The sequence below is a fragment of the Ornithodoros turicata genome, chromosome 1 (genome assembly GCF_037126465.1).
Source record: "Ornithodoros turicata isolate Travis chromosome 1, ASM3712646v1, whole genome shotgun sequence".
Lineage (NCBI taxonomy): Eukaryota > Metazoa > Arthropoda > Arachnida > Ixodida > Argasidae > Ornithodoros > Ornithodoros turicata.
The window spans coordinates 37730950-37875128 of NC_088201.1; the positions used below are offsets into that span (position 1 = coordinate 37730950).

Genomic DNA, 144179 nt, shown 5'->3' on the forward strand with positions numbered 1-144179 from the left:
TATCTATTGTAGTATCTATTTATGGTTGTGTAAATAAAGTTTTAGCTGTGTTTTTGAGATTTTGTTGTCTTTGTCAAGTTCTTCTTCAATCTCAGGGTAATCAAGTATGGAAGTTCGTAACCACTGAGATGTAAACGCTAACAATAAAGAAAGAAACACTCGTGGGAAAGAGTTTTTTTTTTTTTTCGATTTTTCGTTTGGCTCGAAGTGAAAAAAAAAAAAAAAAACTGCAAAACTTGCAGACGGAATTTCTTCTACGATATCATGTCGTTGTGCACTGTCAGTTTCAGTTTCAGAAGAAACTTACCGCAGTGCAAAGCAGCGAACGATCGCCATTGCCATTTTCGAAAGGCACTTACATGTTATTTATACATTTTGTTTGCGAGTTTTGTAGACTTTCGCAAAGCTGTTGTCCGCAGAACTGGAAATATTTACCACGTGCGAATCGTCAACTACTGGCAAAAAGGCAAACAGTCTGAAAGTACGGTACGGCTTTCCTAACGTCTTATGAGGCATCTACGTCATAGTGACGAAATTCGTCTCAATTTCGAAATATGCATACTGAACCACGCAATAGGGTCGCTGGGGAACACAGGAGAATAGTAGGGTACGTGCGCCTGAATCTCAATGCGAGAAAAGCGTTACATTTTTTTTTTTTTCACCTGCGACGGCGCGGGGCTGTGGAAACTGTGAAGTATGAAGCTTTGCCGGTTATTTCAAAGGTCAGTGGAACTGCGTAATGTTCACTGCCACATTGGCAGCATTTCTATTTTGCATCTTTGAGCAACGTTGATTTATGATACGAAATCTGGTCGATTTTTTTAGTCCGGAGTGGCACTTTACAACAAAAGGCAATCTGGAGACCAGCACTTCCGAAAGGAGAGATGCCGGTCCTCGGTATCCCGTTTGTCAGCCAATGTGAAGTCTCCCTCCTCCACTGGTCGCCCGCTATCCTGTATTTGAGGACGTTTGAGGACGTATCATGACGTTTGACGAGAGAGGGCACGAGAGGAGGATGACTGCGCCGCCAAGGACAGAGCGCCACATCACAGCCACTACTACAACTATTGGAGAAAATATTTCTGGAGAAAATATTTCTCCTAGCGGACGTGAGATGGCAGGACGACCGCAGACGCTGCATTGCTGCGCATGAGATTGAGCGCTTTATTTTCGCGGGCGAGTACAAAATAAATTTGACATCAGGATCAGGTTGTTCCAATGATTGCTCTGGTTCTGTGCGGAACAAAAACACGGTCGTTCTGCCTCGCATTTATCGCTCACAGGACTAATTATAGCCAAATACAACATATTTTTCGTCGGAAGACCAATTTTTCGCGAACCTTCAAATCAGATATTCGCGACTACTTCATTTGCGATTAGAAAGCTGTTTACTTTGGCGCCAACATGACAGTTTTCAAATAAGCTAACCTAAAACGTTGGGAGGTGATCGCCAACATAATGGGACATACATAGACAAGGTAGAGATCTCAGGTTGACACAGTCCAATACAACACTATAGTTTATGTATTATTAAGGCACCGAATTCGGGTATTTATTTATTTACCGTAAAGCAAAATGCCGATAAAGTTGCATTTTTTAAACATTTTAGTTGGCGATATGCGCTCCCAAATATGCGCAAATTCATGCCGAAAACACGGAACAGCAAAAACACGTGAGGCGGGCAACATTTCCTTGAGCTTGACAGAAACAAAGAAGGAACGAAGGACGCGACGAAGTGGACACGGAGACTCACAGACTTACGTCCTTTGTCCCTTGTTTGGTTTCCCCTAACTCAAGGAAATATTGCCCGCTTCACGCAGTCACCAGCTCGCTGCCTCTTGCTAATTTGCTCACTAAACACACGTAACAATGTAGCCACCATTGTGCAGAGAAGAAGGATTGATAAGCGGAGTTTCCCTTTGAAGCGGGGCAGCGCTCCAAAATACATGTCAGAATAATAGTACTACATACCATGCACGTAGTTACGGAAGAATTCCAGCCAAGAGATTGTGGTAGCTGTACACGCCTCCCTCATTGTGATTTAGTCTGATAATCCAGAAGGGAAACTGTGCTCAGTAACCGCAGCAGAAAAACACACACAAATAGCACAAAACAAACTGCACATCTGCGCTATCAATTTAATATAGTATGTGGACCTATGTACTCACGTAAATTATGCGGTTGAAGCCGACCCTCCAAGTGACAGCCGACAACGCCGGAAGAAGACCGTGCACATATGTCCCACCTTCCCACTGCCTGTCGCCAGCATAGCTCCATCTTCATCACGAGGAAGATGCGAGGAAGATGCAGGGGGAAGAACCGAGTCATCATCGTCATCGTTACTGCCGCATTCATTCGAATTAGCCTGATATGCTAAACCCGCTCCTTCGTCATTGTCCCCCGGTACGTACGAATAATCTAGGTGTTCTCCAAATTCGATGAGTTTGGCGGTCTTGCAGTGAACTGATCCAGTTTATAACTGGGCTAAACTACCCAAGCAGCACAATGTACTGAAAGTCGGGTGCAACAGGGGTGGACGGTATGTGTCTTATCAGTGTTCTTTAGTTTCACGAGTTTGTTCAAGGCCTTCAACCTACCCGTCCACCCCTATTGCACCCGACTTTCAGTACATTTTGCTGCTTGGGTAGAGCTCCGTCTTTACCACACGTGCACTGAACATTACTACTGCTACTAATCTAATCTAATCAACTCACCAGATTCTCAGAAGGCAGTAGGACTGAGGGCAGCCGTGATGGCGGACGACAGTCGCAACAGTCTTCATCTCTCCACATGTCTGCGTGTGTCCTGCTTCCATAGTCACCTGCCAAGGATGTATCCAGACTTCAGTACAAAGATCCACGAAGAACGCCTCCTAAAAAGCTGCATTCTCAGGGTATTTGAGACTTTGTTCTCCTCTACTGTTCTGTTGCTCTGCGTTCAAAATCTTCTCTGATGGGAGCCTGTCCTGTGGATCTTGCACTCGGGTATTTGGGCTTACGATTAGAGTGAGTCACTGACTCCTCACTTAATTCTCGCAATCACAGTACAGCTCTGAACAATGATAAACTTACTAGGTAGTTCCATGCTACAAACTACTGCACCGCAAAGTGCAAAAGGCTTTCAAAACTCCCTCTGAGCAGCGGCATGGCCGAGCGGGTTAGAGCATCCGCTTATTGATGGTAGCCAAGGTCATGCTAAAGACTGGAAGGTGTGTGTGTGTGTGGGGGGGGGGGGGGGGGGGTTCGAATCCTACCGCCAGCTGTGCTGTCTCAGGTTTTCCCTGTGTTTTCCGGCAGACCTTCCGGACGAATGTCGGCACAGTTCCCCTTGAAGTCGGCTCAGGACGCACACTAACCCGTGTCTCCCACTCCTTCCTGCTGTCCTCTCTCCACCTGTCTACGTCTGTACACCGCTCACAACCACAGTTGCTTCACACGGAATTTTAAGGAACTGTAAAGTGAAATACAACCACAATGTTTCAAGATACCATCATGTAGAACTTGGCTGTGTAAATCACACACACACACAAGTCATCACCTCTCAAACAACAATTTTAGTTTGAGATGATGAATGGGGAATTTCATCGCCAGGTAGATACTCTACCACATTACTGGTGGTGATGTGGGGAGTGAAATAATGAGCCCCTTCACAATAAGGACCGAAGTCCTATATGGCGTCCAAAAAGGTCAAAAGAGATTTGAGGACAGAGCGTTGGTGGGCTGGGTTTGGCCAGGGACCAAGCAATTTTGATTGAGAGAGGGGGTGAGAGTCCAGCTGATTAAGAGACCCCGAGAGTGAGAGTCGGGAAGGTTGGCAGGGTGGGCAATGAAGAAGAATGTGCTCTAGATCTTCTAGAGCACCGCAGTGACTGCATCGAGTCGACCGACAGCAGCGATGTGGCTTTTACAGCTCAGTGGCGTTACCGCTTGAGACAAGTTGGCTCTCATCACCTTTCAGTTATTCAGACTTATCGCACTAATTAATTTTGAACACTTATAGAAACTGAAAGGTGGCGACCCTAAAGTTTGCAAAGAACAAAGTTGGAGTCGGCCACGGATTGGTGGACAGACATCACGTGATATTGAAGTACAACGTAACACATTTGAGACAGGTTACTAATAACCATTTGACTTTTTTTGAAGAACAACAGCAATTCTTGAGAAGTCCGGTTTAAACTGTAAACGGTTGTCCGAGTTCCGTGCCTGCGAGGTGATCTGCGCCATCTGTTGGCCTTTTCTCTCTCTCCGCGTCTGTGTCGTCGGCTCGTCTGCTCGCTGCGTCGCTGCTGTTTGAAATGGTTTGCGTCCTTGTGTTCCGAAACACACAAATCGTGCACCTTCGCAATGAAATGCTTACTGCACTCGCGAGAAACGCACTATCTCGTCTGATGTATCGTCTAGTTGCTTGCATTCTCAATAGATGGCGCGTAGCCATAACTGACTGAACACCCTAGTAGCAGCATTTGTTGTGTATTACTTTTCGTACGCCGAGGCAATTGTTGTACAGTATACAAATATTTCAGCTTGTTAATAAGGAATACTGCCCACAGCTTTCGTGACGCAGTTCGTAACCGTTGTTGAAGCTGACAACTGGGAAACGTGTTGCATGTATAAAGGTGGTTGACGTTGTCACGCAATGTGTGGACATGACGTAGGAATACTCCGCCAAAAGGCGTTTCTGATTAGACTTGTTTTTGCATTCTTAGCCACGCAAAACCATTCGACTCAACTCAAGCAGACAATGAGCGAATTCTGGGTGCCGGTTGCTTGATAGCTATTCCTGATACACACCGGGCCGGCGTCATGGGACTTCAGTCCCAACTGCATGATGCGTTTTTGGAGTGGCAGACCGCCCAATTTTTCTCAGCGCCGCTGTGAAAAACGCCGGAGCTAACAGTTTCAGACAGCTGAGGATGGATGGCTCCCTGGCCGTTTGTGTGTTCGTGTTCAATCAGCCCTTGTTTCAGCAATTTGTTCACCTTGCTTCGTATCACAATATATGACACAATTTTCCGAAACTTTTTGTTTGACTTTGCATGCTGTAGTAGAAACAAAAACTGTAACGTACCTCGATCACCTACCCATCACTCCCTCTCACCTGCTACGGCTATGGCCATGCGGCCCTGGAAAACGGAGCAGGACGACAACAAACGAATGGATGTGGCCCTTTTTCCGCAGAGCCAGTGCACAGGGAAACACAGCTCCGCCAGCATTGCTCCGTCTATCAGTACGCACCTCAGCGTGGGTACTAGAGAGTCCTACAAGACGACAGATGGTATACTGGAGCATTCGACCCAACGTTGTGCCGCAGCTTCAGCAAGGCGGCACTAAATGTACCGTAAAGCAGTATAGGTGCGATCTCAGAAGATTTATCTTTTCAATAGCATGAGCCCTCATTACTGTTAGGTCCCAATTTTCGTACCAATTGCACTCATAGTTTTTTGGGAAATTAAAATTTAAAATTACGGGCAACACTGTGTCGAAGTGGTCACCAACTGAGCAATGCTTGTCAAGTACGGCAGCAAAACGACACTGTATGCGGACAACCCTGGGTCTCAAAGGAAAGAAATTGGCTACGTGTCGGGGCTGCGTAGCCATCAGGAGCAGCAAGTCAGTCGAGAACGTAGATCACTGTTGTTGGACGAATTGGGGATAATTTTCCACCAGACGTCGCCCCGAGCCGTTTTACCTCACTTTTGCTAACAAATCAAAAATATTAAGTGTTATCTGTCACATTTGCAACTTGTTGTGCTGGATTTACAAGCAACAAGCTGTTGAAATATGCCGTCAACATAAACTGACTTTGGGCTGCTTTACTACTGTGCAGTGTTCAACAGAGTCGCCCATACGTCGTCTGACAAGTGACAACCTTGACGTAAAACGCGGCCAAAATATGTGTCTATTGCTGTCCATACATCCAGTGAAGATTTGGGTTTGGGCTTTGGTGGTTTGGTGTTCATCAGACTTGGAGTTCATGGTCGTTCAATGGCAGCGCCCGTGCACAGAATCTAACTATACTGACATTAATATACAGCTTTTGAACGGCAACATTTACAGTCCGTTCATTTTATAAATATTACATAATAGTACTAATCGGCGCTCTTCTTCTAGAAACAACCAGTCAACAACTATAGGTTAATCACCGTTCAGTTCTGTTCACGGTCATCGAATCATTGTTGTCAAAATTTGTTCCCGTCCCGGTGTCCTCTTTGATACAAAACAAAAGAAAGAAATAATAAAAACAAAGCACATCTCTCAATGTAGTCTCAATGTGGTAAACTGCAACTGCGCAAATGAATCGTTGAGAAAAGCGCCGGAATGGTGTGCCTGATGAATATCCTACACCGCTACCAGCAGTGTGAGCCGTCCAGGCCTCAAATTTCACGCTGAGACATCTCAATTAGGACGCATGTATGGGTCGAGCAAAGCGGGACCCCTTCTTCGCCGAATGGCCAACAACCAAGCAGCAAAGCTCAATGCATCCCTTTGCTTTCCGCACGGACGCACACTCGAGGTTGAATTAAATCGACCCTCGCGCAGGAAGCGCCGGTTCAGCCGGTGACATTCGGAGATGTCCAAACAAGTCAAGCTGGGAAAAGTACAGACGACCACAAATGGGCAATTTCCTCCCGTGGAAGGACCCCCGCACCGCGGAGGTCGTCACCGCAGTGGCACGCAAATGGGTTCGATGCCGGATTACAGCGAGCTCTAACTCGTGTTTCGGCTTAGCGCTACCCTTTGTGTCCACCCGTCACAGATGGTCAACCCGCAGTTCGCTTCATTGGTTTGGAGCTGTCACTCAAACAGACTCTTCTCGTGCAGAACTTTATATTCTCGGTCGTGTCTCTGCAAGAAAGTGCGACCATGCAGAAATGCTAATTTGTGGCACGCTCCCCCGTGGACTACAAAGTGCAAAGCGGTGTCTCTTCCCGCTGGGTTGAGGGATGCGCGATCGGACGAGGCTAACATCTGGGTGTCCCGCTCGGGGCTAATTTCACGACGTGCAACCAGTGCCAGTATAATGATCACAATTAACGGCTTCAGTGCTCCGTGGGCAACCGGTGCTTTACCCCATTCTTCGGTACCCTGAAAGGATTTCCTTTCCTTAGTTGTGCAGCTGTGTCTGCTGTTATTTTTTCATTATTTCCTCTCCTTGCTTATGTTCCTGTATAACGTGGGTGGTGCTTCTTGCGAATCCTAAACAACTCAAGAGAACATCTATAGCAGCTCTAAAACAACAATAAAGGGTTATAGCCTACTATTTCGCCCTTAACATGACGAGAACGCTAGCAAGAGATACGGACACAGACAAGAGACAACGGACGCGTCTCCGACAACGTCCGTTGTCTCTTGTCTCTCTCCGTGTCTCTTGTTAGTGTTCTCGTCGTGTTAAGTGTTAACCAACACGCTCTCCATATTCTCGGATTTATCTCGCCTTGTACGCAATTTACAAGTTATTCCCACTGTGCTTACGCTTATTCGTTGTATATGTACGTGCTCTTGGTCAGTGAACCAATGTTGCTCCTCTGTGATTAGAAAAAAAAAGTACTTCTGCGCACATGTTAATAACCCTGTACAGCTCCCGTCAACTGTAATTTTTTCCAGTGTTATTGTTAAGGTTGACGGAAGCCGTACATCACGTTCGTTTAGATATTTCATATTACTCGCAGAATTACACGTACCTGTCGATAAATTATTTTTTTTCTCTCTCTCTCTATCTTTGTTCCTTTCTTTTTGCACAAAACAAAGGCAGAAAAGTGAAGATGATGGTTCACGAGTGATCATTTCATAGGCATACCAGACCACACCAGAGTATTCTAAAAGTAGAAGAGCTATACCACGAGATATGGGGTGAATACATCCCCTCATAACACTTGCCCGGAACCCTGCTTAATTCATCGGGAGCGACCATGAAAAACATACTTTAAAATCGCTGAAACCCCAAGTGCTGGGTTAAGAACACACAGACACAGACACACACACAGTGCGAAATGAAAAAAAGAAACGAAGAAACATGAAAACTATATTTTCGCTCAATTTGTCTGATCACTCCGTTTTATTTGTCCAGTTATCGGCTATTTATTGATCGATATCACGAGGTGATGTCAGCCTCACCCATCCTCTTGTGGGGGGTTTATTTATTTTAATCGGGGCATTAAAGAACTGAAGAGGTGAGTGGGGATTAACAAAGATGCAACAATGGACACAGTTGATGATGATGATGATGATTGAAAGAAAAAAAATTGGGATTGTAGCCCTCATCACGAGGGCCGGCTACCCCAGATCACCTAAGGAAAGGAATGCCAGACACATCCACCCACACCCACTGGAGATGTTGCGAAGCGGACACAGTTATTGCACAACAATACATATAGTTATGTACTATGAACAAGACATTTCATTTCAGAATGAAACGGTGTCTGTAATTGAGGTGACATGATGGTGCAGGAGGATGTGTAATAATAATAGTAGCGGTCAAAGGGACTCCAAATATACGTATATGTTTAATGTTCACGACGTGTGCGTCTTCCCATTTTGCACATGCAAAGATGAATACACAATATATCCATTTTGCAATCTATTTCGCATATTAATCCTGAGGATTATCTATCCACCCATCCCTTAGAACGTCCACTAACCCCGAATAGACGATTTCAGAAATTGCATGGATGGTCCACCAGAGAGCGCCGTGTTGCGAAAGCCCCGCTGCACCTTGGGATTTAGTTTTCATGAGTCGGAGAAAAGAAGAAGAGCGCAAACGGTTTCGGTTTTCTCTCTCCTTCACCTCCCGCACCTTCGAGCAACAGGCAGACGAGCACGAATGTAAACCATTTCCCAGGACGCATTGCGCGATGCGCGTGACTTGGGCGACGGAGGGCCCCCGTGCGGAGCACAAGGGCAATATCTGAAATCGCCTATTGCATGGAGTCCCATTATGTCCCATTTTAAACATGTGTGACATTTTGTTGTGCACCAATTAGAAAACCCTAGTGGTTGTTTTTGGGCACCTAAACAAAAATAAAGTTATTATTATTATTATTATTATCATTATTTCGCAGAATGTGTGCGGTAGACTTTCCTTCCTTGTTGAGGAGTTCCAGTGGAATTCCGGCAGAGTTCCTTTTCACCTACGGACTAGACACACGTCTGCACATAGTGAAGAAAGAAAGCTGTCCTTTGGCGCCATACGGCCAGCTATGTACAACGTAGGCTGGGTAAAGCAGTCTTGGGGGAAATAACTTAGTTCCGGTAGCTATCAACTGAGAATGTAGCTATAGCAGGAATGCAACCAATACTCCTCCTCAGAGAGCACCTCTCAAATGGAACCAGCTTCAGTAACCAATTACTTTCTTTTAGAATCGCGTGTTTTTCACAGTAATTTCGGAAGGTGCATCCATATTCCCTCCCTGCCTGATGTCGACCGGTATAGTCACGGCTCATATAAGTGTCCGTCGTTCTGAAGAAACAGATATTGGGAAAGGAATGCAGCTATCACCACAATATTGGGAAACAACCAAGCCTGATTGCGTCATCGGAGACTAAGCAATTTGAAAAGTGGAAAGAAAGCCGTCGAAGCCCCCCAACAGTACTTATTTATTTTCCCCTCGGGGCCCTAGTAGTATGCTTGTGCTAAATAATTTTCCTGCGGTAAGAAACATTTTGGGCACTTGGGTAGATGACGGAATTTTATTTTTATCCACTTGTGATGCGGAAGGACACCGGGAAGAAGCTGTATTTTTTCGACTGGTTGGCAAATCCGGTTATAGCATATGGTATTCTGTACAGTAACCTTTTGAGCTGTTGTTCAGCGTCGATAGGGTCTGATTTGCAATAAGGTGGGACAAACTTACCGACACAACAGTCACTGCCCAGGTGCAACCTACACATGTTTACCTTGCACTCGCGTAGAATTTCGAATAATAAATGCTGGCCTCAAGTTCATGCTTTTGTCAATTCCTAAGGTAACTCTAAAGTAACTAAGTTACTTTTTTCGTGCAGTAACTAAAACCAACTTTACCAACATTGGGGGAAGGGGGGAAAGGCACTTGTATTTCGCCATGTGGCGGCGAAACAGTCCAAACGTCATCAAAATAAAGTTATTGTTTGACATTCAGGCACAACAGTAGCGCTATAATACCCCTGTGAATTCAGGTTTATGGCTGCACAGTACCAAAATGGTATAATCAACGTATCTCCATGGTTTGCCAATGCCCATCGAGCTTCCTGTACATGGTTAAATCTTTGTCGACGCAATGAGTTTATAATTCCAGATAATGTTGATAAACTTCCTCAACCTTCCATAATTGCATTAGTCTGTATTTTGAGGTGGTACGGGCTCCATGTTTATATCAAAAGGCGCGAAAACTCTGCTATAACTTGACGAATTTGTCAAGCAACAACAAGAACAAGAACAACAATAATAATAATAATTTTTATTTCAAGAAATACAGTAAAACAGAAAAATTGCCCGCCTAAGCTAACAAGCTTGTGAGCAGGGCCTGGCAATCAGTGTGAACCCAATTTACACAGGTAAGCAAGCAATTACAAAATGGAGGGGAAAAAATACACATTGGGCAATAAATCCAATAATAAATACCTGAAGAACATAACTAAGCAATAGAAAGTACCCTACGAGGAAATTTGGAAAGCAGAATGTCTAAAGACTGCAATATATGGCAAATGAGCATAAAATATTACGTAGGCGCTGGTAATAGTAACAAGAGGAAGCAAGAGCTGAGATATGTTGAAAACATCATTCATAAAATTTTGAATGACGCATCAGTTTTAGCGAAGTAATAGACGAACAATCAGCAAAATCATCCGATAGGGAGTTAAACACTGTAGGAACATAATAGCAACGCAGATCTTTCCCAAACAACGTGAATATTCTAGGTACAGTATACGTGGCGTAACTGCCTAGGACAATAACGTGCGATTTTGTAGTCATCAGTCCAATAATACCTAAGCACCACAATCTGAACAAAAAGGTTGTTAAAGTAGGCAGCTTATTTACAACAAATAAATTTTACGAGTCGGCAAACCTTCCAAAGGGAACGCTTTTGAGTGCTGCGTTGAGCACCCGGTCGAGTCTATTCTTCCACGATGAAGAACAATTAAAGAAGACAGTTAAACCTACCTCATACCTCAAGATCGAGTAACCCAATGACTGCAATATTTGCCTACGAACCATGTACGGGGTAAAAGTTTTAATATTAAATAGGAGTCGAGCAGTTCCACACAATTTAATTAAAACATGACCACACATGGGTATGTCATTTCACATTAGAAGACCAATATATTTCATAGATGAAACATATTGCAGAGGTACACACGAACAGTTCGAACAGTTATAGGCATGTGAAGGTAAAATGGCACTTCACTAGACAAGCGTTTTAACGGATTGCAAAAACACATAACTTTGATTTTGTCGGATTGACAGCAATAGCATTATCGTGAAACCGGTCCAAGAGTCGATTCGCGTCTTCCTGCAGAGATTCAATAGCATCATGGCAGTTAACATGGGTTGAAAGTAGTATCATCGGCATATTGAAATATTAAACTACTGGCGACTAAACCTCCTAAGTCATTGACGTAAATACTGAATAAAAGTGGCGCCAAACAAGAACTCTGAAGTACTCCCATGCAAAGGATAGTACTGCTGCTAAACACACCATCGACTACCAACTTCTGAGAGCGCTCATTCAAGTAACTACAAAACCAACTGTAGAAGGGACCTCTGAACCCCAAAGAGTAAAGCTTTTGAAGGAGACAGGTATGATTGATTGTGTCAAAAGCTTTCGACAGGTCCAGATTTTTGTCTAAGGCATGCACTGTAAATATTATCAGCAAGATCTTCAAGCAGACAAATAGTACTCTTACTCGAAAACCCATACTGAGATGCAGAAAAAAGACCGAATTTATCCAAAAAGGCAATGACTACTTTCACTATATGTTTTTCCATTATTTGCGTAAAGGCACGTAGGATTGAAATGGGCCGAAAGTTTTCCAAAATGTGGCACTTACCACCTTTACAGAGAGGACGTACAATTGCCTGCTTGAACATCGGTGGAATGACACCAGATTCGAACGTACCGTTGAATATAAACAACATTCAGTTTTTAAGTGTAGCAAAGTTACATTTTAGATCCCTAATTCTGATTCGATCCATACCAGCAGACTGTGTCCCTGAATTGCGAGATAATACGACATAGATCAACATCATCTAAGTAAAATAATAATAATACTTCAGACTAGACTTACACGACCATGGAAGCAATCCAAAATACGGAGCAGCCCATTTTGATTTTGGCAACTATTCAAGAACGGCAGCGTCAGTGAAACGAGGGATGACCTTAAGTTTTCATGACTATCGCTTCGAGTTCTCAGCCTCTGTTCTTTCTATTTTTCATTTATTTCTAGTTTGTTTATTTATTTATTTTCACAGGATTTCGACATTGAGTCGCTACGCGGCACTTTCATCACTCTACCGCCATACAGCTCCGCTCATGTCAATCATAATCCATCCCATTTTGCCTAATCCAAATTAACTGATTGGGAAGGGGGACAGGTGAATAGGTGAAACGGGACTGCCAGCAAGTGCATGGACGTTGCTTATTCGTCCCGTGCCTTTGGAGATTGACATCAGCAGAAAATTATCGTGTTCATCTGTCCACACCACGTAATTGGGAATGCTCCCCTGTGAATTTCTAAATTCATATCTGTACAATGTCACTAATAGCAGAACAAGTGGGGGAATATACGTATGCTTATTCTCCCCCCCTTTTTTTTTTCCTTTATCACATCACCATCAGTATTCGGAAGAAAAAGAGGAAAGGCCAGTCAAACGCAAGGTCGACACGCTATTCCATTAGAAAACAAAAAACAAAACAAAGAAAAGAGGAAACAGGGAAAAGAAGAGAAAGCGGGTGGTTTGTCAATGATTCAGACTAACTCATATCACACGTGATTCATTTATGTGGATGCTATTCCTCTGGTTCTGTGTCTCTCAGAAAGCGGAGTACTGGAACAAGTGGTCTATATATCGAATAAGGCGCTTGCGGCCACGAATGGATGCATGAATATATCTGAATAATCTGTATAATGAATGTATACATTTATACCAACTCGAAGGACTATTTCGTATACAGTGACCTGCTATTCCCATATTGCTATATACATTACGAGAACTCTACACTGGGTCGGCTATTCCAGCATACTTACTATGGCAATATGTCGCTATATATCAGGGCACGCTTGCACGAACGTTCAGGGGATTTCTCAGTGGTGTTCTCAGCACCTTCGGGCATGCGCTACAGTCCTAAACGCTGCTCGTGCGTAAAGCACTTACAAAGCTATGACGCCACTGAAGAATTTCCTCCTCGTTCGTGCAAGTGGGCCCAGATTTCTGAACGGATGTGCGTCCCACGTACGAGAATCGTACAAGGAGGAGAATCATAGAGTGGAACACAACTTGCCGACAGACGGCTCACCGGTCACCGAGTACTTTCTTGGAGTCAAGTAGACCGTTGACGTTTCTTGTCAATGGATATACTCCGTATCACTTCACGACTTCGCTTGTGCATTGCTTGCAGCTGAGTGTGTTCGGTGTCCTCTGTGGCACTGGCGCACTACATTGAGTGTAGTCCAAAAACATGGCTGGCTCGTAATAATTTAGGCCACGTGCGAAGCATCTAAGAAAGCGGCAGGAAGGGGTCCTAAGTGGGAGATTTGTTTTTGTGCTATCCTGATGTACTGTAAGGAACGCGTGGCTAAGGGGAGCCGGAATCGGTGGACTAATGATTTTGTGGCCCGAGCGTCCTTGAAGGTACTCGATAGGTGAGATGGGAATCTATGGAGCAGTGAGACACCGGTTCCTTCACATTCAACCGATCATTTTTTAGCAGTCGGCTTCGCAGAAGACCTGGAACATGTTTCACGTACGACCTACTACTAATTAGTAGGTCGTGGTTTCACGTCGGGGCTGGTAAAATAGATTCGCTCTGTATAGGCATGCACTGGTGAACGTCAAGTGAAAGACAATCAGCTACTTCGTTGCTGCGAATGTCCGAGTGACCCGGTATCCACTGTAGCCGGATCGACAAAAAGGAAAGGGCGCAGGCTAGCTGGTATACATGACGAACAAGAAATCGGCCGAGAGGCACGGAAACAAGGGAAGTATATAATGTCGTCAAGGGAACGGATGTCGTGCCCTTTGTCCAGAGCTTAGGTGTGCACAGTGATGATATCATGTGCTACCACAAGTGAAAGGCTGCTGGTTTCTTTCGGTGTGTATATATCTTCTTTGCATGCTCGAACTTTGCAACAGACAGCTCCCGTGGCATAGTGGTTAGCATGACCGCTTTCCACGTAGAGACTGAAAGGTGACGCGGGTTCGAATCCCCGCATCGGATGTGCTGTCTGCGGTTTTCCCTGAGTTTTCCGGCAGACTTTCCAGACGCATGTCGGCACAGTTTTCCGTGAAATCGGCCCAGGAGGCATACTAAGCCCTCTGTCTCCCCCGTCCTTCCTGCTGTTCTCTCTCTACCTGTCCACGTCTGTACGCCGCTCATAGCCGCAGTTTCTTCGCGGCGCTAACACGGAAGTAAAAATAAAATAAAAAATTATAAAGCGATGTGAAGTGTAGGGAAGAAAATCATGGATTACAGCGGAATGCTCAGAACAGTGCTACTTGAATACAGTCACTTTTCAAACGCATACACTCAACGAACGGGGATAATTTCTTAGTAAGCATTTTTCTGGCTCCTCTCTTAAACTACGTGCATTCTGTTTGTGTTTGTTCGGAAATTATGTCAGCCAACAACAACAACAATAGCTATGTGTATGGCGATGTGAAGAGGTATTTCACCGCAGGAATTACGATACCGAACAGCTTCGATGCTCACGTGTTTATGAAGTGACAGCGTAAATTATTCAGGTTCATATCTATACACCCATAATTTTGGCACGGAAAGCGTAACAGTCACGGTTCTTCCGAGCAACGTAATCTTCAATGATTGTCAAGCAGGTGGCCTCAGCGTCCTTCCTTATTCTTCTATGAAAAGGTAACAAGATACTGGTATGTATAGGCGAAAAGACAAAAAAAGAACACACTTGTGATGAAAGTTTCGTTGAAATACGAGTCGGCATCTGGTCATGTATGCAAAGTTTGCGTTTGGCAGCATTACAGATGGTGCAGAAGCGTTTATCAGACCACAGACATTTCTGCGCTGCTCCATCTTGATCTGACGTCATGTGGCGAATTTCCCCATTCATCATCATCAATTTATCTGTTCTTGTTGTTGACCTCGAATAAATATACGAAACACTATACGAAATTCGTGTAACCGCGTTTACTGTATGACATGTTGAACGTATACTATAATGCAAACTCGAATTGTCGCTTAATCCATAAAAATGTGACAATTTGGGTACAAGAATGGGAGTAGCTATCATCAACAAAACCGGAACATTCGCACACACGTACGGCTCATCACCAAATGGGGTTAGAATTATTATGGTATAATATCAACCCGGTTCTTTGGACAAGCCCACAACCGTAAACATGACTTTATTTGGTGCACCTATACATATTACGGAGTAAATCAATAAATAACAGGCATATCCATCTTACGATTCGATTTCTCCCGCAGTGGCTTCTGCCCTAAGGCTCCTCATGTCCACGTGATGTCCATGGATTTACTTAATCGACTCGCCGAGGCTTCTTCATTTCTTTTCTTTTCTTTTTTTTTTCTTCACGGCCGGCCATTTTTCATCGTAATGATGTAGGTGAACAGCTCATAACGGATCAGCGGCCTTTTATATACTCGCGAGAGCAACAGAGACAACAATCTCGATACCCGACTTACCCGTGGTTGCACGACTATAGATACACGACAATCGTTACAAAGCGTGTTGCGATGCTTATCTCATATGTTGTCGTTATTGAACTGGACAGGAGAGGAATAAATTTTCAAAAATTTTGAGACCGTCGTTAAACACTGATGTGAAAACCGCTTGTGGCGAGGAGGTCAATGTTTTTTTTTAATTCCGTGTTAGCGTCGCGAAGCAACTGTGGCTATGAGCGGCGTACAGACGTGGACAGATGGAGAGAGGACAGCAGGAAGGATTGGAAAACAGGGTGGTTAGTATGCGTCATGGGCCGACTTCAAGGGGAACTATGCCGACATTCGTCTGGAAAGTCTACCGGAAAACCCGGGGAAAACCTCAGACAGCACAGACGGTGGTAGGATTCGAACCCACCACCTCCCAGTCTCCAGCACGACCTTGGCTACCGCCAACGAGCAAATAAGAGGGAAATAGATTGCGGCTGAAAACCGCAAGCACCTAGCAGTATAGAAACGCGCGAACTTGCGGTGCTTATCAAGCGGCGGAGTCAAGTAACGTTCACTTGGTTTCACCTGTTCTCGTTCGCTATTTTCATCTACTCTTCAGCAAACGCTTCACACACAGCAGTAAACTTCACGCATATTTCATTGCCCCAATGATTTAGGCCATTAGACCGTATGGCGAAACGGCAAAACCAAAGTTTACCACTATGCCCTCCAAGTCATACGCGTAAACTAAGCTACTGAAGTGCGGGAACGGGAGACCGCTTCCATGCAGCTCCTTGGAGAACACGCCTGAGAGGTTGAGACTGCACATTGTACAGTTTCATTCATCTTCAAACGAACGTTTCTTACTTCAGCGTGAACAACAATGCCTCCAAAGTGGCTTTTAGAAAACGGACCTGTCCGCGAATGGTATCACACAGCCAAGAAGAAGTCCAATGTGCAGCTCAGAGTTCTGAAAGAAACGTGCCTCTCCCTCGTAAATGTATGTATACAAGTCTCTAGGATTGCATATGTTTATACAAGGGATCAGAAAGCCAACAAAAGGAGCTCCACGCCAGCAGAAGCCAGCCTCAATTCTTGAGCGTGACACGCAGCGGAGCGACATAAAAGCCAGCCCACAGGAGCAATCACACTCTTGTCCGATCAGATACACTCGGTATACCTCCGGATCCGGAACATTGTACGACAATCTCTTGACAAAAACCGCAATCCTATTTTTTTTCTTTTACCCTCATTCTTTTTTGTCCGACATCGTGTTTATGTACGTGGCTCTTTTCCTCCTCTCCAAATGCAAATTGTGCCATCGAGCAACCCTGGCAGTCGCGTGATGCTCTCACAGGGAACGACGGAAACTCACGCGGCAATTCACAAGGCGTGGCTTCGGAAGCGCGCAAGGGCGGTGCTTGTGGTTTGCGCCTGTCACACACGCTACCAAGAGGCGTGGCTCCCGATGCCGCGGCGTCAATCAAGCAACCCCGTAGGCGGTGCCCGTCCCACAAAGTCCCGACGATACCGTACGACGACACTGTAACTTCAGAGTAGGCTGCTAGCAAAGGAAGTTTATCTCAATGTGGTGGTGCTGCCCCGTTTTCGCGGTCAGCGAGCACGGCATGCAGGCATACTGAGTCACGCTTGCTGGACACTGTGTCATCTACGTGCTTTTCCCTGCTGGAAGAGCAGCAGCTACGCAGACGGTCGGCAGATAGATGTCCCACGGCCAACTTGGATACTCCTACTCGACGTCATCACAAGTAGGTCATTTTTGTTTTCAGTCACACGGACATGCAGTATACATGTGATGTTTCGATACGCTATCCAAGTTCATATCACTATGTGTAACATATGAGCTCGGATAGGGATTACGACACTGACTCTTAACTATAACAAAACTTCTTTTCCCCTTCGCTCACTCCCGTTACCATTACTGGAAAATTATGCATGCTACAGTAGTGATTACATTGGGTTTGTGTCACACTGTCGTGTTTCAACGAAGTTTCATCTCACGGAAACATGCAGCGGGAGTAACTTTCGCCATCGCATTGGAAATTGGCTCCATTAAAAAGTTGAGACTTCAGATAAGAATATGTAAAATGCAGAAACCTTTATTGATTTACCAGAAGAGCGGAACACAATACAAGAACACCATTCGGGGGTCCATTCACTATATACGCGATACCGAACGGATGCAAATGTATTTGTGAGTAACGCATGTGCTACAGGCAGGCCGCTCGGTATAATCATACGATATGATGCATTTCCTTCCTTTTTTTCCCGACGCACCTCCCATTTCACACGTCACATACAGTATATCAACAGTGATATCACAAGGTATGAAATATGTGTCTATGCTACACTCTTAAAAATGAACTTCACCACATAGCACGCTCCTATACCCAACCATCATCCCGAATGATATCGTTATCTGTCCTGATTTGTTGAAAACGGGAGGCGTACGCCTTTTTTGTGACAATTATGAACAGCATAAGTGGCACAAAAAAAGGCGTACGCCTCCCGTTTCCAACAAATCAGGGCAGATAACGATATCATTCGAGATGATGGTTGGGTAGGAGCGTGCTATGCGGTGAAGTTCATTTCTAAGAGTGTATATACCGTAAAAATACAACTTCGCCACATAATGCTCCAAAGGCCGACCACAGCGCAGCATAATCAACAGTGTCACGATTCTTACAGCACCAGCTGAATTATACTCAGTTTCTAGCTTACGTGCGGTAGTCGTCATTAATCTGAGTTTGGAACGCCATGTTGGAACGCCATCGCAAATGTTGTCAAGATTGGTTTCTATCACTGCTATCGTTTTTACACCATGAAACAAGCAATGTTATACGCACGAAAAAGATAAACACTAAAATCCGTTATATATGATTTCATTCAGACACCTGAGCAGACACGTAAATTGTAGGTCGGGAACACAGCCCTCACACTGGAGTGATTTTTTACTCCCGACTATATTACTTTCTCTTTTTTTTCTGTTTTTTAAATTTATTTCTTAATAATTTTTCCATTTTCTATTTGCGCAGTTTATTTCCTATTTTTGGGCGACATAAGCGGCACACGACACGCAGCGCGAGGAATACGCGCGCAAAGCGGCCAGCTCCTACGAGGCAAATATCTTGTTGTTGAATGCCGTTCATTGTAAACACTACATATCAGAATTGGGATCAACGCTGGACACGGCATAATTCACGGAAATTGATGCACTAATGTCATCCTCAGTGCATGCAGCTTGTGTGAACACACAAACTCACGGAGTTGTCATGGCCTTTGCGGTGCCACAGCCACGTTTTTTGATAACACCTGGAAATAATGTCACTTATTTACAGGTGGTACAATCAACCGGTTTCAACAGCCGGTATATACAGTCAACCTATATGTACGTGTACAGCCATATTTCATACTTTGTGAGATTCTTTTCATATGCGCCTATAGCGTATGTATGCATGATACCGCTAACAACGACATGTACGTGGAACGTTATGAGCAGCACCCATTTTGTACAGTCAGATGCCGAAATTTTATCTGACGTCATTGTCACCGCGATCGTCGTCCAAATGAGTGATATGATGATACCTAAATCCAGGCTCTGAAAATCGAAACCCTTAAAAGTGCGAATAACAGGTCCAGAATATATAGCGCCGATATTTCGCAAAGGGAGTTCAGAGAAAGTAATTTCGATGGATGCCATTGTTGGAAGCCCCGAAATCAGCGAATATTGTTGATCGCGACTCTCCGTGGAGACTCCGCCAGAATGAGCTATACTGTTCGAAGATATAACTTTCTCGAACGGGCGACTCTCTTTATCTCTTTTCTTATCTTATGCAGTTTTCCAAAGTCCTTTATTGTACAATCATGTCATTCAGGTAATAAAGATGTGGCGTGGTTGCATCTTATTTCTGAGTCAAAATATTGAACCATATATCCACTTAACCTTCGGAACTCGCAGTTTTTTCCTGGGTGACGAAGCACAAGACATTTGTATTGAAATATGTAAAATAATAATAAGAAAGTCCAAAAAAGCACGGCAGCTTTCGCACATCAGTAAGCATGGCTTATATAGTACTGTTTGTATTGTCTCCCCCTCTGGCCAACCGCCACCCATACTGGAAGGCGGTTGATATGTGATACCTGCTGCGGTTACAGAAGACCCGGCACTGAATCTTTTCAACTCGGCACCGCAGCAGCCTGAGGCTAAAAATCCGGTTTCAAGAGATGCCTATCAGTCTGGCTGAGGTCGCTCTTTTCACTCTCAGACAGATTTTGGCAGCCATTTGATGCCATGGTGCAGATAACTTCACATATGCATAATAGATGATGTAGGAAAGCGACGCAAACGTAATATGAGTTACTACATGCGAGGAATTGAATATATACGTATAAGTGATACATTATGCCGTTTAAAAACACGTGAGGGGGACGCGAGAAACAAACCGCAGTGGGAAGAAAGTTTAGGAAATGTGCTATCGTAATACTCAATTGAATTGGGTGGTGGAATTAAAATAGGGAGAAATGATCCTCGGCTCAGGACCTTCGGTGTTCCTCCGAAAACAATGGATTTTTTTCTAATTACACTGCCTTTCCAGTACGTTTTGCCTCTTACCAATATTTCATTCCTCCCTATATTTTAGAATTCGCTCTTGGAACCTCGACGTGGTAAAAGCTGGTTATTCCGTCTTTCCGTCCGTTATTACGTCAGACTCAAGGCAGTCAATGGAGCATTGATAGACCTACGTTAGCTAATTTGCACGAAACTCAAGGGAGGGATCTGGTGCCTTTGGGAAGTTATAAATACTTGGCAGGAGCAATGATGAGAGTTGTATAGTCCCTTGAGTTTCAGTCATCCACCGTTCTCTGAGTTTCAGCCTTCGCAGCCGCAAGACTGTGGGTTAAACTTATAAGGGCATTAACACCCAATGACACTCAGAACTATTGTCCGTACAGTGTAAAGACTACCAGCATATCGTAGGTCACGGCCAATCAACATTCAGATTACTTACTGAAACAGGAACTGACGTTCCTTGTTTTATTTCCAATGCTCGTTATGTATATACCGAGGGCATTTATTCACATCCAGGGCACGTGTGCTACTATCGCTGGCGTGCCATCCTAACTGCATATCACCATATGAGTATGTATTTGACTATGATGGAGAATAACTGTTCTGAAGCTGGAACACAGAAACTGACACACAAGCCGCACAACACAAACCTCAGGGTGCCTATAATGGGAGATAGCAATTTTCTATTTCTCAAATTAATTGCGCGCATTAATTTAATGTCTATTTATCACTGAAATCTATATTTTTTTAATCTCTCATGCTATTTGACTTAGGTTCAACTGTTTCATAGCTTATGCTAGATATTATAAGGAAAAACATGTTAATCCTTGCACTGCACTGAGAACGAGGTGTGTGTTGCAAAGTGCATTGCCTTCAGATTCCGCAAGTTTAGAACGATTTAATGGCCAACGAAAGCTCAACACGAGAATCGAAAATAACTCCATTGCTGCTGTATAGTTGTAGGAGTAATACAGAAATCATTCTCACCTTGCTATCTCTTGCTTTATACCTACCTTTATACCTTCTATTTCTGCTAATTAAGAGGTTAGGTAACCTTTACATGCTAATTGATCATCAGATTTGAAATGGTTGGTTGGTAAAATAACAAGGGGAGGCTGAATTCGCGCAAGCGAATTCTGCTACCCCAAAAAACGAAAGACGGTAGACCCCAAAGCAGAAAAGAAAAAAGAAAGGAAACGGTACGATTGCACCACAGAAGGTGCGAGCACACCGCAAAAGTTCACCGCGGTGAGCGCCTCGACCGCGACCACGCAGGACCGAGCGCGCCGTTCACATCAAGGATCATAGTAATGTCCACGCTCCGTCTAGTATAGGGTTTCTAGTCCAGATTTCACAATGAAATTGACAAGAGCATTGAAGGCCGCGTCCCTGTGGTTAGCGTCCCATGCGCCTAAGACTTTCTCTATGCTGAAGTCCCTGCAGTCGAGATGGCCAAGGGTCTGCCTCAAGATGCCTCTTTGTGCAGCATGTTTTGGACAATGCATGATGATATGTTCAGTGTTTTCCACTGTCCCGCACAGTAGACGGTTGGGCGAGTCCACCTTGCCCACTTTATGAAGAAACTGGCGACCATAGGGCACATTCACGCGTAGACGATGCAGGATTTGGAATGGTATTTTCCCTATCGCAGTCAGTTTGCTCACGATTCGATGCTGCGGCCCCGTGGACTGCAAATAGTGGTACACTGATAATTTAGTTCGGCTCTTATAAACCTTAACACGTAGAACATCTGTTCGGTGAATAAGCTACAGCCGCGATAGCCTGGGATTCATGTCTAGAAAGAACGCACTTAAGATAGAAGCGAATATACAACGGCCATTCTGTTATCGGACCGCTGCAAGATACCATATCAAAATCAGTGAGCACACGTTCAAATTCTCAACATTTGGCGTGGCGACGTTTTGGATCAATCTTGCCGTCGTGCTATGTCATTTGTAGTCAACATGAACCACTTTGAACCCTTGAACGCAAATCCTCAATCATTCTCCAACAGCATTTATTGCGATGCAACTTATGCTCCGTAATAGTTTTATTTAGCACGCATTAATTATCTCGATGCCCAAGTAGACGGAACAGTAGATAATTTTTCGAATTGGCAGTCCGAAATGAAAGTTACAGCTGTTGATTTTCAAAACCTCAGCTGCGGTAAATTAAAATATCCAAATCACCACTTCTGTCACTAATTCTTATTAGGTACGTAATTGCATTATAATCCTCTATTTTTGTGACGAAAAATACGAGCCTTAAATACTAGTTTGTACAAAAATAAAACGTGCAGTGATATATGTTGTTTCTCGCCTGTATACAGTGACCCACGCAAATCCTCAATATTTAACAATATGATAACTGGAGAACTCGTGCGTCATACTTAAGAGCAAACTTGAACTTGAACGCGTTAATATTCCAGGCTAAGTCGTTCCTTAAAAATATATGGCATATCTTTATCTTTTGTCTAATGTACTAATGCCTCCTATAGTGACAGGATATCAAGCAAGTAGTGGCATATTCTTTGGTCTTCTCTTACGTTTGTAGTTTTAAGTCGGATAAGCAACACTATAAAAATAACGAGACTATGTAATGTAAATAAACAAGAAGTGTGGGTTGCAGGAAACGAGAAATGAACCCATATTCGCTGATTCCCGAAAGGGCTTTTCGTTACCACCTATATACTTCCGTGGCTCAATTGCTAGCGTGTTCGCCAACTGATCCCAAGATTGCGGGTTCGAACCCAACCGAGGACGCCAGCAACTTGGTGGCAGGGTGCCTTGACACGCCGTCTTCCGCAAGGGACGTTAAATACGGTGTGTCGTGTGTTGAAATTGCAGCATACGTTAAAGAACCCCCAGGGGGGCAAAATTAATCCAGAGACCAACCACTGTGGCGACGCGCATGATCACAGTTGTCTCGCAACGTAAAGTCACGAAGTATTATTATTATTATTTTCGTTGATTTCGAGCAAATATCAAGAACTAAATGCCTATAGGGTAGTGGATAGCAAGGTAACCGACTACAAAAGTAGCTGACAGCAAAAAAAAAAAAAAAAAAAAAAAAATCCTGGCGCATGGTTCTCGTACAGTGCACCGAATAGTAGTTGCAAACAGGCCATGAAAATAGAAACAGAAAGGGAGATGGGACGATGTGATACTGATACGAAAGTGGCCTGCACAGCAACCTGTACAAAAACAATGTTAAGCAGGAGGTGAACGTTTCGGTGAATATCTCGCTCATTTCCGTACATATGTTGTTCTACATGTCGGCGTTGTAGATTTCTATCGCTCCAGGGGTGCAAAATCGCACAATTTAAATGTGCTGCATGCCCAGGACAATAGTGTAACACGATATTAAGTTAGAAAGTCTCAAGAAGGCGTGTCTGATTGTATTTATGTACCTGTTGACTGTCCTGTTCCTTTCCTGTCCTTGTCATAGCTTGCACGTAACGACGTATAGTGTGTGTTTATAAACGAATTTCATTACAAGCGCATGAATACAGAGAAAATGAAATCAAACGCGAGCCAAAGTATAACCCTTGAGCAATGCTATACACCCTATATAAGAAAGGGAGAGAACTCGGGTGAAAAGCCAGAAGACGTGGAAAAATGGGTGTTACGTTCAGCAGTGTCCCTTGACGTATTTGTCACCATTCGCGTACAAAGGGTTCCCGTAGGTGTAGTATACATTTATCGGAGAAATCCGCGACTTGCCCCATCCTCCAAGTAGCAATACAAGAAATTCGAGTTTTAGTGTCGTGCTAAGTGTGAGCGTTGTTATACGATCGCCGTCATGCACCCCCGCAAGCCCATCGTCATTGTCAAGGTGGTGGTGGTGGTGGTGGTGATGAAATAGTCGGCCACGCTCAGGCGGGCAACGTCACAACTATATCGCGGGGGGGATCGCGCATCCTGGGCAGACTTCACAGGAAACTGCATGTGCAGACATTGTCTTAAAGTGTCTCGGGAAAACCCAGAGAAAACAGACAGCACAGCTGGCTCCCGGACTCGAACCCGGGTCACATGCCGGGTTCGAAAGCAGGCGCCGGCTGTCCCTCGTGAGACGTCGGGCACGGTCCAAAGGGGTAAAAATCGGGCTGCACGAGGGCTGATCATTCTGTTCTTCTCAATCTGGAGCCTACTTTTCTCCTGGTCATTATCCTTTCGTCTCATTAAAAAAGCTCTTGTAGCCTGTTCCTGGTCATTACTGTGAAGGGGAAGCGCAACAGCGTCAACAGGGTTCGCGAAGATAAGATCAAAAGAATATCTTTTTCTTTTTCTCTGAAATTTTTTCTCTGAAATTTTCTCTGCTCGGGCACTGCTACGACCGTGAAATTAGTTTGCTGCCACACTCCATTTCAGTAGTCCTTCGCGCTCCTTATACCTTAATTACACATTGTTAACTTGCCAAAATGTCAACACACAAATATATACGGCATTCTCTTACGTATTACAAATCAGAGTATGCTGCAGTTAGGTAATTTGGCACGGTGTGGCTCCAATTTTCAGACCGATCCTTCCGAGAGACGCGCAGATATTTGCTACGCTGATGGATATTTCCATTTCCTTTCCACGCCAGCTGCGGAGCCTGCGCTTGGCATTCATACGGTCGTAATTATCAACACAGGCCGACATCTTAGGAGTCACTCTAAAAGCGTAGTACCTGCACTGGTGAAATGATATAAGGCCCTGTAGCCCAACTCTCGCACGTGATTCGACTTCCCAAGTGTCTAGCTTTCAACAGTTCTTGCCTCGGGTAGTTTATGCGCCAACACGAAGAGCTGAACGACCTACCGGTGGCCGCCTCAAGGCAGATCACGACTGTGCGTAGACATGCAGGAGAAATGTTGCACGGACAGACCGAGAGGATCAATTCGGGAGGGGACAAAGTTCTAAGAAGTGACGAGTCTTACAAGAATTATTGAGGACAAGCAATTCGTGTCGAGAAGCGTTGACTTTAATGCAGACTTGGTACGTATCTAAATACTCAAGTTATTCTATCCTAAATACTTTTGGGAATAACTTGGTACCTTACAAATACTTTTAAAAGTGAGTATTTAGCATTTTCACTTAAAAACGGTTTGGAAATTACTTGTACTCATTTCGTAGTTACTCCTAAGATACATCATTTCTTTGGTTGTTTTAGATTCTTTTTTACTTTCTTTGTTTTGTTTTGCGAGGAGCAGAGCATCCTACAAGAAGGTATCACGGGAAGAGAAGATTATCCGAACAAGTATCTCTTTGTTATCTTGATTTTGTTTTTTTATTGTTCCACAGTCAATTTCACAAATTGTAACTTGTTAGGGATCTTGAAAGTAACAAGTTATACTTTTGTGAGCATGTAGTATTCTACTCAAATGCTTTCCAAGGTTGAGTATCTAGTATTCTACTCAAATACTTGCAAAGGTTGAGTGTTAAGTACTCTACTCAATGACTTCTTTTCCCCTATACTCTAAAAACACTACCTATACTTCACCCCATAGCACGCTCTCCAGCCACTATTCCGAATGCCATCGTTCTGCCCCTGATTGGTTAAAAACGGGGGTCCGTAGGCCTTACTGGGACACTTATTCAGTTATGTTAATTGTCCCCAAAAGGCGTACGCCCCGCACTTTCCACAAATCGGGAGTGATACCGGTATCATTCTGTACAACGATTTGCATTCACCGTGATATGTGGTGAAGTTCTGTTTTTAGAGTGTATGGTACTCAGTAACTTAACTTAAATACTCTCTTGAGTATATTGTACAAGCCTACATTAATGCATGATAAGGATTTTGTCGAAGCAATTTGCCCTAGAACTTTCGATCACTTATACGACTTTAGACATAGTCCTATACTGGATGAACTCTAAGCCTTTGCCCTGCTACATTCGCGTGCGTGTCATGCTAAGTGCTTTATTAACTCATCATATCATATCAACCCACATGAACTGGGCTAGGGTCCCGCCGTCTAAGTGAGAAAAACACCCCGTGACACTATCACACATCATTGAATTATTGTCGTTGCCTTGAGGTTGACAACACGCTATTGTTGTAGACGGGACTAATAAATAGCTCATCTAATTTTTGTTGGTTTGTTTTTAAAGGGAATGATGCTGTCGTTGCTGTTAAATGTTTCTTGTTGTACAACTGTGCGTCATGTAAAACAAGTGCATGCGAGCAAGTCTCACGTAACTATGAAGAATTGGACATCTAACTTGAGCGTGCAGATGAAACACGTCCGCGTGTGTATAAGCAGCGAATGGTACTTGCACGCCCGGTGTAATTATTTGTCAGGCCATTCATAATGCCGCATTCCTCCTTTACAGATGTTGCCTGTCTGCCTGTTCCTACCTTAAGTGCCCTAAATAAGCGTGGCAAAACTATTATACAACTACTCTTTATGCTTCAAGTGTGTTGCGTCAGGTGCTAATGTGAAGAGAGTATAGTTGCAGTAGAGATGAAGTGTTTATCTCATCGTTCTTTACATTAGTGGCTCTTGCATCCGCCCAAGGAGTTCCACAACTGCTCAGCGTCTTGTGCCAGTACTACGTGCACAGTCTATTTCACGTGTAAAGCACATAAGTACAGAATGGATATCACTCCCCCAACACCATCACGCTCGCGAGAAAACTAACTAACTCGTAAGCCCGTCGGGCTTAGGTGGGCCCGCTCATGTAATGTTATGCATTTAGTGAGAGCTGAATGAATAAATAAAATGAAATGAAACTAACTAACTAACTAACGAACTAAGGAAACTATGGAAATTGATGTTATGAGGCTGGAACACAGAAGAAAGGACAAACACACAAAGCATCAAGTGCCTAAGAACAATGAACGAAGAAACAAGGAAGCCACTGAAAAGGTTAGCCTGCAGCTGAATGTCCTTTTCAGTGACTTCCTTCTTTCTAAGGAAACTAACCTTATCTTTTCTACGCATGGCGCAACAGCGCCACCAAAAAACTGCGCACGAAATTAAACCCACACTGCACACGAAATAAAGTACACAATATCCGGCGATTGTAAACGATAGAACAGAAAGATACCAAATGTAAAGTACTCGGCAGGATAATACGTCTGGTCACACGCCCGCGTTATATAGGCTCAAGAGTAATATATATATATATATATATATATATATACGCTACAAAATTTAGGTTCGAACGACCAGGATGTTGAATATAGATAGGGGAGAAAAGACACCAGAGACTGAAGTAGGGATAGGGGAAAGTTATTTATTAAGCTGGCATTTAAACTAAGGGTCTGTATCTATATATATATATATATATATATATATGGCCCCCACCTACGCATTGCTGATGAAGGCCCAATAAGGCCGAAACAGCTGTCCAATGCTGGTGTGGCGACGTTTGGGACTTATAAACATTTGTCCAACGTGCAGCCAAAGAGCGTATGCTATTTTTCTTCATTTTATATATATATATATATATAAGAAATCACTTGCATAGTGTTTGCTGAAACCTGAAGTTTGTTTAGATAAAATGTGAACGTATAGCGTGAATAAATTTTTGAATTTGAATTTTGAATTTGTTTTCGTTAAACAGCCATACTACACCACCTAACAGGCCTCGTAGTCCTATATGAGTTTTATTTGCTAACAAAATTTGGTAATACAATACGTTTATGATTACGTCACTGCACGTTTTTATAAAACTGCTTCAATTTTCATCTTAATTGATCGAGCGGTCTGACAAACGGGTTGATTAGTACACGCATACTCGCTCGATATTCTCGAAGGAGGCTCTACTAAAGTGAGTGCATACTTGAGTGACGCGGACCGAACTGGGTTTCATTGTAAAACCAAGACACCGTCGGCAAGGTTGTCAAGAAAAACAACTGATATATTTTCTCTGCCCCAGGTGTCTCAGGAGAACAGATATTTTGTTGCTTATACCTGTCTGGTTGGGTGAACTGATCAGAGGTACTCAGGTACAATGTAAACACTTTGTAAATGCTGTTGATTTAATTCATTGTAAGCAGCAACAGCACAGACACGAACGAACACGAACGGTGTCTGTGCTGTCGCTGCTTACCATGAGTTATCATTACGAACTACCCCACCGCACCAGTTTACTGTTACTTTAGCAAGTAGCGGTATCTGCAAAAGCTACGAATGATTATATGGTGGTGGCAGCGTTATTAGTTGCTACATTATTAATTGCTTCGTACAGCGTTATTAGTTGCGGCGTTGCTAGCCTCACATGTTGTCCTCACATTAATGCTCAACGGCACAAGGCCTTCTGGATACCAAAGGAAGCGTATTATTACATCAAAACACTGTACGAAATATGGCTGGCTTATTTCAAAGCTAACTCTTATCTAAAGAGAACGCTAGTGCAGTCTTGCCACATTAAAAAAATACATCTCAAGCTCGCAGCAAGTCTATATTGTAAGGTCAACACAATCTGAACCTCAGAGGTAAAAAAAAAAAAAGCGAAGAGTAAACTAGCGCCATTTTAGTACGCCGCTCGCTGCGATGACCACACTATACGCGCTATTCTTTGTATATTACTGTGATGTGTTACTGCTGCATTACCTGTTCGAGATAACCATCTCGTTTTAAACAAGGATATGACAACGCTAACAATGAACTAGGCAACACCTGTTCGTAGGATATAAGGATAATTCGCGATTATGTGTGGTCTTATATGTCGCAACGTAATCGTGACAAGGACCGACGCCACTGTATAGTCGGTCTGTGGCTTGATTTTGCACACCGGGAAGGACGACCCGTTTAATTTGTACAAGGACAATTCGTACCATGCCACCAAATTACGGGCGTCTAGGCAACCTTGCGGCCAGTAATCGGACACGTCACCCACTGTTCCGCTGTGGTTAAAAGCGCCAAAAAGACTCCTCACGACGACACAAAAGCAACACGCACAAACACAAAGGGCTTTGTATGTGTGCATGTTGCTTTTGCGTCGCCGTGTGTGTCTGTTTAGCGCTTTCACTCGTGAAGATGTCTCACCAACATGTCCAGCGAGATGTTTTATGTTGGTTGCGCTTCTCAGTCTGAAATATGTCACACCAACTACCTGGAACCTCTACACTTTTGATATGTACCACATCTTGAAATTAAATTCCCCAGAAAGCTAAATTATAGTGGTATACCATTAACGTCTCGGTCGGAATATAAGGGACGAGTCCATGAGAATTTTTAGGAGATGAGCTTCAAACAACTAGCAAGCCTGAAGCTTGCGAGCACAACTTCGCACGCTCGCAGCTTTTTGCACCTCTCATTCCCCATTTCCGTTCTTGTTTTACTTCTTAACTTACAGTAATCGTCCTCCTTCGCTCAAGAAGTTGAGGAACGGTATCGCCGGTGACCAATGAGAAGGGGGACCCGTTTGCGAACCGTCTGAGTCAAAATGATTCACTAAAACTCCCTATTACAACTCCAGGGACGATGTAATTTAAAAAATCCGGTTCAGAATATATCACTATTAGAACTGTCAGGACAAATATGAGAGTGCACGTAATCCTGACACTTTTGCAAAACATATCTCATCATGCACTTTCGGCATAAAATTGATTTATTTGTTACTTAAATATATGCTCTCGCTTTACCATCTCGAATTTAGACTTATGTCATCCTGAAAATTTTAGTATTTCTTAAATTTTTGCCACTAATAATTTTCTTTACCCAGTCACGGTGACATATGACTATGCTAAAATCGAAGCGGATGTAAGAAACATATTTTGCAAACTTCTGGGGCTATATAGTCCACCACCGCGCATCAGGTGCAGGGTATCCGCCTATTCTGGGACCTTTGACGACGACCGCCCTGTCGAGCTGACTATAATAGACTAATGTAATCTCACGATCATCTCCTCACTCCTTCAAAATGGTAATGGGGTAGAGGTCAGCTTTGATGAGGGGTAAGAGTCCCTCATTATCATCATTATCTGTGTATGTGTCCGTGCTGTAAACCAGTAGGCTACATACGCCATAGCTATGTGCCGAGCGAGGTCAAAAGATATAGCAGCGACGTATATCGGGGTTTGCTGCCTAGCATATGTAGGACCGCGTACTGATAGTTCAATGTATAGGCTGGAAATCGGGTCAATTTACGCAGGAAAGTCTGACCGAATAAAATCTAATTCCTGCGTAAAATGGGCTAAAGAGCACTGTACAAGTAAGCTGTAAGCTGGCAAGTACATATTTGCCAGCGATGACACGAAGTTGTAGCTGGATGCATTTTTAGTCTTGTACTCGTGGTCATGTCTCATACTGCGCATGGCAAACTATTCGCTTACTGATCCGCTGTATTTTCTTCAGCACAAAACGTCCTTTACATGGGTTCCCTCCGGAGACGTCTTCATGTCATTTCAGCATCGTCTGCATCATTCCTCACCACTTACAGCAATGTGATCATTCATGCACTGCATTGTAGAAGCCAATTAGTATATGAAATCGAGAGAACAAGGGTGTAGTTTAGCCAATTGACGTGATAGCCATCATGAGACCAAATGAGCAGCCACATTTAAATGGGCACCAAAGTTGCAAAACATCTCGCGAAATGAAACATGTCGTTACCTTGACACCGACACAAAAGGAACGGGATTCACCCGCTACGTCGTTCGTTCATGATTTATAAGCGAAAGAATCCCTCTGAAGAAGGCCAACAATGCGAGGCGGGCCCTCATTGGCTTCCTCAAACGATTTGTCCAATCATCGCGGGAGATCGTTTGAAGATACCAATCCGAGTCTCCTCCGCACTGTCGCGCTTCTTGAGTAGGAGAGAGAAAGCGTCAATTGCGTTTTTTTCTATCGATCATAAATCGCGAACGACGCAGCGGATGCATGATGTTCCTTTTATGTTGGTATCGAGGTAACGGCACCTTTCATTCCGCGATTATACATTTTTGCACTTTAGTGCCCCTTTAATAAGAACGGGGAGTCAGCACAAAGACATCAACTCATATTTCGCTCAGTGCTGTTTTTCATTCGTTCATGATAATGTAGTAAGCACAGAAATACATTTTCGCCCCTCATATACAACGTCTCAACAACAACAACAAATAAGTTAATGATAATGAAGCGCAACGTCTCAGCACGCGATTGAGCAACGCAAATCCGCACTACTCTGCTTAATCCGATCGGAGCGTGTACATATATCAAAACCACAAAGCATGTACTGCAAGCGCTTCTGATTGCCACGCACGCACCGCATCAGGTCGACCTAACTGTTACCTGACCCATCACCAGACATAATAAAGACGCAGAAACCCTTCAAGAACACAACAACCGGCCTGACCACGCATTTGCCTAAGAAAGCCCCGTCTGTAAGCCTCAAGCGGTCGCCACCAAGCTCTGCTTGATGGGAGAGAGGTTACGTTCAGCGCTCGTCCGCAACACAGTTCCGCACGACCGCCTTGCTCCTTCGATCGCGTCGCCGCGTTGTTTGCTAAATCAAGTAGCTGAGCTGTTGCCAGCATGTTCTGTGCCACGCCTTGTGCGTTCTACGTTGCATATGCAGATCAAGTTCCGATTCCCATGCCCTCAACAAGGTAGCGACAATGGAAGCGTCTCGCAGCATCCCTGCTCGTATGCTACATACATACAGAACGTGCTTTTGGAGATAGGAAGAGAGGCCGCCATCATATCGAACATGGCGTTAAATGACTGCGCGAGACAGCAGGCACACGTAGGAACATTAATTGCGATGATTTATGACTCACGCACACATTAGCGTTTTAGCAAAATGTGCTTCACAAAGAACATTAAAACTGTACACGCTATGGCTACACTTTAGTACGTAACACAAAAGTCACGACAGTTTCCATAACGCAAGCACGGCAAAAGACAATAAGTTCTTTGTTGCACTTGCGCCATGTTGTGTTGCCTTTCAATTTTGCTTACTGTCTGCGTGGTACTGAAGCGATTACTGTCATCATATATAAACAACAACTTTATTTTATGATGACGATTGAGGAGTTTCATCGTCAGGGGCGATACCCCATTGCTGGTGGTAACGTGGTGGTGGTCTGTTATCATACTTCAGGGTAGTGTTCAGTTTTTCACGCATAAATACAGTGTACAAAAAGGTTGGAGCTCCTGACCACAGCTAACAGCTAACGAGCCATATACTTATGTCTTGATAAGCTATATGTAATTTGCAGTACAGAACAGGAACATGTACAGAAACAATCACCTTCATTATTCTGATTAGTTCGCTCCAAGCATTCTGAAGCTCAGTGCAGCTCTCCAGCTTATACTGAACTGTCTTTAACATGGGGGTTGTTGTTCCCAAATTGTGTCTCCGCCTACGACCCTGTATGCAGCAGCGTCGCCAGGATTTTTTTAGGGGGGGGGGGGCAGGGCAGAATGTTTGGAGTGGTGGTTTTCACGGCACGGGATCTGCATCTAATTCTGTTCGTCAACTGCGCCTGCAACTACATTGTCTTGGCTCGAAAACCCTACGTTTCTGGAGCGTAGACAGAAAACAGGAATCATAATTTGTGATTCTATTTACTTGCTGAAGCCAAGAGGGGGGGGGGGGGCAACGCCCCCCCCCCCCCTTGTGACGGCGCCCCTGTCTGTAAGGATGCCGTTTCTCGCTCATGGATGAGATAACAAGAGTTGGTTGTCGCATGCCACCTATACATGTGCAAGAAAAACCCAGTTTACATGTCGAAGGCAAGTGCGAATTTGCCTCAGTGTTGCAATGTTACCCTCCAAAAGTCACGAAGCGTAGCGGTAATTATGAATTCAATTGAGTGACGGCGGGCGCTAGCTGAAGCTTTCAGTCCGTTTCGTCCGGCAATCTAATTTACAGTCCCCTAACAAGCTCCTCTTCCTGCGTGAACCACGTTCTCGCCCCCTTGTTGATACGCTTCCGCGCTACGTGGCAGCCGGTTCTCTCTCTCGCCGCCGACGTTCCGAATAGGGCGCTCTATTCATCGACTCGCCGATAGGGTCGGATTTCATACGCTCCCTTCCCTCTATGAACAACTGGGCTGATTCCCGCGCCAATTCTCCAAGCTAATCACGGTTGACTTTCTTGCAGAACGCTGAAGTCCCAACCGCATGAGGCGCGTTCTCTGTATCGTACATCGCAACGTTTGACGTTTGAGCGAGCGAACTTTAATTTGAATTTGAATTTGTTTTTGCATCACAGTGCACCACTTGCCAAGGCATTCGCTGTTGGTGGCACTGTCTTGTGTTATTGTTTCTCTATTGTTTCGTTTGGTCTCCAAAGGAAACAATAGACTTTCCCCGGAGTCCAAGGGGAACGAATCTTGGCGACAAACGGCAGGAAGTGGAGCGCACGCGGTGGCCCATAAGAGTACAGCCCTATATTTTGAACTGTTACTGATTTGCAGAAGAAAACAAAACAAAAAAGAAACACTAAAACGTTCCAAGAATCTGCAACTACGATTGCGTTAATCTTCGGCAGACTACAGTTAAGAAAGAATTATACAATTTCACCATATGTGAAACGACATTCTACGAAATGATCCAGAGTGCTTATATTACCTCACAGTTTTTTACACGCTGTGCCTTGCACGAAAGAACCCTGTGTGCGCACTGCTAATCAGTTTGGAGACACGAAAGTGAATATGGAAAAATTCCCCAAGTTCTACAGAAGAAAAAAGAAAAACGCATTTCCAGTGCATTGCATGTGCGCGACTATGACGAAGATAGCTTCGGACGACAGCACGGAACGCCGCCAAGCGCGCAAGTAACGCGAGTTCGCCGAGCGATCGGCTAATCCTCGTTGTCCGCCAAGCGAGTCAAGTGCTGCGACGATACATGCACGTGACTGTAGACCTGCACGGGAAGTACAGGGGCCGTACTGGCTCGGTCAGTTTTATGGTATACGTATATTTGCATAAATGGACACCGTTTAGAAGTTTCGCTCAACGGGTCCTCGCACATGCTACGCTTACAAAGCGACTATTAAGTGTAGTGGCATGTTATCCGCAAAACATTTCACACACTCCAAACGCAGTGCACAGATTGGCGCGTAACCGGAAACCTTGCCCATCCTACTCGGAGCCACATCTCCGGCCGAAGCAGATGTTTACATAAGACAATTAACTTTTCTTTATAATTGCCTCGTGCGCGACCCTCCACGGTGTATTGTATAACGCCCGAGGCGTTTTTCAGTCGTCCAACGTCAGTCTCCCTCCGCGCCCTACCGCTTCGCCAAACACCTGGTGAACCACCACTCTCATTCGGGATCCCTGTCACGGGAGCTCCGGTCCGCGGCCAAAATTACGCCAACCCGCCATCCGAGCGAGGCCGTGGCCAGATGCTTGCAAGTGGAGGTGCTAATCGCCGCTTCTGTATTGACTCCATGCGCGCTCCTGGAGGATGGTTGTCATGAAAAATGATTCCCCCACTCAGTGGCCGAGAAGACGCCGAGCTAGATGGCAGCGGTTATGAGCCTAATTTTCGTCGAAGCCCATTTGTTATACGCCGGATTAGTGTAGATTACAGAGCAATTATAAAGCAGCGTCCAGCCCGGCCGGAAGCACGATGTTCTGGGGCGTGAGACGGTAGAATCGGCTTGACGTTAATAGCCGAGAAATAATAAGAAGCATGAACGATTATCATGTTGCCAGTTAAACATTTTCACTATCATAGTGCTTCGGCGTAATTCTTCTATTTCTTTCTTTTTTCTATGTTTTTGGACGTGTGCGTGCAATAAGTAAAATAAGTAAGTGATCAAGGGTTAAAACTTGGGCTGGTTGGTGATTCATAGTTAAAAGGGATAAACCCCTCAGTGCAGGGAAAGACGAGGACGGAACATAAAAAGAGACGAGGACACGGCACTGAACTGCCAACCAAAGAATTTTTATTTCGCGAAACCAAAATACGTAGGAACGTAGGAACCCTCCTCTCCCCTTTTATTCCCTCTCGTGCCGGACTTCCTGTTTACACCACTATCTTTTGCACACCCAACCGTTATCATTAAGTGGCCGACATGAATGCTGATATTTTTGGGGAAAGATAAATAGAGGCGTTACTGATGCGAACACTCTCTGCTTTCTTCTCTCATACGCCTCTCGAAAGAGAAGGCTTCCTGGTTTTTTTACACCTGAACAAATTTTTTGTTTTTTGGAATTCTGCCTGACATCCTACACACGTCAATAAATGGTCCACCAAGGTACTATATCTATTAGAGGTATTCGCTGAATGTTATTTTAAACGAGTGTTAACGCACCTAGATGATTGCCCGATATATACCTTACCACACTTTAGTGGTACGTGTCCTCGTCTCTCTTTGTGTTCCGTCCTCGTCTTTCCCTGCACTGAGGGTTTTATCCTTTTTAACTAAGTAAGTGATGCTATAAAAGGTTTCTCTCCAGGATTATATCATTTTTTCCCCCTTAAATACCGGAGCGGCATAATACGCATGTGTAGGTGTCTGGCGCGGGGAAAACCTGTACCAAATGACTTATGACGCTTGTTATATCTCGCCTAACCTACTGACTCCATGTGGCTTTCCATGAACTCTGCCGACGTCCATACAACTAAAGGGAGACTCCGGGGCAATTCGAAATTAATATAGTGACTGTGTAAATAAGTTCGGTACATTCTTCCGAAATGAGAAATAAAGTTGGTTTAGCTGTCAGGGACCCATTAGTTGCCAAAAGAGCTGGGAAGCTCATATCGAAACCGAAACTTGTGAAGACTCCCTCCCCGGCCTCTTGTACCCTGCGTGACGTCAGAGGTAGTCTCGTGCGGGCCGCCGGCTCTTTTTCGGGCATGTGCTTGGTAACGTCTTCGTGCGACATGGGACGAGTCATCTGCTCCCTCGATTTCGTTCTAAAGTACTCGCAAGCGGTAGGACAGAACCTACAGAAAGGCGCACGCGAAGAATACCGGTGAGGTGAAACCCACTGTTGCTGGACTGCTCTTCCGTGGAGGAGCATCAAATCACTCAAAGGAAAATATTCGTTTTCTAATTATCTGTGCCACCTGGGGATGGGGATCATACGGTATGGATTGATGTCACACTGTCACTTCAACACGTTTTTGGTGCGGTGCTTCCCTTTAAGCCAGCAGAAAATGTCAAAGCACAATTAGGTTATACGATAGTTCATGTTGTTTCACAAGTTATTATCTTGTCAGTTGTATTCAAAGCCTCTGGCGCGCCAGATCTATACCGCGCTGAAATTTGTTCAGTAAACTCTCCAGAGCGCCGCGTTCGTCTCATACTAATTGGAAACCAGAGCATAACCGCACGAATTCAATTATTTGAAAAGAAAACAAGAACGTTCTTTTGAGCAGAAAAAAACTAAAAGGACTATAAGAGTTCTAGATAACTGGGCTGAAGAGCCGGAACAATAACAAAATCTACCATAGCGCGGGAGCGTCGTACGTGAAGCCAGTTGGGTGTGTTAACCTGTCTTCTGCCTGCAGTTGCTTCTGCCCGGACAATCTCCACCGAACTGTGGCGATCCTTCTTCAGGTGGTTTGTCCACCACGTCTACCGGAAGCAGCGCCACCGGAAGTGGTGGCGGAGCGGAAAGTCCCATGGCTGCCGAGCAGCCTGTCTGCTACGAGCCCTCAAGGTTTCTGTACCCAAGGCTTGCAACAGGACTCGCTGTCAACAGCCTCTACCCTTCGTCGTACGCCGAGCAGTCGGGATACGTCGCTGCTTTGGGCACAAGTTCTGCAGCCTTTTACCCGTCACTGGTAAGCTCGTTCTCTTGATTGGTCGGTTCAATGAACGGTGAAAAAAAAAAAAAAGAAAAGGTGGGGGAAAAGGAGAGAGTAAGATATTATGAACCCTATGACGCACTCCATCGTTACTTATTCATATAACGTACTATGTGCTTATAGCGTACTTTCAGGGAAATATGTCGTACACTCGTCTGTATACTGGGCTCACGAATTCGTTTCTGCCAATACATGACACAATTGTTGAATGATATTCGGGTCACCTATCTGGTCACTTAGCTCCCTCTTCACTGGATAATTTTTCGGGTTAATTACGTAAATATATATACATGTATATATAACATTTGTAATCTAATAGGCTGATACTCTGTTAACAGCACTATTTTAAACTACATAACACGCTGTATGAGACACACTTGAACAATACGCCTCACGGCGTGTGGCGAATAAATGCAGTCATGACTGTAGCTGGGATCATACTGTGGATAATGATGAAGGGCACGGCCATGCGAAAGGATACCCAGTACACACTATGGAAATCGAGCATGGGTCACATACCTCTTTGGCTATCTCCAGCAGGGTCCCATCACATCATCATCCCATTTATGTATGTATGCCTATGCTAGACCAGTTTCCCGAAGGCAGTGCACTATGATTCCAACTGTCATAAACATAATCCAAGTCTATGAGAAGTTGCTCGACAGGAGTCACCACACCCAGTGTCTCCCAGTATAGATCCTAGGCAATGTGGACATCGCTGGCAATGAAGGCGGCAACCAGGCAAGATTTCATTCAGCTATTATGACATTTCTTCTGTGCTACTACTAGTTCCCTCCCACAATTTTCTGTATGGTGTCGATCCAACGTTCTCTCTCCCGCTGCGGTTGCTGTAATCGGTTGGAGCCATTTTCCAACAGTTGCGGTTAAATGTGGAATATACACCGGTGGTTGGGCAGCGCCTGGAAGTTGCAACATCTGTCTTTTTGTTCCACCTGCAGTATACTATGCGAGCAACCTCAGTTCCTCGTGGTCCGCGATCCTTACTGGTGAGGTTCTGCAGAGTGGCATGTAGTGAATTGATCAGCGTCCTTTCTCTATTGCCACAGCTCTCAGGCCGTGGCTTCACACCGCTGATCAATTGCAGTACCTCCGCCTATAGTAGAGGACTCCCTCACACACAATCTCTACGCAACAGAGTTTTAATGCGATATAATATTTTTCCTAGGGATGGGCCAACCGAATCTGCGAATCCTCGAATCCTTGGCTGGGATTCGAGATTCGGGAATCCGAATCCCAGAGCCCAAAACGGCGAATTGAATCTTTCGAATCTCAACCACGTTTGTTTGCTTGTTTTTAAAATTGGCGCCTCTGGAGGCAGCCGAAAGCCTGACTGGTCGTTACGTCCCACTTCGCCTATTCCCATTTCGCCTAATGCAATTTTTAGGATTAAAAGGGCGAGTGGGGTGCCTTTCATTAGGGGAAATGGGGCTGCCAACAAGTGGGCGTTAGTATCAGTGATTGACGTCAGCAGGGAATGGCTCCGCCCCTGTGTGCCGTCTGGACACCTTACAAAGCTCGAATTAAATGTGGCGAAAAAAGCAGAGCGTCCAGAAGGACGAAGTGATTGCGGTCCTGCATCTGAGCCAGGTCCTTGGCGCCTGTGGCTCGACAGTCTACTACGAACGGCACATCAGGACTTATTGTCCTTTTCACGAAGCCTTACGAATGACATTGCAAACAGTGCAATACTTTTAGTATTTTCCGACTGAGTACTTCACAGTGATTTATCCAGACTCCGCTACACCGCCTAACACTCCTTAATCTTTGGTGACACCCCCCTGCCTTTCGTTCCTGCGCACTCCATGCAGAAGGGCCAGAGCCATTTCAACGTTAGGCACATGCCGACAATGACACGTAGAGATAAATCAACGTCACTGTAATAATGAGACCCCCTCATTTTTTGCAATCCCCTCCCCCTTGCTTTTGAACCTGGATAAACCACTGGTGCTTAAAATCAAAATGTCAAAATGCCAGCGAGAGCATGAGCGAGAAATTTCGTTTTTGACAGCGCCGCGAGGAGGGAAACAACTTGAATTAAGCGAACGAAGGCTGATCCCATACGTATATAGATGCTGTCGGACATCTAATGCACCTTAACTAAACATTGTTGTTGAACTATGCTCGTTCCCTTGAAAGATGTGTTCGGCTTCTTCGGGCTTGTTGTATGCCTGTGTATACAAAGTGCTTCGTGAGTGAAATCTTTGAATTAAGAAATACAATGTGATTGTATGTGATTTCGTGTTTGTATGTAAGGTATACAAGATAGGAGTGCAAAGAAAAATAGGCATTTTGCTTAAAATGCGATCTTCAATGATGATCAAGCACAGGCTGCAACGGAAAAAGAAAGCCGCCTTCTTTCTTCGCGTGACATGCTTCAGTAGGCGAAATGGGACTGCTTGGCACATGCATTAGGCGAACTGGGACCCCGAGCAGTTCCTGGTGAGGGAACATGGCGAGGGATTGGGAGATAATCTGATAAAAAACATTAGGCGAAATGGGAATAGGCGAAGTAGGAAGACACGGATTGGCCGACGGGCCCCCGGGCGCGCCAAAACCACAGCATAAAGCTCCGACATTACAATTTGAAAAGTAACATGGTTTGACTTTTGATTGTTTCTTAGTTTTATGGAAATAATTCAGACTCGGGAGTTTGCGTATTTCTTGTATAGTCGATGAACAACATGTTAAATAAATTACATTTAAAAAGTTGTATATGGGTATGTTTTCCCCTCAAAGTGAACTATTATTTAATTTGTTTTTCATTAAACAAAGATATCTACATATATATCTATATATACTTTTCAGTGGAAGTGTTTTTGTCCTGGGTTTTTAAACTTTCTTTTAAGAAAGGATTCGAAAGATTCGAGATTCGTAAGATTCGTGGATTCGCAGAACCTTCCTTGGATTAATTCGGATTCTCGGATTCGGGAAATTCTGTATTCGTCCCCGTCTCTAATTTTTTTCTGTACTCTAACCATAGTCATCGAGCCACCTCCACGAATGCAATGGGATGGGCGGTCAACTCTAACAGCTGACATGCAAATGGTTCGTTATCGTGTACGTATTCTGTTTCTGCAATGTGCAACGTGTTTTCCCTGCACCTCATAGTATGCAGGACATAATCATGAAATGTAAGTTAACGCTGTTTAATGCGGGTTGCTCTGGTTAAGCGGTATACTGGGTGGAGGGGGACCTGGAAAGGAACGGAATAGTTAGCTTGTGACACCATTTTGCTTGCTGGTACTTTCGGTCTGAGACTTCTTACGGCAAAGGTCAATTCTTCTACTGTAAAATCGTTGTCAAGAGGGAAAGCTTGAGTCAGATGGTGTCGCCAGACGGTTGAAGTGTCGGCCAATCCTGAAGATCGTAGCGAAATCATCAGCCAGATTTTATTGCGTTTTTCTTCTCCTAAAAAGTAACGATGTGAAAGAGTTTCGTGTGTTCATGCCGTTCTTCATAACTCTTGGCCACTCCTCGATGCTGATGCAACCGACCATGGAAATGTCTTTGTGCAATCGAGAGACGAACATACCGGACATCACATAGTGAACCTCAGATAGAATAAGTATCATCTGATGGGTTAGTACAGAGCGGTTTCTTTCTTTCCCAATTTCCAAGAATATGGCGAAAATAATCTTTTAGACGTATTCGTGATGAACATCGGAGATGCAAATTAGAGAGCCTTGAATACATTTTGTTTGTCAAAAGACAATACACGTGTATTGACGACACTTTTATATAAGAAATTAAGACGTTTAGATATGGTACCTCGGAGACTCAGGCTGCTGAATGTCATTTAACGAGATGCAATAGCACACATTCAAATACTGCGTCATGATACCTAAATTTATATTTGCTTCCTCAAAAATGTTGAGTAGTAAAACCACATTGTATAGGTTGTTCGTGGCGCTAGTTTGCCCATAATTACATATTTTCTGTAATGAAGTTTTTTTTTTTAAAAAGCAAGTATCGAATAATCTGTCCATTCATTTATTTCGTCACTCAGATAATATTATTCTTGCTGTCAAATGCAAAAGAGAGAATAGAGAAAAATATACTTCCTTGGAGCCTAGAAAAACCGAAATTGCAAGCCCAAAACAGAAGTGTTCCGTACAACACGAGCAAGATTCATCTCAAACAATCGGCTTCGACAATACCGAACTGCAGAGAAAGGCGGACGTAGCTAAACCATACTTTTCAGCTGTTGTGGTTGGCCTCCACACTTTGTGCATGTAGTCTTTAACAGCTGCTGACTGGTGACGGTCTCATTTCTGGGATTTCCGTAGCGTGCAATACATTTGCGAGCCTGTGCACATGTGCACATGCAGCTTCGTGCCGTGACGCAGAAGTTAGATTCAACAGAAGTTAGATACCTAATTGACTAGTCGTTTGCTTCCCAATCCATCATCATTATCGTTGTACTAGCGCACGCCAACAGGGAGTACGATTAAATACAGACATGGAAAGCGAAAAAAAAAGCAAAAGCTGAAAATGCTGGAATCTAGGCCATTCCTCGCATGATTAGGGGAAGCGTTCGTCACACAATCAGACGCATGAGAGGCTGTCTCCTCCCGTGGCTAAGTGGCTAGGGTGCTTCCGCACCGAGGCTGGGAGGTAGCCTGGATTCCAACACCAGCACCGAGTGTGCTTTTTAGGTGCTCTCCCTGGCTTCTTATTAGACGCTGTCAGGCAAGTATCGGCACAGTCATCTGTGAAGTCGGCCTAGGACTTACGATTCCCCTGAGCAACATGCCGCCATATATGACCGCAGAGCACTCGGCAATGACACGTCACCAACCAACCAACCGTGCAACCGGCAGGTAACGACATTAGAGAGTTTTAGTATATCGTAAGCAGAGGCGATAGCGTACGATATACTAAACCTCTCTATAGACCTCTACCTGTTTGTGAACAAGTGACGTCATAATGTTCAACAGCGCCACGAGTTTGGTAGAGTTGAACTACGTTCAAAGCTAGTGGCGAACAAGGTCGCGCCTGAAAGCCACGGTCTTGAGGGGATTACGATGGTCTCTGAAAGGGACGCGACCTTCGGTCCTACTTTCTTTCAGCGAACAATTGCTCATTCGTGGAACCCAGCTTTCCCCTTCCGATCTGTTTTGGTTTCGGTCTGTCTACCAACGTCATGATGACGTTTGTCGGGTAGAGGTTTATTGACACAACCCCTGTAGGTTGGCAAGCACCGCGTTGTCTTTCTTGCTATAGTCTCGTGTAGGTATCCTGAAACATATAAGTTCTGATTATGGTTCACATAATCGAACGATGCGAGTGTTATGCGGATACACAGGTGTTCACTTCATTGTCACGTGCTAGAGTAGCATGCCACGTGGGTGCACTAAGGCATTTCACGTACGACTGCAGTATAGGTCTGTTTCGTTCGTGGAGCACATGCGAGCAGATGTCACCAACGCGTTGATCAGGTAGTCGTATACGCATGTGCACCTGTAAAATGCATCACGACTGATGCACGTTGTTAGAGATAACGGTGTTCCGTCCTGGGCCGTGAAGAACAAGTAAACATATGTATACTTATGTGAGCAGCACGACGCTATGCGAGTGATGGCACCGCTACGCTTCAGTGCAGAAATCATGCCAATGATAGTGCCATCATGCCTTCAACGAACCGGTTCCCGGCAGCTTCTAAATCGATTTTTCTGCTACGCCAGGTCAGCGCTTGTTACGTTCTTTGTAGTGTTGCAGTTTACATCGATCAGCTTAGTACTCCGGGCCCCATATTCAGATCAGGATTGGTAGGACTTCAGTAGACTGAAACCATGGTGTTTTGTTTCGGCTTTTCATTCCTTTCTTCACTTCTAGCGGAGTTCCTATTTAACGCAAGCAGTTATACCACAATACCACGCATTGGATGCCTCAGACCCTGTCAAGAACTCGTCAAGATTGCGGAGTTGCCACTCCGCAATCATTCTAGCTTTATCAGAATATGGAACGGAATGGAATGGAATGACGGCAACGGTTCTACGAATGGAATGGGATGGAATTAGGTGTTTTTTTCACCGGAATGAAACTGACCTGTAGGTGCCCCTGTGATAGTTTTGGTTTCAACTCAGTGGTTCTGCCCTTTCGCCCCTTGCACCCAGGCCCAAGCAGGCCTGCCCACAGTCAAGAGTAACGACGAAAAATCCAGAAACGGGCGAGTAGGGAGCAGGTGCGTGAGCTTGCCGCGGGTGCATGAGCGAGAGGCATGCGGAGTTTGTCATAGAAAAACAATGGGCACATGGACAGCATGACCGCCGCTGTCGAACCTGTACACGCGAAACTGACCTCTGGAAGAAACCCACCGAATTCATCGTCAATTTTATGTAACGGTTTACGAAGTATCCCTTCCCCACACTGTTCAAGCATGTAAATTTCATGCTGCAAATAGAGTATGAGCCAAAACCGCGTCACATGAACAAGATTTGGAGCGTCTCTCCCGCGTTGTGTTTTTAATTTGAAACTATTTATTTATTTGATTTAGACTTTCAAAATGTTTTGAGAGCGCCATTATTTTCTTTTTACGACGGAGTCAAAGGAATGGAATGGGGTTGCCAAACCATTCCGGGAGTAGGAATCGACCATACCTGTCCATCCCGTTAAATTAAAAGGAGTGGAATTAGCACACAGCTCCACCCCTCAGAATGAAATCGATGTGGAATTCGAATGGAATGAGTGATCATGTTCCGCAACGCTTGTGCCAATCACACTCCAACACACTATAGTTGGGGAATGTTAACTCAACAATCTCCATAGCACAATTGCTCACTGCAAATGTTATTTCATGGAGTCAATTTGAAGGCGGTTGTCCTTTCCTTACCAGCTCCCTTGGCATAGTGGTTAGGATGACCGCTTCCCACGACGGGACTGGGAGGTGTCGCGGGTCCGAATCCTCGCACCGCCTGTGCCGTCTGGGGCTATACTTGGGTTTTCCGGCAGACTTCCCAGGCGAATGTCAGCACAGTTCCCTCTGAAGTCGGCCCAGGACGCATACTAACCCCCCTGTATCCCACTCCTTCCTGCTGTCCTCTCTCCATCTCTCCTCATCTGTACGCCGCTCATAGTCACAGTTGCTTCGCGGCGCTAACACGGAACTAAAAAAAGAAATGTCCTTCTGTGTACTTTAGTGACAATTAATAATAATTGGGTGTTTACGTCGCGAGACAACTGAGATCATGAGCGACACCACAGCGGTCGGTCTGTGGATTGCTTTTGCCCACCCGAGGGTTCTTTAACGTGCGATGAAAGCTCACCACACGGCACCCCGTATTTAACGTCCCTCGCGGAAGACGGACTTTAGTGACACAGAAAGGATGTGTGAGGGAAGAAAGGAAGAAATGAGATGAGATGGTGTGATAACAGATGAAGGAATGATGACGGCCCAAAAATTAAAGATTTAGCGCAGTCACTGCAGAGTTGCCGAGAAGTCCGAGCAGTACTCATAGCCTTTGAGCGAGGCCAGATTCCTGGAGAAAGTAAACGAGGCTGCGAATTTTGGAGTGTCTTTCGTGAAAGAGCCTCTGGGATGTAGGACATCATCCACCGTACTGTTCCTGCAATGGCCAAGATATTTCTCCCGCACCGCAGCATATGCACAGCAATGCAGTAGGATGTGCTCGATAGTTTCAATTTGCTGACAATGTATGCAGTTTGCGTTGTCTAGAGAGCCAATGTTGAATAATTGGTGGACAGAAAAGACTAGTTGGCCCTCTGCAAACGAATTGAATCATTCTTTGCCCTCAGTGCGTATAGCTCCATAAGAATATTTTGGACACACCATAGGACTTTTTGGTCCTCATTGACTCATTATTTCATTTCACCACAATACCGCCATCAATATCGCCCCTCGGGATGAAACTCCCCAATCATCATCATTATTAAAATAAAGTTGTGTGTTTGGGTTGCGCTTAGCGTCATATCGTGCTATTTCATCGTATTGCTAAAGATGAGGTACGTAATCGGGGAGGACAAATGAATGCCCCACGTATGAATGTACGGTCAGGGATATTACCAGGATTTTCGTCTTGGCGAGGGGGGTGGGGGTGACAATCTTATTTGCTGCCTTTCTGGCAGGCATTCGATGGGGGGGGGGGGCGTATTTCTGGGGGCATTAGGGGTGTGTGGGGGTATGCCGGGAAAATCCCTGTGTACTGTGCTCGAACTTCGAACGCAGTTTTCTCTAAACGTGTGTCGGGTGGGTAAGCCATCTACATCAAAACTCGCGATTCAGGGTGTAACTTGATCTTAGTTCACACTGAGATTGATACACGTGCACAATATGTATAGTGTGGATATAATTACATGACATGGTTCAGAACTATGGTACAATGATATGCTTCCGTTGCTGTTCAGCCAAGCGCAGTTTAGACAAATATACATTGTTTATGCTTCTTGCTTGACGCGTTTTGTGTCTCATTAGAATACAATCATCGCCCGCACAAGGTCGCATGAGAGACACGAGCTTGCATTTCCGCTGAAGTCGATTCACCCCTTTTGCATGCATGGGGCGGACGACAGGTGGGCGATAAATCTGCTTTGCACTCTGTCCTTGTATAAAACTGCTGACGAGAGTTAAGGTGCAACGGATAATAACTGTGACGAAAATAACACCGATTGGAGAGATTACATGCTCCGAGGCTGACGGTCACCTCGAGGCCAGGATTTGCGAAGTAATGAAATCATAAATGTTTATCGATAAGCGTTTGAGTCACTTCGTTTCTGCGTGCATTTTAAAGAAGCAGTTGTGGAGAGTGATGAAGAAGCAGAGATGAAGATTGAGAAGAGAAGAATGACGAAGGCGTTACAATGGCACCGAAACATCAGGATCGGAAGACGCATTTAATCGCATTTGGCAGAATGGCCAAAGAAGAAGCTTTTTTTTATCATAATTAGATTTTAATTTATTCGTCAACATCGTGTACGCCCATTGCGCCACAGCTAATGCGCAGGATATTCCACAAGTACAAGAATGGAGTCCTTGTTTGCCCAAACGCAATTACAGAATTTTCCGTATGTGACAAGTTCTAATTTTATAGTTAGAGGTGATCGCGGACACGATTCACAATACCCGCATCCACACGATAACGGCGCGTGTAAGATCCGTGACCGCATCCGCCCCACCGCGCTAGCTGAAATAGATTTATCCGCATCTGCTCGGTGCTGAGTACTTGAGCAGATCCGCGGTCATTGCACTTGCAGGGAAAAATCCGCCTGACCAACGAGTTATGTTGCAAACGTCTATACTTTTCAGCATACAAACTTTCTCAGCAACGTTATGCCATCCACAGTTGTCCAATAATAGTTCAGTTAAAGGAACTACACTGCAAGGGATAGCACACTTGGACACCATTTTGAATTCACTGCGTGCTCTCAATTATAGGCTCCCCATAGGGGACGTCGGCAGTCACGGTAATGGTTACGGATACTCGCGAGCACCGTAGAGGCGTTTTGTCCGCATTTTATGCGCGCGGATTTTGACAACGTTTCATCTTTATCCGCAAACTAGGATGTCGTGGACATATCTATTTCTGGTATTTCCATATTTCCAAGGCTAACCTTAGTTTCTCAATCTATGCAGGATAATCGAGCAACATGGGGCACGATTCCTCAAGCCGCAGCTGCGTGTTACCCGTACGACCCCGCTCTAGCGGCTTACAGTCCCTACGGGGACAGGTATGTACAGTCAATTTGCATCGATTTTGTGTTCAAAAACAGGGATTAATGGATGCGCCACTCTCTTCTTTCTATTACGACATTCGTTACGACGTGAGCGTCGCTAAAGTGATTGCATAAAAGGTGAATGACACCGCAAGACGCCTCACCCGCAATTAATTATTATTAATTAGGTACGGCGCTATGGACAGCGCTGCGAGGCGGAAGAACGCGACGCGTGAAACGACGAATACCCTCAAGGCCTGGCTGTACGAGCACAGAAAAAACCCGTATCCAACCAAAGGGGAGAAGATCATGCTGGCGATTATCACTAAAATGACACTTACTCAGGTGAGTTATTATTGCTTCATAGAACAACTGTGGACCACCGTCAGGAAGTCTCCTCGCGAAGCTCCGAAAGGATACTTCTTTCTATTTTAGGTGTCGACATGGTTTGCGAATGCACGACGCCGGCTCAAGAAGGAGAACAAAATGACCTGGGAACCGCGAAACAAAAACAGCGAGTCAGGCGACGACAAGGCGGACGGCGCCACGTCGGACACGGACAATGACGGCGGCGACAAGAGCGACAGCGACGTTCACCGCGACGTCAAGCAAGGTCTGGTGCATTCCCATTCTCAAGTCAAATCAGGTGGTACAGAGAAAAATCACGCCTCAATTATAGAAATGAATTATTGCGAGTAGAAGAAAAGCACTTAAGAGCACATGTTACGAGGGGTATGCTCGCGTAAAGAGGAAAACGGAGACATTGGCAGTGCTGGCTACCACCCAGTTCATACCAGGACAACTCACACCACAGGAAAGCTCATACCGGGAATGATCCAGAAAGGATTTAATTAGACAGCTACGGAATCCTATTTTGTTACTATTACCTATACGTGGTGAGATATATCTACAGGGTGTCCCAGAAAACGTGTCATTGAATTATACTACGCCACCTAGAATCATGCGGTCAACGGCATTTGTTCTTACTAGGTTTTTGCCAACTCCTGGTGTGAATATCATGTATCGTAAGTTTAATTATGTAAATATTTGCGAACTGAACTCGGAAATTTGCCAAGTAAATGTCACTTTTTACCCCACCAATATGAAGAGCGTGCCGAATTCACTTAAGTTCATGGTAATTGACAGTGATACTCACGAGCTATCCCATCGGAAAAAATAGCCGAACATCATGCTTTTCGTAGCACCGAACTAGAGTCACTAAATAGGCTACGTAGCTTATTTAGTGACTCTACACCGAACCATAACGCGCGACGACTTTTTGAGTGCAATCGCTCTCAGTCCGACGAAAGGAGGTTCCAAACCCAGCCCACAGAGTGATAGTAGAAAAAAAGGCAGTTCCTGAAATTGGGAAAGGGAAAGTGCGATCCCAGCGAAAGTCGGACGCGATAAGCCATACCTGTGTTATCTCTTTCTGCGTTGCAGGTGTGGGCTGGGTTTCCAACCTCCTTTCGTCGGACTCACAAGGATTGCGCTGAAAAATTTGTCGCGCGCTAGCTCCGTAGAGCATGATGTTCGGCTATTTTTTCTGATGGGATAGCCCCTGAATATCCCTCTCAATTATCATTAATTTGGGCAAATTTGACACGCTCTTCACATTGGTGGGGTAAAAAAGTTACTTTTACTTGGCAAATTTCCGACTTCAGTTCGCAAAAATTTACATAATTAAACTTACGTTACACGACGTTCACATCAGGAGGTGGCAAAAACCTAGTAAGAACAAATGCCGTTGACCGCATGATTCTAGGTGGTGTAGTTTCTTTTTTTTTATTATAATACAATTACACGTTTTCTGGGGCACCCTGTATACTCTCTTAAAACGGTCACTTCTAATAGAAGTAAAAAATGCTTATGCGTTTTTACCTCTAAAAGTAAAAGGTAAACTCTAAACACGGTCACTTCTCACGTTACCTCTGAGAACGTATAACTCCTGCTGTAGAGGTTACATAATCGGTAACGAGCTTAGACGAAACTCTCTGGTGGCCAGGGGGGGGGGGGGGGGGGGATATGTTTAATGCAAAGTAACAAAAAAGAGAAGGGAAAGCTTGGGCACGGTGTAGGCTTGCTATTCCGAAAAGCTATCAAGCAAGCAAACAAAAGAAGATATAAGCAGCTGAGACACAGAAAATAATGAAAAAATACAGAATAAACAGCTCCTTCACTAATCGTTGCGCATAGGACGTATCAGAGAATGCCCAGGAGTTCAGATTCCCGAAGGAATCGTGTCAGCGCAGACGTGACTTCAGCGTGCTGAGTAGGGCCAAGTAGCACCGCGAGGGAAAGCTCTCGGTAGCCTAGATGAGCAAGGCGGCGCCGGATACTCGACCGGTGATCTTCGTACCGCTGGCAGGCAAGGAGTATGTGTGGCACGTCAGCTTCCACATGACACGTGGGGCAAAGAGGTGATGGAAGTTGGCTCATCTTAAACAGGAGGAGTGGAGTTCGTGCCACATTCAGCCGCAGCCGATGAAGCAACGATTCCTCGATGCGCGGGATGGGGCCAGGCACAGCATATGTCATTAAAGGGTCAATGGATTTAAGGAAGGCATTTGTTCGTGTGGCTTCTTACTGAAAGAGCTGTGTGCGATTGGCAATGAAGCGGCGGATTTTCAGCTGGCACATAGAGTGCGCAAGGGGAAGGACAGTTGGTTGCTCAGTGTCGTGGGCTTGCCGAGCAAGAGCGTCAGCAGGATCATTGCCTGAAATTCCGACATGGCTCGGAATCCATTGGAACACCACGCCGGGGGATACAAGTTCAGAGTGCAGGGCGATGACCGTGGTGTAGGTGTCACTGATGACTGCAGCAGAGTAAGAGGCCAGCGCCTCCAGAGTCACTTTACTGTCGGTGAGGATCGTCCAGGCCCTGGGCGCCAACGAGGAGATATGTCTTGAAGCCGTGCTCAACTCCATCCTCTGGAATGCGGAAGGCAGCAGACGACCCAACTAGAGAAACTGAAGCATCGGTGTATACTTGGGTTCGATGCCGGTGGTGACTGTAGATGTGGTGCAAGGTCAGTTGGCAGGCCACAACGGTTAGCACAACCTTCTTTTTCCTAAGGTCCGGAATTGACGTTTGTACAGTGGGGTAGTGAAGTCCACATGGCCAAAGGCTACGTTATGATTACCCGCAGACGTTCACATGATCCCAATGCGCTCGATGTATATCCCGTAAACAAACTGTTACTCGTAAACAGATAACGCTTCCCAGGTGAAAAATGTTTGCAGTTACAAGTTGTTGATGAAACAATTTCTATTTGAAACCACTTTGTACGTAAATGGTTTAAAGTGGAAATTGTTTCATAAACCATTTGAAATTGAATACATTTTTCACCTGGGTTATGACGCTTGTGTGTGCACTGTGTCAGCGAAATACTTTCAGGTTTCTGTCGCGAGACGAAATAGTCACACCCTCTTTCATAAACCTCTGTGCACAAACATTACCGCGTACACAGCGGAGAGAAAGAGCAGATTTGCGAATTAATTTCAGTGTATTTTCGGCATACTTTCGATCTTGACAGCCAAACACATCCCGGTATTACGCGACGTTGTGCAATGCCGTGTCAATGCTCGGTTACGCTACAATTACTCTCCAGTAGGGAGAAAGGTGTTATGCTACTCCCTTGAGGGAGTGAGGAGACAGCCTATTGAGCGTAATTGTACTCTCCAAAATGGTGTTATATATGTGGCAAAAAAAAGGAGTTACAGTACACCCTTTTTTTAAGAGTGTAGTTAGAGGTTATCCCAGGGGTGGATCCAGGATTTTGCTGAGGAGGGGGCCCAGCCATGGACAGCATGCTATACGCGCGATCTAGGGCCAATTAAACACTATGTGAAGACAGAAATTAGAATGAAAAGAAAGGAGGGGTCAGGACATCCGATCTCCCCTCTAGATCCGCCCCTGGGTTTTCCTATACATTTTACAGGTAAAAACTCATATTTTTTACCTCTATTAGAGGTGACCATTTTAAGAGTGTAGGAGTGAAGCAGCAGATGTGACTTCGCTACAGTATTATGGTCGTAAATTTAAAACGTACAGCTCTATTCTGTAAACATATTATGGCATGGCCAAACTGCTGCTGCCCAAATACTGTAAAAAGAACTTTATACATGCATCCATTGCGTGCATTCCACAATCTTTACAGTGCATTTTAACAATTCTTTAAGGTACTTCAGTAAAACGTTATCTGTGTGAATCTTCTTGAATACAAGTCACATCTCGCACTGGTTTGATATGACCCGGAATGAATTGAGTGTGGTATAAGTTACCCTGGTATGAACTGGGTTTAGGATGAGTCGTCTTGGTATGAGCTGGGGGCTAGAACACTCAATTTGTTCTGCTATCTTAGTATCCGTTGCACCGTGATTTTTTTTTTAACCAAAGCTTCTCTCCGAAGCCACGTTCCTGTGGGAGGTATACCATAACATCAAATTCGTTTCGTCTTGGACTTGAACACACACCTCCTAATAAGGGAACGATTCTTCGCTTAGCCACCGAAACCGTTAAAACATTTCATCAGTACCACTCGTAGTTGTCTTACCCACAGGCAGATTCCCTTTGCTGGCTTTAATGCGAGTCCATAAAAGCTTAGTGTCGGCATCATGTGGTAAACGTCCTGAAACACCATATTTTGCACGGTGGCAACCCTATTTACCAAGCATGTGATCCTCATAGTTTGGACGTAGGAGTCCAGAATTCCGAGAAGTGAGAGAGAATACAAAGAAGGTCCAAGTTATTTTCCAAAGATACAGTATACGTGGTCAGTGTGGCACGAGTCTTCACCAGGCAGCCTCACAGACTTACCATTTGGGTACCTAGTAAGCGGCATTGGTGTGCCCAAACTTACAACGTTCGCACTTGCAAAGAAGACATACGGGTATTTGAGACGTGGGGCTCTTCCAGAGCGGAAACTGGCCATGCGCATGGAATTGTCCATATTCTACAATATTGTTCATATTGCGAGGGTGAATATCGGAGAGTGAGAGCGGAGCTTTATTTAGTCAGGGAGTGATTCAAAGCTGGACAGCACAGATTCTGGATGATTCCTGATGATAAGGACTGGGTGGAATATGATGGTGTTACACAATCGTATACACCGCCACCATTGGTGTTGGTGCATCATCTTCTTCTAAATATATACATAATCAAAAAGAAAATCTGGAATCTGGATCAAAAAGTTCTTTTTTCAGCACCGACTGAGATGCACCTGCCTATTACCGTATTCTTGAAACATTCTACTTTCTACGTGCAATTCGGAGAGAAATAATGACGAAAAGAAACAAGAATGAAGAAGCTCTTTTGACTGAATGAACGTCAATACGACCGAATAATTCCACATGGCGCTCTGACTTCAGAAGGCATACATGAGTATATCACTGAAACTTGCGTTAAGCACTCGTCCTGTCTGCCAACTGTCTGGCTGTAAAGCGGTGCGGTTGTCATTGTACTTATTCCTGCAGCCCCTGCACGATACGGTGGAACAATGCTTCCCGAACATCGTTTTCTTCTCGTTTGCATATGAAAGACCCCGACGCAAATGCGCACCGTGCGTGCGCCGAAATAAAAAAGTGTGAGAGAGGGAGGCAAAAAGGAAGCGAAACCATCGTCAGATGTTGTAAATCAAGCCAGCTCATTAGAGTTTCAAAAGTGCAGGAGGAAATACACCGACACAGTTAAAAAGCGAGTCCTGCTTTGTCGCACAAAAGCCAGCGCACTGACTCTGCGGCGGGTGCCCTCTGTGGCAGCTTACGTGGTATTTTGTTGCCTTGGCGGACGCGGGTTTCGCGGTTTCTTCGGAATGGCACGAATTGCTTTGTTGATTCCTCGCGCTTTTTTGCCAACATTCTTTATTATCATACATAGAAAAAATAAAGTGCGAGGGATCGTGCAAAACGTGTATCTATCCAACCCGCGTATTCGTGTTGCACATTCATTACATCATGATATAGAACGCTCCTTGGCACGTTGATGCGCTACGATCACAGAGGCGCATGAACGTACTACCACTTTTTACATATTATGCAGAGAGGGGGGAACAATGAGGTATTACTCCGCAATTGCATTTCGCGCAGCTGATACTGTATATTCCGTTCAGATCAATCAATGTCGCTTTACAAGGCTTGTCTGCTGCATATTTTCACGGAACAGTTGATTGAGTGTAATCACAGTACGTCTCTCTGGTCTTTTGTCTAAGAGACACACACGCTTATTTGCTTGTCGAATTCGTGGTCATGTCTTCACGCAAAGGAAACCGCAACCAGCTATCGAGCTTCTTTTTTCTGTCAAAGCGGCCCACCGTGTCGAGATGCAAATGAAGCTTAGTACGTGATAACCAACTAGAGGTCGCAACGGTTGCCGCTTATCGCTCATGCATATTACAGCTGAGGACAGATGCATTTGTGAAACAGCCACGCCCATCATCTACAATTTGCGAATCATCTGCGTGAAAGACTAATAGCACGAGAAGACGTGTTACTCAGAGAAGTTTAATATTACTGGGTAGTGCAATTTGACGGACTTCAAAAATTTTCGCCAGCAAAGTTTAACCCACTCTTTCACAATTCCCGTGCTCCTTGCTTCTTAAACTATAGCGGAAACGAAAGTCTGGTTAAAGCTACTGTAAAGCAGCAGGCAAGCTGTTAATATTGGCAGCGGCATTTGAAAGCTTATTCCGAAAGAAACCCACACTGCAAATTCTATGTGCGACAGAAAACTCTAAATAGTTTTAATCACGACTGAAATTGCGGTGAAAAGACGCGGGGCGCCGCCTGGTGGGAAACAATCGCCCGTTCGTCGATCAACAGTGTTACATGTACCCAACCCTCTTTCGGCTAAGTCATGGGCTAAGTAGCCGGCTTCTTGAACCTTATTTGAAAAGTTTGTTCGAACGAGATAGTTCCTGACATATATTATCTCAAAATACAAGAACATTTGTACATCGTGGAAATGGGTAACAGAACTGTCAGCAGAATCTCCATGAGAGTCACCTACACTGTAAACTTTTTCACACCTTTAAAGGTGTGCGCCATGCACATTAAACCTGGTTGCCTAACATTGTACCTCTATGTTGATTGTACATTGTACCTCTAACATTGTACCTCTATGTTGATATTTTACAAAATTTAAAAAGCATTACAAAAGATCAGGTGTCAGTCCAAATATTGCTCTCATTATGTCTTGGATATAGTAGATACGTGCTAATGCATATATGCATCGCTAGCGATAATCGAGCACGTGCAAGTGTCTACAATACTGTTCAACAATGTTGAGACTTGAAAGACTGAATTTTTGGAGGACAGACAGCATGCGAGTAAAGAAAATTAGTGTTAAACCGTACTCCATTATGATGTTACCAAAATTACACCAAAAAGGACGTGCGCCACGCACATTATTACACCTTTAAAGGTGTGAAAGCATTTACAGTGTACGCAAAAATGCACCACGTCCGGCGAACAGGCGTGGTGATGATAGCGGTCCACAGATGTCGCTGTACGCTCCTATTGTTATTGGCATTTATGTTCGCCGCTGTACATGGTGGGAACTGCGGAGTGCGTAGGGACTCTTAAACACAAGGTTGCCCATAATATTAAATCTGAATTTCCTAAAAAACTACGAGGTGGATTTGAACGAAATTTGTGGCGTTTGTATACGGAGCACCCAGACTGTCAAACGAGGCAGTATAAAATTGTATGCCTGCTGCTTTACAGTACCTTTAAACTCACTTTATTTCACAGGCTAAGGCCTCGCTTCCACTGCTGATGCGTTATGCAGAAACACGCATGACGACGTGTCTGCAACAAGTTCACACCATGTCTAGTCACCGAGTTTTTCGAGTTTAAGGTCTTTCACAAATTGAGAGAACAAAAGTCGGGTGCTACTTTTTAGTCTATCGGGATGAAATCTTTAGTCAGCATCACATCAGACACCTATTCGTAGGAAAAAGCGTCTATATGTCCTATACGTACAGGTTCAGTTCTGCAACATACAGCGATACTACAATTTGTTGCGAATCTATAGCAGGTGTCCGTACGTTTAGGATGCTGCTGCTGCCTACAGTGTTCTTACGCTTTAAAGGGGCGCTATATTTCTGTAATATAAAGGTAACTACTGGGCAAATCGGGTTCAACTCCATCCAGACAATAATCGATCCCAGGGGTAGATGTCCAGTGGAATCGGGTTTTAAGCAAGAACAAAAAGCAAAAAAGAAACTGATAACTGATATATACCATGCACGTATAACACTGGGCAAGACCAATTCTACTTAACATTCTAGTCGTGAATATATTGAGCATGCGCGTCTACCGTGCGGTTTCGCATCACCCGGCAATAACACATACATATATATATAAGCATAGAAACATTTATTAGATTACTAATGGGCTTACCAGCCTAGCCGAGTTTTAGCTGCTGAGTACCAAGCTTCGAAGCCTGTCATATCGATTCCGTACAAGACTGAACCGTCTTGCATATAGGCCGTCTGTGCATATAGACCGGACAAGCGCGTGCAGTGCCTGTGAATGTCGCTCAGCATCCCAAAATATATTTCATCGTGCATGGTCGATGCAGTATAGGATATGCTGCACGTGTTTCACGACAGTAGACACATTATGATCAGAGGATTGCATCTTACCCAATTTGTGCCGAAGGCGTGCAATGCATGGGACGTCGGTGAAAAAGCGATTCGGCTGGTCATGGCAAAGAGAAAGTGGTTCCGAGCATCACGTACGCGCATCAATCTTAAACAAGAACGAGTTTTCGATATTTCGCAAGGACATGAAGTCCCGACAGGTCTGGTTTCTTAAGAGAACAAATCAGTCGCTTTGCATCACTCTTCGTGAAATTGATGGAACGATCCTGGATGCCAGTAGACAAGTGAGCATGGTGCATTACTGCGCCATTGCCAATATACACGGCGCACTGTCCGCCAGTTCATATATGTTTGTTTCGTTCGCCACCGCCTCGCCTCAAATGTGGTTCCACTGAACGAACGATAAGGTCGCGAAACACTTCTTGACCCAGTCGGTTCGCTTTTGTACAATGGTATATATGTAGAGAAAAAAAAGCACCTCTTAGCTTGTGATATTTTAGTCCTGCATGATGTACTTAGTTTAAGCAGTGGATCAAGCAGTAGGACTTCCTTTCCGGTTTGTGAGATAACATAGACATGTACGCATACGCAAAGTCGTAAAACTCCACAGCGGCCCCAAATTAGCTGCGTCGAGCATCTCGAACACCACCGCGAACAATCCTGGGTACCTCCCACCTCTTTTGCCACGGAGTGCTGGTGTGCCGAAGGGCCCCGGCTTGCTATTATAGCTGTTTCCTGTGTCGAGAAAGTGCTGTGCAAGTACAGACATTAGTAAGCGCTCTCGATTGCGGTTTTCTCTTAATGGGAACTCATTTCCAGCACGCATATTGACAGAACAGAATGGGACAGAGTATAACGGTGAGTAAGGAGAAAGGAAAATGGCATGGTCGTTCTTGACATCCGGCCTGGCTGCAGGGGAAAGAAGCAGGTGTCGAAACGTTACTTGGCGATGGTTGGCCAAGGCAGTTTGTGTCACGAACATTTTCGAAATGGCCCACCGTATTCCCTGTACCAGAATGACGACAATGCACGAAACATTGAGCAGTGTACGTTTAGTTTGCGCAGGAGGGATGAGGTGTGTAAGTAGGTAATAAAGCTTCCACGGTGTATTTAGACCGCCTGCAGGTTGAAATATTGACGTAGAACGGCACCCATATAAAAGTTTAGATACTTCAATCAATTCAATTCAGTTGTGTTTATTTCCCATTCAGCGCTGTGTGGGGCCGGGGGAAAAAGCCGCAAGGTGCAGCTTGACGAGGCCACAGGTCCCTACAACTGTAGGTGACAACAGCAGGGAAAGAAACTGATAACAAAGTTGAACACGACCGAGGAACTTGAATAATATTACGAGAAAATGGGACACCCTAGAACAAAACAGACTAAATAGACAAAATACCAGACTAAACACAAAAATAGACACTACTAAGCACTAAATAAAGTTCGCAAAACGTACACACGTAAAATCCATACTGGTAGAGAAAAAATAAATATACATAATAGTGAATAGCGAACTTGCGAGTAGAGCACCTGAGAAGTAGTTTTGGGGGGTGGGGTGGGGTGGGAATTTTTGTTAGGAGTAGCAGAACAAGTCGGGAGACGAGTTCAATTTCCCCTTGTTTTTTTTTCTTACAAACAAACACACAAACAAACAAATATACATAACTTTGGGTAATTATGGCTGGTAGCTGCTTCCGAGAGATACGTTTAAGGTCAATACCTCTTATATTCAAGTGATTTAAAGCACGCGGTAATGTATTTCCTAAACTTTGCATAGCATATGTTGCGCGAGACCTGGAAACATGCTGATGTTCAAAGAGAGAGAGAGAAATACATGATGACGATGATATGGGGATGACTTCCGCTCATTGAGCAGAGGGGGGGGGGGGAATATATATTTATTAAATGGAAAGGTCTGCCAGATCAAGGTCGGCATGCTATTCCATTAAAAAAAAATCTAAAGAAAACGAAGAATAAATAGAAAGGAAAGGACGAATAGGAAAAGGTGAGTCTCCGTAAAAAGGAGGAAAAACAAAAACGAAAAGAAAGAAGGGAAAAGGAAAGAAAAATAGCAACGAAGAAAGAGAAGAAAAAATAAGAAAGAAAACGAAGGTGAGGCTCCTGGAGCGCGCAGCTCAGAGCTTAGAGGCCAGGCCAGTGCATCATTGAGCAGAATGCCTAGAATAGGTACGCGAATTCAATCGCACTAAGGCATTGATGTTAGTGTCCGACTATTCTATTTCGCGCTATTCCCTGAGACCGAAGGGACGAAGAGAATAAACATTACGCGGAGCTTTTTCCTCCTGTATAATTGTTCGAACCGAACGAATAGTTTTATTGCTGTTGAGTTGCAAAGCACGATGAAGTTTTCCTGCTCATTTCTCATCGCGTAGACCACTGCAGTAGGGGAGACCAGGGAGAGTCGTCAGTTTTTACTTCTGACCTTGCTGTGACGAAAATAAATTTGTCAGGCTGATGAAACCAAGTTGGATTTTAGTGCGATCTTTTGGCTACATAACGCACATATTAAACTAAAGCTGGCTTTTAAAAGCAGTTTATAAAAGACATTTGCGCGGAGGTCGTCAAGTGTGAGAATACGCCCCAGTAGCCGGACAGGATGTCACACGGGCTGGGGCAGGTTGTCTCAGCTGCATTTGTTGTTGGAGGAAAATTTAATATAACGTGGTAATGCATACAAGTGTGAATAGGACAATTAGTACAGCAAACAAACAGCAATACATACAGAAACTCCACAACTACAAAGAACACAAGTCAGTAAAATCAGACTATATACAGTTCATTACACGCAACATCTCCGCAAGCGACATGCAACAACAAGACCAGCAGAATATTTACAACAAAACTTCTCACACAAAAGGAATAGAGAATGTACAGCAGCAAGGCATTGACCCAACAATGTGTAATAAAACCGCAACAGAACATGCAACAGCAAGCCTGAAAATATATACAGCGACACCAACAAAAGGTACATTATGTACAACACAACACATTTTCTCATAATCTTTACTGTGGAGGTGTACCGAATGGAATGCCATTGGAAGTGCATATGGAAAACACACTAAGCGCGCAGAGAAGAACCTATTATCTTAAGCCTTACATTTTATATTTCCACGTCTGTCCTAGCCGTACAGGATTCATGCAAGCTAGCCATTGCTGGCTGGTAAACCGGCATTGTAAATGTAAAAAGCGGCACTAAATTATTACACGATCTCTAAGATGTACTAAAAAAGCTATTGAAACACTTTCTCGCGGATATAGTATGCGCTGTCAGTTGCTCTACCAGTTGAAGCACGTGACAACTTGACCCACCTCATGTGGGACAACTGACCCCTACGACAACTGCAATCACTTTACCTCTGGACTTAAGTGTGGGACATATTCCGCTGAAAATCCGTGAAAAGATTTCCGAAAGTTGAATAAATATTGCGAACACGTGCATTCTTTAGAGCTCTAGTGTGTGTCGTGCAAAATTTGAAAATTGCAAGAACGAAAAATTTTACTTACTCGTAATTGAAACGTCTTGTGCTTTGTGTACCTTGCCATACTTTCAATGACAATGAAAGTTTCTTCAGTTAGTGGGGGGTGGGGGTGGGATATGTTTATTAAGAAAAAGAAAGGAAAGGTCAGCCAGACGGAAGTCGGCTTCAGTTAGTGGTTGCTCGTGCCGCTAACAAAGAGCAGGAAAACGGTTCAGCTGCTCTAATTTGTTTTCTTTAAGTAGCGAGTGTAACAACTGACCCGTGTGTCAGCTCTCCCCGGTCTCCCCTACTAGACATTGATGATTTCCGTGCAGATGAAAAAGTAACTAGAAACTACCTGGACTCAGTTTCACATCTAAACCACTCTTGGCGCACTGCACTCTGCTGTGCGACAATGAAATGCAATCAGTGGTTCATTACTTGGCAAGTGCATGAGCGCTCTATATTTCTCAAACAACGGCGAGCCCATCCTGCCCCCCCCCCCCCCCCCCCGCTTTTATTTATCTTGCATAAAAGTGTTCCATACATGCGTTCTGCTTTCTGCATTGCTTAAGAACTTTGTAACTGTCGTTCATTTAGTTTTTGCTTCAACGCGCACGTCAGGACGATCTTTATTTTCTGGGTGCAAACAGTACGAGGGCATTCCCTTTTTCACTTTTTTGTCAGAGTCCCTCTTCATTTTGAGAGCACATCTAGCACAGTTTTGTTGAGTCTACCCCTTATTATAGTCACCCTTGAGCAAGGGTGAAGGTATACGGGCTCAGAAAACCTCTCTATGTACTCTCATTGAACCGCAGCTTAGATATTTAAAAGATGCCGGAACAACCCCAATAACCTATACATCTTTTTGCGTTTGGTATGTATTGCATCTGTCATTCTGTTCATTGCATTTTTGATACGAATTCCTGGAAGCATCTTGAGAATGCGTGATACTGTACAAATAGATCCTCAAAAAATAATAGAAAAAAAAAACACTCGTAAAAGCAATATTTAAGAGTTAGATTGGTTGCAGAAGCTTCAGACCCATGTCTTCTCATAAGTCTGTATGTATTTTGGAGGCTGGTTAGATATCGGAACAGAGTGTGTATGCGCTTCTTTTTTGTTTGCAGAAATGCACCTTGCTCAAAACATATTTCAAACGAGCGCACAGAATGGAAAGAACCAGAAACTGTGTAAAAGACGCACTCAATTCACTTCCATTAGCAGGTCTACCTGATAGTGAATTTCACAATATACTCACACAGTGACAACGCATGATAAATGGTCGTTTCATTTTTCATTCGCTGGTGTCCGACATCACTATCCCTATCACAAACGGACCAGCGTAAACAACCATCTGTCTAGTATAATTTAATATCCGTCTTCTTTTCACTAAATGGCAAGTGCACATTCCCACTTGCTGAGCTTCGTACCTGTGGGTGATTAACATAATCCGGATTCGTGTAATTGCATCGGAACCTAGTTGTCTCGGACCACCTTTGTAGTTTCCGACGCAGAAATGATTGATGATGTTTCACCAAGAAAGCGAGTGCGTGACAGAAGTATTCGAACACAGTAATTGAGACACGTTTTGCGACGGGGCCAGCCTCATTGAAACCGTTCAGTTGGACTGCGGAGCCCTTTGGCGCGCACAGGATATGGGGGGCTTTCTACAGAAGTCAAGGCAAATTATTTATAAAATTTGGACGCATTAATTGCTTTGAGATATTGATTAGGTTCTTCGTGAAGGAATCTTTACCTTTGCATGCCCACGAGGAGTTCTAATCAGGTTATAGCCGCTGCTAAGAATAAGTGATAATTAATTAGAGTGATTTTTCATTTCGGACTCGGATCATACCCATTTAACGGCAATGTAATGCCCAGGATTGAAGCACGATTAGGACCAACATGTGTTCTGGTATTCCAGTGTGTTTCTACACGAACCGATGTCGTCCCACGAGGGGATATTTACCAGAACACAATTTTTATTCTATTAATTTTAATGTAATGTAATTTTAAAGTAATTTATGCGCTTCCAGCACATACACTTTTGCAACTGAAGTATGCGGTAAGTATGGACCTGCTATCAGCTACTGTGCCACGAACTTTTGCATGTTATTCATGTTATCCTTAGTCCCTGAATGTCAACCTTTGGTATGGAATTTGCACTCACTGTTGAACGACTGGAATTCACTTTTCGAATGTCTTTACTGAAAAACCGGTGAGGACGGAGATGCCAGTGTGACAGGGAGCGACTGACTTCTCTCAACACCTAAAACAACAACAACCACAGGGAGCGTTGTTGTAATGCACAGATCCCAAGAGTACACGCAGTCCACAGAGTGGGCCGGGTAGGATCAGAGTTGTACGTAACGCGTTACTAGTAATTGCATTATTAGTAATCAATTACTTTTTCAGTAATTTTTTAAGATAATCAATTAATTTTGTGAGAAAGTAATTTTCCAAGTAATGTGATTACAATTTTCGGTAATCAATTACCGAGTAATCGATTACTTTTTTAACCTTCTGTCAAAAATGGCAACCCTTTTCAGCAAGCCAATCTGTTCTGTTCCACCATGAGTTCGACTGAAGCAATGACGCAGAGGTCCATCCCTGTGACGGCCGTCTCTAGTCCACACGTGTACCATGCACACCACAGTAATGATAATCCCTTACAACCGCGACCTACTGGAGCAATAGTAAAATAGGCGTGACTGTATTGATAAATTGTACGGGTTGAACATAACAATAGTAACAAAACGAAGCGGATGTTTCGATGTTGTTTTAAATGTGTATATAAATCTGTAATAAACGCGTGTATGTGTTTTGTATGTTGCTTTCAAATGTATTCGTGAATTTCACTTATGATGTATGCTGGTGTCTCATATTAGAATTTGCAACAAGAGCTGCATGGTTGCATTCACTGCAGGCTTGTTGGCCCACAATTTAGAAATAACGGGGAAAATAACGCGTTACATTTTTAATCGGTAACGTATTACATTTTGAATGAAGTAATTTGTAACGGTAAAGAATTACTTTTCACGCAGTAGTAACAGTAATTGTAATCAATACTTTTCTTTTACTTTTACTTATCACTTTTTCGAGTAACGTGTACATCTCTGTGTAGGATTAACCGGTTTTGCTTAAAATCGATGAAAATCCCCAGTACTGGGATAAAAGAACAAACAACGGACGACACAACACACAACAGGAGCAACACAAAGGAGGACAAACGCTCTGTTTTTTGTCCTTTTTGCCCCACCACTGTTTTTTTTTTTTCTCTCTCTCTGTCTTGATTTTGACAAGAATGAACCAACTTGCCCACATTTTAACGTTGTTTCTAACCTTCGTTCTCAACCTTTCGAGGACATTACAATAGCACCCTTGATTAAGTGCTTGTCTTTGAGAAGCGAGTTTCTTATGAATAATACTTTGACTGCCAACAAAACGGCTCGGCATCGATTTCAGTTTCGATATTTTTATTCTTGCCGTCTTGGACGCAGTAAATTGCTCATGTGGTTTCATTGCTCTGTACGGTTTCGTGATCATGCTCTAAAATCCACTTCTGAAATTGCCTTCTATTACACGTTTGAAAAGGAAAATCACCAGCTTCCGTGCACTGAGAAGGGCACCCATTCACTTGTTTTTTTTTCTTTTGTTGCCTGGTGAAGTTTCTTCGAACCAGATTTGCAGAAATTTTCTACACGTCAAAATGTCGTGAACAGTTTGGCGATTCAAATTGAAAGCGGCAGTCATCATTCTAATTGTAAAACGTCAACCGAACGTCAACTTACAACATCCCTGACGTTCGTCCCCAATTTTCGGCCAGTTTTGACGTTTAAGGTCTTCCACAACACGATTCACCAACCAACAATGTCACCTAAAAAGCTGTGCCATGTTGTTTTCCGTAAACAAGTTTTCAATTGTCGAAATTTCTTGTCGCATTTCCGGGTAGTTTAACGAAAATCTTGATTGACGAATACACATACACTTACAGTCACAAAAAAGATCGCAACTGTGATTGCATAACAGTAATAGCACTACATCAATTCAATACTAGCCGACAGTTTGTCTTTCAGTTTCCGGGAATGGAGATAGAAGGTATGCATCTCAGTTTTCGTTACCAGTGCGGTAACGAAGGGTGTAGTATATATTCTGTAATATATATCGTGCGCGTTTACCATTACAGTTCCTTGAATTCGAAATTTGCGCCGAACATCAAACACGCCAAACATCAAATGTACACCACTATTGATATCTTATACACTTCACTTGACTAAAACTATACAAAAAAGGAAGAAAGAAAACACGCACACACAAAAGAAAAAGCTCCCATGTTTGTTAATCGTCGCTTTAGAGTGACAACTTGGATTTGATAGCAAAACATGACTACGTTTCTCTCAAGCTTCATACCACTCTGACAAACTGATATTAAATTATGTGCCGAATTTCGAGTCAGGAAGGTGACACATGCCAAACCTCGAGTCTCTTGCTTCTACACGCATTCTCCAAACGGGGAGGAAGCGCACTTCTAGAGCGACCCTCACCTGCAGATTATTACCGTTCGAACCACTACCACAACACGAGAACGCATCGTGCTACACACCCTTTGACACGTCGTATACGTAAACACAATGCACATTAGCCTGGAATCAGACCCTTCCAGACGGTAACGTACGGCGTCGTTACCCTAATCGCTTCGTTAGGCCAGGTACCGCTCATTCTGCTAAGTAGAGAGGAGCACAACTGGACAGGTGGGGTTCCCTCAGCGAGCGTTTGTTATCATTAGCAAAGGACAATCTAGGAGCTCCTCTTGGGAGCGCTCACCAAGGCCCGCTCACTTCGACAAAGGGCTCCGAAGAAAGCCCTCATATCACTTAATTAGATGTCTCGGGGGAATTCTTCCGCTCTGTGGATTCTATTTCCCATTTCAAATACTGTAGAGCAGAGGTCACTGAGTGAACGCTCCCATCGCACATTGTGATCGCAAAAATCAGACGAGTTTGAGGAAGAGAATTCTTCCTTCTTTCCCTCGAATAATACATAAGTGATAGGAACCTCTGTACAAGGAGGGCGACTTACTAATTTGAAGGGAAGATGTTTTTCGTGTTCTGATTTAGCGACCTTCGGGTACGATTAATCTGCTCTGAGGGGAGGTACCTTTCTAATTTTCCCGGCTGTGTCGCTCTTTTGCATCGGCTGATACATGCTATGCCTGAATTTTACACGAAGCTTAATACCCGTGTTTTAAGCCATTCGCTGGGGATAAAGTGAAGTATGGCGTCGGGCTCGAGTGCATCGCATGATTCGTTACGTAAGTGACATTGCTATTCGTCGCGATAGTGTGTCCTGCTCATGCCACAGACACAACGAAGGTTTTATGATGTAGGAAACAATCCACTCGAGCAGAAAAGACGCGCCAAACCGCGCTAATGCTATTTCGAGAGACGTAAATCTCGAGTCAGAATTGGTTTGTTCCTCGTTAACGAGACAACTATGTAAAAAGAATGTGTCGAAATGCCGAGTGAAATCACAGTGTTCAAACAAAGGAAGAGTAACACTGACATCCACTAATATGAGTTGATATCATTGTTGTGAACGAAAGCTGCTGAGAGGCGTTGTGTGAGTACTAACAATTGCTTCAGAAACGCTTTTCCTCACTGTCGTGACTTAATGACCACATTTTATGATTGCATTGTCGGTCAACATCCCGCTCTGTTTTCCCCTTCAGAACTCCAAGATCCAGAAATTGAACCTAGAAAAGCGCCTCTAGAACCTGAGTCCGGTTGTCTTGACGTGCACGATTTCCCACGGACAGCGCAACAGCAGCATTCCCTTCAAGCCTTCTCGGCGTTCCCAGGTGGGGGCAGTGCGTCTTCGATTGCGAACAACAATAGCAACAGCCATGACGCTTCATCAGACGATGGTAGCAACCCATTGCCCCCGCAGATGCGCCGTCACCACCACTCATCCCTCAGGCACTCCGGGGGCTATCATGGCGAAAGAACAGCAGGAAACACACTTGTCATTGTCGACGCTCTCGAAGGTTCACGACCGAAGATATGGTCCTTAGCCCAAACCGCGACATCGGACAGCCCGCCGGGACTAAGGAAATCGCCAGGCCCGAATCTTACTAATCGATACGGCTTTCAGCAAAGACTTCTGACTGACACCACCGCCGGCAACGCTAGTGTTGGTGGCTATTACAGGGACTTACATACCGATCCCAGTTTTATGTCAACCGCCCAATCGTTGCCTTCACACATGGGTGCAGGACATTCCAATGCAAAGGCTTCGTCGTGGCTGAACGGCCACGCTCCAACAGTGCAATCTTCGTCTCCTACGGGTCATCCCGATGTGCTCAATTTAACTCCGGACAGTTCCCCTACCTCATACGTTATCGGACGTTCAAACTTAGGGTCTATGTCATCACAAGCACAGCCGCCAGCTCTTACTACAGCCTCCGGAAGATTCACTATGGAAGACGACAAGGACCCATCCGTTATACAAAGTGAACAGTGCGTGGTGAAGCCGGAAGTGAACTCTGGAGTGTACGATTCAGGGGCGCTGGAAATGTCTCCAAGTGATGTCAGGAACTTTTGCAGGGGCCAGCACGCGTCATCACACATTGCACTCCAGGGTAGCTGCCTGACTGACACTGGAGTACCGGGGACTATCTCCACTTTACGGTTACCTTTGCATCCGCTATATACCTCGTCTGGGGACAAACACGATAAAGGTAAGAATTCCGAGTACATCCGTATAAAAACAGGTGCTTCTCTAGTTTCGCATAGAGATACACTTACGATATCCTTCGTTCAAGAATATCTCAACTTTTGAACGGGTTGACTAAATACCGTTATTAATAGATAAGAAATTAACAATCCGTTCCTTATAGACGGACACGGTTTATGCACGTCATCACTGCATATGTGAGCACTGTGTAACGGTGAGCCAAGGCTAGGAACAATGTTTATCCGGCTGGCTCTAATCGAAGACTGACTAATCGAGACCTTCCATCCATGTCAGTCCACTACACACTGTAACCGCGTTCACATGAACTTGATAGGAGCGGGTCGAGTTGAGTTGTGGAGTTCAATTCGCTCATGGAAACGCTGTTGGATCGAGTTGGCTCCGCGTCGAGTAGAGTCGAGTCAACCCGACAGCAAGGGGTGGGTTGATTCGCTTGACGCTGCACGGCTCGACTCACCAGCTCGCACGGCTCGACTCGCTGCCGTCGCCTCCCGTCGGAGAGAGTTCACGTAAACAGCGTCGGGTCGAGTTCACGTAAAACATGCATGCGCCAACGTCACAACAGAGCATTCCATTCCTGTAATCCCGCACATTGTGACATATAGCAAGAAGTGACAACGCCCTGAAGCCGCCAGTGAGCATTCTTTAACTGCCCAGTTGTTTCAAGCTCTGCCAACTATCTCTCGCGTGCTCTTCAAACTTTTAACATGGCTGCCAGAACCCTCGAAAAGCACTTCAATTCCTCTGGGAGCGACAGTGACGCGCAAACTTTGTCTCCCGGGTGCTTCGACATTCCCAACACTCAATTACGGCTTCGTCACAGGTCAAAGGGGCGAGGGAGGCTCAGATAGACTACTTTGGGGATACCAAACAAACAGAACGCTGCAGTTTCCTGAGAAGCAACGGGAGGTTCATTTAAATATTCAGGAAGCCTGATGGCCTTCCATTAAAGAGGGCGGAGCCAACAAATTAACGATCCCCCGTCCTGCTCTCCATTGCACCCGCGGTATATAACGCGTACGAACGCAGAACCCTGCAGTGCATAGAGTCTATTCAGCACTGGGAACCGTCTCTCATTTGCTTCAGCCTCGTTGTACGGGGCCTAACTAATTATGTGGGAAAAGAGATCCATTTTAAACAAGCAAATGTATCGCAGTCACTGATGGCTCAGCGACACGCGAAACTAAATGGCATCCGTTGAATATATGTGCTCGGTTTACTGGAGCGACAATCCTTCGTGCAAGCTTCATGCATGCGTGTTTTCATTTTGTAAGATAAGGTTCCTCGATCCATATCAAAGCATCACAGAGCAGTTCTGCCCAAGGCCATGTACTGCTCGCGACACGGTTGTCTGAAATTAGCGTCCTGCTGTTTATTCCATCCTAAATCTCCAGATGTTGCAAGACCATTTGTTTTGAGTAATAAACATGTGCAGCATATGGTCTACCCTTCAATGCAATACTGACACCACATTTCGGAGGGCAACGAAGGAAGCGCGGGCTTAGGATCCAGTGATCGGCGATTTCAGACAACCGTATCGCGAGCAGTACCTTGATAACGGCATACTGCTCTGTGGCACTAACCTGTCAGATACGTATACAGGGTGTCTTTTTTTTTCGATACAGACTTTTCATTAAAAACTAAGGGGTATAGGCATCCTGTTTTCACTTCTATCATCTTTGGGCCCGCGGACGTTCTTGGCCATCGGTTGCTCAACCGTCGAATGACTAATTAGCTAAAAATCGTTAATTAACTTTTTAATTATAGAAGCTACGAAGTTGTCCCAATGAGAACATCTGGTCCCTTCGGTCACCTGATACCGTAGCCGTTTTCAGAACAAAAATCCGTTGGATAGATCGTCCGCAAAAAAATCGACACAGTACACCATTTTTTTCTCTTTATTTTGTTCATTGCGTATCTTCGGAGACGCGTCTTTCCTTCACCCCCAATGCGAGAGAGTGAAAGAGCACACTATCGCCTCTTGCGTCCTGGAAAAAGATTAAAAGAAAACAGAAAATGCAACCCTAGAGTTGCAACCCTAGGCAGTTCCGATAGCGTCACCCGATACATTCGATTTTGTTTTGCTTCAGCAAGTTAAAGCTCATCTTCGACGCATGAGGCGACACTGTGCTCCTTCATCCTCTCACATTGGGAGTGATGTGAAGACGCGTTTCTGGAGATGCGCAATGAACAAAATAAAGAAGAAAATGGTGTTCCTTCACGAATTTTTTGCGGACGATCTATCGAACGGATTTTTGTTCTGAAAACGGATACGGTATCAGGTGACCGAAGGGACCAGATGTTCTCATTGGGACAACTTCGTAGCTTTTATAATTAAAAAGTTAATGAACGATTTTTAGGTAATTAGTCATTCGACGGTTGAGCAACAGATGACCAAGAACATCCGCCGGCCCAGAGATGATAGAAGTGAAAACAGGATGTCTATAGCACTTAGTTTTTTAATGAAAAATCTGTATCAAAAAAACAAAAAGACACCCTGTACAGAGGAAGGCGAACTGCACTGGATGTAATGGCTTGCGAACAAGAGGGAGTTTTAATAGAACGGAAGAGGTTCACGATGACTACACCGAAAACAAAGTGAATCACGGTATGAATTTAAAGTGACTGGCACCACATTGGTGAGCCTAGATTTGACAGTAGCGAGTTTTAGTACATCGGAAGGTGTTCACGATAACAGTTCCCAAAACATGATAAGCCAATCACGCTGTTTCTTTGAGACGGGTCACATCACATTGCCAAGCTGGGATAACTTCCTTTATCCCATCGTTTTGTTGGGTGCCCCCCTTCTACTAAAACTTCCTAACGTTAGGAACAGCCGTCGCCTTCTCTGATATACAATACTCGCGGAACAATTTCAATGAACTGACGGTGAAAATTACGTTTTAAGGTCGTTATATATGCAGTAAATTAAAATGCGGTTGTCAAAATAGTTGGCCGTTCTCCAGTGCTGCGAGACGCTGCTCCTGCAGGAACGGAGATTTCTACGGAAAATACACAAGCAACAATGTATATCGTAGTACATTAAAGCTTTCTCCTTTTTTATATATTTATTTCTACTAACTGCGGCTAAGTGGCCTGGGGTAGCCAGTCTGACTTTGTCGTGACTTAAACCTTTTTCTTTTTCTATCACATCACATCACATTAAAGCTTTCCACAATCGTTGCAATGGAATTCACACGCGCCGTTTTTGTTCCCAGCAGTTGTCATTTCACAAAATTCTGAGGGTTCTACCACTCTGATTGTACCGTATTGAGACTTCTTTTACATGGGTAGTGGAGTATCAGTGTATCTTCTGATGCAATGGTTAACTTGTCCCAGGAGACGTGACTATATAGTGGTCACGACGGATTCCAAGTGAAGAAACCGACGTCTTCCTGCTTCATTTCACCCGACAATTTGTCCCAAATTCTGCAAAACCGTTTTAGCAACTCACTTCATTTTCGCTAAGTTTTCTTCCCCACTTTTTCTATGTCTTTCTCCGTCTTCCCCTTTCTTCCTAGTCATAGCGTTGACTACTTAATTGAAGCTCGCTCAGACTTAAAAACGGCTTATTGAGGTAGAACTTCACCACATAACACCACCAGGAGACAACCATCGCTCAGAATGCGATCGTTCTGTCACCTGACTGGCTGTAAAAGGAAGGTGAACGTCTTTCTGGACCATTAGTGCAAAATGCAAAGTGTCAAACAATCAAGGCGGACGCCTTTGACCCAAGACGGTGCATTACAGCGATTCCATGTTACAAACATTGATATACTGTGCAGTATGGCACACAGCCACTATATACTTTTTGTACGAAAACGGCAAGGAAGGGGTAACGGTAAGAACAAATGTTCTATAGGAAAACTGAACATTAAATTGATGTTTTACACCGCGGGACAACATACAGAACAGTTTAGCGAAACAGCCTACGCGGGCGTAACCTGGCGTCGTGCTTGCTTTGACGGTCAGCATAAATTCTTGGCAACACCGTCCGGCGTACGAGTTACGCTCGCGTTCTACGATGCCGTAAAAAGAGCAGATTTTTTTACGAATAGATAAAATCAACGTGTTTGACGAATTGTTTTTAGTTTGCAGTTCATGAACTATCAGAAGGACTATAATGGACTACCATGTTACGAAAACGCGATGGTTAAATGATTGATCACTGAAAGACACGACCTGTAGAACATCTGGGACAACGCACCATGGTGCTATAGATATTTTTTGGTTACATGCAGGGACAAATAAGGATGGCCCTCAGCGTCTTCATCCTCCGCAGTCCCTGGTGAACAACAGTCCCCCTTCCTGTATGTCTAACAGCACTGCCTTCAAGCCGGTAGCGAAGAGGTAATTCCACAATATGTATGTAAACTAATTCACTGTAGTAGGAAGTGAGTTGCCTCAGGACAGAAGCCGCCGGACAGGGCGGCTTCTGTCCTGAGGCAACTCCCTTCCTACATCTCTACCGGTTCGCTGGATTTCTACCCATCTAAATTCACTGTAGTAGAATGCCAAGGCATGCGCCGCGAAAAGTACCCTAATCATATTAGATGCTTCCGTTTAGATTCTCTCGTTTGCTTTTCCATTTGTTAGTCATCAAGAATGCTGTTGGATCTCATACGAATATTTCCGTATCATGACCGTAATTTTCCGATGCTAATTTGATGCCGATGTGCGCATGCGTTTCATACGTACAATCTATGTGTTTCAGCGACGCGAAGTCCATCTGACAGGAAGATATCGGAGGAATCTCAACTTACTGGCTCCACGACAGCTACAAGACGAGTGTTGCCCAGGAAAGTTGCTGAAGAGGACATATCAAGATCATCGTCTGCTACGCTGCATCCGAAGCTTCGCGAACAGCATTGTACCAAAGACGCTGAACTGACCAAGACAGACCATGCGCTTCACAGTTTGAGCAATATGTGAAATGTTTTTCGCACGGATCCGTTTGTCTTGTTCCCGGCAGAAAGCACGAAACATTCTGACAGGAGAGTCAAGTTCGTCTGAGTCTCATCTCAGCACACGAGGAATAAGTGTCCACTGTATAAAATGTCGGTACAAAAGTAATATATATGTAACATATTCATCCCAACAAAGTTGTGTTACTGCACCGAAATGGTTGCTTTCGTGAGCTGCATAGCTACCGCTGGAAGCACGAAATCCTTATTCTCTTTTGACATGTCGTGCTTCATCGCCTCTCCACTGATGTTCTAGTGCTATATAGGAAAGACCTGTGTGCATGCTTGCTCTGCTATTGCACGAAACGCTGTGGCAGTTCGAGTGCTGCACTCCAACTTTTTAGACGTTGTTGCTATCCATTTTCCAAATGAGCACATTACTAGCCGCATTTGACTCGACGTGGCGTGCTACTTCTAGTCAGAAATGTTTACATTTTTTCTTCTTTTGTTGAACGTACGTCGCCACGCTAATGGTGCGGCTCTCCTATTGCGTGCATGGACAATAGTGGGTTCGGCACGTGACTGCATGAATACACGTTGTAACCTCTCTTCTGTTCGACTTCGTTGCCAATATTCGGTGCAAGCGAAACAGGCAGAGTTTAAAGTGTACTACAATACGTGAACGGCACATTTTCTAGGAAAACTTTAATATCGTTCACGATCCCATCATCCTCATATGTAACTAATTCGCTTCATGTTACACTTGCGCTTTGTTTGTCTTTCTTTTCCTATTTTTTTCTCCTTACGCACCGCCCGTGGCCGCCCACAGATATACACGCAGCAACGGACAAAAAAGGGGCGAATTTTTTGCAATATACGGTTACAAAAAAAAAAAAGTTTCGCATACATACATTATACTCGGTGCTTAAGTCTAATAGCGTCTGAACATCGTAAAAGCAGAGTCATTTTGATAAAATGTTTAATAACGCTCACCAAGAATATGTATATGTAAATAAATTTACTTAACATACCGCGTGACTGTTGAAAGAATAGTGCCGTTATTATTCAGTTCATTACTTCAGTCCCTCGACTTCACGTTTGTAGATTTTTCTACGTGTAAATACTTCTAGATACCTATAGGACGCCGCTTGGATCCCGGCTGTACATATTCCGACTACGATAGGATGTAATTACCGTGTCACGCATTACACTTTTCATGCTCGTTGTGACGCAGCAAGCATGAAAGGCAGTATGTAGCCCCGAAGGCGAGACATTCAGCTTTGTTCACCTCGATCACCATACGTTCACCGATCACCTCAAAAATATTTCCTATGGGGTTCAAACGATGTTTGCCTCTCAAGCGGCAGATTGTTACACGTACCAAAATGTGCGTCTGTACTCCTGTTCTGCTAGACAGTCGTAACATCGTGGACGTACAGAGATAGAATGCTGTTTGTATGCTACGTTGCGAGAAATTATTAGGCCGCCACTACAAGTATTTAGTCTTTGCCCGTTTTGGTTGGAGATAATCATGTTCGCACTGCTCTGTATTCTCTTGTGTTCCGATGTATTGTGATACGTTTTTTTTTTTTTTTTTTTTTTTTGGGGGGGGGGGTTAATAATTGTTGCAATGAAGCATTCCAAAGAAGTGACACCAAAGAGAGCCTTTGTCTCAGTGACTACTGTTGTGACCACTGCAACAAACATGTTTGCTCACTTTGAACAGTGTACTTAAGAATGTATGTCCTATGAAGACTTGTTTATGAATAGTGCTGAGCTTGCGAGCACATTTTGTGAAAGATTTCTGTTATAACCCTGCTACAGTTACCAAAGACATAGAAGAAACATACTTTTCCTGATCCACATATGATCGTTTCTAACCGGCTTCCGTGAGTTCAATTTATAATGATATAAACATTTCACTTGCTAGTCACAAGCGTCCAGCATCAACTGTCAGAAATGTTCTGCGATCGCACTAAGCATAACTCGATACATCTGCGTAGAGTGAAGCAAAGACGTGTGATCTTTTTAAACAATAAACGATGAATCTGAGGCACACGGTGTCACCTGTGTTATCTTACTTCGCTTAGGGCTCCACCCGTCGAACTCTGTCCAGCAGTAACGAAGTTCATGACTGCGCTACGTACATGCATGCACAAAAAGATATGGTATTGAGGTGTCTAAAATATTTATTTGCATGCTGCCCTGCAAGGCAGTGATGGCCAAAGTACCTCAAAACAGCCCTTAAAGTAACCAAGTGACCTGGCACATTTAGTAAGGGAGACTGGGGGAAAAACAACAACAACACATAAATCCTTGGGTGATTCACCACTGGGGAAAGTTGTCTTCTACTTCCGATTTTTCTGTGGCGAAAGTACGTATGTCAGGCTACTGCAGTGATGGGCAAAGTACCAGGAGAAATACTTCAAGTAAAGTATTAAGTACATGCAAAAATATGTACTTTACATACAGTAAAAAGTCCTGCACAGAAGTCATTTTTAACACCCAGTTTTCTTTGTATAAAACTGCTAAGCGGGCCAGTAAGACGCACCATAAGAATTAATTCACCCTACAGAGTCATAATTATCGCAGAAATTGAATTTAAAGTTCGCTGCAAAAAGCGACCGTGCGCAACGGCGGTGGAGAGCAGTACCAGCCTGTGATCTGCCTGGGACCTCGCGCTCACGCTACAGGGGCCACGCTCCCTGACTGGTCCAGAGAAATGTTGTCTGCTACTCCGCTGTCGTCTGCTACTCGGCTGTTCGGGGTTCTGAAAAAGCATTGCTCCTGGCTCGGTTATGATTCGGCCGCTCCTTCTATCCCCAATTCTTCGAGGGAACTGGCAAAACTGGTTTACGGCGTCAAAGGGACAGGGCGTTGAACCCCATTGACCAGCGAACCAGAACGAGTTGCCCCTGTAACGTCATCGGTGACGTGGCATCATACTTCTCCTCGTTGTACCCGGAGTGGCGAGTTAAGGGTGAACGCGCGGAGGCATGTTTATGTGAGTTTTTTTTTTTTTGGGGGGGGGGGGGAGGGGGGAAACAAATTGCACACATCAAAACCTTTCGCGCCATTAGGTAAATTGACACACACACTTTCATCAGACGTCTTAACCTGAAAACTTTTTTGGAATGCCCTCTGTACTCCTTTAAGTAAAGTAGCGAGAAATGTACTCCCGTGGCATAGTGGTCAGGATGACCGCCTTCCATGCTGAGACTGGGAGGTGACGTGGGTTCGAATCCCCGCACCGGCTGCGCAAATGGCGTTTCGCTATGGTTTTCCTGCAGACTTTCCAGACGAACGTCGGCACAGTTCCCCCATGAAGTCGGCCCAGGACGCATACTATCCCCCTGTCCCCCACTCTTTCCTGCTGTCCTCACTCCATCTGTCCACGTCTGTACGCCGCTCATAGCTACATTTGCTTAGCGGCACTAACGTGGAATTAAAAACAAAAGTACTTATGAAGTGCCCTCAAATACAACATGCTGTTTTTTAATGCCACGCCTTTTAGCTCTTTACTGAGACTAATATGCACATACATACGTTCAAATGCAACCTCTCAGACAAACCATACACGGACGCTATACACATGAGCAAACAACGCGGAAGAGCATATTGAGTCGTGCCAATTTATCGTCTCCGATAGGATTGCGAACTGGCTAAAATAGGCCGAGGCGCAGTGCTGTGAACACCACAATGCACACCACGGTGGCAGGCCGGATACGTTACCGGCTGTATGTGCAGCGTGCTAGCAAGGCTCACAGAAGGATACTTGAGGTACTTCAACGGAAAGTACAGCAAAATGTACTTGAAGTAAAGTAAAAGTGCCCAAAAAAGTACTTTAGGTACTACTCAAGTACAGAGTATTACAAGTACTGCCCATCACTGAGCTTGAGCTGCTGGAGCCACAGCTGAAGTTGGGTGGGGTCCCTTGGCTACACATATTAAATAATGGTTAGACAAAAAATAGTATGTAAAAACCACGCCGTGCGGAGGTTGTCAAATGTGACAACATGCCCCGATGGCAGGGAAGGCTTCATACAGGCTGGGGCAAGTCGTCTCTTGTGTGTTCTCTTGTCAGTTTTTATTGTGGATATGTACCAAATAAAACACCTATTATCTTGAGGCTTAGTTAGTTAGAGTTAGAAAAGAAAAATATGGAGATGGTGGCTCCTACAAAACGCAGGAGCCGGCTACTCCAAAACACTTGACAATAAAAATTAGGACGTCTAATAAGTTAGAGGCGCTGCAATGTCCACAAGGAATGCCATTACAGCAGCTGTCGCACGATGTCTAAGATCCCTCGGCCATTCTCCGAGGAGCTTCACTAAGTCTAGAGGACGGTGGTCCAGTCTTTCCATGGCGGCTCTACGGACATTAAGTTGGACACTGTACCTGGAGTAGTTAATTAATATGTGTTCAGTGTTCTCCACACCAGCACATGTGAGGCAGTTCAGCGAGTTTACCTTTCCCATCTTGAAGAATAGGGCACGGCTGAAAGGAACGTCTAGTCGAAGGCGGTGCACCAATGATTCAATGGCAGGCGGCGTGCAACTAGGAAGACAGAAGCGTAAATTCGGGTCGACTCTGGCTAGGAGGCTGGACTCCGCGTCAACCAACCATGCACGTCTGCAGGCGTTGTGACGTATGCTACGAAGCATTCTCTTGGCGTCCGAACCCGTGAAGCACATAGCGACGTCGCGAGTGCTAGCCGGAACGCAAAGGAACGGATCATATGGACTTGTTTCCCAACGAGTGATGTGCGCAAAACGAAAAAAAAAGAAGAAGAAGAAGAAGAAAACAGAAGGCGACAGGTATAATAAAGTAGGAGGGTGATCATACAGAATAATTACGATGTGCATGATATTGGAATGAAATGAAACAGACTTTACTCGTCATAGCGGTCGTAGTTCCATCTCATCATCACCCCGTGTATGTGTGTGCGCTTTTACTCGATGAACATAACATGACGGTCTGTCGTGTCCTCTACTGGTCCTGTATCTTCCCTCAAACTCAAGGAAATTTTAATGTCGTCACGCATTTGATCGCCATCTTAACAACGAGATGCGGACAGGAAATGACACTTCGGGATGGCCACCGATCCATTGCCGGCTTAGGCATTATTTTGGTAGGCGTCACCATTCCGCAACTCGGCTTCATTATAGAAACGGATTTGGGGAGGCGAGGCAAGCTGCTATACAGCCGCACTAAACTAACCAAGTTTATGATGTCTGTTAGTTTAGTGATATGTTAGGTTAGGTTAGTGCGGCTGTGGCAGCCTGCCTCGCCTCCCCAAAGTCAGTTTCAAAAGGAAGTTTGGGCACGATGCAGGCTGTCACAGTCGCATCAACCTAACTTAACCTAATACTAAACTAACCTAGTTTATGATGTCATACGTTAGGTTACTGCGGCTGTCGGGCTTTTTTGGGCATTTTGCATGTAACATGTACACTTAAGACACCGGCGATGGTGCAGTTTCCTCACAGAGGCCCACGACCGACAAAAGACTAAGTGCTGTTCTAGATATAAAGACCACCCATACTGCACGCACAGCGTCCACCTTTCCGTTTCGTACAAGGAAAGGGGGGAAAAGTCTACTTGGTTCGGCATGACGACAGCTGGCATATTCCGGCATTTTCCTAAATGCCCGACGCGAACAGGCATTTGACGAAATGCCTGGACCGCTGTTCTAGGCATTTAACGAAATGCCTAGCTTTTTTTTAAGGGATTAGATTAAATGTCTGCCCGAACCCGGCATTTCATAAAATGCCTGCAATCGTTCAGTCATTTAACGAAATGTGTGATTTTGCCTGTTGCCTGTAACATATTCATCCTTGGGAGACTTTTCACGGATTTTCAATAGAATACGTTGGGCAGTCAAGGCCGCTGGTGAGGTAAAGACACTGTGGGGTAAGTTGTCACGTGTTTGAACTGGCAGAGCGATTGACACCGCAAACTACGTCTGCCAGAAACAGCTTCTGTGGCCTTTTTACATGTACAATGCCGGCCTATACAACCAATAACGGCTAGCTTGCAGTGCACCCATGAAACCTGTATATTGTGCAACATTAAAGCCTCAACCATGCATCCCGGCTGGACGCTGCATGAGCCTGTTGCCTACCTCGAGGTCCCAGGCATTCCGAGATCGACACCTCCTTGCGGTTTGCGTCAACACAGCCTTGTTCTTATTGACAGCTTCAGCTACAGAAAGCAGTTTTACACGGATGGATCCTCTCAGAACGCGGGATCTACGTGTGCTGCCGTCATGCCACAAGAACATGTTCAACTGAGTGCTGGCCTGTCCCATCAAATGCCATCAACTGTTGCGGAGCTTCTCGGGATTCTGCTGGCGCTTCGTCACGCTGCTTCTTCTCCAACTGGCCTCTCATGGGTGATATTCACTGACTCGCGAGCAAGCTTGCTAGGAATTCGCACTGCCTTCCTCCCTCTTTCGGGAGGCATAATTTTTGTCTCTTTTAGCTGCCTCCTCTGCGATATACCTTGTGTGGTGCGGAGGGGTAGTTCTCTCTCTCTCTTTTTTTTTTTTTTTTTGTTATCTCTCTTTTCTGATCTTAATGCCTTCCTTCCTAGTCCATGTTGGTGGTGCCAATTTCTCCATGTTTCCTTCTTTTTACTCACTCACTGTTTTCATTCCCTTCCTTGTAGATAGCACTCCCGAAGCATTTTGCAAGATGCCCGACGCGAACGGGCATTTAACGAAATACCTGGGCCGCCTCTCTAGGCATTTAACGAAATGCCTGAGCGAACGCGGCATTTCATAAAATGCCTGGAATGCCTGGTTTTGCCTGTAACAAATACATGTGAAAGATGGAAGTCGCTGAATAGGTTGACCAGCTGTAGGACTCGAACCCACATCTTCTGGATTACATGGATCTTCTGGATTGTATGTGTTTGTCCTTTCTATGTTGTTTCAGCCTCAGAACATCAGTTCTCTCATGTTCAACAAATACATGTTGTGGTCATGTGTAAGATTCACATCATTTGTACGCATCCTGAAAAATTTGAAAATTTTATATAATGGAAATATTACTTTCCACCGTAACACGTGAACCCACTGCCAGAATTTCCATGACCGCCAAAGTTTGTTCGGTAGTGGTGGTTTGTTCACTTACTGGTTGTTCGTGAGGCTAACAATGGCAGCAAAACGGCCAAGCTGTTTTGCTTAGTTCTCATTTGCTAGGCATGTGACAACTTACCCGTGTGACGACTCTCCCCGGTCACCCCTATTTTAAGTACATGACAAAGCACAATACTGTGAATGTACTTAAAACAGAAGTGCTTCTTAAGTACATTGCAAATTTAGTTTGTATCACTCCACATTTCACCGTCTGGTCGTTGGAAGTAATTATGCTTTGATATTTTAGCAAAAAATTTTGCAAGAATTTTCGACAAGCCCTGCTAACTTGCAAATAAGAATGGGACCCAACGGCGTAATTTGCATTTATATGCGCACAGTCAATCAGCTGGGCTAGTGCAAAGCATGAATAAGCCCTGACTTATTCATCTGCGCAGTGCTCTGATACTATAGACACAGGTGTGCAGCATGCAAGAAAGCATTCTCTCAGACAAAAATGAGACACGCCAACAGAGACTACATACTTTCCGAGCACTCCTCGCTCCGTTCGGAAATACCACGGGAGTTTTAAAATAAAACAAAAAGGAATGTAAAGTGCAACGTTTAACTTCATTTTTATGTTTTTCGTTATTCGCGACAAACTAATTCGTGTGATCATGTAAAAAAAGGCAAAATGAATAGCGGAAGCATGTGTGCCTTTCAGTCTCTTGCAGGGGCTAGTACAGGGGCTAGGGGCTACTTGTAGGGGCTAGTGCAAAGCATGAATAAGCCCTGACTTATTCATCTGCGCAGTGCTCTGATACTATAGACACAGGTGTGCAGCATGCAAGAAAGCATTCTCTCAGACAAAAATGAGACACGCCAACAGAGACTACATACTTTCCGAGCACTCCTCGCTCCGTTCGGAAATACCACGCGAGTTTTAAAATAAAACAAAAAGGAATGTAAAGTGCAACGTTTAACTTCATTTTTATGTTTTTCGTTATTCGCGACAAACTAATTCGTGTGATCATGTAAAAAAAGGCAAAATGAATAGCGGAAGCATGTGTGCCTTTCAGTCTCTTCCTGTACTTAGCAGATAATTAATATCAAACAATAAATCAAATCAATAATTAAAAAGTCACACATTGTGAAACAGAATAACTCTTAACTGCCCCAATGGAGGGATCAATTTAAAAGATGAGCAGGATCAGGTCTTGGGAGCACAGGAAAACTCCAGTCATCACGCTGCCTATCTGCATAGCCGTGCATGTGTACCTTTCCGTTCCTTGCTGAACAACTAAGAAGTACAAGTTCTTAATAGCTAGTGAGCATTTCAAGCCTATCAACAATGAATTTTATTCTAAAAAATTCCTCTTCAAGACACAAAAATCGTTTGGTGTTATCCGATTTTTCTGCGCAGTCTTGTTTGGCGCTTGACAGCGGCGGATCCGGGGGGAGGCGGTTGAGCGATGGCCCCTAAAACACCAGATTAAAGTAGGATTCCCCCTCCCTCGCTACGCACTTGGGTGAGGGTCTGGATCCGCCCCTGGCAGTTGCTGATAAGGCACCACAGACAAGTACTTTAAGCACAATACACGTACACATTTTGAAATGTACTTAAAGTATAGCACTTACAAAGTAGGACTTCAAGTACGCCCCATCACTGTTGCAAGGGCAACCTGAGCACTTTACGTGAATAGCGTTCTGAGCCGCCAGTATGTTGTTTGAGTCAAAATTCTTCCGTAGAATCAAATATGTATTCACGCATACTGCCAAGATCAATGTTTTTCAATTCTTCGGAAATCCAATTCGAGTAGAAATAATCTTGCTATGAGACCCGAGCTCTGCACCCGACCTTTGCATTTTTCATTTGAAAAACAGCGTAAGCGCAATCTTGATGGCCGGTGATCTATATACATATCGAAAGAAACCTGCATCTCCATCTTCAAGTTACGCATCAAGCATCGCAGAGGGCACACAGGCGCACCCGAAGGAGACCAAAACTGTATGGCAATCAGCAGCTTGCTGAATGACTAGCTTCACTTGATCAGTTAGTTGGTTGATTGGTTGGTTGGTTGGTTGGTTGGTCGTGTCACTTAGTTTCCGATCAATGTGCCACGGCGAGCCCTTTCACGACCACCACCACCACCGATCAATGTGCCTGCCGATACGGCAGTTTTACTTCTGTTCGCCTCCTTCATGAGACCCAAAGCCTCTATTTCATCCTTGAATCAGGGCCAAGCACTACGAGTCTTCCTCTATGTGGGAAATGAGCCCAGAAAGACCGATACGGAAACAAAGTGCCTCCGGGAGAGAAGGCATAGTCAGCAGTTGTTGGAAACATTGTTCGTCTAAGGAAAGTAGATATTAAAAAATAGCAATTTATTTGCATAAGTTGAAGCTATCGTAGTTATATATAACAGCATATAACACGCTCAGGACCAACCATAGATTACCACCTCAGTATGCATGCGGGCGGCCACAATGCATTGCTTGCTACCTAGATACTACATGTGTCCAAACCCCTGGATGGGCGACTCTGAACTGTATTCCATCATGAAGGCAGCATTGTCGCGAAGGCCAAGTCACAAAATGAAGCGTACCTTAACGATGGTGCTGCGTCACCAGAACAATGAGACACGGCGGTGGTGGGGGTGGTGGTGGTGCTGGTGAAAGGGCTCGCCGTTGTCGGCCTGACAGGGGTGGGTAACGTCACGACTGACGCCCTGGGGGTATGTGCGTCCTGGACCTACTTCTAACGTAACTGTGCAGACACATGTCTGAAAGCGTCTGAGGAAAACCCAGGAAAAAACCCAGAAAGCACAGCCGGCACCGGGATTCGAACCCGTACACGTTGCCTTATCTTATCTTTGGGTAGGCAGTGCGCGAGAAGAGTAGTCCTTGAACTACTGGCTGCGAAAATACGTATTCAACGTATTATTTCCGGTCAAGGTGCGGAGTTGGGCTAGTTGGTTAGACATGGCGAAAGACGGCGAGCGAGATACACAGAGACAGCACCGGACAGGCTTATGAGTCAGGACCGAGCGTGTCCGGTGTTGTCTCTCTGTATCTCGCTCGCTGTTTTTCGCCACCTATTATTTCCTTAGCTAATCAACCGTAGATGTAGACTGTTCGATCTTTTCGCGACTCACGTCCCTGGTCTTGTTCTGTGCATCATCACCATTACGAAGGTGGAGGCCACCCGCCAGAGAGATGCAAGAACACCTCAAAGGCACTACAAAAGCAATAATAGAGAGTTTTAGTGCACCGTACGCTATCGGGTTTGCGTACGTAAGCGATAGCGTTGGCGGTTCAGCGCACGCGCAAAACAGAGAGAGATCTGGGCAATGCAGCACATTTCTAACATCCCGGGCGGTATATTTGACCAGTTTTGCCCTATACTTGACCCTATACTAGCCCTATATAGCCCTATACTAAAAGACAGCTACCTATGTTCCAAATGCCAGGCAACCGACTACGCAGCGCATTCTGTAGGCAGTATAGTATCTGATCATCTGGTAATTGTGCCTTATCCAATATCCCCACTGCGAGTATCCACACTGCAATGCTCTATTTCTCCCGAAGAAAGCGATGCAGCGAAGTCTCGCGTTACTCTCCCTTCCCATTTACTGAGGAGGAGTTGCACAGTCTGATACCGACGATGTCTCATGAACAGAATTGCAAAGAAGACAGTTTTATGTATTCTCTGCAGTAAATCAACGTTGACTACCGTATCCTCTGCGGTGAACAAAGTGCTCTTGACAGGTAGAGGAGGTGTGTTGTGCTGGATCTCGCTCCGCACTCGAACAACGCACCATGTACCCCCAGTAGCCACGTCGCAGTGCCGGTTCCATGCCGCCATTCATTCGTGTGTGCCATCAAAAGCTGGTATTAATCCTCCCTGCGCATGCCCTGACTTCTGCTTCTCGTCCTGTACTGTCAGTAGAGTGGCTGTTTCACGACGCGAAGTACAAACCAACTTGAGTATTGCCAGGCCTGCGCGACGACAACGAAACCGTCTTGTTGAGCGCAGCAGCGTGTCCATAGCTGCCTGATTCTTTGTGTGACGCCATGTGGTGTTTTGCATGGAAGGCTTTACATTCAGCTCACGCGCGACCACGTGGGACGTCCTGTTCACGAATAGTTGTCCATTCTACGGTGAGGTTGACATGAGTGGTAATGAGGTCTATATGGGTGCCTCGTCTAGAGGCTTGTTGAGCAAATCTTCCGGAGGCTTGTTGAGCAGCCTGGTACATTGCTAGACAAAAGTTTACGGAACACGCTCCGGTACATTCCTTCCTAAGAGTGACACGCTAGCAGCGAATGCTACCATACGGACTTACAAACAGGTGACTAGGTTATCTAGGCCAGGGGCGGATTTAGGGGGGGGGTCCCGATGTCCTGACACCCCCCCTCAATTCCAGACTTGAACATAGGGTTCAATGGACCAATCCCAGCATGCACCTGGCACTTGTCCATAGTGGACCCCCCCCTAAGAAAAATCCTAGATCCCCCCCTGACCTAGGCATATGTTAAGTCCGTACGGTACGATTCGCCGCTAGCGTGTCACTCTGAGGAAGAAATGCTCCGGAACGTGTTCCGTAAACTTTTGTCCAGCACTGTACAGTCCCCTGCCCGTCGCGCTCGATCGCAGCAGCCATACCACGGAATTGGTCTTCTTGTCACGGCTTGCGGTGCACACACTTTGTGGGCGACTCGCTTTAAAGCTGTGGCGTACCTACGACGCAGCACGCATTTGTTCTTGACGCTGCGAATCTTGCGGATGAACCTCACAAACGTATCGCAGCTCGGCTGGTTTGGAGTTGTGCGAGATGGCTTCGAGCGTCCATGGTGCACGCATCCTTCTATTCGTGTCAAGGGTGGACGTGTTGCAATCTGGGTTACAACTCTAGCTTCACACCTGTCCTGCTGTACGATAATGTAGATCTGTATAGAATTATGTGTCTGTGCACACTTTCCTTCTGAAGCACAACTGCAGAGCGGCTATAGGCTATTGTGTTCTCTACATAGATTGCATACGTTCCCATTGTTGCACATTGCTGAATATTGCACTGCCGCATACTGAACACTACTTACATAGTCCCCCTTGTGCGAGTTGTACGATTTGTTAGTTGTTTTGTCTGTCTATAGTGGGGAGCGGGTTGGTGCAGGTGTGTAATGAATTTTCCTCTAACAAATCACATACATGAAAGGCGCAGTACAAAGGTGCGGAAATGGAAAACATCACGACAAAAAATGGTATTCAACTGCAAAACTCATGCAGAGCTTGAAACTACGAGGTTGTTGCCAAGGGATGTTCTGTTTTATGATTGGCTTGATTAATATTATGCTATAGGTCATGATCTTGTGATTATATTTAATCTTTTTCAGCGCCCGTATTCCACCGCGAGATACATAATGCGTAGCAAAAACACGGCCTGCCCTCCTGGAAAATATAAACCGTGTCCCATCGATGCAGAGCCACAAGACAAACGATAAGTAGACCGCAGTTTAGAGAGCATCATCCCAATGTTTCCCATTGCGTAGCGTGTCATGCGACCTACTTTATATCAATGAAGTAATCAAGGGAATTGAAAAACGCAAAACAGTCTCACCCTCCTGAATTTCCACGGGAGCTCCCCTGAACAGTGTGTGAAATAAATTGGGAGCCCTGCTCCGGGATCGACATCGAAGAGGCGGGGCTCAGAAACTCATTGCTCATTGGGAAACACGCCTTCCTATACGTTAGAACTTTAATATTGATAATAAACTTCTCCATCGTGTTTTAAAGCGAATGTCAGGGCAGACTGCACAGCCGAGTGGAAATCTTCGGGGATGGAGGTCGGTCTTGTAACCCGCGACAAATTCTTCTGTATCGAATCGAAAGGATTTTGAGGCTTGCCTTTTCCTCATCTACCTGCTTGCAATTCAGAGCTTCAATCTCCCTCCGCACTATGACGAACTTGAGGTGAACACACCGAATGTGGGCATGTCATCAAGTTCAACAATTTAGGAAGTCGCAGCGTCGACCTATCTTCGGTGACGTCGGCCTAACATCTTGTGGTTTGTTTCGTTTCCACAACATACGACGATGTTTCCTCAGCATCGCAGTGAGATATATTAAGCAGGAATCGTGTTTTACGCTTTCGCAAAAAAATATGTGCGACATCTCTGTGAGCTTTGTAGGTGTTAATACGACGTTCATATTGTGACGAAGACGACGACCGATCCAGCTAGCTGACCATACATCTGCCCACCACGAGCGCAGCCATTCCCCATCTATCGTTCGGTGAATAAACACCTCCATCACGACGTTGTGCTGCCTAACAATATAGTAGATCTGGAAGAACATAACTGTTTAAAAAGTGGCAGCGGCAGTGGTAAGCTTACACCGTTTCGACAGTCCGTAGAACGTTATGTCATTAGATTGTGGCCACTTTTAGTTTTACTCGCGACAAAGATAGATCATGTAGTTGTCATTGCTTGCTACGAGTGCTAGATTGCGTTAATTTTCTGCGATTTTTTATTTGAGAGCGTAATTATCCTGCCACAACTCGTTGGAACTGTATTCATCCAGTTCTTCATCTTTCCTTCTTTTTTCTTCTTATGCAATGTCTCTCACTCGCTCAGTTCTATATGAAAATATCATTACATCACATAAGCTTTTAGCACTGTGCTCTCGGTAATAAAATACTTCAATATTATTTTCTTTTGCCTAGCGGTGCATGCTGTAAACTAACGAAAGGTGATCGGGAAGCAACATGCATCACCATTATCCCGCCATATAGTTATGGTATCAGGAAGTCCACCATCAAGTTCATATTGATTGCTCCCCTTCCTTTCGTAATCCCATTTCCCTTGACAAACCACTGGAACACTCATACAACGAGGCATCTCCGCCGCACGCTACGGGACATCACCAATAACCTTTAACCAAAATGACTCAGTGTCCGGGGGATCGTTCCGCTGAGTAATACCCCCTTTAGCCCACGGAGGCCCGGAAAGCAGCAATTTGCTCCACTTTTCGGACTCCAAAGACTGATACACGTATGTAAAAGAAAGCACACAAAACGAAGGGCAAAATCAATGGGGATGTGGGAACATAAACAGCAAAAGCCCCATCTCCTGGACCCTGTCTTCAAAAGCAAACGTCCATGCTTTCATCCCGTAGATTCCCGTGAAAAATGGACGTTCCCTCTTCCCTCCGGAACGACGCGGGGAGGCATTTTTGCTGGAAATGCTGAAAATAAAAAAAATGAGAAGAGAAGACTACGAGTTTGGGGAAAAAACGGGAAAAATCGAGGGGAAAAAACACGTAGGACACACACAAAAAAAGTTCTTTGTACGTTTCCGGGTCGACAATTATGATTGCATTGTTGGCAAAATTTTCCAATCTCTGGGAATTTCCGGCAGATTAAGCGTACCGAGCAGAGGGCGTGAAGTGCTGAAAAGTGGATTTCAATTGGTGTGTGCCATCATGTTAAACATGCATGGCGAGTCTTCTCATGTCGGAATCTACAGCGTTTCGTTCGGCTGCTCCGTGCTTTGATGTCGAACAACGCATTTTTCGAATAAATGCAGACACACGGTCGCGAGCGAACCATAGGACGAATACAGCTTTCAATGTCCCACCTTAACTCTCATTCATCACACTTACCTGATAGTTCACATTATCTTCGAATTGCACACGCGAACGAAAGGCAGAACGTAATTTCCATCAAGGTATTCAAAGCACATGAAGAGCTTTGCTTGCAGAAAGCGTAACAAGACAGGCAGGTTAAGTCCCCGCAATTAATACATTCGCAGTTCAACAAGACTGACCTCACGTCCAACTTCATGTTTCCAGCTTTTCTCAGTAGAGGACAAAAGAAGAACGTGGGGATGAGTAGGTTATGGAGCAAAGAAGCAAGAATACTGATCCCGCGTTGCTGTTTGCAGCTTTTGGCACTGTGGTTTCCGCCCACATTGTAACTATCAATGGGAATCAATGAGTAAAGTATTCATTCATTCGTTCATTTAACTTACATCCCAAATATTAATGAAGTCCCAAAAGTGAAATATATGTACGCGCCCCAGTTTCCCATGTGAATTGAACGTTGTATACAGAAGAAATGTTGAGCATAAAACGATTATGAGAGCGAGCTGGTGAAAATTTGACGTGGACAACATATCCCTGAGTTTGGGGTTGTGACAGGAGGACGAACACTCCAAACTCAGGGATATGAACCGTCAGAAGAAATGTGCTCTTTTTCGCGTGATTGAAAACATTTCGCTGTCGAAACCACGTCTATCCTATTGCGATATACTTCCACATTCACACGCCTGAAGTTTTCATTTAATCACGCGCCACACAAATGCTCGCCGCGTAATGTCTGAACACCAAAGTATTCTGCTCGCTCTTTAAAAGGGAATCTATAATTTGTCACATTTCGACAGAATGTACGCTAATGAGTTGTTCATTGTGACACCGGTCACGTGTCGGTCACGTGAGTGGTCATATGGTTCTTTCTGAGACACACAAAGGACGCCTCCCCCCCCCCCCCCTTCCATCACCCTGCCCACTCACTACATGGCGGCACGCGTTTTGAGGGAGCCCTATTGCGCCTGGAAGGAAGGGGCACTCCGCGTCGATGAAGCGTACATACGCCGCCATAACCACACTGTGGGTGTTCGGAGGTTTCTAAGTGATTTACTTTCTCATTGCTGCATCCTCGTCGTAAAACACGTGGGAAACCGACTCTATAGAAGCATTTCATTCTAGCATTCCCTACCCCAACGTAAGTGCTCTGATACACGCCCACATTAATGTTCCACGGAAGCAATGCAGCTTTTTGGGAAGTTTCTCCGGGGACGTAACCGCGTATTTAAAAGTGCAGAAAAAAAGGTGTTCATATTTTCAATCAGTTGCTTAAGTCACGCAACAAGAATGTCGTTCTAATAAAGGTTTGATAAGTTGCAAGAAAAACAATAAGAATGTCAAGCGACCGAACGATGAATCACAAAAAAACTTACAACGGTTTGAAACACACAAAAAAGTATTGTGAATATTCGTGTCTGGTGAAGTGTAGCTACTACGTGAGAGTCTTGTTCACAATAAATTTTTGAATGTTTCGATCCGCTGTAAGTTTTTTTTTTTTTTTTCTAATGAAGGTTTGTGAAGAAACAACAAGCAATTATTTGGATACATGAAGCTGTATACTTTGCAAGCACCTGACAACCAGTGACCTAGTGTTCACAATAATACCACTCTATTTTACATGTTCCGCGTGCATATGAGTTACTCTATAGCAACATGGTGAAAACTATGTCCGAACATGTCATCTGTTTAGCATGATTGGTTCGCATGCTCGGTCATTGTTGTACCTAGGGTCACATCACAGGGGAAGCATTGAGGCGTTTTCATCTCACACAAAGCGCAGATTTGTGTAATGCGAGGACACGGACCTGCCTTGCTTGTGACACGTCTGATGACGATATTTATTCCGGAACTCCCGTCCCACCGGAGTCCGGAAACCGAATCCTATGATCAAAACGTAGAGGCAGCAACGTAGTATACCTTCATTGATGAACGATAAGAATCTTTTGGATGAATTGCATGCTTTGCCCTTTCATACTGATCTCTTAGGAAAATTTGCATTGCGTAATGGGGAGAAGTGATCTAACAGTATGTTTTTTTTATTCCGTCTTAGCGCCGCGAAGCAACTGTGGCTATGACCGGCGTACAGACGTAGACAGATGGAGAGAGGACAGCAGGAATGAGTGCGAGAGAGGGGGTTAGTATGCGTCCTGGGCCGACCTCAGGGGGAACTGTGCCGACATTCGTCTGCAAAGTCTGCTGGAAAACCCAGGGAAAACCTGAGGCAGCCCAGTCGGTGCCCGGATTCGAACCCGCGTCATCTTCCAGTCTCGGCATGTAAGGCGATCATCCTAATGGCCCGGGAGCTTGTCCAAAGGCCAATCCGCATACGACATTTCACGACATCATGAAAGAAGCTACTAGGAGACAATACACGACACTCTGTTTACAAAGATGTGACGTCACGAGAGGACTGGTGGGCAAGAAGCGGAAAGAACGCATCGGCTGATATGCCGATAAAACTGATAGTGCCCAGCATGCTTTGCGCGGCGGCGTTACGTAATGAATGACATAGGGGCTCAGGTCGTCTATAGGCAGTTTTAGCAAACCGTTGGTACGGTTATCGTGCCTACCGGAACCAATCGCAGTCGTGTGTGACTCAGAATCTTATCCACTGATTGGTTCCGGTTGATACGGTTCGACGCAAGCCACGTTACCAACGGTTTGCTAAAACTCTCTATTAAGCACAACAGGGCCTGGACATTTTGGGTTGCATTTGTTTTGCTTTTCTATCTTGTTTTGTTTTCTTCTATTTACGTGTCCTGGAGTAGCCCGTCGCAACTTTGCCGGTTCCCACATATCCATATTTTTCATTTTTCAATCAACCAATCACAACAGGGTTGTCACCTGTCAGATTCTGTCCGTTGCCCTTGTCTTCCGCACGCTTTACCCTGACGTTGAATTTTCACCAGACCTCGATCTCTTTGCCCCATTCAGGAAGGAGGAAAAAGGGAAGTAAGCAACTCTCTCCTAAACACAAAAGAATTCGGGCCCAGCTATGTGTCGTCGTCACGGCTAGTTTTTCGGTTTCGGTTTTACAGTTGTTTGCGTAGAGGAGATTGAAGCCTATATAGTTTCGGAATTCGTGGATACATGCGCCCGTAGCGTGCCCAAGGTGTCGCGTGCAGAGACATTTTCGTGAGCGTTTACACCTACAAAGCCCCTACAAAACTATCGCTAATCGTAAGTCATTTGACCCACGTCTTTTCTTCCTTCTCCAAATACCTTTTAGGTGGCGTCTTGAGCTTCTTTCCTCCATGCCTGAACATAACGGGTTTCTCGTCTTTGAATCTTCCCCGGACGTAACGCCCTCGTGGCAGCAGCATTCTTCAGTTCAGTGACGTTGTATACTACTCCTCTATTCAATGGCTTGAGCTGTATCAGTTGGGCGCTTTATTCGTTGGTTTTCTATCTGTTTTCGTGTACTTCCGCAGTGAGCGGCGGCATGCCACCACTAGGTGTGCCTATTCACTGCAGAAAACTGTACTGCTTAGTCCTAACTCTGAAAGTCCTAAAGTCCTAACACTGATTATGTACACGCTCTGTTCTGACGTGGACCACGTTGGTGACGAATTATTCCGAATCAGTGACGAACCACCAGTGAGTTTTTTTCCGTTCCCTTGTTTCCTGCCTTCTTTTTTGTTCTCCTCTCCCTTTTCTTCTCTTATTTACTCCTCTGTTTTTCGGTGGAACAGCAAGTCGACCCAGCGTTTGACTGACCTTTCCACTTTCCTTCGGTGGAGAACATACGTATATTCCCCCCTCTCTGGTTACAAGCGAACCCCACTAATTGCAGCAAGTGTGCAGCACGCCGCTCTGAAGATACAGCGTGCAAATGTACTGCGTTAATGCCCAAAAGCAAAGAACGGAAAGAGGTGCAACAGTAGCAACAAAATCTACTGTAAGTGCCAGTGCATAGAGGAGGACGGGTAGTTGTAACTTGTTCTTTCCTGTACAGCTCTGCGAACGCGCTGAACAGATGAAATGAAGCACCCCACTGATGTGATAAGGTATCTCTTAGTCACCTCTACGCACCTAAACGTTCAGTACTTGTGCTACGACATGGGAAGCACGTCGCAAGAGGAAATTCGCTCTCCGCTTCGTCTTCTCTTCTTTTTATGTGTTGAGAGAGGTTAGCCAATATTTGGCTTGCTACTCTTCAAAACAAAAATTCACACACACACACACACAAATCACAGACACAGGGAAACCAAGATGCGCGGAAGCACACGTGTCACAGATCCCGCAGGTTTGCGGCCTTGACGAATTGTAGCAGGTAGCCTGCCGCCTTGCGGCATTTGTCGTCTGTAGACCACGCACCCTGAATCTTTGCAATGGTAAGTGGCCGGCTGTCCAGTGTGGAGAGACGCTTTTCGAGGATCTTTGTCTCGTCCTCATATTTCGCACAGCGCAGTAGTAGATGGATGTCGTCTTCGCTTGTGTGGCATTGTTTACATGTAGGGCCATCAGTCATGTTTAGCTTATACCTGTAAGCTCTTGTGAAAGCAGTACAAAGTCGGAGTCGATGAATGAGTGCTGCGTCAGTTCGGCTCATGTATCTCCAGCCTGCGTAATTATATGGACCATCGAGGGCGACAAGCCTGGGGTGTCTCCAGTGTAGATTGTCCAGGAGCTTCTTCATCTGCACATCTGCTGTTCGCTTTGCTGCCCTTTTTGATTGATTGATTAATTTTATTTAAAGTGCCCACAAACAGCCGTGGCCTTTAGTGTGGTGCACGAAACACAATACATACTCTATATACAACAGGGAACTCCACATGCATAATGCTGGCTAATTAATGATTCCGGGATAACTAAATTAAGAAAGATATACTATCGAGATGGATTGAAATTTTGATGTGGTCTTTGGTCAGTGGTATGTTTTCCCTGCATGTCAGGGAGTGGGCTTCTTTTGCAGCCTCTTCCACCTTCTCGTTTCCAGGGATCTTGCGGTGGCTGGGGATCCATTGGATGGATACCAGATGTCCGTCTCGTCTGAGTTTCCCGTATGTCTTGGTAATTTTGCTTCACATGGCGTCATTGATGGTCTCCTTGCTTGAGTCTATAGTGTTTGGATGGCAGATCGGGAGTCAGTAAAGAGAACCCACGTTTGCGGCCGGTGAGTCGCCATGTACTTCTGCGCCGAGAATATCCCGTGAAGTTCCGCAGCCGTGGACGAAGTCTTGTGGCTTAGCTTGTTCTGTAAAGTCTCGGCATTACGGGGATCATAGACGGCCGAGGAAGCCCCATCCATAGACAAGGAACCGTCAGTATACACGGGGTATTGCGCTTCCCTAGCTCTGTGACCACCTCCAGTGCAAGCTGCCTAACGACTTCAGGAGGGATGTTGCTCTTTTTGGTAATGCCAGGGATAGTGGCGCATGCTGGAGATGGCGTTGGCTCTCTCCAAAGAGGTGTGTTTGGCTGCCTATCTTTCTTGTATCCAGTTGGGATGTGTTGCTGGAGGTTTCTGATCGCTGTGCCAAAGCCCGAGTTAGGTCCGATTACATCTAAGTATGCCAGGGGTGAGCCGTGTGACGAGCTTGGTGGCGCAGGTATACTTTGATGACCTCCTTTGTTTGGAACATCGTCTATCATAAAGTGTTTCACTAGTGTAAAAACACCAGTGGTTTTGTATAGTTGCGACGTAGGTGCTGCGAACTAATTATGTAATATACCATTTTCTTGCCGGCGTTCTTTAACGGTGTACGCTGAAGGCTGTGTGTTCGTCTCAACGTGCACCAGATAGTATGAGTGCTACCACCTGGATCTTTTCATTTGCCGAGAGAGAATGCCCTACACCCTGCAACACAGGCATGAACATCTGAGGGGTTAGGGCGCACTATCTGGAGCCACGTCGGTCATCTTTTATCTGGCGTGTGGTCCATGTCCTCGTGGATATCGTAGCCGATCGTTCGCAATAGCACCAATCTGTAATTGCTATCCGATTTGTGAGTAACTAGACACCCTGCGGCTTGCTTTTCTCGAGTGTGTGCTGCCGGCAGCTCTCCTCAGACGCGCAGCTGAGGTATTCAACGTGACAAAGTTTGAGCTGTCCAGTCCGGCCGTGGTCCAGCTGGTGTACGGTTCCTTAACCCTGCCCCTCCAGCATCGCAGGATACTCGTCATTTCGTCATTCTCATTGCTGAAATCACGCACTAGATTGCAAGAGCTCGTCAAGCAACGGCAAATACAGGGACAAACCTCTGTCTTCAGGCGTGTCGTTGCAAGGTTAGTAGCGAAGTACGCGCGCTCTACACTTCACCAGGACCGTATGAGCTTGGGGGGCAGACCCAATTTGCCCACGAGCTGGGCCACAGAACGGGATAACGGTAATATTTCGTCTCGTATAGGCTCAGACTGGGAGACGTACGTATGCATGTGAGGGTGTCTGTGTGCGTTCTCTGTTTGTGATGGCTGGTGTTTGTCCCTTTCACCCAGCCCGCTCCAAGTGCCCTGTGACGGCGGAACTGTGGACTGGCTGCGACATGGTGATGGTACTCTTGTGGCCACAAGGTACCCAGCACATTAGTGTCGGCTACTGACACTAATCTGATAGGGCGGCGCCGTTATGGCTCGTCAATTTGCATTTGTTTCCGAATCTGTATATTTTATTGGGAGTTTGCATTTTTGCCATTTACCAAAGCAAACCATGGGAACTGCAAATTGAATGAGTATATAAATGTGTTTTCTTTTGCTTTAACAATGCTCTCGCGTCCACAAGTTTTGTAATAATATGTTCACTTTTTATAGCGACATTCTTACATACACACATATATAGACACAAAGACGACGATGATGTTGGACTGTATCCAGCAACAACAACTACTACTACATGAATGACGATGGGATGAGGTGATTCACCGCAACAATTGCGGTACCATACCTCAGTGCATGTGGGTTAATATAGGAGTGGGATGACGATGAAAAAGATGAGGCATACACACTCGCACACGCACATGACACAAGCAAATGAGATATCACACACGCGGGTGCGTCGCAACTGACAAGACAGACTCTATCCAAACCGTAATTGAAACGCCCATTTTCCATGTACTGTGCTGTACTGTATTGTGAGTGTGCTTTATGTTTGAGTAAATGAGAAGAATTATCACTCTTTAAGGCCAAGCCACTGATGGCTATAATTTAATCACCTTTTATAGCCAACTTATGCGGACTGTGGGACTATGACATGGGGACTATTATAAGACTACGAACAAATCGTGGCTAATCTAAGCGATCCATTTTCCCTCTATGACCCAGAAATGTCTGCAGACATTACCTTCAGAAACTATTTAACGGCGCGTCGCCCATATTGTTTACGAGATCATTTTTAGGGCACCGTGATGTGTACATAATAGAGAGCAAATGAAAGAGTATAGCCACAAAGAGCGGCAAGCGGCCTTGGTGATAGTGCCGTCCTGCAGCGCCCCACACAGGGACGCTAATCCCGGTAGGGTTAGCAGTGACCATACGGATATATCTCTCTCAGCAGCATACGCCGGCTATACATCACTGCTGCAGGGGTGCAGTATACCACGGACGGGATCCCACGCGATGCCGCATTAGAGCCTGTCAAGGCGCGTATTTCCAGGGCTGACCTGTTCGCAATCACCCGTCAGTCGCTTATGGATCACTCTGCCTGTCAGCCAAATTACACCTAATAGATGAAGTACGTGACCTGTTCTGGAGACCCCGAGACACATAATGCGCTACCCATCGGGGCTCATGGACACCTCCATGCGCTCCTAACGGCATGACAGCCCCAAATGTAGCACCTGCGCAGAGCTGGAAAGATGATGTAAGAATGTGCCATTTTTGTTTATCGGTAACTCAGCTGAGACTCTTTCTGCTCATATATTTCCTTCAGAGGAAGCGACAGGACGATTTTTCTCCAAACATCTCCGTTAACGCATGTGTCAATGTCGTCTCAATGGTATTTATGGCACCATTAAGCTGCACCGAAGGCAATCACCGCGACGTCTAATTGTTCTTTTAGTTTTACTGCTTGGTTATCTACGTCCTTTCTTTTCTTTTTTCGAAAGAAACCGAGCTTTTATCTGACATTGGTTTTTGAGACTCTACGACGGGACAATTAACACGGTTGATGCCTAAATATTTAATTCGTTGTACGTTCTCGACAGCGGACAGGTTCTATTCGTGTTGTGGGTGAAGTGACTTTCGCCGAGGGAGCTTTAAAGTTCAAGAATATTCCATCGTAAAGACTCCCTTGCAGACGCCGTCTTCAGTAGAGTTTAATGCATCACTCCTTGTTCAATCCACACTAGAATCACATCCTCTTTCTACATCAATAAGCCACGCACACATGAATTTAACCCCACCTCTCTTCAAGAAGAGTGCCTGTAGTGCATTCATATGGACCCCACCTAGCGTCGCAAGCAGCGGAGCAGCGTACCACGCTACTCCCACCCACGTTGGGCACCCTCCATTATGCACTTTAAACCGTGCCTACTGACACATTGCACAAAAGTCAAGCGGAACGTCGTGGACTAAACCCATTGTGCCATGATGCGAGCATAAAAGTCGTGCCTCAGACTGCTCAGATCGCAAGATACGATTTGGAAGCTGCGACCCGCGCGTACTTTACTTCTAAACGGAAACGATGAAGCGAAGGGAGCTACTAATGGTAGCGCTCTGTGATGCCGTCGGTGGCCATCAGATATCGATATCCATCTCGAAAGCCAGGTGCGCTACACTCCTTCTGGTCCGGTGACCCTTCTGTCCAGAAACAGCTCCAATGAGGCACAAAATGGCACCGACAGTGAAGCGTAACAGGCTTTGCGATTTCCCTCTTTTCACGCGTTATCTGCCGGGGGATCTAACATCACCCCGGAAAGCCCCCAGTGGGCGTTTCTTCTGCACTATTCAGTGAGAAGAGCAACACCTTTGAAAGTATCGCGCGTGTGGGGTGCGGCGGGGATATAAAACGTAACTTCCGGAATGCTATTTGCGTTTCATGCCGACAACGGGAGTGAGAAAGGCCAACACTCTTACAATAAATTCGAGTTCCCATGTTTCTTTGTTGCTACAAACACTGATGTAGGAGGTCAGAGGTTGCCCTACGGGAACTTCTGGAAAACGATATGCCAATAATAAGATGCATCGAGCGGTGACACAATCGTCGTTTACTTGCCTACGATAATGCGAGGAAGTAACAATTATGTAACTCGAACACCTAGTTCAGGCACTAAAATCCCAACAAAAGCTTCCTCTGTAATCCAGCTCAGGGTTTTCCAGAACACTTAATGCGCCAAATATTAAGCTTGTATTCACACAGAACAATATTAGTGAGTCATGAAAAGTGTAGGTAGAATGCATATATGCGTGACGTCATATAATCCGGTTCACACCACCTGATCAAGACGTGTGCAGTCTTTATGCGCAAGAAACACACATGGATTGAAAGGCATTTCAGCAAGGGCATCTATATTGTTATCGCAGTCTTACGGAAATGGATCCCACTAGCACTTGTAGATGTAGATGTTCATTTTCATCAAAGTTGTATTTTGTTTTCTTTGTGTGGGCGCTTAATTGGTCTTGTGGATGGTCACACTATGTTACGGATTAGTCATGGATCGTAGGTAACTCAATTCAGGTCGTGCATATACGTGTGCATAGCTTTAGCAATCTGTTTGCAACGAGAAGCTGCGACAGCTTTAGCCAATGTACTGATGATTGCGAACGACTGAATTGAGAAAAAGAAATGTAACGTTGAGGGATTATAAAACGCAGAAACAGAATGCAAGCAAGCTAGTGTAGGTTAATTAGTTGTTGCTAACATTTCCCTATGCCTGGGGAGCTATGTAGAAGCACCAAAGGCAAAATTATCTCCAAAACAGACCAAAAATGAATAAGAAAGAAAACAAGAGACGGATACGAGGGTCACTCACTCACATATGCAGACAGGCACAGGCACACGCACACACACGCATTCACAGGCACACACACACACACACAACCATTATATCTATGCACTACTCTAACATCTGACGAATATGTATCCGCGGAAAGCGCAAATTATCGAGAGTGCATAATTTTGAACCCTCCTCCGCCTGCTTTATGGCACTTTAGTGTTCCGCGATTTTTCTCTAAATAGGATATATCACTTGTTACGATTCTCTGGGCCATTCGATGTTTTATACGCAGACAAGTAAAGGAGCCACGACACTCAAAAAGAGCAATTGAATGCAAAAAGCCAGAGGAATCGTGTTCTCTCTTGGAGATCACAACGGAAAGTGCGAATGTAGAAAGGGATACCTGGCAGGAATAAATGTTGAACATTATCTGCCGGTGTTATATATCCCACCACCCTCTTATAGCTACAGGAATTCACGTAGATACGTATGATATCTTTTCGATACGTATTCGATTATGTTCCCTGTTACGACGAAGTCATAGTCGCTTTTAAATGCTATACTGAGCTTCTCCTAGACTTGTCCACGCTTCAAAATACATATTTATTTATTACTAATGTAAATTTTTACCGAAGTAGCACATTGCTCTATTGAATATGCATCTTGTGAAAGACGCGCGTTAAATTCCTACACTATATCTCAATCAGTCATCGCAGTTACGCAGAAGATATCGGCGATATCGGCTCTGCACTCGAAAGCAGTTGTCACTGCCCCAATCAAAGACATCCAGACCGCTGAGACTCCCCGACAGAATGGTTTCACAACATCGCAGACAAGGCACACCTGCCAAAATAAAGAGCCGACTTCCCCAAGTGTAGCAGCAAGAGAGCACTCAATGGACCCACTCACTGGGATCCCGGGGGAGATCCCGCCTGAGGGGTGGTCCCAACGATATTTACAGTTAAAAAGCGAAGTGGTACCTCTTGTTTGGCGAGAGTGACAGTGAATGGACAGGCACCCCCAGCTCGTCGTTTCCAACTCATGACGCCTGTATCGCTGGAACTCGATAAAAGTGCCCTCGTAAAAGCAGTTGCGAAGTGATCAGTGTTCTCTCACAGTTGTCACCCCAGCGTGAATGGTTTGTTTTCGAAGACAACGGTTTCGAAAGCTCGTTAGGAGATGTCATGTTGAAGCGTCTGCTCGCTGGGGAACACACGAGAGGTGGGACGCAACGGGAAACAAGCGCTGAGGTGAACCGTGGACATACTGATGCTGCATTTACATTAAAGGGTTCTCGGGGACCTTTTTCGATAACGATAATTTGCGGAATTATGTCGCGAGACAACTGTGATCACGAGGGACCTTTTTCGAGGTCCTTTACTAGTGACCTTTGAAATGACGTCATAATAAATGCGATAATGTTACCATCGTGGCTAGCCAGTTGTGAGAAAACTTTGTACAGGTTTTGTTTGGTCTTGGCGACCCACGGAAGAAAAATAAATCAAGTGTGTCATATCATAGCACCCGAATGCCAGCAAACCGACATAACCGACTAAACAGAGGGGACACGTTATCTCATTTTGTGTTTGTATGTGCCTTATCAAGCTCAATTAAATGTTACTGCAGACAGCTATGCAGTCAGTGCTAATTGTTATGGATTCTACAAATGCTAACGTACGGGCGTACGGCGTATCCTACCGGCATGATCCGATTTTTTAATGCGATTGCATTATTGGGCTACCAGTTCGGAAATTCCTGTGGTCTGCGCCGAAATCTCAGCTCGGACGATAAATGGCACCACGGGAACCAAAGGTGCAGACGCGTTTATGGCAGGGTACTCAACGTGATTAATCCACTTCTTCCGTGCGGAGGATCGCTTGAGAACCCGCTGGTGGGCTGCATGCCGGCATGGGCACCCCATATAGTTTCAGATCATGCGACTGCGCGTCAGTGAGACGAGGAGTACCTAGTAAAGTATAGCACCGGACGTGCTTGCTAGGTGAGGTTATTATTGCTAGGTTAGGCAGAATTGGAATTCTACGTTATATTACACCTTGCAAGCGAGGCTGTCAAGGCGGGAGAGCGACGTCTTGCTTCGTCGTGGCGTGGGCCTGCCGACATGAACAAACGGTCCTTCTCGGACTTTCCCATGTTGGTGGCCGCTGTCTACGCGTCGCAGTAAATCCAGTTAGGCCTGTCGTCATCCCCACAGGTTCCATGTGAATGCTTAAGATAATTAAAATCAATGGCTCTCGAAATACACGGCAAAAGAATTTAACGCGGTTTATGCATCATACACTCGAGGCGCCACTCGCTCACTCGTTGCCACCGGCAACGGCATGACAATCGACTTTGAGATTGATTGTGAACTTGACACGCTGAAACGTACCGATTCTGTTTGCAAGAGGACTGAACACGCTGAAGCGCACGGATTATACAACGTATTTCAGCACTCATAAGCTGTTACTATGAATATGCTAAACCAGTGAACACAACGACGAAGAAACAAACAAGATCGGCTTGAATAAAAAAGTTATCCTCCCCCCCCAATTCGGGTCAATGAATCTCTTCACGCCAATAAACCCCACAGCGCGTTATCCTCTCCAGCATTACATCATAACTCATTGCACTTCTGCTCCTACATTTAACCCTCGTCTGAAGACTATTACGCGCAATTTAAAATTATCCCCACATTTTCTTAGCAGTTCAACGACTGCTGTCGCTTTACACCTCGTTGCATCAGCAGGGAGACCGCTAATTTTTTAAATTAAACGTCACCAACGAGTGACGTGGTGAAGCGTCCCAGTCGCATCGAATCAATGAATTGGCCATTCATGTTTGCACCCAGAGTCGGCCTTAGAATGGAGCGATGAACCGGTTCGAAGTTTTATGAGTGACTTTCGGTCCCGAACGTGAACCGAACCGGTGATAATTTCCGTTCTCATTCACTTTATTAAAACGTCAGCGTCACGCCAGCGTTGCCCAAAATATCAGTGCTTTCGGGTTACTCCAAATTATGCTTTCGAGTTAAAATCGCATTGTAGTACGGAAGAGAGCAAAAAAGAAAACGAAAAAGACAGCAGACAAAACAGAAAAGAGCAAAGAGCAGCAAGGAAGAGTCTAACACATACTTCGTCGCTAGCAATACTACATAAATTAAGTGTACATTATACTTTCCTAGCTGTGTTACCGTGATGATGCGAAGCGAGAACTCAACTTTTGATACCCATTTCCCTTGCGTAATCCTCTAACTGGAATTAATCGGCATTTGAGTATTGGACCGAGAAAAGCTCTCGTGCGCTAATGCGCCCTAAACTTATGGCGGCTGCGGCGTCATTTTGTGCACGGGGCACTCAGGGAAAATACTTCGAAGAGCCCAATTCAACGCTTTCCGTCCTCGGGGTACTTCATTAGTTTAATCGTGCTAAGTATGCCACGCAAAGAGCCGGAAATAAAGCGTAAGAACTTTCCTTTTGTGGAGGTGCTGCACAATCTACTCTTTATGTTGGGGTTCAAGGGAACACGCATCTATCTACGAGGTTCGTTTACCCCGTTATATGATATACGTAACAAAAGGTTACGCTCGGTCCGGCGGGAAATTTTACCAGGATAGTGCTGTTCGTAAAAATGCACGCTTATATCACGTAGAGGTTAGAGCATTCGTGCGGGGCTACGTCTCTAAAACACGAGTTATTTTTGTGTAAGCGAATCAGTAGGATTTGAAAAATCCGGATTTAAAAAGGGATTTGATTTGGCGTGTTGAAAATAAATCCGGATTTAAAGTGATTCGATTTACTCGAATAAATTTAAATCCGGACTTGATTTGGATTTGATATAGCACCTTCTGCAAACTACGGGTTTGATTTAAATCCGATTTGTTCCCTCAAATCCTCAACACTGATATGCACGCACATGAGCACAGTGCGCGACTCCGGTGTCGCCCTACGAACTTCAGCTATCACAAGCCATCAGTGTGAATAAGAAGTGCGTATGAGAGCACGACGATGGTACCGAACCATGCAAGAGTGATGACGACATGAGAAATGTGAACGTAATCTCATGTGAACGTACTGGCACGTAGCAGGTGACACAACGATGGTGTACGGTAATTGTGCAGCGATAGTATAACCAGAACTAGAGAACGCATTCTGCGTACGAGTAATAGAGTTTTTATTTCAGTATTCTGATATTGTAACAACGATGAAGGCACGGGCTTAGTGTCCGTGCCGAATAAACAGAATCGTCGTCTCATCGTTCAACCGAGTGCCTTGCTGCCCTGGTGGTTAACATTTGATGGAGGTGCGGAGATTATACGACGACGACATATAGACACCTCTCCCGACCCGTCGCGCTTCCTCGCCACGACGGTGATGCTTTTGAGCATCGATGCCCCAGCCCTGACGGATCGACGATGCCAACGGAGAAGAGAGTGGGCAACGAGAGATGGCGACGACAATGCAGCCAGTTCCCCAGCCCCACCGACTACACGACGCTCTCAGCTCCGCCGTCAATATCCGAGCGCCGGGTTGGAAACGGTGTCAGCCCCAGGGATAAGGTCCGGCAGAGCGACGAGCATCAGCTTCATTCTCCATATCCATCCTGCCCCCATCGTCACTTTCACGTCGACATCAGCCGGTTTCATCTGTATGCTCTCCTGACCAGGAGGTCAGCCTCTGGGAGGGGAAGTAATTGACGACGAAGGCACGTGCGTAATGCCCGTGCCCGAATAAACGCATTCATCGTCTCATCGTTCACGTGAGTGCCTCGCTGCTCTGCTGCTTAATAATATGCGCCCAGGTTACCAGCCCCCACGACGAGGAATGGTGGCTTTCTTTACCCAAATCAACTGCCCAGCAGTCTTTGCGCGATGCACCCGTGTGGGTGAACTCCATCCTTCCCTAGAGGCACCTCGACATTAGAGTGCCTGAACAGGATACCCTGATGGAAAGTAACAGCTATGAGGCTGAAACAGATCATATTTCAATTGATCAGGGTACCTGAAGTTTACACACAACACATTTATTACGAATCTACACGAGTACATATCGAGCGCGAGTGGCTTCGATGCTCGATCCAGACAGACTGACAGTGAGGTGAGAGTCCATCCCGACCGCGGAGGTGCGCTCTGACCCGATGTTATGGCGTCCTTTATGTGGGTATCTCCGCGAGGAATGCACCAGTGGCGCGGATGCCGCCGACTGTCTTCTTATAAAACATGTCTGGACAGTCTGGCACACAGCACTAGCCTATTTAGTGACTCTACTCGGTATGAGGACATTTTGAGGTCATTTCGGCGCATTTCCCAGGACTGCTTGAGGAACGTATGCAAGCGCCTAGGGTTTTCCCTTCCCTTTATCTCTGAATCATGCTGTCCTCCTCCTCAAAGTGGACAAGGGAGCGCAGATGACAATAACATGCAAGTTGTCTTCTTGAAAGGAGGGGGAGGGGGGCATGTTTATTACAAAAGAACACGGGAAAAGTTAGCCCTGTTTACACTGTTCCTTCATAGTTCACTGTTGGTGGAGTCATCAGAAGAAGTCATGACAAGCCAGGACTTGTCAAGAAGTTACGTTTCCCTGGGGAACCTGAATAACGTTGCAGTCACGTGACCGTGTTGGGTAGGGCCAAGTAATGTCGTAAGGGGGACGCAGTTCATCGGCTCACTATGTGGGCACGTCTTGCCGCAGCATCAGCGTGGTCATTTTCACATACACCCATTGGAACCACACACAGTGTCTGAAGGACCAGCCAAGGACATGAGTTGGTTGTGCCCGTCAAGAATCATGGTATAGATATCGCTTATAACCTTAATGGAGTAAAAGGTCATCGCCTCCAACACTGTTTTACTGTCTGTCAGGACTGTCCAAGCTCTGGGTGTCGACGGATAGATGTTTCTCAAGGCGGCTAATATAACGAAGGCCTCGACTTCTGTAGATGACAATTCGTAAGGGACTTTGAATCCTTGCTCAAATCCGTCCTGTGGAATGTAAAATACAGCTGTCAATTCGCCTTGGTAGACTGAGCCGTTAGTATATTTCAGTTCGATGGGTGTGAAGGGTATGGATCAGATGCAGTGTTTGTCAAGGTTTCTCGTCAACATCGATTACTTTGTGTCTCGCCTGTCATTAGTCGTCACGTGAAGAAGGCGTGAAGAACAGCGATAAATGTCACGCGCCCTCAACCAACAGTTGATCCTGTCCCAGGCAGCACAATGTACTGAAAGTCGAGTGCAATAGGGGTGGACGGGTAGGTGGCAGACCTTCAACAGTCCCTTCAAACTAAGGAACATTGACAAGACCCATATACCGTCCACCCCTATTGCACTCGACTTTCAGTACATTGTGCTGCTTGGGGTACTATTCATGCTTTATCTACTTTATCAATTATCACGAAGATTGCAGGATCAAGAGCTCGACTATTGGTTGAGGGCGCATGACATTCATTTCTGTTCTTCACGCATTCTTCACGTAACGACCAATGACAGGCGAGACACAAAGTACTCGAGGTATGCACGGTGTGGTGGCGAAGTGTCCACATCGGCGCCGCATAGGAGACTAGGGTGGAAGTCGAGGAAACGAAGAACAGCTAGACCATGGGTATTCCCAGGACCCAGGATTTCTTCCGGGGAGGGGGGGGGGCAAAGTGTGCAACCCCCCCCCCTTCCCCGCCACACACAACTCTTTTCCTGGAGACGGACGCTGCAGACTCTGCGGGTGTTCAGAGGTTCATATACGGCATCTGAGCACAATCATGACGACCTATGACTACACTCTAAACCTGGTTCCTTCTAGTAAAGGGTAAAATTTTCAAAAATTTTACCCTCTATTTCAGAAGGTACTTTGTAACCTATATGCGCAATACACTCTATAAACGTTACACAGATCACCTATAAATAGAGGTTACTGTCTCCTAACCGCCACACCGACGTAAAAGTTAGTTTCGCCAGGCTGTCTCTAAGACGCTCGCCTCTTCTCAGACGCTACAGAACAAATGGTGCTCAAAATGAGCTCTCATCAGTGCAGAACGCATACTGTCACTCGGAACATATAGCTATAATATACGTAATTCATCTAAAAGCGTCCAATGGCGAAAACTGAGTGATCACTACATGTACAGATTCACATGCACAACAAGTGAAAGAAATAAATAATTGCAACTGGAGCATATGTATTATTTAATTGGCAAACCTGGAACGACAGCTGAGGCAAGAGCACGAGGACGTAACAATACCAACACTTCAGCTGTGGTGAACGACATTCAGTTTCAAGGAGGTATACTCTTTGCAGTCCTCACGTTGTTGCAACTTCCTCTCCAGTACGCCGAAAACATTCCTATTCCTTTCTGATATGTCAGAATGACACATCAGCGACGCGGCTTTGGTTAATCAGAAGCACACGAAGAAGTAAAACACAAGTATGACAAAGGACTAAGCAAATAACGGACGTAAGACACACACGTACACACTGTGTTGAACCGTGTTAGAGAGAGAGACAGACTGTGCTGTGATTAGTATTCCTAGACTGTCCAGCAAAAACGTAACGACGTAAACTTTGTGGTGAACATACCGTAGAAATACCCTGATAAAGTTCCGTCACTTGACTCTTGTGCATTCTTCACAATTCTGAACACGATCCGCAGTCCGTACAGACGCAGAGATACAATAACGTAACGCACACTGATCCGACACTCTCGTACTGAATGATTTAATGTGCGGCTTGAACGAGAATACAGTGACTTTTGAGCAGGACCTTTTATAGAGGTTACCTTGCAAAGAAACAAGAAAAACAAACGAAGGAAATTCAAACGCAAAATTCGTTTAGAAGTTACAACGTTCCTATAAAGGGTACATTTATAAGTTACGACGATTGGATTTCCGTTGAACACTGAAGTAACCTCTATTGCTCCTCCAGTGTCACGTTACAAGTCGTGTTTAACCTCTAAACAGAGGTATCGGACGTGTAACCGCTATGATATTTGGAAATCTACGTCTATATAAAGGTTACACATTGCTAAAAATTACAATAAAGGGTACCGAGTGAAGAGTGTAAAGAGCGTACAATTTCCACAAGTGACCTTGGCGCCCCAAGGGGGGAGGGGGGGGGCGTGTGTAAGCTTAAAGGTTTCCTTTATCATATAGGATGTACGCCGGTGGTTCCCGCGCCGCAACTACAACAGAGTACAGTGGTCTTCGGCGCTCCTATAAGCAAAGAATTGAATGGGCTTGAATGCTCAGCAGTTCCCATTCCCCAGTGCTGCCAAACCCATATATTACAGGTAGGATATATCGCATATCGCCCAGAATCAGAGGAGAATGCACTTGCCGATGTCAGCACGGGGCGGACCCCAGGAGGACCCGCAGAGATGCAGAAGCACGTTAACGAAGGTGCTAGTACAGATAACCTTAATCTATCGAGACCAGGTCCGCCCTCTGTGAGTGGTTATTCGCAGGCATCTGTAGTGTGGAACATATTTCAGAGTTGATCCTGTTAAAAGCAAAGGATACCTGTGATAACTCGGATAACTAGTTTCCTCTTCTTCGTCCGGGCGGAGTATCCGGATTTCAATTTCAATGTTCACGTCGCCAACTGTGATCGTGATGCCGATGTCATTATCTCCAAATTCTGCCGCATTGTAAGCATGTCGTGTCACAGTCGTTGCCTTTTCTCTCGACTAAATAAATGTCGAAAAACTCAGAATTCTCGGACAATGATAAACTCCGAGAAACACCTTCCGAATATGCCCAAAAATAAACTGCGAAAACCCAGAACCCTAATTATGGCTTAGGTTCTTTTATTCGAGGTTGCCTTTGTCCGAACATCACTCTCTCGCGGATCAGGTTGTTATTCCGATAAACGCGCACAAGACGTGTTCGAGAACGGTTCAAACAACAGCTCGGCGGGAACACAATATCTCGATAGCTCGAAACCTGTCTGAACATTCAATGGGTACAGTTTTTTTTCCCTCTCTCTCTCCTTTGTTTTTCTGGTTCCGGTTCTACTAGCGACATGGTGGAGTAGAGAAAAGTATCCGCTCGTTAGTGGTTACTCCAAAGGTCGTGCTGAAGACTGGGATTTTGTGGGTTCGAATCCTACCACCGGCTGTGCTATCTGAGGTTTTTCCTGTGTTTTCTGGCAGGCTTTCCTGGCGGATGTCGGCACAGTTCCCCCCAGTATTTTGCAAAGGAAGCACCCACTAACCCCCTATCTCCCTCTCCTTCCTGCTGTCCTCTCTCTATCTGTCCCCGTCTGTGTGCCGCTCATAGCCACATTTGCTTCGCGGCGCTGACACGGAATAAAAAAAAAAGTTCCTCTTCAGCCGCGAAATCAGCCGCTATAAAGGTTGCCTTCAACGATGGCTCACAAAAGAAATAATCCAGTCGTTCGTCGGTTGGGGTTCGGTTCGAAGCCCTGACTAGTATACACTGCGCTGCGATAGTGTTTAGATTACTTCCACACTTAACATGTGGAGTGCACAAAGTGAACAAAGGCTACGTGGATGTATATCCACGAACGTATATACATAAAAAAATGGCCCGGTCACTACTCCCAGAAACATATTACGAAATAAAAGCGGTTAGCGCGCCATCTCAAGCGAATCTTCACCGCTTCTGAAGCTGTCACACGAGTCGGATTAGAGAAGATTGATCGCGTAATCCAGGACGGCTTCACTTCTCTCTGGTCCACATCTTTCTGTACACTGGAAACGATATGGCAAGTCCTATTGAACGAGGACTCTCAGCTCAACGTTAGCATTTCGGTTTTCTTCAAAACATGTTTTTTGCACGTGATATATTGTTGCTGTTAGATGTAAATATTGTTCCACCAAGGCTGACGTCGAAATCGTAGCAATAAATGCTCTTTACTTAACAATGTGTTCGCTCCGCTATGCCTTTGCCACCCACCCACCCAAAAAATTTAAAATATAATTCGTTGTTCACCTGATATATTAAGTGCCTCGATTCTACCATGGTCTCCAGATGTGGCTGTAAATGCGAATGCTCGTCCTGCAGCCCGGTAGCCTGATTGGGCTGACTGGCTGCTGTACAAGTATGAAAAAGGGGGGAAAGAAAGTATTGTGAGTGTGTGTGTCCTGCGGCCTCTGCCGTCAAGAATACGTGTGCATTACGAAGGAACAAACACTATATTGCTTGGATTGAAGCCAAACCCTCAAGTCGAAATATCGGCGGCTCCAGACTTGCGGCTTTTGCTTCATTGCTATACCTTCAATGGATCGTTGGGTTTTCCGCTTTTCGACTGTACTGCTTATCAGTGATGGCCAGTAGTTAAACTACTAGTTAAACTACCTGATTGTAGTTAAAAAGTAGTTATCACCTACTTGCAGAAATGTAGTGGCAACTTCTAGTTAAGCTACTATTTCGAGTAGTTAACTACAGTAGTTAGGTTACTGCAGGCGCCAACTACTTCCGATTTTGCCGCAAGTTTTACGGCACAATTGTGCTTCCGACTTTTACCTTGAGCTACTTGTTTGATGAGAATGGAGGTGCAGAGCAATTGTGCCGTGCATGTGTACTAAATCTTCCCTTTTAATCCTTGTCTAGTGAAGCCACATTTGTTGTGAAATAATTCTGTAACTTAGTTTATCTCGTAGGCGCAGAAAGAATCCCACCGCAAGCTTTGTATTTGACGATCGTAGCGGCCTCCGTAATACATTGGTTACCGTCCTGGTGTGCACATAACCGCATAGGATGGCTAAGTGATCGATCATCGTGGCTAAGCGAAAATATTTTACGATCCACAGTGGCGCAATCGGCAGCCACCACAATATTTCTGCGTGGCGCATTGATCTGTGACGAAGGAGCCTGAGTGTAAATCTCGTACATGGCCCGTCGTCGTACCTTTGTAGCGGAAGCTTTCACTCCATAGAAAATATTTTCACAACAAGCTCTTTTGTCAGCGCATAATATACAAGGGACAGGCAGTGGATTTTACGACAGTATGTGAATTAAGCGACGTAGGCACAAGAGTATATTTTAAATAGCATTATCACTGCTTGTGATTCATATTTAGGTGTCCAACAACACTACAAGGGATTGCTGTTGATGGACAACGTTAAGTAGTTATAGATGTAGTTAAAATACATTGCAGTAGTTAAAGAAGTAGTTTAACACTACTCCCCTGAAAAGTAGTTTAACTACTAGTTAAACTACTCAATCGCAAAGTAGTTAGTACTTATAGTTAAACTACTGTAGAAGTAGTTAGTGGCCATCACTGTTGCTTATACATGCCTCATTAAAAAATCCATAAATTCCAGTTCGCTCATGTGCGGTGCACCATTTTCCTCACTTGGCTTCTTGCATTGCAACGTCGGGGGGCAGCGTAATGCAGCACAATTTTTGCCGAGTTCCGAAACGCGACTTGGTGATTTTGCGGTCCTTCGGCTGACACTGCTTTAGAGACAAAAAAGTCATGACTTTATCTACTAAACGACCAAACGCACGTCCTGAGTGCGTAACCCAAGTCATAATCTGCGACTCCATCTCAAGAACGGAGTGAAAACGACCGAAACAGAAGTGCAGTGACGTAGTTTCGAAGCTTTCACGCGTCTTCACAGCATTCAAGTGACATGGTGGACTTGTTGATGCACCTAGGTCTACAGAACCTGCACCGTAGTCTTTCCTTGGACTGCTTTCCTTATTCTTTAGTGTATGCCCCACGTGTTTTCTATTATTCTTTCTTCTCTCATCATCTTCGTGTGTTCCACGTGCAATGATGCAGGCAGAGTACCGCAACCGCGGTTAAACACCCTATGTCATCATCTATATATTGCTGCTGTTGTTATACTTCAATGAACTCCACGAACGAAGACGAAACATCCTCGCACTTTCCGAAGCGGAGCGGAAACATGCGTGAGCACATGAGCGAAAGTGGCACGCATTTGAGGTGATGCGCTTTTGTAGCGTTAAGCAGAGGCTGGTAGTGTGACACCCACGCAGGATCGAGGTGCTACCCACTTAACGCTACCCGCTTGCTACCTAACGGAACCGATTGAACGCTCGCTTAACAAGTTAGAATGGTTCAAAAAATAATTCCGGATGGGTTTATTGGGGCAGTTCGCGTAACATGTGATGTATTTTCAATTGCAGAGCAGTGTCTTACCTTGAGCTCGTTCTTGCCGCATCGGACGGAGATGTGAACGGGGGACGCAGCAATACTCGGTGAAGGTTGAAATGAACGAGAACTGTCGTGGCGTCGGTTATGTGACAACATTGGGGAATTTTAGTGGATTGGAAGCGCTCTACGAACTTGATACTATAACGGAAGCTGTCAAGTCAAAGATCAGTAGCATGATGTCATCCACTTGAATGAACCCAAGCAGCAAAATGCACTGAAAGTCGAGTGCAATAGGGGTGGACGGGTAGATGAAAGGCCTTGAACAGATTCATGAAACTAGAGAACATTGATAAGACACATACCGTCCACCCCTAATGCACTCGACTTCCAGTACATTGTGCTGCTTGGGAGGCGTGTGGCTTATCATGTTTTCGAAAGCGTTATCGTGAACACCTTCTGATCGACTAAAACTTGTTATCGTCCTACGTGCCAACTGGTTTCTAGATTTTTTAAATTCTCCCTCTTACCGTGCACATTCCAGTGATCTTCCTCGCACATTTCGTAACACAACTCTGGAATCTCGATCGCGGCGACAGGGACGCGTGTTATCGTTGCTGTAAGCCTGTGCTGGAACGTGTTTGCATCTGATTTGAGACATACATGCGACAAGTTGTGTACGTACATCAAACTTATAAGTGCCTATCTGCCATTTGAATGCTTTGTCCTGCCTAACGAACTGATGATGAGTAGAACAGGAATACGACTCAAGCGCACACACAAAAGCAAGTCACGTAATAGCTCGGAATAAACTGTCTGACATGCAGCGGTAAGTGTAGTAGGTTACGCTGAGAAAAACGTCGGAGGGGATGAAAAAGAGCCCAAGCACTCCATGGTCGTAAAACTTCAAACCTCACCTCAAGAATACTTCCATCTGTATGGACCCTTTCAGACTCGCTACATCCGTTCCTTGTTATCAGTTCATTGTCGTACTGAAACAGAATAAAAGAAAAACATATTTTCCGCTAGGGTACCACTACAGGATAATGTAATGCATGATGCCAGTTAAAAGAACCGGACAGACCGAAGCCGTAAGTTCCCTACAACGCGTGACCTGAGAGGGGCACAGCACAGCATCCATTGGCGATCGTGTATCACTCTGAGAAAAATAGTGGAGGGGAGTAACTTCCCACTCTTACTCCATTTTCACTGCCCCTTTAAGTCACTTACTCCCTCTTTCTTGCTGCGTATATCACGTAATTCCATCACTGCAAATAGTTACTCCCTCTTGCCGTCCAAATTTTAATGAACAATTGATATGTGACATCACCCTCCTTCTCGTACGGTCACTTTGGAGTTAAAAGTAAGTAAGTAAAAAAGTATACTACAGTGCAGCCATTTAGATGTTGCATCATTTTTGTTACAGATTCCTTGGATTTGCACTCAGATTCTCAGTTGGTGGAGTTCTCACCCTCACGTGAAGACGTATCGTGACATGTGACCTTCTGACATACTAACTTCATCGAATATTTATCCCGTCGTTTACCGCGTTCGAGGGAGTTTGCCAATGAAGCTCGCATGCTTTTTTAATGCGTTAGCATTTGAACCCCATGTGGGAAAAAATTCACCGTCGACGAGTCTCTGTCTGAGGCCTCGACATAGGATTGGATTGGATTCGTAATTCGAATCCTAGGCGAAACAGCTCTGAAACTCTCAAACCGTACCTCTAGGTTTAAAGTGGCATATACGCTACGATATTAGCTAATGCTAACGCATATCTACTGCATAAATTTCATTGATCGTCCTTATCAATTTTTTCTTGTGAGTAGTTCTGTGGGACAACCCAAACCTCAGACAGAAAGGTATCGCATCCTCTACCTCTTCTACACCACCATAACACTTCCCTTCCCTTTTTATACACAATTGCCCCATCTCTATCGAGCATCTACTACGACGCAGCAATTGAGCATCGGCTTCCACTTGCGGATCAGTGATTTATCCAGACCCCCCCCCCCTTACACCCCCTAATTTTTTCCCACGTGCACTCTCTAAGGGGGGCCGTGTTATTTCAGTGTTAGATACGCGTCAGTAATTATACATAAAGCTCTTACGACGTAAATGTAATAAGTCCCCCCCCCCCGAATTTCTTCACCCCCTCCCCCTCGTGTTTACAATTCTGGATAAGCCACTGATCCGGATGCGCAGATATTCCAAAGTCAGATATTTCATACAGGATCCCAATGCAGCTGCAGAGGGCATAGACCCGTTTCATGGTGTCAGCGTGATACCTATAACTATTGTCATGGTTGCTCCTGGGAAATGGGATAAAGTGGAACTCCATCTTGGAGGCCGCAAGCTTTACTTCAAAAGGGAGTGCTCGTAGGGACAAGCTGCTTACGCACCTAAAGGAGTTGTCACGGCCCCTCTTTCTTTTATTTCTTTTTTTTTTCTTTTTTTTCAGAGTGTACAAAGAAATTAAACCGAAGGAAGCAATCAACACTGAAGGGTCGATGCAAGCGGCAGTGCGCCACAATGTGAACTGGCGAAATAATTCGTAAGGTTTGCAGTTTCAATGTCCCCACAGGAGTATGCGGATCACTTGTGTCTTGTTATGGCGCCGTTGCGGGGGCGTGGGAAGTCCGGAAGACCACACGCAGTGCAGAATTACTTGAAATATGCTGCTATGAAAAACAGCTTCACCTCACGCCATTCATTTTTTTAGGCAATTGCTAGTCTTTCTTAATAACTGATTCCCATCATGTGAATCAGATATGGCCATACTTATTGGTTTGGAATGTGTTTCGTGTCAAAGGGCCGGGTACTGGTGCTACTAGTAGATATATTCATGTTAATTAACAAATTCTTCTCACTGAAAAAACGTTACTTCGAGTGACGAAACATCATGCTGATGAACATGGAAATCCTGTAAAAAATATGCATTATAAGAGAATATCAGGCACCCTGTCCGATCTCTATGCATGAAGGGGTGCGAGGCCCCCACAGCACGAGCTCAAGGGGGCGTTTCAGAACGTTATTGCTAGCAACTGCAGCATACTTATACGAGTACACAGATACAGATGATGGCGGAGTGACGCAACAGTAAATAAACAGCGTAAGTGTGAGAAAATCCACACCGTACCGCCGCACATTAACATGCGAAGTCAGGTGGTGGAAGATGAAAGTCACTGAAAAGGTTAGCTAGCTGTAGGGATCGAACCCACATCTTCTGGATTGCCGGTCCAGGGCTCTACCAATTGAGCTAAGTTAACACGCCATTTGAGGCTTTGTTTGTATCTGTCCCTTCTATGTTGTTCCAGCCTCAGAACATCAGTTTTTTTTTTTTTTTGATTGGGTGTTAGCGCCGCGAAGCAACTGTGGCTATGAGCGACGTACAGATATGAACAGACGGAGAGAGGATAGCAGGAAGGAGTGGGGGACAGGGGGGTTAGTATGCGTCCTGGGCCGCCTTCAGGGGGAACTGTGCCGACATTCGTCTGGAAAGTCTTCGGAAAACCCAGGGAAAACCTCAGACAGCACAGCCGGCGGTAGGATTCGAACCCACCACCTCCCAGTCTTCAGCACGACCTTGGTTACCACCAACGAGCGGACGCCTTAGCCCACTCAGCCATGCCGCTGGTTCCAGAACATCAGTTTATCTCTTGTTCAACAGGTGGTGGAGACAGGTTACAAACGAAGCCAGCTGAGCTATTCCACGTCAAATGATCCAATCGGGCCGCTCGTCCAACTCTGGTGCTTTTAAATAATTGTTGCGAGCCGGTGTAGACAAGTAATTACAGTAGTTGCCTTTCCTTTTCTTTTTTCCTTTCCTTTTCGTTTTTCCTTTTGAAAATACATTTTCCCTAAAGTCTGAGAGGACCCGATCCGATGGAGCTTGAAAGGTGTGCTCCACTTTTCGGTCATCTATTCGATCGCGCTGTGTCGGATACACAACAGAATACGAAAGATCAAGTACATACGTGGGGCTCGTAGATGCCTTATCGTTGCAGCCCTTCAATCCACCTGGTGAGCACAGACACGACATGGAACTATCCGTCCACTCCTACGTATATACACGTAGTTTCAGTACATCGTACTGCTCGGGTGGGCAGCGCCCGCAGTCACCTAATCACTCTTTCCCTTGCTTGGGTAACGATGTTACAAAAGATAACATCCATACCCGTGCCGAGCAGCACGGCAACGCCACGTCAAGCACAGAGATAACAACACCAGCAATGCCGCGCAGCATTTTTTATTCAAACGAGTTATACCGTTTTCAACGACAGCGTCTTTTTTGCTTCGTACCTTTGTTTTAGATGTGTTTCTGATAAGCAGACTGACAGAACAGACACACACACGTGTACTGCGACGATGATGATGTGGAACTGTTGTTCGCCATCAATGCTCACTTATGCCCTACTGGCAGAATCGAAAACAACAAGGATGAACACGATAACGACTGGCTGTCGTGTTCAAATGAATCTGGCAGCAAATCGGCTTCCTTTTCACATATCACTTTCACGGACAGTGTTCGATTTTTCGACTATATGGACTTGACGACAATGCGCTTATGGACTCAGTTGACTCTATCACGTCCTCCTCCCTTTTTTCCCTCTATCACATCACATCACATCGCATCACATAATGGACTCTATGACCACGTAACGCAATGTTAAACTTTGCTATGCGATATATTCTCAATGCAATATATTGGGATCTGGTACTTCATTTTGCTGTACGAATATTTACAGTGCGATACGTTCGGGTGTGGACATTTCAGCAATCTCCACCATCTCTATAGTACACGGTCAGGCACCACATGTCATTTTATGTTTGGTCTTCACTCATCTTTCATTCGGCAGATGGTAGCTCACCACTTACCAGCAATACCCCGTTCGCCTTGTCGCAGAATACCTAAACTACTTCAGCTGACTCATTCAGGATTCTCAGCGTCGCTCGGTGTAGGGACTCATCATGGGTGATGTTTGGCTATTTCGATTTCTCAAGTAATCTATAAGTACTCTCGAGAAACAGTGCTGCTTCTATACATGAAGGGGATCGTTTCTTCATAATAAGCGTCTGGAGTAGAAAGCCCAAGGTAAGGTTAGGGGAACCTTTCTTTGTTGTTGTTGTTATTCTTGGCTTTTGTTTTCCTTCCAAACCAACCAACCAGTAATCTACGCTCATTTCGGATGCCATGCTAAAACGTTTTCCTTCGGGTCAGGTTATGTTACCGAAGAACCGTAGTAAACAGGGGTCAACACTACTTGCGAATGCAAACGATACGATACTATGCAGAAAATGCCAACGCCATATTGTGGAAATCGGCACGTCTAATTTGGTGGGGTGCTCACGTAATAGCCGATGATTTCTCCAAGAGTAGAGTTAAAACTACCATGTTGCAGTATTGCATGCTTAACTACCAGGGTGCACATCATACGATTGTCAAAAAGTTTGCCTAAACTGTCTCTCAGAGTAGCATCGCAAGTATGAATGCCTATGATGCCTATATCAAAAGCACAGGACAGAATACGAACAGAATTGTGTTATTCTTGTTGTTCACTGCAGTCGGTACATAGCGGAATGTCCCGATTCGTTGATATATTCGGAGAACAAAAAGAACTATGTTGCAAATGCCTTGCCTCATCCTAAAATCATAAATGCAGCCCACTGCCATTGGTTCTCCTAAAGCCTCATCTGCTACGCCTCCTACGAGGTTGACGGAATGCGGAAGAAGCCTGAAACATGGCGCCATAAGGCAGGGTGATTTTATGAATTGCTCAGCCCATAGAATGAAGCTAAAGTTGACACACGAAACCTTCTATGATTATTGTGTGAGACTATGGCCCGCAGCCACGACGAGTCTGGTGCTCTCATGCACCAGCGGCGCAATCGATAGCTGCACCACTGTTTCTCGCGCTCCCTGCGTTGTCACGCTGATGCGGTGGAGTTAATCTGTTAATCCATTAATGGGTCCCATCCCAGCGAAAGCTCTGGGAGTGAGGAAAGATGTATAAACGCGACGCATATAGACACACTCTCACTATATCACGTGCAATGCATGTGTTTATGGAGAGGGCCAGAGAAGGGAACTGAAATGCCCTATACTAGCTGATGGCTCCGAGGGCCAGGAAAGAGAGTCCTGGGAACAGTAGTAAACGGGGAATAAGTGTCATAGCAACGAAAAGTGATGCTTAGTCTCAAGCCTGCACCTGAACTTTGGTATACACAAGGAAACATGATACGGACGCACATCAGCTATACGGTTAATCCTTGTTCAGCCTCAGTCGCTAATTTATGTCAATCTTATGTGTATGGTATAATATGTTCCTATGATATCGGGTCTGTCCAACGTCCAAAATATTTAACAGGTATTTAGTGTAAGTTGAAACCGTTCAGTTCGGGAAGATATTGCGCGTAGTTCGCATAAAAACAATATTAAGCTCATTTTCCAGTTATTTCAAATCCTTGAAACTGTTCTGCGAAAATGGCACAGATGTGAGAGATAGCGGGTGAGGAGGAGAGATGGGGTAGGTGCGCTTTGGAGCTGACAAAGGTCCAACATAAAAAAAATCTACGTTAATAAATAAGTGAGTTAGGCTCGAACTTGCACAAAAAAAATCAGATTGGAACACACGAACTAAAACTTTTATACTCTTTCCTGCTACATTATTCTTCTACCACGTTAAACAATAAAGCGCCATTGTTTCTTTGTTTTAACAAGGTGGTCACTATCGAACTCCCGAAGCAGCACAACACCTTGTCCCAAAATTGGCTGGATATTGGCAATATTGCTCCAGTATTGGCTACCAGTATATTGCCGATAACGATCCAGTGCCAATATTGGGACCAGATATTGGCTACCTGGATCCTTTGTAACTACAACAACTTTATTTTGGTCCTCATGATTGTGGTGAACTCCTTTGTAATACTATTTTGTTCCTATTTGTTATCACATTTATCTATATATTGCCACTAATATGCATTGAGCATTTAGTAGGTGGAGAAGTCTTCGAGACAAGGATCGGCCTACATAACTCAAAGCGCACAAGGATACAAGACAAGGACAGAGCTCATTTGTAGGAGTGATCAAGTACTAGGAAACATGGTATGATAATATGTATGATATCATACATATCGTGAACATACATATACGAACTCGCCAAGGTATGATATACGGTGCAGGTATATGGCTGCCTTATCATCATCGTCTACGTCCCTTCCATCGTTGTAGCAGGAGTAACCGGGGAACATACCATCGAATGGATTCAAGGTTTTCGGACGCTGGCCAGCCGAGGAACAGGTTCAAGTGCCCTTGTGCAGTTTAGCAGCACACTGTACTCCTATGACACGGCAGATTTGCGTGACACCAGTATCCGTGTACAGATAATATGACATGTTAATAACTGACCTCATATTCCCATTTAGTTAGGTTTATGAGCTCATAAGTAGCTTAGTTAATGTGTGTAGATGACGTACGTTACATGCATAGAGGTAGAGTGTTCCAGTCTGTGCGGAGCAACTCGCGGTATTTTGTTTACTCAGCGTCTACCCGAATGCATGTGTGGCTAACGGGTAAGCAAAGAACAACAGACAGCCGTTGACAGCGGCAGCCAGACCAGACTGAAGTGGTTTGCGCCATAAACGTTTATTCTCCGCGCGCCGGGCGATTTGACGATGGTGCCGCCACACATGCAAACCAAATCAAGACGAGAACAGAGAAGAAGGGTACATATCGCTGCGGCACATATCGACGCAGTAGAAAATAAAAGTCAAAATTTTGTCTGGTTCGCCGGCTGCATCACGTTGCGTCACGTTGCATCTCAACGCTGCACACGCCGAAAAGTATGACATGTTAGGGGGCAATAATAACGTATCCTAATATATCACATTTTTCAGGGCGTGCGGCATTGCGATACATCCTCGATGCTCTTTCGAAATCATTACAGTGGTCTCCTCGATACAATCGCATATCCTAAGCTAGCCAATTGACTCGCAGCTTGAAGACTAAAGTGCTACGGTGGCCATGTTTCCCACGCAGAATGCGTTAACGCCAGCGATCGGCGAAGAACAGAAAACCCCGAGACATATGTCGGCACTTCTCAAAAATTACGTCCGACAAGTTTCCGAACAAGCTACTCTCGACGCGGAAGAGGAGGAGTGAAGCAAAAAGCGAAATCTGTGAGAGCGCAGCTTGGAAGGCAAAATAAAGCAAAGGCGCCTCAGGAAGGGCTGACGAAGAGGCAGCGGCCCTCCCCCCAACGGCCCGAGCCCATAGTGGAAAACCATGTCAGGCATCAAGAATGAACACGGTGAAGGAGAAAAAAGGAGGAGAGGATGCTCCTCTCCCGCCTCTCCTCGACTTCAAACGAACATGTGTCGATCTGTAGGAAGGTACACGAAAAGTACATTAGTTCCCTCCCACGTCTTTTCTTTCAGTTCGCTCCTGGTTGGGGACTCGTCCGCAGTGCGCCGCCGCCGCGTCCTCATGCGCATAAAGCAGCGCGTGCATCGTTCAGATCACAACGCTTCTCAGAAGGGCGCTACCTTTGATGCCGCATTGAATTTTCTCTGAATGGCCCTCACAGTGCTACGACCCCGCGCATTCCCTGAAAATATCTTTCAATCCCTTTGCGAGACAAGCTTCAATACACACATAAATGAAAGCATGAGTCAAGTCCTAATCGTCCTGCGGGGTCTAGTAAAACAAAAACATTTGGAATCAGCTGAAATATTGGAATGTTGGGTAGATCTTGCAGGCTCTACTCTCATGCAATACGTTAGGGCCTACGGAGCGTGTATTGTGCTCTTCGTCGTTATACATTCCTCTTAGGTACATTGAGAGACGTTAGCTCAGAAAAATAATATACGTGTGCAGGGTATGGAACATTGTACATAGAGTAACTGGATTGTTAGAAAGATGAGAACAGTTGCCCATATCACTTGTTTGCACAGTGATATCTGGGTAAAGGGTAGCAAACGTGTCCGTGCGGAAGCTTCGTGGCTACGTCGGTAATCAGCACTATACGCACTATGGGGCCTGTGCTTATGAATATGGTGTATCTCTTGTTATTTATAATATGACGCATCAAACAAAAACAAAGCCAGAAACAATATTCGGAATGATGTCTACGTTATTAGACATGTCTGTTTCCCAAATACAGAAGACTTTGCGTCTGTACAAGAGTCATCCGATGCGAGCTAGTTGCAGGATCAAGAACGGACATAGCGTGAAGGATCAGAAGAAATGGACGAGCACGATACAAACACTTTCTAGCAACTGACTTTATTCAACACAAGAACATTCATTTTTATAGCTATAAGTTAACGACGACTTCCACTGTTCCCTTCCAAGAATTCATGGCTTCTGTATTTATAACGACATTTTTTCTTTCCCGTTGACGGTAGTCCCTTATAGCCTACTCACACTAGGCGAACAACAGCAGAACACGCGATGAAAAGCGCGTGCTCGCAAACGTTTTGCATTTGTTCGGGGCCTTATCACACTGGGAAAACAAAAAACAGAGAGCAACAACAGTGCTGGCGAACATTGCTTTGCAAAACATTTCATGTTCTGCCTGTGCTTCGCAATGCACGCACACTGCACGAGCTCTCGTGAACATGCGCTAGGAAAACAATCCATCATGGACGACGCTTTGGCGATGCGGCGATACTGCTGTGCTGTCTGGATGATCATGGGCAACGACGATGGTGACATTTTGGCAGCACTTGCGATGTACAAATCAGAAACTAGGAACGACAACAACGAGAAACAACGACAGCGAAGATGGTGGGTGAGGTCACGATTGCCGTGTGGTGCACGGATGCTGTGAGAACCTCGAGAAGACCATGATAACTATTGGCGATGAACCTGGGCACACATGTGAGGAGCTTCTCCATTCCGTGATACTGTTGAAGCAGGTCACGCCCTTCCGTCTCGTGACTGAACCCAGAGAAAGGCTACCCACCACGTTCAGGTACCTCGCTACAGGTAGGTCGAGTACAACTACTTTGCTAGGCATGTTACCAATGTACAATCTTCATACTAAGGTGAAATAGACCAGAGGACATCGCACGAAACTGAGACGCCACAGGAGACTCTCTGGCCACTTATCAAAGTTAGTTGCACATGTTCATCTGATGGAACCGCAGTTTGAGACACATTCAAGGCATATCTCTTCAATGAAGATGTAGTGAGTGGTCGAGGCTTTGCTGCAAGACAAGTTACAAGCTGCAGCTACAAAAACAGGTACAAATAAATTGTCCGAAACAGCTCTTCTGAGAGAGTGACTCCGTTGAACATGCACATACACCACATACCACATGACATGACATGGCATGACATGACCGAAGTTTTCTCCTGGAGACGACAGTGGCAATAGATCTGCCTTATTTAATTTCTCTACGAGCTCGACCCACAAAGTAAACGAAAAAGGGTTATTAACAAGGCTGTCCAGAAATTTCGCTGAAACAGTACTTCTTGCGGGAGTCCTACCCGAGGTCCTACCCTGCGGCACGTGCAGTATGTCGCCACACAAATGTGGGAGGGCTCACCTTACGAGTAAATCTAAATCTCTACTTCTAACTTTACTTTTTTTTTTTTTCGGAAGCGCCTGGTGAGGTGACTACTCCAACTGCGCTCTCTGGGAGAGCGGAAGGACGAGTGACACAGTTGGACGAGCAAATGGGATGGTGGGTACTAATTTTAGTAAGTTACGTTCTTTTTGTCTTTAAAAAAATGTCATAGCTCCTACACATGTATATTCGACGATATATAACTCCCATATATTTTGAGCAATAATTTTATTTTATTAGTATTATTATTATTTTTTTTTTGTCGATGCAACTTAAAATTCTATAGATATTAAGAGAATTCCCTAGGGCTCGCAACGCTGTACTGTGGAGAGCCGTGTTTTCCATCTCGAAAATCGAGCAATGTTCGAAACACAGTTTTTTGTTCGGCGCACATGTTCTTCGTGCATGTTTTTGTTCGCGATTTCAATCACACTGGCAAAACATTTGCTGTCCTCCGATGTTTTTTGTCTGTCCACAGTACAGCGTTGCGAGCCCTAGGGGATTTTCTTAATATCTACAGAATTTGAAGTTGCATCGACAAAAAAAAAATAATAATAATAGTAATAAAATAAAATTCTTGCTCAAAATCTAGGGAGTTATATATCGTCGAATATACATGTGTAGGAGCTATGACATTTTTTTAAAGACGAAAAGAACGTAACTTACTAAAATTAGTACCCCCATCCCATTGCTCGTCACTCTCCCTTCCGTTCTCCCAGAGAGCGCAGTTAGAGTAGTCACCAGGCGCTTCCGAAAAAAAAAAAAGTCAAGTTGGAAGTAGAGATTTAAATGTACACGTAAGGTGAGTCCTCCCACATTTGTGTGGCGACATACTGCACGTGCCGCAGGGTAGGACCTCGGGTAGGACTTCCGCAAGAAGTATTTTTTCAGCGAACTTTGTGGACAGCCTTGTTAATAACCCTTTTTCGTTTAATTTGTGGGTCGAGCTCGTAGAGAAATTAAATATGGCAGATCTATTGCCACTGTCGTCTCCAGGAGAAAACTTCGGTCATGTGGTATGTGGTGTATGTGCATGTTCAACGGAGTCACTCTCTCAGAAGAGCTGTTTCAGACAATTTATTTGCACCTGTTTTTGTAGCTGCAGCTTGTAACTTGTCTTGCAGCAAAGCCTCGACCACTCACTACATCTTCATTGAAGAAATATGCCTTGAATGTGTCTCAAACTGCGGTTGCATCAGATGAACATTTGCAACTAACTTCGATAAGTGGCAAGGAGCCTCCTGTGCCGTCTCAGTTTCGTGCGATGTCCTCTGGTCTGTTTTACCTTAGTATGAAGATTGTACATGGGTAACATGAAGCATTTCGCCTAGCAAAGTAGTTGTACTCGACCTACCTGTAGCGAGGTACCTGAACGTGATGGGCAGCCTTTCTCTGGGTTCAGTCACGAGACGGAAGGGCGTGACCTGCTTTAACAGTATCACGGAATGGAGAAGCTCCTCACATGTGTGCCCAAGTTCATCGCCAATAGTTATCATGGTCTTCTCGAGTTTCTTACAGCATCCCTGCACCACACGGCAATCATGACCTCACCCACTATCTTCGTTGTCGTTGTTTCTCGTCGTTGTCGTCCCTGGTTTCTGATTTGTACATCGCAAGTGCTGCCAAAATGTCACCATCGTCGTTGCCCATGATCAGCCAGACAGCACAGCAGTATCGCCGCATCGCCAAAGCGTCGTCCATGATGGATTGTTTTCCTAGCGCGTTTTCACGAGAGCTCGTGCAGTGTGCGTGCATTGCGAAGCGCGGGCAGAACATGAAATGTTTTGCAAAGCTATGTTCGCCAGCACTGTTGCTGCTGTCTGTTTTTGTTTTCCCAGTGTGATAAGGCCCCGAACAAATGCAAAACCTCTGCGAGCACGTGCTTTTCATCGCGTGTTCTGCTGTTGTTCGTCTAGTGTGAGTAGGCTATTAGGACCATTGGTGTTGCTTCAGGGATTGTTTTGTTGGAGGACGATAAGGCAGACACTCCTCCCAGGAGCATATGACTGGTTAATCAGCTGAGAGATATTCAAGTTCTTGACCTCTAAATCGTTCGAGTTGTGCCGGCACCCAGGTGTTTCATAACAAAAAGAAGTGAACACTATACATTAACACTACATGAAACTAAAATAGGTGAATTAGTACTACATGAAACCATTAGCCCTATATCGGATACAAGAAGAACGACAAGATGTTTCAGCAATCTTCTTTCGTTACGGCACGCTATCATTTTCTCGTGTCTCTAGAATGCAGACGAGCATAGACCACGTCTTATCAGATATCACGATATGGAAAAGAAAGACGCAACTGAGCTGTACGGATATCTAACAACAGGAGGCAGCTTGGACAACGACAGCTACAGTTCAATTATGAATGATGGTGTCATGGGGTGTTTACCTGTTTGGGCTGCGAGACCTCACCGCAGTGCATGTGGGTTGATTTGATGAGTGCGAAGCTAGTAGCACGGAGGTTTAGAGTTAATCCAGTAGGCCGTAATATGAGGCTTAAACAGTTATAAGGCTTAAAAACAAGGATAACTCTCGTTATGCGCCAGTTCAAAATCGCCCCCCAGCTCAGGTATCTCTAAGTATTGGGTACAGGCTTTGAGAGATTACAACTGAGACAAAGCGAATCACACATGATCTTAACTGCTGTGCTTTCCAATTCAAACAAATTCTGTAGTGTAGACATCTCACGTGTTGCAACCGCATTTTTTCTCTGTGCAGTGCAGCAATATTAACGGATGGAGTACGAGAGATGCTAAACGTAGCAAAAACCCACGAACCTACCAACTACCCGCTTCAAAACCCTATAGTAATGGATAGAGATTAGTTTTTCTAAACGCGAAAAAAAAAAGAAAAAGAAATCTCTACCATTGCCATATACGGGTAATTCCAAAACCGGTTTGACAGAGAAATTGACGAGACGACGATAAAGGGATACATGATACCCATGCGACGAGGGCATTTCTTTCCCCGTGCATGATGCTGTGAAAACGACACCGGAGACACGATGACAAACATTGTCGAGCGATATCCGTGCTTATACTATCCGCCAAGTACGCATCACGACTCAAAGGAATTGGGTCCCGCAGGCAAAGGGGGCGAGCATTGTTGTTGTTGTTTTCCGATCTGCTATGAACGCATTCACGCTTCGAAGAACCTTCCCATGAAATCCCAAAGCAGGACTCGAACGTCATCATTGAGTGGCTCGAAAAATAAATCCTCCTTACGGATGGTGCTGGCTCGCGTCAATGGCGCGTGGTATCTCCTGTTCCTTGTGCAACGACGTGTGTATACCGTGCACGTTGTATGTACCGCTACCGCAAAACGCGTTTTCATGACACCACTGCCCGTTCGGTGACCTCTAGCGTAGATTGGTCCCCAACAGCATGACATAAACGATTTGCGTGAACAAGGACAAGAACAAACACAACAACACATTCAACGAACGTGTTGTATTCTTTCGTGTCTGGTTCTGATCGCGCTGATTGCTAGCATACTGGATGCGCGCGAAACTCACCCTGCATGTTTCGTTGCATTGCATTGGACAGTGCTGAAGTAGTAAAGGAACCGGTTAGTATGGCCACAGTCATGACGCGGCCCACGTGAGTGAAGCCAACAACGGCAAGTCGGGATCGTCACCACCGATTAATATGGCAAGTTGTTCATATCACCCCATAGGTTAGTACACTAATACGAGTATATTTAAACTCTGCGGTCTCTGTAATATTTCGAAACATGTTGTGCCCATGCTTGGGATATCTTTTCCTTGGGCTTCTGAGGTTCACAAGAACCACCCACATCTCATTAACACTGGGTTGGTATTTAACTAAATCAATGACCTGCGTTCGGCCACCGCTGGAACACATAGCAAATGAAATGCTTTCGAAATTAGCAGCTGGAACTTGCGCCATACAGATTGCGTCTTTCTACAATAAATTCTGAATAAGTTTTCTTCTTTTCTGTTTTTTTTTTTTTTTTTGCACTTAATAAGGAGGCTCAGTACAGTTGCGGCTGTTCCGGCTGTTCCTCGGGAAAGGCATGAGCACATGCTCATCTCCGCGTCTGTTTTGGAACTGATTTGTCTACAACCGTGCAAAGAGTAAAAATAGAAAAACAAAAGCATTTCGGGAGAACAAGCGTTTTCCACGAATTCCTGATGTTGCACCGGGTGAGGTCGTGACACACGGAAGCATCTCCAGGGCCATAAAATACGAAAGGAGGGTGGCAGGAGCAATGTAGAGCTTTCGGTTGACGTAGTTTAATGCTGAACAGGTTCAACCCTCTCGCTTCGTCTTCAGTAACACAAGACAGCCTTGATGCACAAAGACTAAATAAAAGATGTGCTTCATAGATTTTATGTTTCGCAGTCAGACATATACACTGCTCTCATTACTGAATATGCAAAATATAACATACCATACACAGTCAATCCTAGATTTATGAATTCCCCCTCTTTATGAACCCCCCCCCCCCTCAGTGTCCTCTGGGACAAGACACTTCCCCTTCCTCATTCCAACCTTCGATTTATGGACGATTTTTCTATGAACGTTAACTGTCCATAAATCGAGGGTTCCTTATACGTCGCCACTTTGCAGTCTGCCGACAACGACAGGTATCCGACACGCCAACTCTTGACGCTGAAGCTCTAATCTAGAACGGGTCATTTGATTTGAAATGTTACCCAGCTGTAGTAATAGAGCAAAGTACAGAAAATATGAAGCGCGCAAGCCTTCTGTTTAATAATACTGAGGATTTCTTTACCATGAGAACCATGAGGTAGGATCTGATCTATCCCCATCATATCCAGCTACTATTTCGTCTGAAACCTGAGGGAAGCAGATTCTTCTTTGGCACCTCTTCCAGCATTTTCCTTTCGTTTATTTTTTGCCTCTGGTTCACGAAAGCTTTGTGTATAACAGAACTTTCTTTCAGATTTAGCCTGTGACGTATATGACATCATATGCGGGATGTCGCAGCTTTTTCGCGCTTTCGTTGTGGATATGTATATATCCTTGTGATCCCAGTATAGGCAATGCATGGGAATAATACCTTGGAGTCATCGGCAGAAGCAAGATAAAACGAGCGGACGCTTGTCCATAGAGCAGCTCTAGCGACGATACACAACCACCCAGCCTCTCTCTTCCATTGTCTTCCATGTTACTGCCACGTGTTCGACGAAGCTCATTGCTGCTCGACACCATGGCGGATTCTTTACAACACAATCTCTAGGCATGTGGAAAACTGGAACACATTCTTTTACAATGTGCGTGGGACTTGATCAGTTACCGGGTGACGAGAGGAATGGAGGAGAATGTCAGAACCTGAAGAACACTTGGATATGCGATGTGTTGTGGTAGGGACCTGTTCTATACTGGCACTTGCGAAGATATCCAGGCAAGACTGCTTCCACGTGCCCAAGGAAAGAAAGACAAAAAAGCGTACATAAGATTGGCGCAGCTCGATTAGCGTTGTTGTTATGTATTCGCCTGTCAGAGACGCCGATCGTAATTTAGTTTATTTACATCACGAAAGGTCAAGTACTGGATTCTATGTAGATGATTCGTAATAACTGCCAGTGTTCACGGTCGACTGATGAGGATGTTATCATGTTTGAGACGGCTCCGTGCCTTGGAAATCACTTTCATGACCAGCAAAGAAACCATAGCGCCTTTATTAACTATTCAAACCACGTTCTCCGAAAGCGAGTGACGACGTGGTCTCTACAGAGCGGCATCTGGTAGCGTCCTGTGCCAATGCCATCTGCCGAATATTCAGAAACCGGATGCTTGAAACGACCCGTCCCTCTCGTTACACTAAGCTGATACCCCCTAAACGATGACCCGCCTCCCCTTGAATGAAGCTGTATGAGATAAGACTAGCAAGGTAAACCCGATAGGTTCTCTCCTTTCCGCTAAATTGGTAGAGTTTAACCGTGCAAATTCCGGTGTGAGTATAGTTAGTGTGCGTACAGAAGACGTATACTGTCGTCTTCACTTGTAACCAATCTCCCGTTCGCAAGACCTGGCTCCGTGAACAACAACAACAACTTTATTGTGAGATGAAATGATGAATGAGGAGTTTCATAGCCAGGGGCGATACTCTACCCCATTGCTGGTGTCTTCCCAATCTGCCGAATCCCAACTCGCCAAATGAATTGAAGGCCGGGAGGCAGCTTTAATCCTTTGAACTCCAAATGTGCTGTACCAACCGGCCGAATGACCGGCCAGTCCCAATTCGCCAAATTTACCTTGCTACCGTGGCTTAGTGGCTAATATCATCGAAACTGGGAGGTGACCCGGCTGCCTTGGGTGTTTACGCTGGATTCTCCTCAGCTGTCTGTCGGTAAGGTTCCCTATCAAGTTGGCCCAGGAGGCACGGTCCTCCCAGGGCAACGTGCCTTCCGCAACACCGGAAGGTAGATCGCTCGGCCAAGCAAGCAAGCAAGCAGTTCGTCTATTCGATTGTTCGTGGAACGTTGTGTTCTTCCTACGATGATGGCGTTTCAAGCCGAGACTGGGAGGTGACACCGGCTGTGCTGTCTGGGTGTTTTCACTGGGTTTTCCTCAGACGCCTTAAGGCAAATGGTGCCACAGTTCCCTGTGAAGCCTGCCCAGGACGCACAATTCCCCCTGAGGTTAACGTGACGTTGCCTGCCTGAGCGTGGCCGACTAGGCAAGCAGTTGCGTCGCCACCGCCGCAACAAGCACCTACGTTCCTCTCACGTGGAGTGCTTTCATTATCTTGATACGCAATAATATACGCTTTCATTGGTTAATAATTGGCCTTGAAATCATGGTCATATTCAGTCACAACGTTGCGGCAGGTCCTCTCACGATAGTGACGCAGAGCTCACGGCTTCTAAGTGCATAGACCAATAGAAGCCGTAATCAAATATCTGGTTTAAAAAACAACATTTAAAACTTAATGGTTTGAAGTGTATCGCAATAAAGTGAACACTGAAGAGATTTTTTTTCTTACTCTAAGTTATAAAATTACGAAACAGCACACGTATTGTTAATGAAAGAATGGTAAGAAAACACGCGAGATGGTGGCAAGGATACAATAGGGAGTTGTAGGTCAGTTCATCGCTATCACCCGCCGTTATGGCGGACGCTGTTGCTCACTCGGACTTGGTTGGCAGCATCCAGAGACCAGAAGTTTGTGTTTTCGAGTGGTACAAGGTATACCGCTTCTTATAAGAAGAAGATGTAGTCCCTCGTACTGAAGCGCAGTCTCGCAGCCTTCACTTCGAACACAGTCGACGAGGTGTTGCAGGCAGCCAGGTAGTTTGCAGCCAGGTAGTAGTAGCCAGGTTCTGTGCAACGAAAACAACGTAGAGGACGGAACGCAAAAAGATGAGCCGATCGTTCCAACGTGAAACGCGGAAGCCACGTTTCCGTTCCTGCGCACGCGCTCTTGCTCACGTGGAGAATAGCGTTCCTTCCGTTAGCTGCGTAACGGTCTACTAAAACTTTCTAACTAAACGAAACTAACTACTAACCAAACTAACGAAACTGTAACTAAAACGAAAAACCCTGAGACCAGGAAACGTTAAGCTATCACACACAAACAAGAAGGGGGGGGGGGCGAGAGTCCAGCTCGTCGATGTCGACTTTGTAAGTGGACACGCTACCAACTGAGACGCCGAGGCCGGTCACAGTTAGAAGAGATTTAATACTTTGTCATCCCCTGACATTTAAACCTGGTTAATAAACACGTTTAAACCGTGGTTGAAGTTTGAGGCTTGGAAAACTTCCTTATCAACGAGTCATACAAGCAATTCCGTGCGTTTATATTTTGGTATGTAACAGTAACTGATACCGTGCTCTTTCCAGCTCCAGTTCACAATCGCACGTGACTGCTGTGCTAAACTCGATCGAATTACTAGCAACAAATGGTTGGTTACAGAGCCTACATAGCACTGTGTAAGATGAGCCCCCGGGTAGGCGCACAGAGGTACCGGAGGATTGTCAGAGATAGTGTATCTTTCTTGCCACCCCGGATTCTTTCTTCTTTTTTTTTTTCTCTTTTTTTCTTTTTTTCACATGTTCGCATGTGGCACGCAATATACCCTGCTGGTACCTAACCCCTCTCTGCGACTCCAATCCTCTCTCCCTCCTAGCACGCCGCTTATCTGAGCCGTGTCAAGGAAACATGAGATTGGTTAGAGGTGACAACGACAGTAACTGGCGACAAAGCAACGTAAAGTAACATTGGAACAAATGACCGATGTCGTTGAGCTGAAATTTACACAAGAACTTTGCTCTCATAAGCGTCAAAGATTACCTATCGACGTGTAGAGGTGACGTGTAACTAGATTTAAAAAAATGTAAGCAACTCTCTGGTGAAATGAAACTACAAGGGCCGTTCAAGGTTGACCTAGACTTTTATTTCTTTAAATACAATGAAAAATTCAGGAAGCACCAAACTACGTCAGTTCTTCAAAGTATTCAGCGTGCGCATTTAGACACCGCTGCCGTCGCTATGGAAACTCTTTGATGCCTTTGGCGTAGAAAGATGTGGGCTGCTGTCGTAGTCACTGCAGAACATCTTTCTGGAAGGATTCATCTGTGCGGAACGTCTTTCATCCAAGGTGCTCTTTAAAGAGCCAAACAAATGGTAATCGCTTGGGGCTAAATCTTTGCTGTAAGGGGCATGGGGAAAGCTCAGCGCATTTCAGCGAGGGTTGCTACCATCAAATTCGCCCTGTGAAGCTGGGTATTGTCATGAAGAATGTCCTTTCCGGACAGCAGCCCAGGCCTTTTCTTAAGAATTGCGTTTTGGCGCGGTACCCTTTATCAACGTCGGGTAGTAATGGGCATTAATCGTGACCCCTTGCTCCAAGAAGTCCACATGGATGACACCCGGCATGCCCCAGAAGACAGTTCCCTTGGACTTTCCGGCATACGGCTGCATTTTGGTTTTCTTTGGCGGCGGGGAAGCCTTACGTCGCCATTCCATGCTGCTTCTTTTTGTCTCTGGGGTGAAATAATGCATCCAGGTTTCATCACACGTGATGACTGATTGCAAAAATTTGTCCCCCTCGGATTGAAACCGGTTCAGCAGCTGCTCAGAGACTGCCATGCGCGCTCCCTTCTGGTCACGAGTGAGGTGTCGGGGAACCCGTCTTGTACAGACTTTGCGGAACAGTAAGTGCTCTTGAATGATCGTCTCCACACCGCCGATGCTAATATTACGCTGGGCTGTAATGTCCCGAACTGTTACTCGCCGGCTCTCGAGAATGGCTTGCTCAATGCTGTGATGTTAGCGTAACTGCAGTCGGACGAACGTGTCCATGTGGTTCATTCGTCACCATATCCCGTCCTTTGCCAAACTGTCTGCTCTATTCATACACTATTCCCCTTGACGTCGTTTCTTCCCCATACTGTGCTTGTTATCTCTGCAAAATGTCAGGTGGTTTGACGTTCTCCTTCACAAGGAACTTGATTATGCGGGTGGTTATCGAAACTATACCCGTTCTCAATTCCCCCTCAGTCTCACATTGCACTTCTCCAAATGACCTTGATCAAAAGGACCTTCTGGTTTTATCCCGTATCAGAACTACCTCCCTCGAAACGCCATTCTCGTATGACCTCATTGCACAGAGTCATCGTGAAACAAATTCATGGGATTTCGATGTCTGTCCAAGTCGTGTTAGTGAACGAGAGCCTCACGGTCGTCGAGAGCCTTAGCGGGGCGGACACGACTGAACAGCGTGTTGGTTAGTTTATTATTAGGTTAGTCCAAGCTCGGTGTTTACATTTTTGTATCCAGGTCTGTCCAAGTTCGCAGTTGGCATTTTCCTGCGCGTGACTGTGCGTTTTACAGTCGGATAACATTTATTTCCAGTAGGGTATTTTGCAACGCCCAATTAAGCATCACAATGTACGGAAAGTTTAGGTGCAAGGGGGAGGTCGGTGGGTGTCTTACCAATTGCAGTGCTTGACATTGCAGGAAGATGACGACCCTGATGCACCCGTCCACCCCTACGCACTCTCACTTTCGGTACAGCCTCAGAACAACCTTTATGGTGCTGCTTGGACTTATACATTCAAAAGTTTTCGTTTTCCCGTGGGGGAGGGGGGTTGGGGACGTGAAATAACGTACTCTGGCGGGATTGGCGAACATGATGATGATGATTGAGGTTTTATGGCGCAGAAGCAACTATGGCTAGGGATTGGCGAACAATGCGGGCCAGAGCAACATTTTGGGGTGGCTGGAATACTCTGATGTATGAGGAACTGCTGAAATAAAGAATAAAGAAGAAGAGGAAAATGCATTTTTGGCAGAATAAAGGCCCGTGTCATTCTCTTAGCGGGACTCCCCCCCTCCCCCTCCTCTGCCAATGTGTCCTGTCACTGAGCGTTGTATACGTCTTCAAGGGAACCTTGGGAGTTGATAATTTGTATTCAGTTGAAATTGAATCTGCTTTGTAAACAAACACCGTAAAACGGTGTCGACACCATCGCGGCAAAAGGGTTGTTTTGGGTAGTATTGCGCCGAGTGCAAGGCGAGAGCAGTTTCGAGAGTGGGCAGAGTGGCGGCGGGTACAAACGCGAATGGGTTGTTTTGAGAAAAACCGGTAGGGGTTGTTTTCCTCCGGGCGCAAGGCGAGGGGAGTTTGGAGAATGGGTAGAAAGGCGACAGGTACAAACGCAAATGGGTAGTTTCGATATACACCCGATTATGCATCGCTTTTCCACAGCTACAGACACACTGCTCGCCGCCATGATAGCTGCTGCTACTGCACGTGCCACTGACCAGAGAACGGTTGCGCTTCGTCCTCCGAAAGTTTTGTTCAATTACATTTACTCACTGAACGGCGAGCCCTTTCATCATCACCACCACCACCACCATTTACTCAGTAATACAGTAATACTTTCCCCCCGGGGTGGGCAGTATTTAAATACATTGTAATTAAAATACTATTTCAAATATAAACACATGTATTTATATTTGGTATTTAAATACAGACTCAGAAAATGTATTTATAATTACATGTAAAAACAAATTTTTGGGTATTTATTCTTGTAAATACTTTATAAATACTCTTAAATACAGCATATACTGACTCAAATCTTAAAAGTCGCCTTGCATTTGACCTTTCGGGAAGAAGGGCGAGTTATGCCGTGTTCGCGCTTGCATGCGCATGCGACAAACCCTGTTGGGGACAACGGTCGCGACTACCCAATTACCTTGTTGTACGAAGCATCTTCGTCAAATTTAATACAAGCATTTGCTCATCGGCACCTGGGAAGATGCTGTCCTCCTTTGCGATTGTACGGCCGAACAGAAGTTGCCTAAAAGATGCAGTTTTCGAGAAACTCCAAATATTAAAACCGCCATGATAATCTAACAAATAAATGCTATTCTTCGTTGCTGATTTGTTGTTATGATCATCGTTATTTCTGTAATTCCAGATGACATTTCCCTCACTGTATTTATGGTAGTAGCTACGGTATTTAAATACTGTATTTATATTTTGTATTTAAATACTCATGTTGAAAAGTATTTATGAAGAGTATTTAAATACCCCTTTCAACAAAGTATTTTGTATTTATATTTAAATACTCGAAAAATGTATTTATGCCTATCCCTGCTTTCTCAACTATTCAAACGCTTCAAAATACGTCGTTTTTTTTTTTTTTTTTTTGCGCATCGTACTTTCTGGCAAGGTACCTTGCAGGGTTCCTGTTCAGGGAAGTTCAAGAACCCCTTATCTACAATCCGCCGAACTGTCTTTCATTTCACGCACAGATCGCTAACGTCCATTTTCGTTCCGCTTGTCAAATGTAGCCCACCTTCTGAAGATTGCCCATACTTCACGCCTTCTCAAAAATTTATCGCCACACAAAGGCAAGGTAGGGCCAAGTTACATTCTCTAGTGGCTTGTATGCGTATTGAGTATTGTGAAAAACTTCAATGCCAAACATATGTTCCAGATTCTATCCCCGGGTCCACCTCTTCAAAAACCGTTCTGCACTCCTCTGAGTCTTTGGAAAGCTTTACCCTACAGAACACCTTCCAACATTTATTGAATAGCGACACCTTATTTTTTTCTTCTTCTTAAGTATGATAGAAGCTTTGAAAAACGCGAAAAGCCATTATGCCAAGGTGCCGGGTGGGATTGATCTGATATTGTAAACAAGCTGCACGTCAGTCATATCAATGGACGACCCGCAGTGCAAACGGAAGGTGTCCTAATCCCATGACAAAGCGCCACATGTGAACGAGGTTAATTCTCCCGGTCCCGACCACTGCTCCCCTGCGTATTAGAACGGGCAGCCAAATGACTGACAGCGACTCTTCAATGTGACGTCGCGCCTCGGACGACGGCCTGCCACTCAAAAGCCAGCCCTCGGGAAAAGCTGTCCGAGGAGAGCGGGGATGTCGCGGACATATCTTGTTACCTAGAGCTGGCAGCGTGAAAGCGCATATACGTATGTGGTTTGATTCCTCTAAAGCTATCAACTTCAAAATCGACTGACACTCTATGCCAAAGTTGCGGTCATTGCGACTTTATGTAGCGCAGCATGAACCCGACTTTATTGTGTTGTGAAGCTCTCTGTGCCCCCTCAATTTATCTACGTGTCAGGACTGTTGTGATGGGGTCTAGACACGGTAGAGTACATGATGGGATTCGGTACATCACATGGGTAAAAAACGTATTGGCACAGGATGGAGTTGGCTACTGGCACTAATCTGAAATCCCAGGGGCACAGAATTGAGTATAACTAACGTTCACGCCTTGTTGGTACCGGAACTTGGATACAAATTCTATACTAAATGTAGAGCGAGTGTAAAGGAGGTGTATTGGACACAGAAACTACAAGGGTCGTTCAAGGTTGACCAAGACTTTTATTTCTTTAAATACAATGGAAAATTCGGGAAGCACCAAACTACTGTCTCAGTGAACTCATTATATTAAATATTGGGTATTCGTGTACAATTAATAATATGGGCTTTCCTATTGTTTACGTAAAGTGAACGGAATCAAATACCCTTGTCCTTGACTTTAATTCCCTCATAGTGTCGTCGATAGTCTTAAAAAGTAGTAATTTTGACCACTTCCGAAGGAACAGCCGTGAAAAGCGTTAACGCTGGCAATTGTGTGTACAGTGTTCTTGACTTATGTTAATGGGAAGAATTAATCGAGTTTTTTTTTTTTTTTTATCTCTCTTCGAAGTACCAATGATAACTTTGACTATCTCAGAAGTCTAAGACAGTGTGCAACAGCGGATGAGATCTTGCTCGCATTGCATTTCGTCAACATATCAGATAATTTTTTGCATTTCGATCTGTTAATCACCGGATATACAGCAGGCTATAATTTTCAAGTCTTCCTTTTCGAATAAGAGCCATTATGGGAGATGTAATTTATGACCTCCTGGCGGAGCCATTTCAGATCGGGGTAGAGGCCAAAACGACGGAGAGAGGAAGCACATACAAGGACACTATATATTATGTAATTATTTCATGCATGTCTTCTTTTCAGAAGGCTACCCGTTACAAGACTGTGCGTGGAATACTGCACGTTATGTTCACTCTATGTGAAACAGTGACACTGGGACACTTCCAGAACTTTCGGTGTTGCAAATATATCTCTTTGCCTGATTGTCTAACAGGCTAGATACTCGTATTGTTGCTTGCGGGAGAATGACAGAGATCGTAAGGGACATGTAGCCTAATACGCACATGGGTGAAGTATAGGCTACACGCCCGAATTTTTGACTGTGCTAACTACCGTAAGTTATGGTGAGTTTTAGAAAACTGCTTTGTTCCTCGAGTACATTCCTCCCCTTAAAGTTCTCTGTTGCGCATGCTGTAACACTATTGTGATGATAGAAGACAACTGATAATTCGTCGGTTTACATCGCGAGAGAATTTCGAAGAAATGATACCGGTTGCCACTCGTTACGTACTCTTTGTTGCAACACAGTATAGGTCGTGCTAAGGTTGGTTGGCTCGTTCGTTCGTTCGTTTGGAGTTCGTTGGAGGAAGAAAAATAGAGGAGAGATTGAATTCATAACCCAATGAGTTCGACTACTCTTATAAATGGCTTTATGGGGATCCCGTGATTGATCTCTGCGAGCACACACCCTTTTTGGTGTCAATTCGGTGCGTCATGATATCGCACACCCTTTTGAGCGTAACAGCTACACCGCATAAGGTGGGTGTAATGAAATACACCTTAACTTTTTTGCACCCTTTCTGGTGTCAATTGGGTGCGTCATATCGCACACCCTTTTGAGTGTAGCAGCTACACCCAACAAGGTGGGTGTAATGAAATACACCTTAAGATTAATGCGTAATTAGTAAACTCGTCTTCTACTTGCGACATACTCATCTGAAATCGACAGCTCTCCCAGTTTATCAGTTCTGGAATCTCCAAGTGTTCCAAGATTTCCTTTCTTTCAACCAAAAAACATGTACTCGTCAGCGTGGTATGCATGTCTACAATAGTCGGACGAAACAATATTGGAATTTCTGGAGATTTCAAACAGGATAGACCACAAGCAGTCGATTCCAGACAAGTATGTCTCTAGCAGCACCTAAGTTGGAAGTAATCACATCTTTAGTGTCTTGTCCACGCTCAGTAAATGATCACTTCCAACCCAGTTACATCACTACTCGATGTGTCTCGTTAGCGTCATCACTCAAAATAGAATTACCACAAATACAACTTAGTTTTTAGGAAAAACAACATCATTTATTTTCGATCTCACATTATCACAACTTCTTCGAAGCTTATTTTTGAAGCGACATTATCACAACTTGTTGAAAAGATTATTTTCGAATTAACATTATCACAGCTCGTTAAAAAAAGACTATTCTTGAACTCAACATTACCACAACGTGTTCCAAAGATTATTTTTGAACTGACATTATTGCAACTTGTTAAAAAATGTAACTGCTGCAGGCCTCAGCCTGGTTACACTTGAGGTAAGGAAAAGCCTTTCAAGAAGATACATGGTACTGAACACATTTTGGGGGTACCTAATGTTGAAGACGCCGTCTGTTGAAGTAGTAACATGCCATCATAGCTGAAAGCCATTCTTCGGCATTTATCACATGGAAAAGCTTCAGTTGGTCCACGAACAAGTGCATTCCTTCGGCTGATACAATATCGGCCCCAGTCTAAACAAGGCATGGTGTGAGTGGAACATTTGCCTGTAAGTAAACAAAATGAAAGCATTACCAGATACGTGTTATTCCATGATTTCAAATCAATTTACAAATCAATCTGCTTCTTATATCTTCGTTCGGCATTATATGAACCTTTGCTTGCTTGGTATAAGTCGCTGTAAAGTTATAAAGGAAGAAATACTTGTAGAACACTCAAGATGAACTTGTGCACCAAATCTGTATACAGGAAAACAAAGCCTATACTAAAAAAAGGGATACGAGTAACCACGAAATTCAATTGGTAGTACGGAAATTAGGAGTCCAACAACGAAGATACAGAAAGGGGGGGATATACATTTATTAAAAGGAAATGTCTGCCAGACCAAGATACAGAAAGTAAGAAACATGAGCTCCTTATTTACAGCTTTATATAGTTAAGAGGGTAGTGTGCTGTACGATTGATGCTCCTCCTTCATCAGGACTCAAAGTTAAGAAATAAAGTACAGAAGGGTTTTTTTTAGATATTTTTGATAAAAAAGCTGGGACCAATGTGCCGTTTTTGTGCAGGCGGGTTATGCGGCCTGACGTACCTCTTGTCAGACAGCGTTTACAAATACCAGACAAGTAATTGGCTAAAACCCACTAATTAACTTGATCATTAGATGCTTTCTAGCAGACTTGTGCCCGTTACAAAAAAAAGGAACTAAGTACCGTTACCCGTTACTTCAGAAAAAAGTAACCAAATACGTTACTCCTTGTCAACATACAAAAGTAACGAGTTCTCGTTACTCACAGGTAACGAGTTACTTTTACGTTACCGCCGCATAGTTAAAGGAGCCAACAAACATGCCGTCACTTGCCTTCAACTCATTATTAATGAGGAGTTGCACTTCACAAGAAGCTGATACTCGAAATTTACATCAGTGATCTTCCTTCGCTTTCGTGTGAAGACATCTGTTGCCGAAGTGGGGATGATCGGAGATTATGAAAACCACCGATCACCAACTGTTCCCAAGAACAGACAAGGGGCTGCGTCATAATTTAGGGCGCTGAGAAACTCAGCAAAGACAAGAAAAGGCTAGAAGTCGAAACGCGTTTTTTGTAGCCACAGCACAATTGGTGTTCATTCTTGGGAAAGAGTGATGGTCGGAGATTACGGAAAACAAGAGAAGAGACAAGGGCCTTCCTTTAAGACGATTCAGCACGTCAACAACACATCCAGCGAGGGACTGCAATAATACTTTGAGTCACACGTGGTCGTGGGTCACACATTGCGCCATACGAAGTGCCGAAATGTACTCCCCCGCGCTGAAGAAAAGGAACGAGTAACGTCAGTAACGAGTTACCAATTTTTGTAACCGATTCCGTTACTATTACCATTTTTTAAAAAGTAACTGAATCGTTACTTCGTTACTAGAAAAAGTAACCGTTACCAAGTAACGAGTTACGCACAACTCTGCTTTCTAGAAAATCTGTGACGGCAGAATTGGAGCCATTCATTACTCAAATCCATCGTCACCAACGCCGGTTAACACTTAAACCACACAGGAGAAAAGAGAGGGTGATCAACGTGTTTACCTGGAAACCAGAAATGCATTGGTACTACCCAGACCCGTCACACCTGTGAGGATCCTGGTGTGCTCACATGTTCAATTTCAACCTGGTGCGACTCCTGCGCTTAAATTTCACAGCACACGTTGCACTGTCCAATCGACATACGCAAAAGAAAGAACAATGACATGTATCATTCGGTCATACCAGCTGTGTTGACTGGTGCAGTGAACCAGACGCGGGTGTATCGTCAGTTACGAAAATGACTTCCTGGCCCCTTGCTGCGTGCTCAATAACCCGGATGCGAGACATGTGGGAAATGTCAGTCTCCGAACGTTCCATATACTCTTGGAATTCTTCATAGAATATCTGTACAAAGAACACACAACGCGTGAGACGAACACCACCATACGTTTCATAAGAGCAGCTCACCTGGTACCTGTTCTTGTCACCAGCGTATGTGCCCAAGACACAACAAGACGCAATTGCCTTTTTGAGGCCGTTTCCAGTTTTCAGTCGGCGTTTCCAGTTGAATTTTCGTTTTCAGCCGTCAGGCATCACTTCCACGGGGCAACTAACTCCTTCCATCATATAGCAGAGTTGTACAGCGCCAAGTCATCTCTAGGATTTCTCGTTTCTTGCCAGGACGAACGAAGAACGAAGAACTTTCAGGTGTACAATGACGCGATTCGCCACGAAAGGACGAACCGCTTCGAACCGGCAGAAGAAATCTGGAAATGTAATTTTGATAAAGATGTTCATTTTGTGTCACTTTTGCACATAGGCTACTTATGAAAGTAAACAAAGGAACAGCAACCACATGCTCTTGCTATGATCACTGATTTGAGTATCCTAAGGCATGGAAGGTGTACACTGAACACTCGTTTTGCACGCTTAGTTCGACTTATGACGATGTACTCCCCTTCTTCACCTTATTTACACTTACCACTTAGACAAGTTTTTTGTGTGGGTGTAAGATGAGTGTTGGCTGGTTGTATATTGCGAAATACACCTTTTTAACACTGGTATAGGTGTAAAAAAAATTAGTGTGAGGTGTGTTCAAGGAACGCTAGCGTATAAACTGAGGGTAAGGCTCTGTATGCCAGATACTGAATGACCGTCACGGAAGTGGCTGCCGCGGGGAGACTCGACATATCGGTGCCCATTTCGGTGTCAATATTGGAGCACCGACGATGAACAAATACTTATAGTGAAACGATAATAAACAATGGATGTGATTTAAAGGCCTCCTCCACTGATGTTTAACAGTTACGAAAACGTTTCGAAATTAGACTGCCACATTCTCCAAACTTAATGCTTGTTTCGGAACGAACTTTATTCTGGTGACATATGACGAGGTCCTTTTCTTTTGATGCAATAGAATTATGGTACCCTCATGATTTTGTGTGCGGTGTGAGCGAAAACTCACTAGTATAGCGCTGAGAGGCGACAGATCGCGCCATGAGTACCACACTGGAGCAGCCTATGCGCGGCGCAGCAGGGCGTGGAGAATCGGCGCGTCGCATAGCCTGCATTAGCCCATATGATTGTGGGTTCAGGATTGGCTGGTGGAGCATAACACTTGTTCAGTTTGCTGCGTTTTACTACAAGAGGTAGTCATGGGATAACCAAGGAAACGGTCTCACTGAAGAATAGAAGATCGAGGAGAAGAGGAAACATGCCAAGGCACAGCGACAGAAATGTGCAAGAGAGACTCGCGAGCAACAAGAGCGACGTCTTGTTTCGTTATGAGCCTGGCTCTACCCCAGCTCATACCAAGACAACTTATACCAGGACAACTCATACCAGGACAACTCATACCAGACAACACATACCAAGCGAACTCACACCACACTTGACTCCTTGTTTGTTTGTTTTTTTGGGGGGTGTTGATTATGGGATATCCTCCTCCCCTCCCCCTCGTTTTTTTTTTTGTACCATTCATATTGAAGTCACGCCGGGAAAGGCCATACAAAGAAAAAATGTCACAGAATGTGACTTATACCGAAGGAAATGTACGAATTCCACAGATGACATTTGCCGATGCACACTGAAGGATAGTTAAAGCACACTGCGATTATAATGGGAAATTAGAATTTTTTTAAAGAAACCAAATCGAAAATGGCCCACATTTTCGTCATCGCATGGAAGACTAAGACACTCACAGGCGCCAGCCAGGGACTAGCAACACATTTTTCATGATGGCCAGACAGACTTAGTAGAACTTTAGTAGAAGAGCGGGAAGAACTAAACAACAGCCTCCACGTCGAGTGAATTGGTCGGATTCTCCCGAACAGCTTCTGGGCCTGACCGCAATAGACCTCTACCGAAGAAACGTCACCGTGACGGAATCATGACGTTGGTAGACATAGCGAAACCGAAACAGCGCGGGCGGAGAACAGCGCCGTTTCACAAGCCGTACTCCTTCACGAAGGTCACGGGTGGCTTCTTTGTATTAGTGGTGCACAAAAATGTGGTCACGTTTTTAGTAGCTTTCGCGTCTTCATTCGGGTTCCCAGTCCACCGCGGAAAGAAAAGAAGGCTTCATCCCAAGAGTTGCATCGTCTGAAAGCCAATGCTTTATAATCCTGTGCCGAATGTGGCTTGTTATTACGACTTAGTTCGCGCTTGCTTTGTATAGAGACACCACGTGCACTCCGAGAGAAACTCGTGCCCTTCAGGCTCCAGAAGATGGAAGAGCCCGGTAGCCATCTTTAGAAAGGGCTACCGAAAAGACAGGGCTACCGGTAGAATGGAGCAGAGCAAGGCCGTACAACTAATAATATGTAAGGAATTACATAAAAATCTTACAATATGAGAAGCCATATTTAAACGTGGCTTTCTTGTGACATTGATTTTTTGCTATAGTAGTTCCAGTCTACCAAGTTGGCGGCGCTGTTGTACCATCTGACGTCATTTGTTTGTAAACAGGGAGATGTCTATTAAGGTCATCGAGGGATAAGCATCCTATTCTTGCAAGAAGCCAGGCGTAGTCTGCAAAACTCAGGAGTATTCCACACGACAATGTGTGTGGGACAATTTCGATTTGATTTCCTTTTTCCCAAAATTCCCTTTTTCCAATAACCATTGTAGTGCGGTTTAACTATCTTCCAGTGCGCTTCGGAAAATGTCATTTGCGGAATTCTTACATTTTCTTCAGTGAAAGTGATATTCTGTGACATTTTTCCCTGATTGCCTTTCCCGGTGTGACTTGAGTTTTGAGTTTGAAAAGCTGCTCCCAAAAACAACCCCTTCCCGGACAAAAAGTTGAGTGTGGTAAGGCAATAGTGTGGGCAAGTTGGTACGAGGGGTGTTCAAGTCAAGCCGGGACTTTCTGTCTCCCGAGTGTACAAATGGCTCGCACTACTTCTTTTTCTTTTTCGTCATTTTCACACGTGACAGGCCTCCGCGTTCACCACGTGGTGGTCCAAAGTTTGTGCAAAACAGAAAGACACATGCTGGACAAGATGGCCGACAACGAGGTGAGCGCGCACATCGAACAGCGAATTGTCATGAAGTTTCTCATGAATGAAGGCGTAAAGTCATCTGAAATTCACAGAAAACTTCAGGCTCAGTATGGCCATGATACACTTAGCCGCAGCAAAGCGTTTGAGTGGTGCAAACGGTTCCGAGACGGCCGTACATCAGTGCAGGACGATCCCGGCCGGTGCGGCTCAGAGCCCAGTGTCAGAGTTCCTGAGAACATCCAACTTGTGGAGCGCCTGATCCTCAAGGACCGACGGATAGCATGTCTCGAACTGGCTCGAAAGACGGACCTTTCTGTGGGAACGTTGAACACTATCTATCACGAACACCTCCAGTTTCGGAAAGTTAGTGCCGGTTGGGTCGCTACTCCCGAGGCAGCTCTCCGTGTTTGACCGGCAGAGAAGACTGGAAATCTCCCAAGAGCTAAGGTACCGTTTCGACACTGAAGGACAGCCGTTCCTTGATCGGATCATCACGTGCGATGAAACCTGGTGCACCATTTCACTCCTGAGTTTAAACGCGCATCAAAACAGTGGAAGCATCCGGGCTCGCCAACTCCCAAGAAGTTCCGAAGCACCCCGTCTGCGGGTAAGGTCATGGCCACGGTTTTCTGGGTCAAGGCTGGCGTTGTTCATGTTGATTTTCTGCCCAGTGGTACCACCATCAATAGTGCATATTACTGCCAGGTTCTCAGGGATGTGCATAAGGCGCTGAAGCAAAAGCGGCCGGGCCTCATCACCAGAGGAGTCCTCCTCCTACAGGACAATGCACCAGTCTTGGGTAGTAACTAAGTTACTTTTAACTTGTAACTGTAACTAGTTACTTTTGGGGGTAAATAGTTACAGTAACTAGTTATATTTCCCGAGAAGTGGCTTTTAACTGTAATTAGTTACTATTTCTGTGAATGTAACTGCAAAATGTAACTAGTTACTCGAATAATTGTCGAACAGTGTCTTCCTTCCTTTTATCCGTAATCGGTATGTGCCTATGCCTTGGTCTCTTGACCAAGCAGGGAATTCCAGCTTTGCGCACAGAAATTAGTTGAAGTTAGTAACCCTCAAGGAGTGAGTCATATCACTCATATGTGAGTAACAGTGTCACTTGCCCTTGTACGGGATCCTGCCTCCTGTGGATATGGGCATGGGAATGATTATGCACAAAGAGAAACTTTCCGGTCAGCTCACTTGCGCTCCGACCAGTGCAATGGCTAATCCTGCTGCAGTTGCTGCTATCATAAAGCTTCCGTGGCCGCTCTACGAAGCAACCTTCGAATTTTTATCATGGAAGGACGAGAATAATTTAATTGTAAAGTGCAAGCTATGGAATAAGACGTACTCGGCAAACAGGACGTCAATTTCAAACCTGAAAAAGTATCTTGAGGCGAGTTCCTTGTTCTTGTGTATGTCTCTCTCTCTACACGCTACGAAACGCGTGTCACCGTGCTCTTCTTTTTCACCGCAATGCGCCAGGTCGCATGCACATGTCGTATTTCTCCGTGTGGGATAACCGCGTTACTGCTTCTGGTTCAATGCAAGACAACTTTTATCGCACTTCAGTAAATGTAAATAAATGTATGTTTTTAACAATTGTATCACCCTCTCGTGGTCATTTTTATAAAAAGTAACTGTAATGTAACTAAGTTACTTTCTATCAGTAACTGTGAGTGTAACTAGTTACTCGACCAAGAAAATAACAATAACTGTAACTTAGTTACTATTTTCGGCAGATAAACTGTAACTGAGTTACTTTTTAGAAGTAACTTACCCAAGACTGCAATGCACGCCCGCATACCGCCCATCTCACGACACGCACCTTACAGGAACTTCGCTGGGAGTTGCTGCCACATCCCCCTTACAGTCCAGACCTCGCCCCCAGCGATTTCGATCCCTTCGGGCCACTGAAGGCGTTCCTTGGGGGCCGCCACTTCAGCTGCGACGACGAGGTCAAGAATGCGGTCCGATCATGGCTGCTACGCGACGGTAAGGATTTCTACGCTGCTGGCATCCAAGCCCTCGTGAAACGCTGGGACGAGTGCATTAGTGCCAGCTGGAGGTTACGTTGAAAAATAAAACTAATTTCTCGCCTGTAACTTCATTTTACTTTTGCGAAAAATGAAGTCCCGGTTTGACTTGAACACCCTCGTACATCACGAATTTGAAAAAAAAAAAAAAAAAAAACAGCGCGCAAAACTGGGCAGACAGAGAAGACACGTACACACGGGGAGCGCTGACTAACAACTGAGGGTTTTATTTATCTCCGAAGGCGATAGTGTGGCGATGGGTGTGGTATGAGTTCGCTTGGTATGAGTTCCCCCGGTATGTTTTTTCTTGGTATCAGTTGTCTTGGTATGACTTGTCCTGATAGGAGTTGTTCCGATATGAGTTGTCCCAGAATGAGTTGTCTTGGTATGAGTTGTCCTGATATGAGTTGTCCCAGAATGAGTTGTCCTGATAGGAGTTGTCCCGATATGAGTTGTGCCAGAATGAGTTGTCTTGGTATGAGTTGTCCTGGTATGAGTTGTCCTGATAGGAGTTGTCCCGATATGAGCTGTCCCAGAATGAGTTGTCTTAGTATGAGTTGTCCTGGTATGAGTCGTCCTGATAGGAGCTGTTCCGATATGAGTTGACCCAGAATGAGTTGTCCTAGTATGAGTTGTCCTGATTGTCCCGATATGAGTTGTCCCAGAATGAGTTGTCTTGGTATGAGTTGTCCTGATAGGAGTTGTCCCGATAGGAGTTGTCCCGATATGAGTTGTCCCAGAATGAGTTGTCTTAGTATGTGTTCGCTGGTATGAGTCGTCCTGATAGGAGTTGTCCCAGAATGAGTTGTCTTCGTATGAGTTGTCCTGATAGGAGCTGTCCCGATATGAGTTGTCCCAGAATGAGTTGTCTTGGTATGAGTTGTCCTAGTATGAGTTGTCCTGATTGTCCCGATATGAGTTGTCCCAGAATGAGTTGTCTTGGTATGAGTTGTCCGGTATCAGTTGTCTTGGTATGAGCTGGGTGGTGCATGGTCGGTGGTCGAACTGCCGGGAAAAGTGACCCCCAGGAACTCAAGTTTAAGCTCGTTAAAGGGGTTGAGACAGGTCATCCCACGTTATCCCAGATAAACGTAAAAGACGGTTCTTTGCACCAATGTGAACCTGCATGGAAAGTTTCACATCGAAAAGAGTAATAGAAGCGGAGAAAATCGGCACCGCGAATATCGAAACTCCTGCGGCTCTGACATCGCAGCGCATGCCGCTGCCAGTGAGGCAGCGCACGAGAAATCATGTGCTTGCGGCTTCCAATAGGAATGGAATCAAATCTGAGCTCTCTGACGTCCGCACTTTGCTCGGGAGTGTGTTCGAGGGCTTGTATCTCGCTAAGTAAGACACGTAGAAGAATAATTCTTTTATCTTCAGTATTCTGGCGTGCAGTACAACGCGTCCATGATGTAATGAATCACATCTATGAAAGTGTTCCAACCCCTTTAAGCTCCGTTAAGCTCGTATCACTTGACCTGGTGTTATGCGTTTAGCACACGACTCGTGATTTATCGTTAACTGTAGATAGCGTTCAAATTCAAAATTCACAGAGTTTCACACTAAAACTCGAATGCAGTTGTCCATGCGCTTGTGGACTTGTCGTTGCGCGGATATCTGAGATGCTCGACATTTTCAAATTTGTGAATATGAACTCCGAACGTTGCCGTATTTATGCTGCCTTGTTGATCACAAAACAGAAAATCGTTGGTCATTCGCTTATTAAGCGAGGGGTACAGTTGCCTCGATATGTCTGCACCGAAGTGCCTTTACTCGAAACTTATATCGAGGCCCTGCATCAGGCCGACACGAAACGGAAATATATTTTCGTGTCACATGCGTGCTTTGCATATACGGCATATGCGTATAGTCACTTGCAAGGCACACGACGATAGCGTAACACGTCCCATATCAAAACTGTGCAATGTTTTCCAACATTTGAACAATTGACAACATGTTTTTAACTATAGACTTCACCCTGTCTATACAGTTCAAGATTTGCCCTTCGATGTCTTTTTTGCCGAAATTCTCAATTATTCTGTGTATTGAATATGCGTACACTGTTTTCACGAGAGGGAAAGTTGTGCTAAGAATATTTATTGATTTAATAGAGATCTTGCATCGTCATGTATATAGCTTTTGTTTTTGTTGGAATACATAAGCGATAACAGCCTCTGAGCGAACTAGATTGGCTTCTTGGGCCGGTGCTTACACTCATCACGTCGTATCCAGCCCAGTACGTTAATCATTAACAACTATAAATCCCTCGGTGGTGTTGCCCTTGTAAATATATTTCTCTTGAGGCGCTTCCTCTCTGTGAAGTGCAATCTACGTTGCTCCCCCCCCCCCCATGCCAATATTCTTCACATTACTGAAGCTTTCTCGGCTACCACGGAAGGAGTCTTGAAGTGGTGCTACGATTTTAAATATTACAGGTGTCCAAATCGTTCCCCTATCCACCAGAAAAGACTGCCACAGAGGCGCATACAAGAGTCTACTTTCTTCCCCAATGCGAGGTTTTCTCTAGCATATTCTCTTCCTTGAAGTTCACTTGGGAAGGAACGCAGGCGAGCTTCTCCAACAACTTCGATGCACTGTGGCACATCAGCACACCACCTTCACTGTTCGCCTTTTCTTCGTTGGCTCAGTGTTACCACATTCTTCCATTTTTTCTTGATTTCTTTTTGTTTGTATTCTTTCTGATAGGCTTTCTGTTATCTACATTGTGCTGTGCATTATTTCGTATCTTTTTAATGATGTTCCCTATGAAAAGGATGAACTCATGCAATGCAGCTGCAACGTGGATGCAGTCGCCCTTCACTTGATATCAGCATTGGCCATGTGGTGGCGACGCTGAAAACTGCAACAAAAACGACACTTTGTTTCAATGACGATAGTTGGAGGTGAAAATACCAAATATTGTGGTTATGACGTAACTATTGTTGTCAAATTACATAGCGGCTTCACAATCCGCTCCACCCTTTGTTCTTCGTGAGTATTTGATCCTCCTCACCGATGGGCTGCTTGTGCTGAATACTTGCTTTATTGAACGCCAACCCTTTAATATCGAAGTAAAACACGCGCGAAAAATAGAAAGAGCCGTACGAGAAATGTTGGAGTTTACTTTTCTCACTCTATCTTTATGGCGTGAAATAAACATAATGAAAGCACGATACTCAATAAATAATTCCAAATAAAGACGCAGGATACTCTCCAGAGGCGTTTAGCAATATAGCCTCCGGTTATGGTTCGACAAAACAGGAAAGAGTGCGAACGCCGAGTTATGCAATTTTTCATCACATTGAGCTGCTTCCACGACTTGCTTCATCATCATCATCATCCAATAAAGTTATTGTCACTTCATCCAATGAAAGATGAAACATAACCCCACGTTATAGCTGCTTCACGATTTTAATCGTTTTGATATTTAGTTACTCTTAAATTCATTCGGCAGACATCGCTGCTGCTGATTACGTGTTCACATATCGCCAATGATGGAAACTACGTATATAGTGATTCCCAGTTGAGGATATATAGTACTGGTGGGTCTCGTTATTGAAAAGCGAACTAATGTTCTCATTTATAGACATTCTTAGCTGGATCTCGCTCCTCGCTACATGGGTGATGCTACACATAAGCAGCTACCAGTGAGCCGCATCCATGTAGCGGGGAACGAGAAATGAAATCAACATCAACCAGTACTATATCTTCAACTGGGAATCACTACGTAGTTTTCATCATTGGCGATGTGTGAACACGTTATCAACAGCCATGATGCAAGGTAATTGTTCTGAAGCTGGAATACAAACAGACGAGCACAACACAAGACTCAATGTGCCTGAAACCATGAAGAAGCTATGAAGGATTGAAATACAGCCGCTGCCTGGTGCTGCGTTGTATGTATGTGTGTGTGTGTGTGTATGAGAAAACATGTCAGAGAGCGTTGCCAGCGTAGCGTAGTGGTTAGTGCACTCGACTGGCAATCGAGACGCACGTACGTGGCTCGATTACCGCCGCTGTCTGGCTTTTCCGACGACTGCCGTTTTTCAACTTGTCAGCAGCCATGTCCGCCGAGGAGATTCACGAACAACTAAATGTCAAAACGATTAAAATCGTGCAGCAGCTACACTGTTAGAAAAATTTATACCTTTTATGGTATCAACGGCTTGTCCCAGGGCGCATACCTTTTGAGTATAAACGCTATACCTCCTTCGAGGTAT

At 45.0% G+C, this 144179-nt stretch overlaps 1 protein-coding gene and 1 long non-coding RNA gene across 5 annotated transcripts; one reads left to right on the plus strand and one right to left on the minus strand.

Annotated features, from left to right (window-relative positions):
- Nucleotides 1–2743: 2743 nt before the first annotated feature.
- On the plus strand, nucleotides 2744–72125 carry LOC135378019 (iroquois-class homeodomain protein IRX-4-like). Of its 3 annotated transcripts, none has more exons than XM_064610838.1 (8): nucleotides 2744–2893; nucleotides 36811–37086; nucleotides 46721–46815; nucleotides 46989–47145; nucleotides 47236–47413; nucleotides 64611–65618; nucleotides 69874–69997; nucleotides 70347–72125. In XM_064610838.1, exons 1-7 carry the CDS (start codon nucleotides 2753–2755, stop codon nucleotides 69984–69986), a joined length of 1968 nt encoding a protein of 655 aa, XP_064466908.1. In that variant the 5' UTR covers nucleotides 2744–2752; the 3' UTR covers nucleotides 69987–69997; nucleotides 70347–72125. The 3 variants fall into 3 exon arrangements, with proteins under 3 accessions (XP_064466908.1, XP_064466907.1, XP_064466909.1); XM_064610837.1 differs by having other exon boundaries at nucleotides 69874–69982; XM_064610839.1 differs by lacking the exon at nucleotides 2744–2893 and adding an exon at nucleotides 17377–17601 and having other exon boundaries at nucleotides 69874–69982.
- Nucleotides 11229–107437, minus strand: LOC135378026 (uncharacterized). 2 transcript variants are annotated; one of them, XR_010418240.1, is made up of 3 exons: nucleotides 107245–107437; nucleotides 105066–105166; nucleotides 11229–11485 (listed from the first exon to the last, which is right to left on the minus strand). It is a non-coding gene; the product is annotated as an uncharacterized LOC135378026 (long non-coding RNA). The 2 variants fall into 2 exon arrangements; XR_010418239.1 differs by lacking the exon at nucleotides 11229–11485 and adding an exon at nucleotides 84301–84857.
- Nucleotides 107438–144179: the final 36742 nt, after the last annotated feature.

Excerpts from the sequence above, each read along its gene's own strand:
- LOC135378019 (XM_064610837.1), top strand. The coding sequence starts at position 2,753 with ATGGCGGACGACAGTCGCAACAGTCTTCATCTCTCCACATGTCTGCGT. Across the intron at positions 37,087-46,720 it reads CAGCCTTTTACCCGTCACTG|GATAATCGAGCAACATGGGG; the intron begins GTAAGCTCGTTC and ends CAATCTATGCAG. Across the intron at positions 47,146-47,235 it reads CTAAAATGACACTTACTCAG|GTGTCGACATGGTTTGCGAA; the intron begins GTGAGTTATTAT and ends TTTCTATTTTAG.